The sequence below is a fragment of the Dipodomys spectabilis genome, unplaced genomic scaffold (assembly GCF_019054845.1).
Source record: "Dipodomys spectabilis isolate Male_0828 unplaced genomic scaffold, ASM1905484v1 ptg000705l, whole genome shotgun sequence".
NCBI lineage: Eukaryota > Metazoa > Chordata > Mammalia > Rodentia > Heteromyidae > Dipodomys > Dipodomys spectabilis.
Genome location: NW_024871382.1, coordinates 83,290 through 227,468, shown reverse-complemented (window position 1 = coordinate 227,468; position 144,179 = coordinate 83,290). Strand labels below are relative to the sequence as shown.

The following is a 144,179-nucleotide window of genomic DNA, read 5'->3' as shown; positions in this document are numbered from 1 at the left end:
ATGGTAACTCCAAATATTTTCCTGTATTGTAATCATCTGGGACAATTCCTGCCACATTCTGCACCTTAAAATCCCTATTAGTCCATGTGTGAGAGGAAGGATGAAAAGAAGCAGAACTTCATTGTATATGCCAGTGAGTTTCAGAGCCCACAGCCTGGTCCCCAGCATGGAGTGTGGGCTTCCCCGTCCTCACCTGGCCAAGACCCGCTTGTGCCGGATGCAAGGCCTCACCCTGACCTCTCAGTGGCCTGCCTTCTCGATCTGCTGCGTGAGGAACTTGTGTGACTCAGTGCACCCAGCAGGGCTGCCACCAGCCCTGTGGGACCAGGCTGAGAGCAGCATGGAAGCCCCTCTCCCGTAAGGACTTACACCAGGTCTGGAAATTCCCAAACACTCACAGCACATTTTCCCAGAAAGTGAGGCACCTGCTCGCAGTTATTTTCCTTGTCAAGTCATGAAACTTCTACAAAGTTAAAAACAGTCTACAGGCAAATGGAATCTGGGTGGGAGCTTCTTGCTAGCCATCGCATGAAAAATAAGTCCTGACTCTCATCCTCTGTAAGTCAGCCAGAAGTATGCATCTCACTGGCACAAAGTAGATTTTATTGGCAGAAGACTACAGTTAAATTGTCTTTATGAGTATGTGTAAATGTGTCAGAACAAGTCATTTAACAGCTTAGAAACCAGAATTTGTGAATTTTGATTGCAGTCACATGTATCAGTCTGTGTTGTGGCTGGAGCTGGCTCTCGGGCGACATCTCACACAGGAGGGAAAAGAAAAGGAGACCACTGTCTCTCCTCTCAAAGAAAGGGGCATACCGAAGAGCATGATGCTTGTGATGGCACCCGGCACGTTTCAGAGTGCTGCGCTGTTGGTGCCTTCGTCCCGGGTTGTTGACCCAGGGCACCCGTCCTGAGTGCCGCGTCTGCCCCGTTTCCCGCCCGGTGCAGGCCGTGCACGTGTCCCTGGCCTTGACTGTACAGAGTCAAGTCAACCGTGATGTGCTCCTGCCTGTAAAAGCTAACCACTACAATAGCAAGTACTTTGGGTCTTTGTTCGATTGCACAGTGACTTCGGATTTCCTTCAGTATTGCTTATATACATCCTTTCTGTGGGGCCAGGGTGGACTCTCAGCAGCTGGGAAAGACAGTGTCTTGCACAGTTCTCACCATGGATGTGGTTTACTTGATATGTCTCTTCCTAATTATGCAGCCACAAGGTTTTCACTGGTATTTCTGAGTCCTGTCTCTGATGGGAAAAACAAAGCCTGGTTTACGGGATGAATTGCCTTTTCTCCTGCCCTTTTTGTCCCGAGTGAATTAACTAAAGAACCCTCAAGGTTTCAGAGGCTGAGGTTCAGGCCTACTCTCATCTGTTCTACGGCAGGGCACTTCTGAGAGCTCTACGTCTGGAATTGTCCCATGTCCCCTAAATAAGAGCAAGGTGAAAGTCAAGAAAGACACCAAGGGACACCAAACAAATGGCCAGAAATTATTTTCTTCTAAGTTATGTGTGTATCATTAACCACTGATAAAAGTCTTCAAAATTGCTCATAGAATGTTCATGGGTCAGGCATTAACACGTATGTCATATGATGTGTGTGAGTCAGGCATGCATGTTTCATATAATACTCGTGAGCCAGCACTCACACATGGATAGAGTCTGTGGGTTTCTACAACTGTGCATTTTGATTTTTGCAAGATCTTGCACTCTCTGTCCCTCTTGTGCCAAGAAAGTGTGGCAGTGGCTAAGTTTGGTGGTGCACACCTGTATGCCCAGAGCTCAGAAAGAGGAAGCAGGAGGGTTTTGAGTTGGAAACCAATCTCAATTACACAGAAGCTGAAAGAAGTCTTGGCTAAATCCATAATGAAACCAGTCTCAAGAACACATGAGAAAAACAGAGCTCTGAACAGTGAAATTTCCATGCAGTCCAGCTGTAAGGCTGACTATGTACAACACAAACAGACTGTTTCTGTATTAGGGTTAGCTCACCAGGCTATGCTGTTTGTCTGTTGAACAACAACAATAACAACAACAATAATAATGCAAAATACCTACCTTTTCCCCACACTGTAATTGGACCCAATCACTCAACTTCCCCGAAGAGAACACAACAGGCACACTTGCAGCACAGGCAAGTGGCAAGGTACAGCCCTCCTTGTCTCCATCAGCCTCTCAGCACAGACAATCATCCAACCACGGAGGTTTCAAGAGTGTGTCAAAGAACTGACCAAACTTCGCAAACAGAAATTGGTTTCAGTGGAGATGATTCTATCCTTGGAATTCCAGACCAGAGCAAGGGAAGCTTTTGTGGCAAGAAAAAGTGTCTGGAGCTTCAAAATTAGCTCTTCCTGTCGATCAGAGCATCTGTGACCAAGACCCACTACAAGTGTCCAAGGCCAGGGCCGAGCATCCAGGGGCAGAGATGAGCGTCCTGGAGCAGGGGTGGGCATCTAGGACCAGGGCTAAGTGTCCAGGACCCAGTCTGAACATCCCAAGACAAATGCTGAGCATTATTAGACTCCAGGCACCAGTTCACTGAAACCGGAGCTCAATGCAATACCCTCCTGAAAATGAGTGGTTAACACCAATAGGATTCGGGGACCCTTAGTAGTTTGTTCATCCTATTTTAAGTATACTCCTACCTATGCTCATGGTTAACTCCTTGATGTAAAACAGCATCAGATTTATTGTAGTGTGACTGAAAAAATATACTTAAAATGCACTGTAAAATATTTATCATGGCCAAGTTAATAAACAATTTCATCTCCTTGCTTAGATACACTGCTGAGGGTGGGGAGACACTTAAGATCTTCCCTCTGATTGCCTGCAAACTTGGTGAGTTCCAAAATTCCCTGAGGTGTGGCTGAGGCTGGACACACAGCACAGCCAGACTGACATCACTGCAGTTCCCTGAGATGGACACACACCACAGCCAGACTGATATCACTGCAGTTCCCTGAGATAGAGCTGGACACACAGCACAGCCAGACTGACAGCACTGCAGTTCCCTGAGCTGGACACACAGCACAGCCAGACTGACAGCACTGCAGTTCCCTGAGCTGTACACACAGCACAGGCAGACTGACAGCACTGCAGTTCCCTGAGATAGAGCTGGACACACAGCACAGCCAGACTGACAGCACTGCAGTTCCCTGAGCTGTACACACAGCACAGCCAGACTGACAGCACTGCAGTTCCCTGCGCTGTACACACAGCACAGGCAGACTGACAGCACTGCAGTTCCCTGAGATGGACACACAGCACAGCCAGACTGACAGCACTGCAGTTCCCTGAGATAGACACACAGCACAGCCAGACTGACAGCACTGCAGTTCCCTGAGATAGAGCTGGACACACAGCACAGGCAGACTGACAGCACTGCAGTTCCCTGAGCTGTACACACAGCACATGCAGACTGACAGTACTGCAGTTCCCTGAGCTGGACACACAGCACAGCCAGACTGACAGCACTGCAGTTCCCTGAGATGGACACACAGCACAGCCAGACTGACAGCACTGCAGTTCCCTGAGATGGACACACAGCACAGCCAGACTGACAGCACTGCAGTTCCCTGAGATGGACACACAGCACAGCCAGACTGACAGCACTGCAGTTCCCTGAGCTGGACACACAGCTCAGCCACATGTGAGCCCACTCGCTCCCCAGGCTGTGCTGCCTGTGACGGAGTTAGGTTTCGGTGGGGGTTGTGGAGCTACCCTCTCTGCACCCTCTGTACATCCTCTCCTGTTTCTCCACTCTCTGGGATCTTTTTGTCTCACCTGGATTCTGTAGCTGTGGTACATGAAACCGTGTCTGGGATCATTGTCTGCACCGATGTCTCTGGGAGGCCAGGATCTAGAAACTGCTGTTCCATCTTCCTACAGACAGCCTCTACCCCTGAGGATGCTTGCAGATCCTGCCTCTGAGAACAAACTTAAATGTTCTTATGTGAACCCACTTTGTATGATTGCTGCCATTATTGTCATAAAGCTCTGAGAACAGAGAAAGTCAGAAAATTCACATGTGTGGTTTTCACAGGGACAGGGAGTAGCTGCATCACGGTTTTCCAAACTGCCACAAAAAGCAGCATATTTTCTTTGTGAAAGTACAAGCATGAGACCGGAGTTGCTATTGTGTGTGTGTACAGGTACACTTATATACATCATATACATTTTAAAGTTATACTATTTAAAAGAAATCAAATAGCAATAGATAAATTCATACCTACAAAAGAAATACACACTCATAAAAGTATATATCTGAAAATGCATAGTAAGGATGATAATAGATCCAATTTTTCAGCTAAAATAATTTACAAGGATAAAATAACAAGCAGATTGAAGACAGTGGGTAACGTTCACAATTATGTGTTTTATTTCTCCAATGGATTTCTGCACATTTGGTTTTTAAGAGAAAAAAAAAAGCATTGCAGAAGTTCTTGATTTTACTGAAGCCAAAAACATACTTATTTCCATACTAACAATGAAATCTTATTAATCTGATTTTGCACCACTATATAAGTACATTTCAAAGATGGATTTGCAAATAATAATAATCTTTAAATCCAAGTTTTCACTTTATTTTTAGTTGTCTAAACTTAGCCTAAGCCCTCTGGCTGGCTTTCATAAGCTTGAAAACAAGCCAGTCTCTTTTGAACAAGAATCCTTTCCTGAGGGAGTTTATGGCTCAGGAGATCTGTATGGGGATATGGAGGCTTTTTGTGCATTACACAAAAGGTTTAAACCATGAACACCCCCTTGTTGGAAGCCTAAGAGACGTGTGTTATAAACTGGACGGTGAGGCTGATGGTCTGAGAAACGAGGTTAGCTGGTTACCCTGTGGTCAGCATGAAGTCAGTTTCTCAAACGAAGAAAGGAAGGAACTACTGAATGCAAATACTGAAAACTGAACTTCATCCACTGAGAAATGTCTCACAGCTTCTTGCTGTGTAAGCAACTATGTAGTTTGTCAGAAGGTTGACTCCATGGGTACAAATCCATTCCACGCAACAGGGCTTTGCCTCCAGAGCCACAGATACCCAGCACCTACCGCGGCTCTATCAGAGAAAGAGGAGAGACCGTACTGAGAACCTTCCCGCCAAGAGGCTTGTGCAGAACTATAGTCACAGCCAGAGTGCCCGGCCTTCACCCCCTGGGAAACCATGATGCACTTCGGCTCTGAATGAGGATGAGAAACCAAGGGACAGTTCTAAAAGGAAAACCGTTCCAGAATGCGAAGATTGTTGGACATACAGTATATTGGAGAGATTCCATAGCTTTACCTAAAAATAATTTAGCCTAATAAAAGTTGCTTGTTCTGAGAAAACTGAAAACTCCTCTCGCTTAATGAAATCTCATCCAGCACAGCACTAATAAACCTAACCTCATCTTTCAAAACTGTACTTCATAACATTGGATAGGATCCACAATAAACGGATTCTTCCTAGGGCTTTAGTGAGTGTGTGGTCCTTAACAATGTGAAAAACATACAATTTGGCTTGTTGGAGTTTATAATTAAATCAAGTCTTAAAATACATTGAGCAGAATAGATATCTGTGTGAAAAATATTAATTAATGTTCAGAATAAATCCTAAGGTAGGCTGTTCAAGAATCTCAGAATCACCTATGTCAAGAAATCCATCCCGAACATGGTGTCTTTGGTCTTTCTGTAGCAATTCTTTTTTCCCCTTTCAAGCAGTGTTTTATTGTGATTGCAAAGGTGATGTACGGAGGGGTCACAGTTACACATGTCAGGCAAAGAGCACATTTCTTTTGGACACGGTCATTCCTTCCCTCGCTCTCTCCCAGTTATTCCCACCCATCCCCACCCACAAGTGTGATCTCATTTTCAACACAGTGTCTAGTGACTACTACTAGACATCCTTTGTCCCTCCATTTCTGTGCCCACCTTAACTTCCCAAAGACAGACAATTGAACAAATGAGGCAAAATAAAAAGGAAATAAAACCACAACAAAGGAAAATCTCTTGTTTTCATTTTAATAAGCATTACTTTTTATATAATTGGATGCACTTAGTATTGGTTCTCTCCTAAGTGTCTCTGCCTTGGGTCTCTCTGTGTGTAAGAGCCTGGACCAACTGTACCTGCTCTTACAAAATGCTTCCATTGTCCATCTGTAAGAAATACCATACCACAAAACAGCATCACAGGAAGCCAACTGAGATGGAGATTGCTGATCAACGTAGGGGAAAACATTCCTTAACAAAAACTTTATTCTCCTGGTTCTAAAGCCTATAATTAAAGCAAACATCCTAATCACAATTCATATCTCTAAGGAAAGGACTTTGCTCATAACATTAGACATCTAAGCATGGAAGCATTTCCCAGGAAGCAACTACAGCCGAAAGGCATCTGAGTCAGAACTTGGATTCTGATCCGCAAAAAGGATGATAGACATGGTTAGATACGTAATGAAGGAAGCAAACACCTGGCAGTTTATGAGAGGAAGACAAAGAGTTCTTTCATGTTGGCTAGATGGGGAGCAAGTCACAGCCCGGCGCATCTAGACGATGAAGAGTTTGGGTGTCCTTCGAGAGACAGCCACGGTGTTTGTTCATGGTTCAGAGGCAGCGTGAGCGTGAACACGTTAGAGCCGGATCACAAAGGACGCTGTCAGGAGGTACAAAGAGAACTTTTACCTGGTTAGTTTTCGTGGAAAAAGGTTTGTGGGTGTCTGTTCGTTTCAGGAATGTCTCTGTTCTGTTTCCTGTTTGTTTTGGTGTGTCTTTACAGCCAGCAGCAGCTCTCTAGAGGGCCTGCCGGCACCATTCCTGCTAGGAGGGAAACATTCTTTCTAAAGTGTCGCTCTAGGTGAGCATGGAGCAGTCTCCTCCTTTCCCATTCCTGGACAGCCCTGTGTCAGATCGCTTTCTCCCCATGACCTGAGCACAAGCTCAGAGAGCCGAGCGCAAGCTCTGAGAGGTAGAGCAAGCAACTTCTCTGGGCATGCTACACTCTGGGGCCATCTGCTGCCTCACAGAGCCCAGGGCCGTATGGAACATAGAACACTGTCACACCACGGAGTTGCGCTGTCCTAGAGGATTTGAGCTCCAACCAGTATCATCCATGATTCAAAGGCAGTTCTTTCAAATGTATTCATCTCAGGGTCATCTGGAATTCACTTAGGTTATGGTGGCAAAGAGTTCGCTGGAGCCGTGTCTCCAGGAGCCAAAGCTGTTCGCTGGAGCCGCGTCACCAGGAGCCAAAGCTGTTCGCTGGAGCCGTGTCTTCAGGAGCCAAAGCCGGGCTTCCTCAGGACACCTGAGCTGCTCTGAGCAGCTGGGACTGGCCGGTGGCCAGGCTGGCGCTTGGGGGTGGTGCTCCACTCGGTCAGCCAGCCTCCTGAAGAAGGGTCTAACTGCTGTAATGTAGAGATTCAAATCAGCCCAGCCTCTAAAAGCATAGCAAACATTAACGGGTCATCATTAACACTTGCATTGCTCTAACAGGACTTCATGGTATTCTAACAACACTTAACTTCTGACCGAGTATCCAGGGACACAGAAGTCGCTGGCATTCACTATATCAAAGCATCGTCTTGGCTTCTTAAATTCAGCCACTTGTCACTCAAGATGGGACATTTCTCAGGACATTCCATCTAGAATGACAGGTCCCGTCCTTGTACTAACAGCACAGAGACACGCGATGCAGTCACGTGATGCATGACCACAGCCACTACTTCACAGCAGACCTTTAACTGTAACGCAGCAGCAGGGTGGTGCGGTCAAGAAAACAGTGACAGCCATTCCATCCAGTGCTGGCTGTGGTTATTCATAACTGAATGTGCCGTGCCCCTACAATCACACACACACGCACACACACACGCACACACACACACACACACACACACACACGAGAGAGAGAGACAGAGAGACAGACATAGAAAGAGACAGACACCAAGACAGAGAGACAGAGGGAGAGAGGAAGGAGTGAGGGAGAGGATGGAACGAGATGAAAGAGAAGACAGTGAGGGAGGGAGGGAGGAGAGAGAGAGAGAGAGGAAAGAGAGAGGGACAGACCTAAGGAACGTGACTGAGTCAGGAGAGCTCCACCTTCATGGATGGATGGAGAACTTTGAAAAAAAAAAAAAGAGAGCCCTTCAGAGAGCATCTTTCCCTTCCCTGCCCCCCGTCACCTCCCCCATCCCCCCTTCCCTGCCCCCCGTCACCTCCCCATCCCCCCTTCCCTGCCCCCCGTCAACTCCCCCATCCCCCCTTCCCTGCCCCCTGTCACCTCCCCCGTCCCCCCTTCCATGACCCCCGTCACCTCCCCCACCCTCCCCATCCCTGCCCCCTGTCACCTCCCCCATCCCCCCTTCCCTGCCCCCCCGTCACCTCCCCCATCCCCCCTTCCCTGCCCCCCATCACCTCCCCCATCCCCTCTTCCCTGCCCCCCCGTCACCTCCCCCATCCCCCCTTCCCTGACCCCCCCGTCACCTCCCCCATCCCCCCTTCCCTGCCCCCCGTCACCTCCCCATCCCCCCTTCCCTGACCCCCATCACCTCCCCCATCCCCCCTTCCCTGCCCCCCGTCACCTCCCCCACCCTCCCCTTCCCTGACCCCTGTCACCTCCCCCATCCCCCCCTCCCTGCCCCCCGTCACCTCCCCCATCCCCCCTTCCCTGACCCCCATCACCTCCCTCATCCCCCCTTCCCTGCCCCCTGTCACCTCCCCCATCCCCCCTTCCCTGACCCCCGTCACCTCCCTCATCCCCCCTTCCCTGACCCCCATCACCTCCCCCATCCCCCCTTCCCTGCCCCCCGTCACCTCCCTCATCCCCCCTTCCCTGCCCCCTGTCACCTCCCCCATCCCCCCTTCCGTGACCCCCGTCACCTCCCTCATCCCCCCTTCCCTGCCCCCCTGTCACCTCCCCCATCCCCCCTTCCCTGACCCCCGTCACCTCCCCATCCCCCCTTCCCTGACCCCCATCACCTCCCCCATCCCCCCTTCCCTGCCCCCCGTCACCTCCCCCACCCTCCCCTTCCCTGCCCCCTGTCACCTCCCCATCCCCCCTTCCCAGCCCCCCCGTCACCTCCCCCATCCCCCCTTCCCTGCCCCCCATCACCTCCCCATCCCCCCTTCCCTGACCCCCATCACCTCCCCCATCCCCCCTTCCCTGCCCCCCGTCACCTCCCCCACCCTCCCCTTCCCTGCCCCCTGTCGCCTCCCCCATCCCCCCTTCCCTGCCCCCTGTCACCTCCCCCATCCCCCCTTCCCTGCCCCCTGTCACCTCCCTCATCCCCCCTTCCCTGCCCCCTGTCACCTCCCCCATCCCCCCTTCCCTGACCCCCGTCACCTCCCTCATCCCCCCTTCCCTGCCCCCTGTCACCTCCCCATCCCCCCTTCCCTGACCCCCCCGTCACCTCCCTCATCCCCCCTTCCCTGACCCCCGTCACCTCCCCCATCCCCCCTTCCCTGACCCCCCCGTCACCTCCCCCATCCCCCCTTCCCTGATCCCCCGTCACCTCCCTCATCCCCCTTCCCTGCCCCCTGTCACCTCCCCCATCCCCCTTCCTTGCCCCCTGTCACCTCCCCCATCCCCCCTTCCCTGCCCCTGTCACCTCCCCATCCCCCCTTCCCTGACCCCCGTCACCTCCCTCATCCCCCCTTCCCTGCCCCCTGTCACCTCCCCCATCCCCCCTTCCCTGCCCCCTGTCACCTCCCCATCCCCCCTTCCCTGACCCCCGTCACCTCCCTCATCCCCCCTTCCCTGACCCCTGTCACCTCCCCATCCCCCCTTCCCTGACCCCCGTCACCTCCCCCATCCCCCCTTCCCTGACCCCCGTCACCTCCCTCATCCCCCCTTCCCTGACCCCTGTCGCCTCCCCATCCCCCCTTCCCTGACCCCCATCACCTCCCTCATCCCCCCTTCCCTGACCCCCGTCACCTCCCTCATCCCCCCTTCCCTGCCCCCCGTCACCTCCCTCATCCCCCCTTCCCTGACCCCCGTCACCTCCCCTATCCCCCCTTCCCTGCCCCCCCTGTCACCTCCCCATCCCCCCTTCCCTGACCCCCGTCACCTCCCCCATCCCCCCTTCCCTGACCCCTGTCACCTCCCCATCCCCCCTTCCCTGACCCCCCCATCACCTCCCCCATCCCCCCTTCCCTGACCCCCGTCACCTCCCCCATCCCCCCTTCCCTGACCCCCCCCGTCACCTCCCCATCCCCCCTTCCCTGCCCCCCGTCACCTCCCCCATCCCCCCTTCCCTGACCCCCGTCACCTCCCCCATCCCCCCTTCCCTGACCCCCGTCACCTCCCCCATCCCCCCTTCCCTGCCCCCCGTCACCTCCCCCATCCCCCCTTCCCTGCCCCCCCGTCACCTCCCCCATCCCCCCTTCCCTGACCCCCATCACCTCCCCCATCCCCCCTTCCCTGCCCCCTGTCACCTCCCCCATCCCCCTTCCCTGACCCCCATCACCTCCCCCATCCCCCCTTCCCTGCCCCCCGTCACCTCCCCCATCCCCCCTTCCCTGACCCCCGTCACCTCCCTCATCCCCCCTTCCCTGACCCCCGTCACCTCCCCCATCCCCCCTTCCCTGACCCCCGTCACCTCCCCCATCCCCCCTTCCCTGACCCCCGTCACCTCCCCCATCCCCCCTTCCCTGACCCCCGTCACCTCCCCCATCCTCCCTTCCCCCTGTCACCTCCCCCATCCCCCTTCCCTGCCCCCTGTCACCTCCCCCATCCCCCTTCCCTGACCCCCATCACCTCCCCCATCCCCCCTTCCCTGCCCCCCGTCACCTCCCCCATCCCCCCTTCCCTGACCCCCATCACCTCCCCCATCCCCCCTTCCCTGACCCCCGTCCCCTCCCCCATCCTACCTTCCCCCTGTCACCTCCCCCATCCCCCTTCCCTGCCCCCTGTCACCTCCCCCATCCCCCTTCCCTGACCCCCATCACCTCCCCCATCCCCCCTTCCCTGCCCCCCCGTCACCTCCCCCATCCCCCCTTCCCTGCCCCCCGTCACCTCCCTCATCCCCCCTTCCCTGACCCCCGTCACCTCCCCCATCCCCCCTTCCCTGCCCCCCGTCACCTCCCTCATCCCCCCTTCCCTGACCCCCGTCACCTCCCCCATCCCCCCTTCCCTGCCCCCCGTCACCTCCCTCATTCCCCCTTCCCTGCCCCCTGTCTCCTTCCCCATCCCCCCTTCCCTGCCCCCTGTCACCTCCCCCATCCCCCCTTCCCTGCCCCCTGTCGCCTCCCCCACAGGAGGGCAGAGAATGCCACCAGGGTGCAAGCACAGCAGCCTGCTCCAGACCCAGACTCCAGACACCACCTTGATCCCAAATTCCCATCTCCAGACTGAGATAAATAAATTTCTGTTCTTTAAAATACCCAGGCTCAAGTGTCTTGTTTCAGCAACATAAACAATCAAATTAAGACAAGAAGAAAGAAAAACAAGGAGTGAGGACAGAGGAAAAATCACACTCGAGGCTTTTGCCACATGAGGTTAGAGGTCAGCCGCAGAAAAGTAAACAAGGACTTTTCCAGAGTCTGTCAGATTCAAGAATATTCCTGATCAGCTACTAATAACATTTTCTTTCTGGCAGGAGACCAAAGATAGATTTTTTGCCCTAGTTCCTAAGAAGCGCTTAGGAGTTTTATTAACAAGTATTAGCTAAACCATATGAAATGGATGACACTTGTCCATTTTATATCAAATACAGAATCGGCTAAATTTGGTGTCATGTGTTTTGACATTAACCTTTTTATTTTAAGTGAATCATTGTTGTTTTGTTTTCATACTGTTTTTATCTATTACTAAATATCCATTTTCCAGATTAACAATGAATGCTTTTTGAGATTCATAGCAGTAGTTCCTCTTTAAAATAAGTTTTTTCTTTATATAGTTACTCTTATGAATTCCGTATTTTAAAGCTCTTTATTTTTCTCGTTTCAGCTCCTCCCTACTATTGCCTCGTGCTGTGAGGTTCTGACTGACATTTCACTCTGGAGCTGGGAGGCGCTGGCGGAGGGAGGCCGGGCTCTGGAGCTGGGAGGCGCTGGCGGAGGGAGGCCGGGCGCTGGCGGAGGGAGGCCGGGCTCTGGAGCTGGGAGGCGCTGGCGGAGGCCGGGCGCTGGCGGCTCACACGCGTTTTCTCATGCCTGGTGGTGGGCCTTTGGGGATCGCCCTCCGAGGGGGAAGGCTTGCGGGCGCCAGCGTCTTGTTGCCAAGGTTGCTTCCACCTTTCTTAGCAACACGAGACTGAGAGACAGAAAGCAGGTCTGCTCGGGCCTCCGTGGGGCACTCACAGCCTGGCACGGGCTGTGCCCGCTCTTCCTGTGCTCTGGCCGGACACCAGGTCATTGAGGAGTCACCACCTCGGTCATTGCGGAGTCACCGCCTCTGTGCGCCCCGCCTCACACCCGCCTCTGTGCGCCCCGCCTCACACCCGCCTCTGTGCGCCTCACACCCGCCTCTGTGCGCCTCACACCCGCCTCTGTGCGCCTCACACCCGCCTCTGTGCGCCTCACACCCGCCCCTGTGCGCCCCGCCTCACACCCGCCTCTGTGCGCCCCGCCTCACACCCGCGTCTGTGCGCCCCGCCTCACACCCGCGTCTGTGCGCCCCGCCTCACACCCGCCTCTGTGCGCCCCGCCTCACACCCGCGTCTGTGCGCCCCGCCTCACACCCGCCTCTGTGCGCCTCACACCCGCCTCTGTGCGCCTCACACCCGCCCCTGTGCGCCTCACACCCGCCTCTGTGCGCCTCACACACGCCCCTGTGCGCCCCGCCTCACACCCACCTCTGTGCGCCTCACACCCGCCTCTGTGCGCCTCACACCCGCCTCTGTGCGCCTCACACCCGCCTCTGTGCGTCCCACACCCGCCTCTGTGCGCCTCACACCCGCCTCTGTGCGCCTCACACCCGCCTCTGTGCGCCCCGCACCCGCCTCTGTGCGCCTTACACCCGCCTCTGTGCGCCCGCCTCACACCCGCCTCTGTGCGCCTCACACCCGCCTCTGTGCGCCTCACACCCGCCTCTGTGCGCCTCACACCCGCCTCTGTGCGTCCCACACCCGCCTCTGTGCGCCTCACACCCGCCTCTGTGCGCCTCACACCCGCCTCTGTGCGCCCCGCACCCGCCTCTGTGCGCCTCACACCCGCCTCTGTGCGCCCGCCTCACACCCGCCTCTGTGCGCCTCACACCCGCCTCTGTGCGCCCCGCACCCGCCTCTGTGCGCCTCACACCCGCCTCTGTGCGCCCGCCTCACACCCGCCTCTGTGCGCCCCACACCCGCCTCTGTGCGCCCCACACCCGCCTCTGTGCGCCTCACACCCGCCCCTGTGCGCCTCACACCCGCCTCTGTGCGCCCCGCCTCACACCCGCCTCTGTGCGCCTCACACCCGCCTCTGTGCGCCTCACACCCGCCCCTGTGCGCCTCACACCCGCCTCTGTGGGCCCGCCTCACACCCGCCCCTGTGCGCCTCACACCCGCCCGTGCGCCTCACACCCGCCTCTGTGCGCCTCACACCCGCCTCTGTGCGCCCCGCCTCACACCCGCCTCTGTACGCCCCACACCCGCCTCTGTGCGCCTCACACCCGCCTCTGTGCGCCTCACACCCGCCTCTGTGCGCCCCGCCTCACACCCGCCTCTGTGCGCCTCACACCCGCCTCTGTGCTCCTCACACCTGCCTCTGTGCGCCTCACACCCGCCTCTGTGCGCCTCACACCCGCCTCTGTGCGCCTCACACCCGCCTCTGTGCGCCCCGCCTCACACCCGCCTCTGTGCGCCTCACACCCGCCTCTGTGCGCCCGCCTCACACCCGCCTCTGTGCTCCTCACACCTGCCTCTGTGCGCCTCACACCCGCCCCTGTGCGCCTCACACCCGCCTCTGTGCGCCTCACACCCGCCTCTGTGCGCCTCACACCCGCCCCTGTGCGCCTCACACCCGCCCCTGTGCGCCTCACACCCGCCTCTGTGCGCCTCACACCCGCCTCTGTGCGCCTCACACCCGCCCCTGTGCGCCCGCCTCACACCCGCCCCTGTGCGCCTCACACCCGCCTCTGTGCGCCTCACACCCGCCTCTGTGCGCCCGCCTCACACCCGCCTCTGTGCGCCCGCCTCACACCCGCCTTTGTGCGCCCGCCTCACACCCGCATCTGTGCGCCTCACACCTGCCCCTGTGCGCCTCACACCCGCCTCTGTGCGCCTCACACCCGCCCCTGTGCGCCTCACACCCGCCTCTGTGCGCCCCGCCTCACACCCGCCTCTGTGCGCCCGCCTCACACCCGCCTCTGTGCGCCTCACACCCGCCTCTGTGCGCCTCACACCCGCCCCTGTGCGCCCCGCCTCACACCCGCCTCTGTGCGCCTCACACCCGCCTCTGTGCGCCTCACACCCGCCTCTGTGCGCCTCACACTCGCCCCTGTGCGCCCCGCCTCACACCCGCCTCTGTGCGCCTCACACCCGCCCCTGTGCGCCTCACACCCGCCCCTGTGCGCCTCACACCCGCCCCTGTGCTCCTCACACCCGCCCCTGTGAGCCTCACACCCGCCCCTGTGCGCCTCACACCCGCCCCTGTGCGCCTCACACCCGCCCCTGTGCGCCTCACACCCGCCCCTGTGCGCCTCACACCCGCCCCTGTGCGCCTCACACCCGCCCCTGTGCGCCCGCCTCACACCCGCCCCTGTGCGCCTCACACCCGCCTCTGTGCGCCTCACACCCGCCTCTGTGCGCCTCACACCCACCTCTGTGCGCCTCACACCCTCCTCTGTGCTCCTCACACCCGCCTCTGTGCGCCTCACACCCGCCTCTGTGCGCCTCACACCCGCCTCTGTGCGCCTCACACCCGCCCCTGTGCGCCTCACACCCGCCCCTGTGCGCCTCACACCCGCCCCTGTGCGCCTCACACCCGCCCCTGTGCGCCTCACACCCGCCTCTGTGCGCCTCACACCCGCCCCTGTGCGCCTCACACCCGCCCCTGTGCGCCTCACACCCGCCCCTGTGCGCCTCACACCCGCCCCTGTGCGCCTCACACCCGCCCCTGTGCGCCTCACACCCGCCCCTGTGCGCCTCACACCCGCCGCTGTGCGCCTCACACCCGCCCCTGTGCGCCTCACACCCGCCCCTGTGCGCCTCACACCCGCCCCTGTGCGCCTCACACCCGCCTCTGTGCGCCTCACACCCGCCCCTGTGCGCCTCACACCCGCCCCTGTGCGCCTCACACCCGCCTCTGTGCGCCTCACACCCGCCGCTGTGCGCCTCACACCCGCCCCTGTGCGCCTCACACCCGCCCCTGTGCGCCTCACACCCGCCCCTGTGCGCCTCACACCCGCCCCTGTGCGCCTCACACCCGCCCCTGTGCGCCTCACACCCGCCCCTGTGCGCCTCACACCCGCCGCTGTGCGCCTCACACCCGCCCCTGTGCGCCTCACACCCGCCTCTGTGCGCCCCGCCTCACACCCGCCCCTGTGCGCCTCACACCCGCCTCTGTGCGCCCGCCTCACACCCGCCCCTGTGCGCCTCACACCCGCCTCTGTGCGCCTCACACCCGCCTCTGTACGCCCCACACCCGCCTCTGTGCGCCTCACACCCGCCTCTGTGCGCCTCACACCCGCCTCTGTACGCCCCACACCCGCCTCTGTGCGCCTCACACCCGCCTCTGTGCACCCCGCCTCACACCCGCCTCTGTGCACCCCGCCTCACACCCCTCCCAAAGCCTTCCTTGCTTTCTCTCACTATATCACTAACTCGTTGGTTTAAGTGGTATTGGGGTGTTGGCCGGCACCCGACCCCTCAAGCCACATTACTGCAGGTGGAATATAAAAAAACAGACTCTAGACGTCTGGCTCCTGCCCCCTCCTGGGCCAGGGAGTGTGGGGAGAATTCTTAGGACTTAGGTCCCAGAGCTTTTCAAAAGGCTTCACTAGGGCTAGCTGCGCCCCTCCAGCTCTGACGACCTCTCTGTTTTCAGGTGGCCCAGTGCGTTAGACGACCTCTCTGAGCCTCGATCTGAGGGGCACAGCCGGTGGGCAGGAAAGGGGGGGGCGCGGCAGGAAAGGCCTGGGGGGCGGGGGCGGGGGGAGGGGGGGGTGGGGGGTCTACTCCACCTCTGTTGAGCTGCAGACACCCAGGGCAACCAGGCAGTGAGAGACACCAGTGGAATTAGCTCAGCATTGTGGTAGATGCCATGCACAACTCCAGCTACTCAGTAAGGGGGAAACAGTGGACACTGGTTGAAGACCACCTGGGAAAGAGTTAGCAAGAGTATCTCAAAAACAAGCCAAGAGTAGTGGTACATGCCTGCAATCTCAGCTACCAGACAAAACCCTATCAGAAAAACAAACTGAAAAAGCCGAGGTCTGGGCTCACGGCTCAAGTGATGGACTACTTGGGTTTAGTTCCTAGTACCACCAAAAATGAAGAAGTAAAACAGTCTGAAACAGATGACAAAATCCATCCACATTTCTGTACCAAAATTTCAGGTCATGACCTCAGTGGTGCAGTGACCACAGCGTGTGTCAGAAAAGCCGGCCTCGCTTCTGAGAGCCAGCCTCCCTCCACCCCAGCGGAGGAAGCCGATGCTCTGAGCATCCTCATCCAGAATAGGGGAGCTCTCCGCATCGTGTCTGGTCTGGACTCACCCAGGAGCAGTGACCATTCCAGGAGGCCGACTGAGGGCAGGTCAGTCAGGTGAGGAGGAGGATTTGAGGCCATCCCTTCAGGTTTTTTGCTGCTGCAGCCCTGCCCAAGCCCTTGTCTGGGGACCTGCCCTACCTCCACGGCAGAATCTCCCTTGTCCTTCACATGGACCATCTCCTCCTTGAACCAGGAGCTCTGGCCACCGTGCCACCTGTTTTGCTGGGCTCATCTCTGTTCCCTTTCCTCCTTGGGAAATCCAACCTGGCATCAGGAGCTCACCTGAGCGTCTGCACCCGGCCTGAGCTGTCCTGACCTGGTTCCATCTCCGGAGCACACCCTCCAGGACGACTCAGTCCCCATGATAGGCCAGGGCACGGCCTCCCTACTCCACCTGGCTCAGGAAAGCAGCGGCTGCTCGCTTCTCATCTCTTCCTGCATTAATGCCCAGCACTCAGCCCAGCTGACAAGGAACGTTCCTGGTTCTGCTCTCAGTGTCCAGGGCTTGGTGCATGTCCGTCCTATCCTTAGTGCAGCGCAGGGAGCCTCCTCGGAGGCCTCGGGGCTTGCCCAAGCTTTGAACTTTTGGTTTCACGCATCATTTCACACTGTCCACTTCCCTCACCCTGCTTGGGCAGTTCCCTCCTCTACTGCTCTCAATTCCTCAGACAGGTGGGTTCACAGCTGGAGCACCTGCATCCATGAGAGCCTGTGTGAGGAGGAACTCCCCCCTCCAGACCACACACAGACGTAACAACGAGGCTGCGGGCGCCTCCGGCGAAGCTCCCTTCTGGCCACCTTCCTTTCGTGTAATGGGAGGGCCGTGACTGGCCTAGCGCCTTTCCAGGCCTTCCTGGTGTGCTGGCAAGGGTTCTCATCTGCCAAGGTCCTCCAACGGCCAGGCAGAGGATCGGAGCCGCCGGAACCTTCGCTGGGGAGTTTTGCTGCTCACATCTCTTTCTCTCAGTGCTCTTGCTATTTGTGGCTTGTCTCTGATTAATTAAGATGGCAATCTCATTGATCATGGCTCCAAGTGTTTGCTACAATGTCTAAATGTATTGATGGAGCTAATAAAAGCCAAATAGACATTTACATCATGAATGTTTTCTGAGCTCTGTTCATCCACTGATAAGCAGTGCATCTGCCCTGTGCCACAGGCTGCTTGTGACCTGATAGTGCTGTGTCCTTATAGCGTCAGCGTGGATGGAGCAAAGTCATCCCCTGAATTCTCAGCTCTGTCTCCCCTGAACCCTGAGTTCCCACATCAGCTCTGTCCATGAATCCTGAGCTCTCAGGGTTAGACATGGCTCTGAAACATGACAAAGGAACTACACATTCGAAAGGAATATCATTTGTGGGTGAAATAACAATTTTTCTCGTTTTTGTCACACAGGTGCAGCCCCCTGAGTGCAGATGCTGTGTTGAATGTGGGGTCTGCGGCAGGGTTGATGGTGGAGATGCAGGGGAGCTCTTCCCGCTCTGGGCTTACAGCCCTGGCCCTCCTCTGTGTATCTACATGCACCTGGAGAAGCTAAGCTACAGTCAGGGTTCGGTGACTCTTATAACCACCCTGCCGTTGAAGGCCGAAACCCTCACTGATAATGGTTTCTCACCTTGGGTATAAAGTATGCGACCTGGGGTCACTGGGGTCCTCATGCTCGCACTGGATGGAAATAAAGACAAAGTGTTATGCTAGAAAAGCATGGCGAACACCATGCATTATAGGAGTGTTTCTCTTCATTCCTGTAGCGTGAGGTTGTGAAGGGGCCTTACTAACTGAGCCAGGTCTGGGATTGATGTGCATGAGCACCTTGGGCCAATCTCAGGATTCTGGGGTCTGGCATCGGTACCTGGCACCTTTAAAGTACATCTGTCCTCACTTGCACTAACATTTCAAAGTCATGTCTTTTGTGGAGTTTTTTGTTTTGTTTTACTTTGCTTTGCTTTTCCCAAAAAATACATTGTGAGTGACTGGATTGTATTTTTCCAGAAGGTTTCAATACCAAAACAAAGAAAGGGTCACACAGACTTCACAGTTCTGGCCCCCAACTCTCTCAGGAGTTGAGACCTGAAAGGACTCAGTTAAGTTCATTCATATCAAAATCAGTAATATGTGAAAAATGAGTTATAGATGAACAGGCTGATTTCTGAACAATGAAGCTATTAAAAAACATAAACTTCCTTCTAATTTAGGGAAGGGAAGGGAAATAACAATATGCTGAAATAAGGATACAGGTCGACCCATTGTAACAAGACACTAAGTGTACACAAGACACTATGTGGAAAATGAACTTTACAACTTTGTGGGAGGGGGGGATTTGGGGAGGTGGGGAGGGAAGGGATGGTAGGGGAAAAACAAAGGAGGGGTAACAATGCTCGATAGGAAATGCACTCATTACCCTACTCATGTAACTGTAACCCTCTGTACAGTAGTTTTACAATAAAAATACATATGCAAAAGAAAAAAACATAAACCTAAGCCAGGTGTCGGTGAGCATGCCATGAGCAGTCACCAGGAGGCCGAGATCTGAGGACCAGGTTCCAGGCCAGCCTCAGCAGGAAAGTCCCCGAGACTCTTATCTCCAAATCACCACTAGGATACTAGGAGTGACGCTGTGGGTCACTGTGGTAGAGCACTAGTCTGGAGCACAAAAGCTCAGGGACAGTGCCCAGGCCCTGAGTTCAAACTCATGACCAACCAGAGAAAACAAAAAACAACAAACCCTAAACTTAAAAATCCATTCTTCAGCAATAAGATTCCGATCAGATTAAGTATCCCCATCTTTGCTGGCCTGGTTTCTAGTGCACCAGCTGAGCAGAGCCTGCCCTGGGAGGTTCTCATGAGCATTCCATCACCTCACGTCTACGTCTAGCGGAGCTGACTTCCTGTTACTCACCTCCATTCTCCACTCACATGTGAGATTCATTTTTCTTTGATATACCAAATAGTTTGTGTTAAAATAGTCTGAAGTTGTTTCTAAGTGCCAAATTTTCTAAAGCTTTGGATTTTTTATATAAAATGTAGGAAAAGAAAAAACAAAGCCAGCAGATTCAAGAGAAATTGCCAGGATCACATTATATTTTAACTTTTAAAATATGTATTTTATGTTGGAGATACCTTTATAATTACAGCTCATATTTGTCAGAAAGTCATTTTATTGTGACAAATATGTGTTATTAAAATCTACCATTGGAACCATTTTGAATGGTGCCAACATACTGAACAACCATCACCACCACACACCTCTACAACTTCTTCATCTGCCCAGAGAAACACCCATTCATCTGCCATTAAACACCCCTTCCCTAGCTCCTGACACACATGCATGTGTGTCCATGAATTTGAAGCCCCCTTGGAATCATACAGTGCTTTATGTCTAGTTTATTACACAGAACCTATTTCTTTAAGGTGCATCCACATGGGAGGCTTTGTCATGGTTTCATTCTAATTTAAGACCAAAGAATTGTGTGTGTGTGTGTGTGTGTGTGTGTGTGTGCGCGCGTGTGCGTGTACGCGCGTGCGCCCCACACTGCATTTATTCATGCACCCCTGAAGGACATTTGGGCTGTTTCTACCTTTTAACTGTTGGAAATAATGATGTAACAAATGTGGGCACACATACATACATGCGTGTATTTAAGTGCCTGCTTCCAGTTCTCCTCCGTTCTACCCAGAAGTAGAATCATTGGATTGTGTGGTTAATTCTGCTCCACTTTACGTTCTCATCAACAGTACACAGGATTCCAGTTTCCCAACATCCTTTCAATCCTTGTTATTTGCTGTCTGTCTGATAAAAGCCATCTATATCCTAATGTGTATGCAGAGAGATTTCATGGAATTCCTCAGTTATCAGTGGCATTAAGCACCTTCTCTATGCTTGTTGATTATCCAGTTATCTTTTTTTTATTGGAGAAATTCCTACTCAAGTTCTTTGCCAATTTTTAAGTAGCTTACTTAATTTTTGCTGTTGAGTTATGAGTATTCTGTACATTCTAGATGCTAATCCCTTATCAGACACACAATTTGCAAATATTTTCTCCCAGTCTTTTCACTAAACTGGTTGATATTTTTTAATGCACCAATGTTCTCAATGTTAGTGGTCTCATTTGCTCATTGTTTTGTTGGGCTTAAGCCATACTCTCAGCCTCTCTTGTTTTTATTTTAGTTTTAAGCTAGGGTCTCGCTGTCTTCTTTCATTTTTGATCCACATCCATGTATCACCTTTCCTGACCCACTGTGCACGTTGTTTGATAACTTTGTGGTTCATTTTTAAATCGAAAGCATGATGCCTCTATCTTGGTTCTTCCTGTGCAGATGTTTAGCTGCTTGGGGTGTTCTTCTGGTCCATAAAATCCCATATCATTGCAGAGACACCCAGCGGGAGGGCCGCGCTGTGGGAGCTCAGGCTTCCCAGCCGCTCTGTGCTGACTGCTGACGCTCCTTCCCTGCTACTCCAGCCGCGCTGCCAGCCCAGGCATCCTTCTGGTTCATGCGGAGATGAAGTCAAACAGACTTTCCTGCCCCAACTGGCCTCAAACCCCCGGAGTAGCTAAGCTTACAGGTAAGAGCCACAGGGACCTGGCTGTCTTTGAAATTTTGATAGGAATGGAATTGACTCTATAGAAGGAAGCATGGTGAAAAGCTCTAAGACATTTATCTGGAAAGCGGGTGTTTTTTTTTTTTTTTACTCTAAAAGCATAGGTAATAAAAGCAAAACTAGGAAAATGAAATTCTATCAAAGCTTTTATAGGCCAAGGAGACAAGTCATGGAGTGAAGAGGAAAAACTATGAATAGGGTTTTTAACTGTACATGGAAGCTGTGGAATGAGTTTTAAAACCACACATAGGATGAGGGGTTAATATCCAAAATATATGAAGAACTAAAAAGCTCAGTAAAACAACTAAATCTAGTAATGGCTAAAGAACCTTAGTAGGTAATGTCTAAACAAGACATACAAATGCACAATAGGTATGTGAAAACATACTCCACATCCTGATCAGGAAGGTTTAAATTGAACCCACAAATGAAATATCATACAACACCTTTTATAATGACCAAAAAGGTAAATGATAACTTGTGTGTGTGAGGATGTAGAGAAAGACAACTTTTCACACTAGTGGTAGGAGGGTAAAATGATACAGCCTTTATTGAAAATAATAAGGACCTTACTTGTATAACTGTAACCCCTCTGTACAGTATCTTTACAATACATTTTTTGTTAGCCGTGGGGCTTGAACTCTGGGCCTGGCGCTGTCCCTCAGCTCTTCAGCTCAAGGCTAGCACTTTACCACTTGAACCACAGCGCCACTTCAGGTTTTCTGGTGATTTGCTGGCGATAAGAGTCTCAGGGACTTTCCTGCCCAAGCTGGCTTTGAACCGTCCAGGCAGTTCTGAGGCCTTTGCGAGCAAACCCTGCTTCTCTCAAGCACAATGTTGATCCCACACGGTGGTGAATAGCCTCTGGATCACCACGCGGTGATTAAATCACCCACACTGTAGTCCTGCTCTCTGTATTCTAGTACATTAAACTTCTTTAGAGACTTGGCTTGCTCTCTCCTTCCTAGGGGAATTCAAGCAAAATACCTTTGTCTTCGAAAATGTTATGACTATATACATATTTTTTCAGTGTTGGGTCTGGGACCCAGGCTTTGTCCAAGCTGGGCAGGCACTTTACCAATGAGCCACATCTCCAGCCCTAATTGCATTCTGGATAACTTCTTTCCCTTGGCCAGGCTTGGGAAAAGAATCTTTTCTGGTTTGCTGTATGCATTGGGTTATGGGTGTTTAATTCCAAAAATACGGTTGCTGTTACACAGAGTACACTTTATTAAAGAATTTGTGAATGTTTCAAAAGGCATATGGGTGGTATGGTTTTTATGACTTTGGTAAATTGCACCTGACAAAATAATGGGGTTATTAATTGAGGCCCTCAGGGCCCCCGCGGTGGTGGGGAAGGTGGGAGGACATGGCGAGTTGGGTTTGAAACACAGGTCTCTCCAGCACACACGCTGACTTCTGACATCTGTGGTTTGGATTTGCTCACTCTTATGAATTCTTTGTTCTAAGAGCAATCTGAAGAGAAAAGTGCAGGAGATCTCCCAGACATCCGGTGACTCTTAAAGGTTGAGTGTACATGACTCAACTTTACATCAGTCTGTCTCTGTGACTAAAGGTAATGTCCTAGATAAAATGTGACATGGCCATGCTCGGCTCGCATCTGAAAATACCATGGAATCACTTCGGGGGGGGGGTCTTTGCATCACCCCCGTGGGGCACACCAACTTCACCACTCCCAGTACCAAGCCAGCTCTATCTCAGTCTGTCAAAACAAGTGAGATTCAGCCTCAACATGGTGATGCAGAAAGGTAAAACCACTACTGAGTTTTCTCGAATAACAAGTGGCCATTATCAAGGCACATCTGTTAGGTTCTCAATGATATTAACTATTTTCTGGAGACAGTTCTATCTGAGGGAAGCGTGGACGTTATGACAGGAAACCCACTTCACACACATCTGGAATCTCACTGCTCCTAAGTGAACTTAGCCCAGCAAGTTAATATTGCAGTAATTCAGAGTATGGTCAAAGGCAAATGCTAAATTATCTGCACGAGAATTAGGTATGAAATCACTACTGCATGTTGCATCATTTTTCATACAACAAATGTAGGGAAGAAGGAAAGGGAGCAGATAAGGGGATTGAAGCCTGCGGTCCTAGCTACGTGGGAGGAGGAAATCTACAGATTGTGATTTGAGCCCTGAGAACGACGCCTCAGGTGCCAGCAAGGGGAGCTGCAGAGCTGGGGCTGGCCGCTCTCCAGAGCGGGGTGTGCCAGGGCTGGCGGGGTGAGCCAGGTGGTCTTAGGCTTGGGCGCCTCTGGGGAGGGGTCAGATACCTCTGGGGTCATTAGCAGTTAGGAGATATCATGTGTATGCCTGCATTCTCCAGGGCTGCAGACCCAGGGGTTTCAGACATCCTTCAGCCACCTGACCATCCCACCGGCCAAACTAACCTAGTCAACACTAGATCAGCAACTTTGCAGAAGATGTGCGCAGACAGCAGGCTCCATCTCCAAAACAACCAGCACAGATCTGTGCTGGAGCTAAGAAAGCAGAAAGTACTACACTTAGCTCACCAAACTCATGATAGATACGTAAATAAGGCAAGTGCTTGACATTAAACACAATACAGTCTGGTCATGAATATTATATACATATATGTAATTTCAATTATTCAAATTATTTTAAAGTAATAGTGCATATAATAAAACAGTTTATAGATCATCACCTAAAGTAAAAGGAAATTTACAAATGTCTTGAATTCCCTATTTTATTGGAAAAGATAACTTAAAAATGAAGTAAAAATGTACCCTCCAATATCTTCAGGCAGATATGAAGAAAGACATGGATTTAAAGAAAATGAATATATATATATTCATATGTGAACGTACTACGAGTTTTTAAAGAATGTTTGGGAAAGTATAGTATGTTCTCCTTCATGCCAAGCAAAACAATAGCATACTTCACTATAGAAAAATAATTTAAAACTGAATTACAAATCACTATCAGTCAAAAGTAATATGCAATACCGGACTCACATTCAGTCAGCTTTCTTGTTTTTTGAAGATACCCTTCTTTTTTTAATAAGTTTTTTATTGTGAAAATACTGTACAGAGTGGTTACAGTTACATGAGAAAGGTAATGAGTACATTTCTTACCAAGCATTGGACTCCTTTGTTTTTGCCCTACCGTCCCTTCCCTCCCACCTCCTCAAGTACAATCAGATTTCTTACTTCCATATGACCCACAAAGATGAGACATTGATGAATGCTTTCCTATTCTATTTTGTTGTTGTTGCTGTTGGTTGTGGGGCTTGAACTCGGCCTGGGCACTGTCCCTGAGCTCTTCAGCTCAAGGCTAGCATGCTACCACTTGAGCCACAGTGCCACTTCTGGCTTTTTCTATTTATGTGGTGCTGAGGAATTGAACCTAGGGCCTCATGCATGAGAGGCAAGCACTCTACCACTGAGCCACCTTCCCAGCCCCTCCTATTCTAATTCTAAAAATGTGCAATGCCAATAGCCAGTGGCTCACACCTGTAACTCTAGATACTCATGAGGCTGAGACCTGAAAATGATGCTTCCAAATCATCTGAAGCACACAAACCCAAGAGACTCATAACTCCACTTAGCCAGCAAAAAGCTGGGAATGGAAGTGTGGCTCAAGTGGCAAAGCACTAGCAGTAATCAAGAGCATGAAGCCCAGAGCATTGTAAACCTGCTGGCCATTCACCAAGCATGGTGTGATCCACATGCAAATGAGCACTCCTAGGCTCAGAAGTCTGCCAGTGCTTGTTTTCCCTTGTACGGTAAATGTCTACCTGGGGTACATGGCCAAGTCCCAAAGAGGCGTCCGGTGGCTTGTCACCCCAACTCGAGCATCAGTGATACAGCAAGCAGTCCAGCACTACTAATGATTCACATTTCTCCCCACCTATTGATCTAACAGCACATTAAAAGGACCATATACCACAAAAGAGTTAGGCCTTGTGGGAAAAGGGATTTATCCGTAAGTGTTCTTTCAGCTCTGGCTTCCAAAAGGTTTTCTCAATATTTCCAGCTCATTTCCAAATTACCTTTTCTCATATGGAGTTTTTTTTTTTAATATTTAAGCATTCATTTGAAAGTTCCTTCTAAAATCTCTAGGGGTTTTTAACTTACACATTTTTTTCTTTTTCCATAACCCTTAAGTAGCTGCACAAAGGCTCCATTTCACAAGCCAGTGCAGGGATACAATGCTGTTCTCCTCTGATGGCATGCTGCCACCTCTCCTCCCTAGCCTCCCAGGATTCTGATCATTTTCTACTGCTTTTACATTCTTCGATTTTTACAGTTGTTTTTATTATCTACTTTGTCCTTAATTTTCTAATAGAAAATTTCACAATATGACCTGGAGTCAATACTGTCTGTCCAGGTTAACAGAAAGACAGACAGGATTGGTGGGGAAAAACAATCAAGTGAGAGGCTAAGCACCCTAGAATACAAACAGGACAGCTGTGCACTCTACATGCACACCCACATCCACTGAGCACTCTGTGCACACCAGGACTGCTGTGTGCTCTATGTGCACACCCAGGACAGTTGTGCACTCTGTGTGCACACCCAGAACAGCTGAGTGTTCTATGTGCACAACCAGGACAGCTGAGTATTCTATGTGCACACCCAGAACAGCAGTGTGTTCTATGTGAACACCCGGAACAGCTGAGTGTTCTATGTGCACACCTGGGACAGCTGTGTGTTCTATGTGCACACCTGGGACAGCTGAGTGTTCTACGTGCACACCTGGGACACCTGAGTGTTCTATGTGCACACCTGGGACAGCTGAGTGTTCTATGTGCACACCTGGGACAGCTGGGTGTTCTTTGTTCACACCTGGGACAGCTGAGTGTTCTACGTGCACTCCTGGGACAGCTGAGTGTTCTATGTGCACACCTGGGACAGCTGTGTGTTCTATGTGCACACCTGGGACAGCTGTGTGCTCTCTATGTGCACACCTGGGACAGCTGAGTGTTCTATGTGCACACCTGGGACAGCTGAGTGTTCTATGTGCACACCTTGGACAGCTGAGTGTTCTATGTGCATACCTGGGACAGCTGAGTGTTCTATGTGCACACCTGGGACAGCTGAGTGTTCTATGTGCAAAACCAGGACAGCTGAGTGCTCTCTATGTGCACACTTGGGACAGCTGAGTGTTCTATGTGCACACCTGGGACAGCTGAGTGCTCTCTATGTGCACACTTGGGACAGCTGAGTGTTCTATGTGCACACCTGGGACAGCTGAGTGTTCTATGTGCAAAACCAGGACAGCTGAGTGCTCTCTATGTGCACACTTGGGACAGCTGAGTGTTCTATGTGCACACCTGGGACAGCTGAGTGCTCTCTTGTGCACACTTGGGACAGCTGAGTGTTCTATGTGCACACCTGGGACAGCTGAGTGTTCTATGTGCACACGTTGGACAGCTGAATGTTCTACGTGCACACCTGGGACAGCTGAGTGTTCTATGTGCACACCTGGGACAACTGAGTGTTCTATGTGCACACCTGGGACAGCTGAGTGTTCTATGTGCACACCAGGGACACCTGTGTGTTCTGTGTGCACACCTGGGACAGCTGAGTGTTCTATGTGCACACCAGGGACAGCTGTGTGTTCTGTGTGCACACCAGGGACAGCTGAGTGTTCTATGTGCACACCAGGGACAGCTGAGTGTTCTATGTGCACACCTGGGGCAGCTGAGTGTTCTATGTGCACACCTGGGACAGCTGCGTGTTCTATGTGCACACCTGGGACAGCTGCGTGTTCTATGTGCACACCTGGGACAGCTGAGTGCTCTATGTGCACACCTGGGACAGCTGAGTGTTCTATGTGCACACCTGGGACAGCTGAGTGTTCTATGTGCACACCAGGGACAGCTGAGTGTTCTATGTGCACACCAGGGACAGCTGTGTGTTCTATGTGCACACCTGGGACAGCCGTGTGTTCTATGTGCACACCTGGGACAGCTGTGTGTTCTATGTGCACACCTGGGACAGCTGTGTGTTCTGTGTGCACACCTGGGTCAGCTGAGTGTTCTACGTGCACACCTGGGACAGCTGAGTGCTCTATGTGCACACCTGGGACAGCTGTGTGTTCTGTGTGCACACCTGGGGCAGCTGTGTGTTCTATGTGCACACCTGGGACAGCTGAGTGTTCTATGTGCACACCTGGGACAGCTGAGTGTTCTATGTGCACACCTGGGACAGTTGAGTGTTCTGTGTGCACACCTGGGACAGCTGAGTGTTCTATGTGCACACCTAGGACAGTTGAGTGTTCTGTGTGCACACCTGGGAAAGCTGAGTGCTCTATGTGCACAACCAGGACAGCTGAGTGTTCTATGTGCACACCTGGGACAGCTGAGTGTTCTATGTGCACACCTGCGTCAGCTGAGTGTTCTATGTGCATACCTGGGACAGCTGAGTGTCTATGTGCACACCTGGGACAGCTGTGTGTTCTATGTGCACACCTGGGACAGCTGAGTGTTCTATGTGCACACCTGGGACAGCTGAGTGTTCTATGTGCCCATCTGGGACAGCTGTGTGCTCTATGTGCACACCTGGGACTGCTGTGTGTTCTATGTGCACACCTGGGACTGCTGTGTGTTCTATGTGCACACCTGGGACAGCTGTGTGTTCTCTATGTGCACACCTGGGACAGCTGTGTGTTCTCTATGTGCACACCTGGGACAGCTGAGTCTTCTTTGTGCACACCTTGGACAGCTGATCACTCTGTGCACACCCGGCGCAGCTGATCACTCTGTGCACGCCCAGCACCGCCCCTGAGCCTGAGTCTACGCAGTACTCTGTGCACCTCCGCGTGGCTGCTGCTTACTGCCAAGCTCCTTGCAGGGCTGCAGTGGGCGTAGCAGTTCTAGCCCCACGTCGGCCTCCACCCTGCCACGGGTCCAGCTGCTTCTGAGGTAGAGACATTTCTGCTGCTGAAGGACGCTATGGCTTCCCTTCGGGATTTCCGGGTCTGGACAGGGAGCATGCTCCCCGTCTACACCTTCATGAGGACTCTGATGGGCGGGTGGACATCTTCAAACACTCCTCAAGACAGCTCTATCTTCTCGAGGCTTTGCTTCTTGCTGACTGTGGGTGAAAGTTGTCTTGTTGAAGAAGGAAAAGCCACATGTTTTACCTCTCAAGCCATAGGAAGCTCTGGGGGTCTGGGAACTAGACAGGAGACCTGGACTCTGCCTAATGGACAGCGGTCAGCTTCCCAGTCCCCACACCAATGCCCACGGAGCCTGTCTGCAGCCCAGAGCCCAGCCAAGCACCTGCCCCACATGCTGCCAACTGGAAATTTTAGAAGCTAGGTTTAAATCAGAGCAAGTCTCTAATTTTATATAAAGTTCAATGTGCAGACAGGCAGATTTGGAATCACATCCAGGTGGAACTTTGCACCACAATTTATTTTGTAGGAATACGTACAGAATGAATCGCGCTGCAACAGTTGGGTGCAACGCAATGATCTTCCTGGCGGGACTGGTCATGTGCCCTTTGTTCTGAGGGAGCGTGCATCACGCACATGTGCCAGCCCCGAGCACACTGTGCTGGCATTCTGCGGAGGCAGCTGAGGGCTACAGATTGTGTCTCCAAAGCAATTACATTTCTAAACATGTGCAAAGTTATTTTTAACCTTTTATAGTCCTTTCTGGCTTTCACTTTTCAGAGGAATTTTGGTCTTTTCCTTCTCTATTAAATTTAGAAGTGCAGACAAAAAAAACATTAACTACAAATTGTGAATGAAAACCAAGGAGCCATCACCAAGAAGCCTCTGAGCTATCAAAAGGAAGAAAGGGGAAGGCACGGTGAGTCAGGTCCCATGGACAGTAACTGTCCGTGTCTGGCCCCTCGGTCTGCTGGAGTGGTCGGGACCATGAATGGAAAGCGTGGACTAGAGTCATCAGAGCCAGTGTTTCATGTGCGGTTATCTCTGCGGCGTCTGGGATGAGGATTCCTTTTTTCCCTCTGCTGTGCAGAGGGGTCACAGTTACATGAGTAAGGCAGCGTGCACATGTCTTGTCCAGCACTGTGAGCCCTCCTTTGTTGTTCTTCCCTCTCTCACCTCCCTCACTCCTCCCCCCGCCCCCAAAGTTGTAACCTTCATTTCCAACGTAGTGTCCTGTGGGTATCAATGTTGCAATGGGTCATCCTGTGTCCTTGTTTCAGAGTTTTGCTATTCCCCCTTCCCTCCCCAAATTAGATAAGATCCAGGGTACCAAGATCAAGTACAGTGACAACAGGGGATACACCATAGGGGGAAAGAATATATAAAGAAAACAAAAAAATCACATGGTACATTAAAAACAGCAACAAAGAAAGACTTTTCTGTCCATATCTTGGGGTTCATTTCGCTTAGCACCATCTTCTATGGTCATATGTACAACTTTTGACCTTTTCTGCTCATCTGATAAAATTATCCTAGACATATACTAATTATTGCAAATGAGGGAAACCATGGGACCTGTATTTCTTTGGGTCTGGCTTACTTGACTTAATATGATGTTTTCCAAGTCTTTCCATTTCCTAACAAATGAGGCAATGGAGGCATAGAATTCCATTGTGTATATATACCACATTTTCTTAACCCATTCATCTACTGAGAGGTATCTGGGTTGGTTCCATATCTTAGCTATGGTAAATAATGCTGCGATAAGCATGGTTGTGCTGGTAGCTTTAGTATGGTCTTGATTGTGATCATTTGGGTAAATGCCCAAAAGTGGGATTGCTGGGTCATAGGGGAGATCTATGTGGAGTCTTTGAGGAACCTCCATACTGCTTTCCAAAGTGGTTGAACAAGTTCACCAACAATGCAGTAAGGTTCCCTTTTGTCCACATCCCCTCCAGCATCTGTTGTTATTAGAGTTCTTGATTATAGCCATTCTAACTGGGGTGAGATGGTATCTCAATGTTGTTTTCATTCGCATTTCTTTTATGGCTAGAGAAGTTGAGCATTTCTTCATGTGTCTATTGGCCATTCTTATTCCCTCTTCAGAGAAGTTTCTCTTTAAGTCTTTAGCCCACTTATTTATTGGGCAGTTGTTTCTTTGAAGATTTGTTGTTGTGGGATTTAATTTTTTGAGTTCCAGGTATATTTTAGATATGAGACTCTTGTCCGTTGTATGGATAGTGAAGATCTTCTCCCAATCCTTGGGCTTTCTATTGATCTTGCTAGCTATGTCCTTTGCCATGCAGAAGCTCTGCAATTTTATGCAATCCCATTTGTCAGACCTTTCTTTGATTTGTTGTGTTTCTGAGTCTCTATTAAGAAAATTTCATCCTGCGCCAAGGAGACCTAGGGTTTCTCCTATTCCATCCTGTAATGTTTTCAGAGTGTCTGCTTTGACTCCGAGGTCTTTGATGCATTTGGAGTTGATTCTGGTGCAGAGTGATATATAAGGATCTAGCTTTCGTTTTCTACAAGTAGTTAACCAGTTTTGCCAGCACCATTTACTGAAGAGGCTGTCTTTCTTCCATTCTATTTTTTTAGCTCCCTTATTGAAGATTAGATGGTATAGGTCTGTAAGTTCATTTCTGGGTTTTCAACTCTATTCCATTGGTCCTCAGGTCTGTTCTTGTGCCAGTAACAAGCTGTTTTGATTACTATGGCTTTGTAGTAGAGTTTGAAATTTGGTATTGATATTCCTCCAGCACTGTTCTTTCTGCTAAGGATTGTTTTGCTATTCAGGGTCTTTTATTGTTCCATATGAATTTTGGGATTGCTTCTTCTATTTCATTGAAGAATGAGGTTGGGATATTGATAATATTGCATTGAATTTGTAGATAGTCTTTGGCAGCATTACCAATTTTATGATGTTAATCCTCCCAATCCAGGAGCATAGGAGGTTTTCCCACTTTCTAAGTTCTGTTTTGATTTCTTTTTTCAGGTTTTTAAATTTTTCATCATAGAGGTCCTTCACTTCTTAAGTTAATTCCTAGGTCTTTTATTTTTTGTGGGGCTATTACAAAAGGAGTTGCTTTCCTGATTTCAGCTGTGCTCTTCTCATTGGTACACAGAAAAGGTATTGATTTTTGAGGGTTAATTTTGTATCCTGCTACTTTGCCAAAGTTTTGAATCAGCTTGAGTAACTTGGGAGTGGAGTCTGTGGGGTTCTTTAAATATAACATCATGTCATCTGCAAAGAGGGAGAGTTTTACTTCATCTTTCCCTCTTTGGATCCCCTTTATGTTTGCATCTTGTCTTATTGTTCTAGCTAGGCATTCTAATACTAAATTGAAGAGAAGTTCTGATTCCTGAATTTAGAGAAAATGGCTTTAGCTTTCGCCATTAAGTATCCTGCTGGCTGTCGGTTTGTTGTATACAGCCTTTATTGTATTTGAGGAATGGTCCCTGGATTCCTAGTTTTTCCAGAGCCTTCATCATAAAGCAGTGTTCGATCTTGTCAAATGCTTTTTCTGCTTCTATTGAGGTAATCATGTGGTTCTTATCTTTGCTCTTGTGATGAATTATATATTAATTGATTTGTGTATATTGAACCAGCTTTGCATCCCTGAAATGAATCCTGCTTGATCATAGTGTATGATTTTTTTGATGAGTTGTTGATGTTGATTAGCCACTTAACAACCTCAAAAGAAATGCCTTATTTGAATTTCTGTCATAAAGACATCAGTGATTCAAGACTCTCATTTTGTATATGATGGGTACATTTCTGAATATCTAGGTACTGAATTGATGTGCTGATTTCATGTCCGGTGTTGTTTTGAGGTTTTCTTACGCTGAGGTAACATCTTCACCTTGTCCAGGACACTGACCTTAAGACCGAGGTCTGATATTTGGCAGATACCCAGTCATGCACCCATCAGGCAGCCTCACTCCTCTGAAGCAGTTGTACCAATGACTGTGGGGTCCCCGTGGTGGCCTAGCGCTTGTTTGTTATTACAGTCCACTGTGGTTGTTGTCAGCTGTTGTTATGGTCCCACCTTTGTTCTGATGAGCATCTGAATTTACCACTTTGGCAGTCATGGGTGCTGCTGCTGCAGACGTTTTTGTCCAAGTCTTAGGTAGCAGGCAGCATTTCATTTAACAAACTTCCAATGTTCACAGTGTCTCTGTGTACGCAGGTCACATCCACAGAACCGCTGCCATTCCAGGGAGTGAAATCCCTCTGAGGCCCTCATATTGCTCCAACTGCTGTTTTTAAATCATTGTTGGATGTCTTTGTGGCATATGTGTATACATTTTTTCAGAGAGTCTATATAAGTCACTGAATCATTTTATTTGAATATCTATTTTGTTAATTTGTAGAGTTCTTTGTATGTCTTGTATATGTTGTCTGATATAAACATAAATATTTTCTTAGTCTGTGACTTGCCTTTGTGTTTTCTTAATGATGTTTTAGAAAAAATTAAAATTTGACAGTGTAATTTTCCAATCCGTTCCTTATAATGCCAGCGCCTTGCCTTGTTCTCTTTAAGAAATCTTTGCCTGTTCCCGTGCCAGACACGCTCCACTGTTGAGGTTCTTGCTTGTATTGTGTACATGATTCATAATTTATTCACATATGTCGTGAGACGTGGGGATAGAGACTGAGTTCTATTCGTGTGTTTATTCTGATATTGTAGTGTCACCAAAAAAGACATTCCTCTCTCCATCTAACTGCTTCAGTGCCCGTACCAACACTCAGCTCACCGTCCTGGGTGTCCAGCCTGCTGCTCTGTGGAAGTGTCACTGTGCCACTAGCAGACTTTGTTACTGCAACCCCAGAGATTTACTTCAAAAGAAGCAGGTTGAAGTTTTGCTTGGGATTTTGTTGATTCTAAAAATCAAGTTCAATGTTTTTAACAAAATTGAGGAAAATAACACATATTTTATTCACTTCGTTCCTTTTAAAAATTACCTTTGTGTAGTTGTACAGAGGAGCTGGCCGTCAACAAGGCAGTTGACGAATACATCCAATCAATGTCATCATTCTCTCCCATCCTCAAACCCATCCCTTACCTCAAATTTGTTATTTTGTAGGCTATACACTAAAAGTTATGGCTGCATTAGTTCCTTAATTCCATTGTATTTATCAATTTTGTATAACATGCTCTTAAATATCTTGTACTTCATGATTTTATTATAAAATTTTATTTCATTTTCTACTTGGTATTACTACAAAGAAGTACAATTAATTTTTGTATTTGTTTTGCATCTTACATTCTTCCTACAATCATATTTTAAATATTTTTGTAATCTTTAATGAGTTGTACAAAGGGGTTTTAACACATCAGTTTACTTACAATACATCTTGATCAGTGTCACCACTTGACTCTTTCTCCAGATATTGATCCTTGTATTTGTATTTTCCTTAGAATTTTCTGCATAAGAAATTATGATATGTATGAACAAAGACACTTCTCTCTTCCTTTCCAATCTATACACCATTTCATTCTCTTCCAAATCTGATTGCAGTAGTCTTAAGATCTGATACACTAGTAACTTGCTCATGGTTCTAGGGTAAAGGCATTGGAGGGTTTCCTGTGCCTTTGAATTCTTTATTTGGACTTGATAAAAGTTTGAAATCATGGATGAATGTGTAATTTTATCCAATATTTCTTTTTTATTTTACATTTTAAATTTGATAAGCTTTTAATTCAAACTAGATTTTATTTAAAAATGTAAAATGAAATGTCAAGTCATTCAATAACAATAATTTGCTTAAATAGCATGCAAACAAATCATTACTTTTATAAAAAATGAGATTTAAATGTTCCTTTTCTTCACAAGTTTTCTAGCAAATATTATGTCCTGCATCACCACCCTGAATCTGAATTGTTTACAAATCTAAAATTGTTAAATATTTGGATTTTTTTAGATTATGGTGACACAATAGCTCTATCATGTAAAAAAATGTAAAGGGAGCTACAAATGTAAATTAATCATTCATAGTAGTCACATTAAGAAGAAAGTAGACTGCAAAGTATTATTCCTACTTATCTAAAACTTGTTTAGATAGATGTTAAATTTTTGCCTGTTTATTAGCATATGTTGGTTGTATAATAGTATTTCATGTGACATTTCCATACATAACACAATGTACCACAGTCGAACATTCCCTCTTCTGAAAACAATTTCAACAGGTTACAATGTTTTATATATATATCACATAAAGCACCCTATTCACCCTCATTAGCCCTCCATTTCCAACTGATACCCGTGTCCTGTTATAACTTTCCTGTTATTCGTTATTTATACGGTGTAGATTAATTGTACAAAGGTGTTTCCACGTGGTACCTCATTAACCTCTTCTGCTGCTCTTCTGCTCCCATCCTCCTGCTACTTCTTGTTCAACAGCTCTCTGTGAGTTTCCTTGTGCCTTGTTCATGCAAAGAAGCACTGCATTTCTATATTATTTACCCTGAATCATTTTCATTTGTCTTCTCCTCCCTCTTGTCCTCCCAAATAGACTATGAATATGTGTATCTTTAGGGTCTCAGTTGCATAAATGAGCAAAAACATATATTTGGATTTTTAAACTTCAATAGCATAGTCTCCAGTTACATTCAGTTTCCTGAAAATGGCATAATTTCAGTTTTGCCTTGTGCTTGGCTAATATTCTATGGTATGTATTTCATAGTTTCTTTGTGCGTTTATCAGTTGTTGGGCACCTCTGCCAGATCCAGAATTTAGCTACTGTCAACAGAGCTCCAGGAAACACAGCACACAGGTGTCTTCCTTGTATATTGATTCACACTCTTTGGATATATACCCAGTAACGATAGTCAGCTTAGTTTGCTTTTTGAGGAACATTCATACTGCTTTCCGCAGTAGATGCACTGGTTCACATCCGTGTATGAGGATTCCTTTCCCTCACTTCCCTGCCAGCAGCATTTGTTTGTTTCTTTTTGATGGTTGCCAGTCTAGCTGAGCTGAGTCTTAGTGAACCTCTCCCTGGTCAGGAAGCAAGGTTCCCAACAGGGACTACAGGTCCCAGCATGGTGGGCATTATTCCCACACCCCTGCAGAATATGGCACAGAAGACTTGCTCAGCAGTAACATTTCAGCTTAAATAGAGATAAAGTGTACATTTTGGCAACACTTTTGCCGCTCAACCATCATGTTCTAATATAAATTCAGGTTCCTAAAATCAGCCCTGGAGACTAGAATATTAGATACTGCTGTGAGCTAAGTTACGTTTGTTTCCATGCCCTCACATTCTCAAAGCACAATGTTTTATTTATGGGAGCTCTATATAAAACTTGAAAAATTAAACAAAAACAAACAGATATGGTTTACTTTTTAAGTCGTGAGATCTCTGACGTTACAGCTCAGCGTGGGCTCCTGGCCCTTCCTGAGTCTCACCTTTAGAAGTAGTATCAGTTAGGACTGGGAGGGCTGACACCAGCCACTGGTGCCACACCGCTCCTCCTCTTGGCCAGATGTTTCTCCTGGAAGTGACACGCAGGCAAGTTCCAGGCTCATCAGTAGGAATCTCGAGGGGGTAGGAAATAAGGGTTCTGGCTTCTGGGACCTGAATCTACAACCATGAAACTCGGCACATCTGGAAACACTGAGTTGTGTGATGCAAGACGGGTGGAGAAGTTAGCCGAGGCCCAGGGCAAGGTTTCACTCACCCATCTGGCTCTGCAGAGAGCTGTCCTTCCAACTGACCAGCTCATGGCGGCTGCCGGGTGTGACCACAGAACTCAAGCCAGGTGGGTGGCCAGAGACTCAGTTCCACCTTCACCCTCAAGGAGTCCATAGACCCAACCACTTCTGTGACCTGGAGCGCCCGCAGACCTGCAGCCAGGGCTGGAGACAGTCTCCTTTGGACACATGGAGTCAGTTTGCTCCACTTTTAGAAACTTGTACTAGGTACCAAGTGCCAAGCTGCAAAGCCCCTGCAGAGCGTGAGAACTCGTGTTGGCCAATACACAACAGAAAACCCCCACAGTTCAGCTTAGGACAGAAGCGCCCTCATCAGTACAGTCAGGCCTCCAGGACCAGGCCTGTCCTGAGGCCTTTGCTCCTCTAGGTGTGGTGCCTCTTCTCTGAAGACCCCAATCTTACTACACGTTCTTTAAACTACAGAGGACATCTGAAGAGGAATGTGGGTCTTGGGCATTGCCGCTGATGGGAATAGAAACGCCCGCCTTTCACAGAAACTTTCAGGGTGTCTTTCTGTGGTCAGATGACTCTGAACACCAGTGCTGATGCTCACTGGGAACTCTGTGAACACAGCAACTGAGTTTCTGCAAGCACAGCACCAGAGGCTCTGCCGGTCTCCTCCCCAGCAAATCTTGGAGTGCTCCTGGGACTCCAAAACAAGTTGAGTGGAGATTTGTAAGTCTCCTAGTGTTCTAAGGTATCATATCTCAAAACATGTGTCCACCCTGCCTCAGGCTGGAAGGAGCCGTGTCATGTCTGATCCTCAACTCAAAACACAGAAAAGTACGAGATGCCACCCTTGCTTCCTGGGCACTAAACTGAAAAATAACACCCACTCTAGGCTCTTTTCCTGACACACTGGGATGGATTGCTGAATATAACCAGAATATTATGGTGGAAATTCATTGGAATCCATTATTAAACATCTAATTCTATGAGCTTACAAACAGGGGAGAGATGCCAGAACACCTGTGGGTGTGGGGGATGGGTCTGCAGCCTGGGGGCTCAGCATGATAACGCTCCGTGCCACAAGCCCGTAAACGTCCTGCGGTAGCTGGCGGTTTTCATCTGTGACCAGTTCACGTCACAGGATCCACCTCGGCCTCACTTGCTCTTCAGAACCAAAGCAAGCCGCTTCCTCCTGTGTGTCCCTGCTCAGCACCATGGTGGTCTTCGCAGAGGCTAGCTTCCCTCTTTCCCTCTTAGACTGGCGTCCTTACCAGTGACTGTATGCTAATCTCATGACTTCAGATCAAAAACAAACATTTTAAAAACTGCAAATGCTTACTGCATTTTTATGTTTCCTTCAGGACTTTCCAACACTGGTAATTTCTACCACATATGTCCCCAGATTCACTTCTAAGAAAGCACTCATCTAAACGGCCAGCATCTTTCCTCTACCAAGATAGAAAAAAAAAAAAAGAAGTTAGGTTAGTAGAACACTCTTTCGTATTGTATGTTATTGGTCTTACTGTATTGTGTTTTTATCTATGTAACTATCACCTACCCCGTTTATTTCCATGATATGACTCATAGACATAGGCTCTGATCAAAGTCAAGTGTAGGCAGCTCAGACAGAAGAGATTAGATTTGCAGAGGGATGGACTAGATCGATGGAGAAGGTTCTCTTGTACCACTGTGCTTAATTAAAGATATTTGGATAACTCCAACATTACTATCACAATAGCAGAAGTTGTTTAGTGAGGAGGTACATATATGGAGTATTATGATTTGGAGTCACAGATATAGATGTAAGGCGTCATCTTTCCCTACCAAATCAGGTATCACTTTTAGAGATAAGAGTTAGAGAAATTAAGGCAGAGAGAATTTTCTGTGTTACTCTACCTCCTGTAGTTGCTTCTTATTTTACTGCTTCTTATGAAATAAGCAGATAAGTAAGTAAGTAAATGGCTGGCACATGACTTGGAGCCTCCAAGAGGCAGGCCGAATTCCAACTTCTTGTTGTGGATGGGATCCAAGGGCTGAATTTGGCCCTCATCAAAGTATAAATGCCAGAGTAGAACCACACCTGTAAACCACAGAGGGAGGCAGAGAGAAATCTGCACCGCCGCCCATACTCAAGAATGTCCAGAGATGGCTGTGCTTTGGGAGCTAGGCGCCCAGCCTAGCAATCAGACCGGGTGGGAGCAGGCACACGGCAACTGTGAAAGTAGATTATTGCTCCTTCTCCTTTTCCTTCTTTCTCCTCCCCCTCCTCCTTCTTTCTCCTCCTCCTTCTCTTTCTTCTCCTTTTCCTTCTTCCTCTTCTCCTTTCTTCTTCTTTTCCCTCTCCTTCTCCTTCTCTTTCCTCTTTTTTTCTCTTTTCCCTTCTTTCTTCTCCTTCTCCTTCTTCTCTTTCTCCTTCTCCTCCTCTTCCACCACTTTTTCCTCCTCTTCCTCCTCTTCCTCCTTCTTCTCCTTTTTCTCCTTTTTTTCATTTTATTCTTTCCTCTCTTTCTCCTTCTACTTCTCCTGCTTCTTCTTTCCTCCCTCCCTCCTCCTCTTCTTCTTCTTGCTATACTCAGACAAACTCAGGGTCCTCAGATCTCACCCTCCTGAGAAGCTAGGATTGCAGGCCTGAGCCACCAGTGCCTGACTGTTTCACCATTGTATATGGTTATAAGTACAAGAAGAGAAAGGACTCTTTAAGTTTATGGGAAAGAACAAGTATCTTTGTTGCCCTACATTTACTTATTTTCTTTCTTTAGAAAATAAACTTTGGTAAACATTCATGGCTGAGTTCCTGGTGTACCACCAGTAACACAGTCCCTCCTGGAACAACCCTTCCCAGAGTAGTCATCCTCTCCCACGCTGACTCTGAAATCTGACAGGTACCATGTCCACCCAAACAAACACAAAGCAGGAATTTCCCTTCTGGGAAAGTTTCCTTCTCATTGTGAGGATGCGGATGTCCAAGCAAGGCAGAAGAGATGTCCTTGCCTGTTTGATTACAAGTTCAGTTGGTCATAAGGGCCCTTGGGAACAATTTTGTCAGGTGTTTGAAGTGTCAAGTCCAATTTAAAATGAAATCTCAGGTTTTTTTTTTTATGGTTTTCTTTTTTTTTAATTTAATTTAATTTTATTTGTGAACATACTGTACAGAGGGGTTACAATTACATGGGCAGGATAATGTGTACATTTCTTACCAAGCATTGCAGCCTCCTCCTTTGGTTTACCCTTCACATCCCTTCCCAGCCTCCCCCCTCCCCCCCAATCCCAATCCTTCTCCTTCCCCCCTCCCCCCCCCCCCCCCCCCCCCGCACCGACGTTGTAAAGCTCGTTTTGGACATGACAACTTGTACTTCCCATTGTTGCAACAGGTCCACCTATATCCTTAAACAACTGGTTTTTCCCCATCTCCTCCACAAGTTATACTGACATCAAATATAGTGAAAGCAGGGGTTATACTGTGGGGGAGGGACATACAAAGCAACAAAGAGATAATCTTATAAATGCGTTAGAAACACGTGCATGAAAGAAAAAAACATTAAAACACATATCTAAGGGTTCATTTTCCTGACATCACATTATCTGACCTTTTCCGCTTGACTCATATATATACTAGATATTGCAAATAAGGGAAACCATGGGACCTATGTTTCTTTGGGCCTGGCTTACTTCACTTAATATAATTTTTTCCAAGTTTTTCCATTTCCTAACAAATGGGGCAATGTCATTCTTTCTGATGGAGGCATAGAATTCCATTGTGTATATATACCACATTTTCTTGATCCATTCATCTACTGAGGGGCATCTGGGTTGGTTCCATATCTTAGCTATGGTAAATAATGCTGCAATAAACATTGTTGTGCTGGTAGCTTTAGTGTGGTCTTGTTTGTAAACATTTGGGTAAATGCCCAAAAGTGGGATTGCTGGGTCATAGGGGAGTTCTATGTGAAGTCTTTTGAGGAACCTCCATACTGCTTTCCAAAGTGGTTGAACAAGTTTACATTCCCACCAACAATGAAGTAAGGTTCCTTTCTGTCCACATCCCCTCCAGCATCGGACCTCTATGATGAAAACTTTAAAATCTTGAAAAAGGAAATCAACACAGAACTAAAAAAATGGCAAAGCCTCCCATGTTCCTGGATTGGAAAGATTAACATCGTGAAAATGGCAATACTTCCCAAGGCTATCTACAAATTCAACGCAATACCTATCAAAATTCCAACCTCATTCTTCAAGGAAATAGAAGAGGCAATCCAAAAATTCATATGGAACAATAAAAGACCCCGAATAGCAAAAACGCTCCTCAACGGAAAGAACACTGCTGGAGGAATATCAATACCAAATTTCAAACTCTACTATAAAGCCATAGTAATCAAAACAGCTTGGTATTGGCATAAGAACAGACCTCAGGACCAATGGAATAGAATTGAAAACCCAGAACTGAACCTACATACCTATAGCCATCTAATCTTCGATAAGGGAGCTAAAATAATAAAATGGAAGAAAGACAGCCTCTTCAGTAAATGGTGCTGTCAAAATTGGTTAACTACATGTAGAAAACTAAAGCTAGATCCTTATATATCACCCTGCACCAGAATCAACTCCAAATGGATCAAAGACCTTGAAGTCAAAGCAGACACTCTGAAAACATTACAGGATGGAATAGGAGAAACCCTAGGTCTCCTTGGCTCAGGCCGAAATTTTTTGAATAGAGACCCGGAAACACAACAAATCAAAGAAAGGTCTGACAAATGGGATTGCATAAAGTTGCAGAGCTTCTGCAGGGCAAATGACATAGCTAGCAAGATCAATAGAAAGCCCACAGATTGGGAGAAGATCTTTACTAGCCATACAATGGACAAGGGTCTCATATCTAAAATATACTTGGAACTCAAAAAATTAAACCCCCCAACAACAAATCCTCAAAGAAACAACTGCCCAATAAATAAGTGGGCTAAAGACTTAAAGAGAAACTTCTCTGAAGAAGAAAGAAGGATGGCCAATAGACACATGAAGAAATGTTCAACATCTCTAGCCATAAAAGAAATGCAAATCAAAACAACATTGAGATATCACCTCACCCCGGTTAGAACGGCAAAAATCAAGAAATCTCAGGTTTTAATGGATCTTGTAATCAGCACGCGCAGGGGAGGGGCTGCACCCCACGCTCATTCCCGCGGGGGGGGGGGGGGGGCTGACCTCCCTCAGCCCTCCTGCCGGCTCAGGCTCACTGTTTACATCTGGGTGCTTTGCCTGTCACTGGCTAAGCCACCAGGGAAAGATGAAAAATTCTAGTCTGTGGTACCTAAGTGAGCTTGCCAGCGGTGAGGTGGCAGCAGGCTGGCCAGAAAGACTGCGGATTCTGCCTTTATTTGGGTATAAGAGAAGGGGGCACAAGCAAGTTGGAAAAGAGGAAACCTAGAGCACCGCTGGACACAGATTCATGCTGTTCTTTGAACATCAGCCGAGGAGTCTGTCCTTAAACATTCTGGTGCCAATGGGAGAAAACTCCTGATATCCCCGGCTTCCTGGTCAGTGCACACATTCAGCAGATGTCTTCCATTATGAGCAGAACAGCTTGGAGCATGCGGCTTGGCGCCTCTAATCAGTGTTCATCACACATGGACAGTTAAGGGCACCGGGCACTTGCCAGCCCATCCTATCCATCAGGCCAGAGCCACTGAACAATGATTTGCAGTCGAGTAGAGGGTGAGCACATGTGTCCTGGTGTGCATTTCTCTCTGAAGAAGTACGATGGCATTTCCCTACAAAGGGAGGAAAAGGAGGGTTTTATTATGTCTGCTTCGTTAAACAAGCTCGAGTATCTGGTTGCTGTTCTACTATGCAACAACACAAAAACTATGTTGCGTAGGTTTTGCCCCTCATATTATGACATTACAATGGTGACTTGCATTTTATATGAATACATTACTGAACTTGAAGGCTTATCTCTAGAAATCTAAGTTGGTGAGTTGTCAGGCAACAGGAATCCTAGAGCCAAAAACATTTGATTGCACTAAGATATGAAATTTTTGCGAAATTTGCAGAAAAGTCTCTTGAAACCCTAAGAGCTAATGGTCTTGACTAGTAACCCTTTGATAGGCAATCTTCAATAGGAAGAAAACTGAACAGAGACCACAGAGGTGCAGCTGGGGGGGGGGAGGGAAGCAGACTTGGCAGGTGACTGGTCACCCCGCTGGAATCTAGCTACAGGTTCTAGCCCAGGTCACACTGGGAGACCGGCCTGCCACCTCCCGAGATGTACATCCTCTATGCACACCTAAGATCTGAACCAGTAAAACCACATGGAAGCAGCATACTGTCACTCACCCGCAGGACTCTACAGACCTCCTGTCACCCTCCTGCACAACCTCTACAGACCTCCTGTCACCCTCCTGCAGGACTCTACAGACCTTCTATCACCCTCCTGCAGGACCCTACAGACCTCCTGTCACCCTCCTGCAGGACCCTACAGACCTCCTGTCACCCTCCTGCAGGACCTCTACAGAGCTCTTGTCACCCTCCTGCACAACCTCTACAGACCTCCTGTCACCCTCCTGCAGGACTCTACAGACCTCCTGTCACCCTCCTGCAGGACCTCTACAGACCTCCTGTCACCCTCCTGCACAACCTCTACAGACCTCCTGTCACCCTCCTGCACAACCTTTACAGACCTTCTATCACCCTCCTGCAGGACACTACAGACCTCCTGTCACCCTCCTGCAGGACCCTACAGACCTCCTGTCACCCTCCTGCAGGACTCTACAGACCTCCTGTCACCCTCCTGCAGGACTCTACAGACCTCCTGTCACTCTCCTGCAGGACCCTACAGACCTCCTGTCACCCTCCTGCAGGACCTCTACAGACCACCTGTCACCCTCCTGCACAACCTCTACAGACCTCCTGTCACCCTCCTGCAGGACTCTACTGACCTCCTGTCCCCCTCCTGCAGGATCCTACAGACCTCCTGTCACCCTCCTGCACAACCTCTACTGACCTCCTGTCCCCCTCCTGCAGGACCCTACAGACCTCCTGTCACCCTCCTGCACAACCTCTACAGACCTCCTGTCACCCTCCTGCAGGACTCTACAGACCTCCTGTCACCCTCCTGCACAACCTCTACAGACCTCCTGTCCCCCTCCTGCAGGACCCTACAGACCCCCTGTCACCCTCCTGCACAACCTCTACAGACCTCCTGTCACCCTCCTGCAGGACCCTACAGACCTCCTGTCACCCTCCTGCAGGACCTCTACAGACCTCCTGTCACCCTCCTGCAGGACCCTACAGACCCCCTGTCACCCTCCTGCAGGACACTACAGATCTCCTGTCACCCTCCTGCACAACCTCTACAGACCTCCTGTCACTCTCCTGCAGGACCCTACAGACCCCCTGTCACCCTCCTGCACAACCTCTACAGACCTCCTGTCACCCTCCTGCAGGACCCTACAGACCTCCTGTCACCCTCCTGCAGGACCTCTACAGACCTCCTGTCACCCTCCTGCAGGACCCTACAGACCCCCTGTCACCCTCCTGCACAACCTCTACAGACCTCCTGTCACCCTCCTGCACAACCTCTACAGACCTCCTGTCACCCTCCTGCAGGACCCTACAGACCTCCTGTCACCCTCCTGCAGGACCTCTACAGACCTCCTGTCACCCTCCTGCAGGACCCTACAGACCCCCTGTCACCCTCCTGCACAACCTCTACAGACCTCCTGTCACCCTCCTGCACAACCTCTACAGACCTCCTGTCACCCTCCTGCAGGACCCTACAGATCCCCTGTCACCCTCCTGCACAACCTCTACAGACCTCCTGTCACTCTCCTGCAGGACCCTACAGACCTCCTGTCACCCTCCTGCACAACCTCTACAGACCTCCTGTCACCCTCCTGCACAACCTCTACAGACCTCCTGTCACCCTCCTGCAGGACCCTACAGACCTCCTGTCACCCTCCTGCAGGACCTCTACAGACCTCCTGTCACCCTCCTGCAGGACCCTACAGACCCCCTGTCACCCTCCTGCACAACCTCTACAGACCTCCTGTCACCCTCCTGCAGGACCCTACAGACCCCCTGTCACCCTCCTGCACAACCTCTACAGACCTCCTGTCACTCTCCTGCAGGACCCTACAGACCTCCTGTCACCCTCCTGCACAACCTCTACAGACCTCCTGTCACCCTCCTGCAGGACCCTACAGACCTCCTGTCACCCTCCTGCAGGACCTCTACAGACCTCCTGTCACCCTCCTGCACAACCTCTACAGACCCCCTGTCACCCTCCTGCAGGACCCTACAGACCCCCTGTCACCCTCCTGCACAACCTCTACAGACCTCCTGTCACCCTCCTGCACAACCTCTACAGACCTCCTGTCACCCTCCTGCAGGACCCTACAGACCCCCTGTCACCCTCCTGCACAACCTCTACAGACCTCCTGTCACCCTCCTGCAGGACTCTACAGACCTCCTGTCACCTCAAGTTGGGTAGCAATGTGCTCTGAATTTCTATCACAATACATGCATTCACTAAGTGAAACCCTCACACTCTCCTCTCTTGTGTGGGTTGACAGCTCTGACCACACAAGGAAAGTCATTTAGTTTACAATTGAATATTACCATTTTGAAAGTGAAAAGTACTCACTCCAACTTCATGGTTTCATGGAGCATGCCTGAGGCCTGGGGAACACTGAGCTTCACACTGAGGGCAGAGGCCAGAGGTCAAGTCAACTCTGGAGGTCAGAGTGCAGGCTCAGTTCAGTCTTACTTCCAATGACCTGTACATTGCATGGAGCTGCTTCAAACCCCGGTCTCCCTCTCTACTCTACCAGGCCCACCCAGGAGCTCTACGTTTTGTTGCCCCTCCCTGGCCTGACTCAGCTGAACAAGCGACTTTTTCATTATTCAGAGATTAAAACTCAGTGCTCTTCCCATTGTTGCAGCCTGACTGACCCTTGAGGTGATGTGGAAGCACCCTGATGTTTCAGCCCATCCTTGTGAGTTCACTTTGATGCTCTCAGACCAAGGTAGGCAGAGAAGGCAATTGACTTTCAGCAGCCCCATTTCTGAGGGGAAAATTCTGTTCAAACACAAACTCCACAATTTAGAAATTAAGCATCATTCCATTTTTATGCAAACTCCACAATTTAGAAATTAAGCATCATTCCATTTTTATGCAAGAGACATTGTCTAGCTGTCCCCAATACGTGCAAAAATATGGGGCACAGAGCATTGTTTGACTGTCCTTCCTCTTGGCAGCTGTTTTGATTGATTAGCTCTGCTAAAATTCTTGTGCACAACCATCAGAGCCCTGTTTCAATAGTTTTCTATGTTGGAACAGAGTCTTCTACATCATTTAAGTAACCAGCTTTGGTTTGAAAAAAATTAAGTCTTTCCAACTAAAAATGTCCCCCAGAGACTTGTATTTAATTTTCATTCTTGGTTAAAGGGTTTGATTCAGTCATTTTAAAAACATTTGTTGAGTGTCCCATGAGTTTTAATCATACAGTTAAAAAGAACAGTGCACTATAATCCTAGCTACTCAGAAACAAAGATCTGCAGATCATGGTTCTAGTCCAGCCTGGGCAAAAATCAGTTTGAGACTCCATCTTAACCAATGCTAGGCATGACCAAACATGCTATTATCCCAGTGCCTAGGAAAACACAAGGGCTGGGCACAGTAGCACATGCCTGCAATCCCAGCCACAAAGGGAGGCACAAGTAGGAAGATCACAGCTCAGTTTAGCTCAAGCATAAAGCGAGATTGCCCCTGAAAATAACCAGAGCAAAAGAGACCAGAGGCCCTCAGGGAGTGAAGCCTCTGCTCTGCAAGCACGGAATCCTAACTTCCATCCCATCACCACAACAGAGAGAGGGGGAAGAGAAGGAAGAAGGTAAGGGAGGAAGGGAGAGGGGGAAGGGAGGGTGGGAGGAAGGAAAGAAGGAAGGGAGGGAGGGAGGGGGAGGTGGGAGGGAGGAAGTAGGGAGGAGGAGGGAGGGAGGAAGGAAGGAAGGAGGGAGGGAGGCGGGAGGGAGGAAGGAAGGAAGGAGGGAGGGAGGCGGGAGGGAGGAGCGGTTTGCTGGTAGCAGAGATCCATTCCTGCTCTCCTGGTGTTCTCCATCCACACACAGCAGCTGGCCTCCTGTTCTGGTCTTGCACGCAGCAAGCACTCACCCTGGCCACACTCGTCCCCAGCGGCGTGTGTGTGCTGAACATCACAGTGTACTAGATAACCCTCAGCGGAAAGCCACAGCTCCCTGACCCTTGTCGCTTCAGCCAGGTCATTCACAGAACTTACAGTGCAGTCCACCAGGAAAAGGGCTGGTGACTCCACATTTATTACTTTTATATCTTCCCTTTTTCTCCTCCACTCAAAGACATCCTTTCTGTAATGCCCAAAGAAGCAGGTGGAGAATCAATTAAATGTTAAACAAATGCACATTGGGTCAAATAAGAAACCCAAGCAGTATCTCGGGCATGACCCAGGGAAGCCATCTAGAGCAGCTGCGTCTGCCCCAGACAAACGTCCTTGAACCTGGGTATTCCACGGACGTAGGAAGGGGGAGGGGAAAGCTGGACCACAGCAGTAGGTGGCCTGCCAATGAGCCTGGGTTTTAAAAGCCTCAATGTGTTTTCAATTTGGGAACAGATCTCTCCCTCATCAAGGCTGTAACCAGAGACAGCCTTTGCCTGCTCAGGAGGCCCAGCCTCCTGGCAAGCCCAGCTGGAGCAAGAGGTGTCCAGAAGAAACTGGTTCAGGCACTATAGGATAGAGCAGGGAATAACAGAAGGGGTTCAGACACTCGCCTGGCAGGAAGAAGTGGGGGGCCTCCCCCAGATTCTGATCTAGACGAGCAGAAGTCCGTGTCTTGTTGGCCTTTGTGATGTTTATATTTTTCTGGACTCAGTGCATCTCTACGCCACACCAAATGCTCCCTTTCCAATGACAAAACTCTCCCAGGATTAACACACTGCATGAAGCTCACTGGTTGACAGGCTCCTGAACTGAACACCGGCCTAAGTGTCTACAGCCCTCTGTGATCGCTTTATTTTGATCTGAATTAAATTCCAGATGTTTACAATACAAAGTCGGCATTGTGCTCACTCTAGACTCCTCATAGCCACCGTAGAGGGGTCCAGACAGGAACCATGACACACCCGCCACCTGGCAGCAGAAGCAGGGCTCTCAGTGAGACGATCGTGCAAAAAGGCTGGCTCCAGCACTGTATCCAATCTGCTGTATAGACACTGCCAGGCAGACCCATTCCCTGAGAATTTATCTCATGTCTTTGTGTGCATGTGCACATGTGTTCATGTGCACGTGTGTGTGTGTGTGCACGGGTGTGTGTGTAGGGGGTTAACTTGGGAATTCACACTTGCTAACAAGATGCTCTACCACTTGAGCTCCCTGGCCCAGCCCATTTTGCTTTGGGTAGTTTTCAAGGAAAGTCTCGAGGTTTAGCCTGGGTCAGCCTCTGACCTTTATTCTCTCTCTGCTCCCGAGCAGTAGGAATTACAGTTAAGTGTCTACACTTGTTGGCTTAGGTGCGGTCTCACTCAGTTTTTGCCCAAGCTGGCCTGAAACCACAATTCTCATCTCTACCTCCTGATCACCTGGAATTCCCCATGTGAGCCGCAGGGACTCACGCCACATTTTCATCAGGATTCGATTCTGATCACTAGCAGGCCACAGGAGACCCAGCAGTACAGCCTGCAATGAGTCCAGCTTGATCTGCATTTCCCTCCAGCATTACATTTTCTGATGTATACTGAAATGTATATATCTAATCAGAGAGATTAGAATTCATGTGTGTTTACAAGTACAGTCCTGTGAATTCAGGAAGTGAGTGTCTCTGGAAGGTGGAATCAAAATTTAAAACATGCATTTCTGACATAGCCATCAAACTATCATTTAAATTGAGATTTTTTTTTAAATCATGGGCAAGAGATCTCTCATGCTTCAGCCAAAATTGATACTGTGTGCGTGTGCACAGAGCTGGTCAGTTTTTAGACTGGTATTGGCTGTTTCTAATCCACTCTCAGGAAAAGTCTCTATTCTCTCATTATCTTGGTAGGAGGGGACTATTTTCCTGAAGAGAACAAAATGTCTTCTGTGCCTACTGTCTATCTAAAATTAAATGAGACAGTAAGCCAAATCTTTAGTCCTGGCCATTAAACACTATCATGTTTAGACAGATTTAGCTTGCTTTGTCAAACTCACAGAACTATATTAAGTCCATTGTTAATTAACGCACTTCCCATTTTATTCTTCCAGTGTTTTCTGGAGTCCTCAGCAAAGGTGGCTCAGCCTTCAGAAGAGGAAAACCTGCACTGTGCTCTTCACTTAGCAATGTTCCAGGTGACCCAGGGCTTCTAGCCTAGCTCCCATCATCCTGATGAGGAGAAATACTTGTCTCTAGACAGCAATATTCTGACCTAAGAGGAGTGCTTTTCCTGTTGAAATATATAAATGCTCATGAGGGGAGACAATGAGACAAGAAAGGGAGGGAAAGAGGAGCGGAGAGTTGGCGAAGCTGCCCGTCGGTGAGCGGGGGCTCTCCAGGAGCCAGACGGTGAAGGCGGATGTCCAACTTGTTTTCATAAATAAAAACTAGATGTCTATTCTTTGTGTTATTGACACTATTCAACAAAATACAATCATCTGTGTTCTCGTCGGCGTATCTTCGTGAAGATTAGCTATTGGCACATGACTATCCATTTGCATTAACCCATGTGCACATTAGAGTATTTGTATATACTATAAAAGAAGAAAATAGCATTGAGGAGTGGAAAAATTGCCCCCTAACCCAGAGGATGAAGTGGCTATGTAATCCCCAGATTGGAGTGTCATACTTAGCAAGAAGATGGGAATTGAACACAAGTTGAAGTTTTGTTTAAATGAAGGGTGGTTATCTGAGCAATATCCCCAGAGGAGGGTAAAGAGTGTTTCAGGTTGGATAAGGTGGTTGGTGGACTTGTCAAATCAATGTGCGTTGATAACCTGTTGCACCTGCTTTTACCTGATGACGCGTTAACCTCTCTGAAAGACCAGGCCATAGTAGACCAAAGCATTTTCACAAATTATATTAAGAAATAGACCAACAGAAAATACCAAATACATCTAAGGAAGCATTCATTGTATTGACAGCAGATTCTCAAGTTTACTCACATCACCATAACATCAGTGAATGGCCCCAGGGCTTGTCCTCTGCTCATTGCAACCAAAGCCCTTGTTCCTAGGAGGGGAGAGAGGCATTGGCTCTGTGCTTTTCCTCCAATTACTTTTCCGGAAGCACAGAAAGAACAACCCAGGTCCCTCCCACATCTTTGCCCAAGTGGCCTTCCCAGAGCTACTAAGTCTGTGGTGTTACCCATGCGGCCATCACACCTTCCTTCTCTTTACACCAAAGCCAGAGTTAATGAACTACTCACACTTTAAAAAACTAAAAGGAGGTGGAGGGAGCTCTCAAGAGCCGAGTCTTGGCCTTGATTCTACTGTGTGATTTTAAGCATTTAATGACTCTGGGAACTGAAAACAAGATGGGTAATCTTCAATTATTTTGTACAACTCTTAATTATTTTTGCTAAATCCAATTCAAATGAAAGCAGAGATGTCCTCTAGTTCCAGTGAGGGGTAGGATCCCAGCTCCGATTGCTCAGACTTGCTGTTTAGCTGTGTGTCTTACAACATTTGTTGCCTAGTAATGTATCCTAAGAGTGAGACTGGCAATGTGTACCAGGAATCCTAGTTTGCCACAACTCAACCAAACAGAGAATATCTTTTGTATAACACAAGTAGTCCTTAGCTAGACAGTTTAGCAGGGAAACAGCAATCCATAACACCATCAAAATCCAGATGTCTCTGCTTCCTCTATCCTGGGTTTTGTCTTCAAGGTTTTAAGAGGGCTGTTACTTGGAGACTGAGAAATAATGTGTGCAACTGGCCAAGAAGCCACCACTCCATCTTGGCTGGGTTTCATTAGTGAGGAAGTGAAGGCGATGACTGCAGGTCTGCAGCTACACCGGCCACCTTCCACGTGGCTCTTCAGTTCTTCTAAACACACACTGTCAGGAGTCCCTTTCTCCCAGCTGATCCATAGAGTACAACCAGTAGAGTGTCAGAGGGAAAGGTGAAAATATTCTGCTTATTTCTCCTGCTCCCAATCTAGAAAGACAAGACTGTTTTGGCTCCTTTTTCAAATGTTAGGTGGTTATAGGTCGTGGGGTACATTTCTGGGTCTTCTATTCTGTTCCATTGGTCCTTAGGCCTATTCATGTGCCCGTACCAAGCTGTTTTTGTTATTACGGCTTTGTAATAGAGTTTGAAGTTTAGTACTGATATTCCTCTAACATTGTTCTTCCTGCTAAGGATTGTTTTTTGCTATGGGGATCTTTTGTTTTTCCATATGAATTTTTGGATTGCTTTCTCTATCTCATTGATTTGCATTGGATTTGTAAATTGCTTTGACACATGGAATTCTACCCATCTATCAGAAAGAATGATATTGTATCATTTGTAGGAAAATGAAAAGGCTTGGAAAAAATTGTATTAAGTAAAGTAAGCCAGATCCAAATCAACATAGGTTGCATGCTTTCCCTCATTTGTAGTAACAGACTGTGCTTATAAATCTGCAAGCAACTGGATAGTAAAAGAAAAAAAGTACCCTGGGGTCTGATAAATTACGTTAAGTCTCTAGGCATTCACTCACTGACACCAAAAGAGGATATTCTTAGGAGAGGATCACATAGGTACCACAGCCTTGTGCATCTGACCAAATAAAATAATAGTTATTGAAATGAGCTCCAGGAAATGGAAACAAGTGGCATTTTTCTCTTTGTTGCTGTTTTTGTTTTCATTTCCTTTTGTCTCATCTGTTCATTTTCTGTTCCCAGGATAGAAAAAGGGGAAGCGTAGAAATGGAGAAACAAAGGGTGAATGATACAACAGTGATACTCACTGGACATTATGTTGAAAATGAACTATACAACTTGTGGGCATGGACGGGAGGGAAAAATTGGGAGAGAGCAAAGAAAGGGGGGACATTGTCCAAAATAAATGTACTTTTTATCTGACAGTAACCCCTCTCTATGCTGCCTTTACAATAACAATAAATAGTGTTTCTTTTTCAAAGTCATTGATAACCTGGGCACCAGTTGCTCATGCCTATAATCCTAGCTAGTCAAGAGGCTGAGATCTGAGGATCAAGATCCAGAGCCAGCCCAAGCAGACAAATCAAAGAGACGCTTATGTTCACTGCATAATGAACATTCTCCTATTCTCCCACAGCTCCAGCTCCAGTTCAGTGGTGTGAACTGGACATTCTGGAGACTTGGGAAAGAGACCGCACCACAGTAAACCAAACATCTTTTTCTTCTGCAGCTAAGAAATGGTACATCTTAATATTAAAATAGCCCGTATAAAATAGTGTAAAATGGACAGATACAATTAACATAATTCTAAAGCACAAATTGTTCTTACATAATGACATAAAGAAATTTGGATTTAGCAAACAAAAAAAGTAACCTTCCTTATAAAGTGTTTATTAGCTTTACAAATAAATTACCCACAGGCTCTGTAAATAACAAATATCCTTGGCACATTTACATTTCAACTTAAATTTCACCATATTTCTAAGGATATAGGTAAGTAATTACAGCCATTGTCTCTGGGCCAGGTCAGCAGAGGGTCCCTTAGTAATTTGCTGGTTAGATGAGAGTCTCAGACTGCTCACTCATAAGAGCTGTGCTAGCACCTGCCTTGAAAATTCACAGATGCCAGACTTTTCAGAGCCTTTATCTGAACGGTTTTGTCTGCCTTTCATCTGCACTCTAATATTCTTTCTTTTTCAGGGCAGACACACTGACATATTACACAGCTTCTTCTCAATGCTGAATATATTTTAAAAGATAGAGGAAAACTTTAGTTACCAAACCCCTACATACAGGGCTATTCTTTTACAAATAACCTGATGATTGTAGCAGCTCAAATAAAAGTCAAAACTGTAAAGGGCTTTCACTTCTTATAACTACAAATTATATCAGAAAAACAGTGAGGACCAATGAAACTGTAACTTCTGAGTGGATATGAATATGTTTTCACTATTTTGTATCACTGTGATTTCAATCTGCTGACAATGAAAATAGAACTTCTTTGTGGTAAGTATATAAGATTTATCATTAGAAGTCTTTGAGTAAAAACACAATCATAGACAGTAAGAGCTGTCAAGCATCTCAAATAGCACCTATCAATTGATTGTAACAAAAATAGTCCCTTGGAAACTATTTGCTGCTAAGCCTTAGACAAGAAATGCCTTTAAAATTCTGCTTCCCTCTTTGCTACTTTGACTTCATTCTTATTAACATAATGCCTATTGATGTCCTTTGGCAAAGACCTTACCTGAAAAAGAAAACCAAGCACAGAAGATTCTGAATAATATGGAGAGCACTTTCTGTTGCATACATCCACTACTATTTTATAATACAAATGCAACATAGAAGCCGTTATTAAAGTGTGTACAGCAACTTAAAACAGTTTATCTTAGTTAAGTAATTAAAGACACAGGCTAAAGATAGGATTGCTTCTCAAATTCAAATGTCCGCTCTTTGGTGTCAGTGATTATCTATTGCCACCTGCCAAAACTCTTCTTATGCAAGGTTTTTTTCAAAATTCTAATGGCTCCCTGTTACAACTCACTGTTATTACCCCAGTCTAACAATTTTCTAATGGGTATTTTAAGTACATAGTAGTAATTACACAGAAAATAAAATAAAAATACATTAGCAAGAATTGCAGAATTCAGCTTTACAAAAGGTATTGCTCAATAATCAAAGAGAATTGATAAGGGAGACCTGGCCCAACTCCAAAGGCAACCTCAAAGTACAGATAGGAAAATTAGCAGAACTCAGTCCTCCTTCTAAAAGCCTTTGAAAAGGTGAAAGATTTATAGAATCTGAAGAAGAACTAGAGCAGTTTCTGGAAGCTTTGGAAAGAATCCACAATAAGAGCATAGTAATTACTGGTTGATTGGCCATTTGTCCACAGACAGCACTACAGGGCTGGAATAAAATGAACTCCATCCAGTAAGGGCGCCTAACTGGACCAGCGACCACATTTTAAGGGCTGGAAGAAACAGTGCAGAATGGAAGTCAAGACTGGCAAGGGGACAAAGGCATATATTAAAACATTGAAATCTCAAAACTGCAAAGAAAAGGCAGATGAGTTTCAATTCATACATATAGAGATTTAAAATAATTCAAAACATACTTGCATTATTATTATACTTGATCAGTTCTGACCACACAGCAGCAGAATCTGGGAGGTGGACTGACCGGGGATGGACAGCAGGGAAGGCCAGGCCCCGCACGGTTACGGAAGCTGAGACGGCATCACGGATGAACTGAGCAGGACGGCAGGCACACAGGAGATTGTAACACCATGGACAAGGTTTTCTTCACAATTTCACTATGACAAGTGCCACGACAGATAACAGGAAACAAATATTGCTGTATAAGTATAGTCTCCCAAATGCATAATTCAGAAACAGAAGTCAAGAGTTCATTTGCTCAACGTCCACTAAATCATGAACAGCATGAAAAGTAAGACTGCTGCTGCTGCACTTGTGAAGAGCATTCGTACCCCTATTTCACTCAGTCTCTTTAAAGACCTACACACTAAAGAGAAACGGACAACAGCCCATTTCACACATGCAGACCTGAGAAGCAAGAGCGTACAGATGAGTCTGACGTCACAAGGGCTGAGGAGAGGGGTGAGCCCAGCTGCTCTGACTGGTTCTCTAAACCCCGTTTCCTTTCCCTGGGAAGCAAGCTACCTCCTTGCTTCCTCGGGATTTTTTCTCTTTATCCAGATATACAGAAACAAAAGGCAAACCCTCCTAGCCATGTTTAGGCATGTCTGCAGAGAGCACTGTATAGAAACAAGAATAAGTTCACGGAGCTAACTGCAAAGAGGTAGCATGAAGCTACCAACATTAGAGTATCTGAAGAATCTGGTGAGGATGGGTTGCTCAAATTTTCATTGACAGTAGCTGGACAGATATCAGAGCAAAAACAGATATAAATGTCACCCACTTACTAGCAAAGCAGATGAGCCATGTTCTCGCGTTCTCTGGGTTCTCATAAGAACCCTCCTCTCGTGGCTTCTCTGCAGAAGTAGACTAGAGCTAGTGGACATGGAGTCTTCCCACAAGCAAAGCTCTGAGCAGCGCCAGGGGCTCATCAGTCCAGTTACACTCCCCCGTGAGTGAGGAGCCCAGGCCACCTCTGACACACCAACCCATGCACACACGGAGGTGCAAAAAGTCCTGGCTGATGAATTATCCTCCATTCTCAAACTGGAATAACAAGGCTCTGTGGTGATTAAAGGTTATTCTGAATAGTATCTTATAAAATTCCTATTTCTTTTCTAAGGAGCCTTAGATTATATCTTAAATAAGCCAAATGACATGCGCACGCTGCAGTATGCTTAACCTACCTAGAACTGTGTCCAACTGTGAAGAAATCTCAGCAGTTTTTGCTGAGTAGGTGAATATTGCTTTATGGAGGCTATAAACAGTTTCTAGTTCAAGTTTACATCAATTTTGCTACTTTACTTTTAAGTGCACTTGTAGAAACATATGTCACTGAGAACGTCATTCTCAATGAAACAACAGGGGATACCAGATAATTTTCTCTCAGAGACAAGACTTGCTTTGTTCCCACCCTCCTCTCCGCACCCTGATCTGGGCTTCTTCCTCTTTGAACTTGTGTTACTGCAAAAAGGCTGCTTCCATTCCCAGGTTTTGGTTCAAAGGCCACATCTTCATAGATGATTCTCCAAGCCCCTTATCAAATGTAGGTTTTCTTCTATTTCATGCCTATCTCAGCTTTGTTCCCTTTCCTCCTTCTTTCTTCTTTTATGCTTGCACTTTTTCTATTATTTTAATTAGTTCATTCATTTCTGGCATTTATCTCTGGAGCAAGAACTCCAGAAGTAAAAAGTCTGTCATGTCTGCAGCACCTGTTGTAACACTTGTCTCTGATGAGTGACAGAAGGAAGGAGTGATGAGATCAATTGGTGGGCAGATGGATGGATGATGGATGGATAGATGGGTGAGGAAAGAATATCGATGGATGGATGAATGAATACTGGGTGGATGGATGTGCATGGGAAGGTACATAGCTCCATCGTTGTCCTTACCTCAAAATCTTTGATATATTCTCCATATCTACATCAATAAAACATAAATTTGATTATGCCAATCTCCAGCTGAAACCTCACCAGGCACTCATCACAGATTACAGAATAAAGTTCTGAGAACTCAGAATGGCACTGAGAATGGCCTTTTTCTGTTTTTTTTTTCTCCTTTACTCTGCTCCAGAAGGAAATTCTGGAAACTGGAATGCCATGATCTTTAACACATGCCCTTCCCTGCTTCTGTTCTACCTCATCCATCAGCACACAGGGTCTATTACGCCCAGGGTTAAGAACACATAATTATACTTTACAGTAGAAATCCTCACATTTTGCCTGAGAACTTTAGGACTTAAACCATGATAGAGGAATGTGGGAGCAATCCTTCCTCCTCAGTGGAGATACAGAACTGCTTTTATCTGATGTCTACTTAAACGGAATTATACCAAGACCAGGAAACAGCCCCTATTTGAATGGCAAAGAGAATCTGTGTAGTCTGAACACTTGTGACCCCATCAATTTATGCAAAAGCTAATCATCAGTGTGATCATTGTAGGAAGAGGGGCCTGTGGGAAATGAGGAGTTCACAAGGGCAAAGTCTTATGCTGGAATTAGAGTTCTTATGAAAGAGATGCCAGACAGCCACCTGCCCTTCCACCTCAGAGAAAGGCACAACAAGGCTCTCTGTGAGAAAAGGCGTCCTCAGGCCAAAGCCTTACATGGCACATGGAACCTGCAAATGTGTAGGTCCTAAACTTCTCAGCCTCCAGAGCTGTGAGAAATGGGTATGTTGTTTACGAGCCACCAGTTTGTGGTATTTTATTATAGCATCCCAAATGGGCTAAAATAGCATCCCATGTGCGCAAGAGACTGCATTGTAACAATAAGAATGTACCAGAGGTTCACATGCACAAAATATGGATTATCCTGAAGGATTTGTATTCATGCTGCATCTGTAACTAACTAACTAAATAACTATATATCTTTTTTTTTTGTCAGTCGTGGGGCCTGAACTCTGGTCCTGGGCGCTGTCCCTCAGCTCTTCAGCTCAAGGCTAATGCTCTATCACTTGAGCCACAGCACCACTTCTGGCTTTTCCTGCTTATGTGGTGCTGAATAATAGAACTCAGGGCCCCATGCATGCAAGGCGAGCAAATCTACCACTGAGCCACCTTCCCAGCCCCCTAACTACATGTCTTAATAGCATCTTCTGGCTATCTTACATTGCAGCAGTGCATAGCACCTACAAGCCTAGACCCCCAGTTCCTGTCCTGAACCTTTGTCACTGTCCTGATTATTGGGTAACTGCATGAAGCCTTGCTAATTCCAGATATTTCCATCACTTCCTAGCCACGGATTTTCTATGCAGCTGTGGACAAATCCCATATTCTGATCCTGTAGATTCTGATTAATACAGTGTGGAAGATCCTTTCTTTTGTGACATATTGTTACAAGTGAGGATACAGAGCCAACACAGTCTGCAACATGAAAAGACTTTGCAACTATTGGTTAATTTTACTTTAGTTTTTGATACTATACTAAGAGTCAGCATGTTTTAATGTTCCCAGACCTTTGGGGTGATACATACTCCCTCACAGAGGACTTGTCGCACAAACGAGGCCAGGAATAAGAACCTAAGCGGTCCCTGCCGTTTTCCACTCTTTTGCAGTCTGGAAAGAAAGTAGAGATCAGAAAACCACCTCTCCAGCTCTCCTTTCCTCTCAGCCCATCTTTGTGGCTGGACCCTAAGTGAGCCCTGCTTGAGCGTTTGTCAGTTCATTTCCTTCTGGATGTGTGACCTCCACACCACCATAAGTGATTCTGAGCCATCATTCTGAGCTTTGGAAATGTCACGTTTCCTACAAAGTTTTTCCAAGATGTTCAAATGACACTTTTACTAACAACATAATAACTGTTCCTTTATTATACTCTGATATAGCTTTTGAAGACACAGTCCACTTCCAGTTCTCTTTAATTTTCTACAACACTGGTTTTCATGGCACAAGTTATTAATCTTTATTAATCTTGACTGGATTGGGAGAAAATGGGTAGAAGTGGGATCACTGCTGTGACTGTAAGAACCCAGTTTTCCATTTCTTGTTGACCCCCACCTCCACTCCTGTATCTCTGGCCTCCAGCTATGTCAGCAGAATGCTGTCCACCTGGTCCCTGCCATCTTTAATGAAGAATATCCCTACCCCTAGTGATCTTTGAGCTTCTGTAAATCAGCTTGCTTGCTTGCAAAACCACTATGTGTGTGTGGTTCCAGCCTTTATAAACCCTGCCCCTTGGAGGTCACTGCTTAGCCCTGACCTTAGCCAGGACAAGGCTAATAAAGACTTTTGTCACCTTTGACCATGCCGCCATGGATTTCTTAACTCTGGGGTTATTTCATGACTACATTTGATTATGTGAGGGAAAAACTTTGAAACTGAATTATAAGAAAAAAAATCTTGGAGAAAAGCTTGGAGAAAAAAACTAAAAATGCCTTTAGAATTGCATGAGTGTTGGGGCTGGGAAGGTGGCTCAGTGGTAGAGCGCTTGCCTTGCATGCATGAGGCCCTGGGTTCGATTCCTTAGCACCCCATAAGCAAAAAAGAAAAATGCTGGAAGTGGCGCTGTGGCTCAAGTGGTAGAGCCCTAGCCTTGAGCTGAAGAGCTGAGGGACAGCGCCCAGGCCCAGAGTTCCGGCCCCACGACTGGACCCTCCCCCCCAAAAAAAGAATTGCATGAGTGGAGTTAAATGGGAAATTCTGGCAAGAGCTCACAAGACCAGAATACTGGCTGTAAGTAATACAGGTAGTAAAGGCTGATGAGATTTTGGATGTAAGTGAGGGCTGTGTGGGGAAATTGGACTCGCAATCATTCTTACTATAGCCTGGCAAAGAGTTTGAATGCATTTTGTCCATGCCCTGAGACTTTGTGGTAGCTTGAATTAAATAGTGATGGACTTGTTTAACTGGCAGGAAAACTTCAAGAGAATACAGCACTCAGGATTTTGTATGGGTATTGCTGGCTGCTTTTAGCCAAATTTACAGTAGCCATCAGGAGCAAAGAGGAGCAGGGCAAAAAGATTTGGAAAAACACACAGCTTCACAAGAAAGCAGAGCATTGGAAGATGATAATCATGAGGGTTTGATTATCAGCAGCAAGAAAGTAAGTCAAATGCTTTGCAGTGGAACTTAGGAAAAACGCCTTGAGTGTGGCTCAGGACCAGCAAGACCACAGCCACTGGACCGCAGAGAGGCAAACATATAGATGTGCTTCAGAGTCTTCCAGGAATCATCCAGGGTGCCCTCCATTCCCTAAAGTTGCCTAGCAAGTAATTTTCTGATGTCCAATCACCAGAGAACCCAGAGGTTGCTGCAGCTATACTTAAAGTGGGCTTGGTCCAGCTCACTGAGCAGCAGACCTAGAAGTCCACATGATGCTGTTTGTGAAGTCATGGTGGCTTCTGCTGATTTTCAGGAGAAGACTTAGTAAACCAGGTAGTGTGTGGCAGGATCAGGGTGCTGCTAGCATATTTGACGAAACAATACATGGCGCTGCGATGACAAAACCAAAGCTCCAATGGAGACCCCAGAACGTTAGAGATGCCAGGATGTTTGCTGGGGAAAACCACTCTAGAGCGCAGAGCATAAGAGCATGGGGGCCATGGAAGAGGGACTTGGAAGCCCATATCCCATGGTGCTTCTGGAACACTGCCTGTGGAGTCTGGGGATTTAGTGTCAAGTCTGTTGGATTTTGGTCTGGCTCTTTGCTGTTTCCTTTATATTTACCTGTTTCTCTCTTTTAGAATAGGAATGTTCCCTCTTCATTGTGTCATAAGAGCATATGACTTTTACAAGGCTTCACAGATGGGTTGGACTTAAACCTAGGAGGAGATACAGGACTTGGAATTTGGAACAATCCTCTGGGGTTTGTTGGGGATGGGTTGAATGTATCTTGCATTGTGAAAAAGACATGAACTTTTAGGACCCAGGGACATGGAGACAGGGGATTCTATACTTCGGGGCGTTACTATTCCCAAAGGCTCATGTTTTGTTTATCCTTCTTCACAGTGCTTGTGCACACCATGTCTTTGCACTCTGCTCTGCCAAGTGAGATAGGTAAAGGGAATATAATAGAGGGTGTGAACTTGTTCAAAGTACATTTATGCATCCACACAATTATCACAATGAGATTCCCTTGCATTCAATGTATGCTGATGAAAATAGAAAGACAAAAACAAACAAACAAACCATACCCCAAAGCAGTCCTGGGCTACAAGGATGCAATAGGTAGCTAGAAGACAAAACACTGTCATCCAAGACATGCCAGAAAACTAAATAGAAACAAGATTGGTGATGTGATTTAAAAAAGAAAAAAGAAAGCATGGGATTCAAGTCAAGCAGGGTTTCCTGGGAGATCACATATCCAGGTGAAAATGACACACATTAATCAATGAAAGTAAAGTGTGAGGGAAGGGAAGTCAAATGTCCCAGACAAAAGACAGTAGAAGCCAACAGTCTCCAGGTTCTAAGTCCAGGGAGGCCAAGGGAACTGATGGCTGCAGAACCTCCTTTCTGTCTCACAGACAGGACCCCACTACTTGCCTCAGGCAGGAGGGAACTCCTGGAGGGTCAGAACCCACAACCCCTGACCTGAGGATTATCTGTGGTTAACACTCTTCTGCCTATTCTCCTTCAGATGGGCTTTTCTAAACATCTGGCTAAGCCTTGGGAATGCGTAAGTGGAAAGAAAATGTTCTAACAGGTATCAGCTTTCTGTAGAAGCAAATTCCTCTTCTTCATACTGATTTCAATCCACCCATGTTGGAAGAGCTGGAGAGCTGGGGCGCTCAGTGCCATGTCTGCCTCTCTCTTGAAACTGAACTCATGTGCTCAGGCCCACTGCTCATTTAGCAGTGACTCAAGGTACCAGACAGGAAGGAACCTGGAGGTATAGGAGGCAGTCCTACTACTGTAAGACTAGATAAAGAAACAGGCTTTGTGCAAGAGTCCACTTGTGTGGGTATTTTGTCCAAGTGGTTAGATTATCCTGAACAGCAACAACAGCAACAGAACCAATCAAACAAAAACCAGAACAAATGGCTAGGTCTGATACAAAGTAACTTTGTATCCATTTTTATCAGTTTAAACTTCAGCAGTTTATAGGTCCCAATCTGATCCTGAATCATTCCATGTGTCACTTTTCATCAGGATATTTGTCTCTTGCAGAAATAACAGAATGCAGGTATTTTTTGTGTGGTTTCTGAGCACAGATGACTTACTTTTGTTCATATATTTTCATGGATAAGAAATACATTCTGTTCAAATGCTCTTCATACCACAGGGAGGACTTTTTTTTTCTGTATTGAGAATGAATGTGCACAGTGAAATTTATTCTTACTCTTGCCATTGAAAGATGCCAGGCTGAAGCTTCCAACAGGTAAAATATACCAAAAAGGTTAAAAGTCCTCTCTTGCAGCCAGATTTTATTACTAAAACAGATAGACGATCAAAGGCTGGACTTCCTGTAGGCTTCTCTCAGTGAAAGACAGTCTGCATCTTCTGAAATAAATTGAGCAAAAGTAAATCAGTCATACTATTAAGTATTCCAAGCCTTTGAACAAAACTTTGGCTCGTGGCTTTTCTGAACACATGCTGCACTGCAGTTTTAGAAACGCAAAAATGGTGCCAAAGAATGAGAAGCAGGTGAGGAGCCTGTATATCCTTGGGGACAGAACAGAAAGAATCAAGTCAAACTCTATATCTGGTATCTATTACACATGTATTCTTACTTGTAAGAGATTCCATTTTAAAATTTATATTAGGAATATGTCTTCTTAAAAGATTTATACAGTTTCTAATACATTAGTAAGATATTGCTAGTTTTTTAATAGTAAAAACAAAAGAATTGCTAAAAGTTTAATATTAAAGAATATTTCCTGATTAAACATAGTGATCTTTTATGAAAGGTGGTGATTACTTTTTCTAATAACTGTCAGATTGTTAGGTAATAACACAATGGTTGAATAAATATAACATGCATTTAAGACATGTTCATATGTTATACATTATATTTACATTATATATATATATATATATATATATTAGTCTCAGAAGGCAGATAATGCTAATCTAAAATTAGATGATACCTTCTAGGGACAAAAAATGTTGGAGCAGTACTTTTACTGATTCTAAAGTAAAATCTAACTTTCCCATCTCACGTCACAGATGTATAGTAGAAGTAAAGTAAATACAACTTTTCTAATCTTGTTTTCTTCCAGTGATACACTATAATTTTATCCAAAACAAAACCAAATGACCTCAAGTCTAGTAGTTCATTTTTTTGCCAGTAATCCTAGTGTATAGTTTGATGCTAATTTTCTCTCTTATCTGTTTGGATTTTTGGATTCTTGACTAGAGATGGTTGTCCCCTTACTGGAGGAAGGAATTACATTACTAACAACTATGAATGGTTTACCTCTTCTTGCCTGAAAATAGATGGGGAGGCTAACTGTGATGAGTTCAAGTGGACTATTTTTATCTTTTTATTCTTCTGTTATTTTCAGGCTTCTTCTTCTTCTTTTTTGTAACCGCATGATACAGTTTTAGATAGGGACAATGTCTCACTGCCTCATTTTAACAAAAAGAAAGTACTGTGTCACTATAAATATGTTTGTGTGGACTCGTGCACACTCTCCTCTGATCAACCCCACAAACAATGAGTTCAGCAGGTCAGATTGTGATCTGATGATCACAACACACACATCTGAAAACTGGAGAACTCCAGTTCAATGAAAATGAAAATGGAAAATGAAAAGTTAGTAAAGTTTAATAAATCAGTTTAATTATGCTTTTTTAAGTCTGTAAAGTTGTTTATATACAGTAAGGGTTGTCTGGAGTCACTTTAGTAAGGAACTTCACAAAATAAATGGACAAACACACTAATTGTCTGGTGCTTGATTGCCAGACTCAAGAATCCACACCACACAAGCACTAGTGTTATCAGTGTGCGTGTGTCTCCCGGGGTGGGCTGTGGCTGTGAGGGTGAGAGGAGTCTTTCAAGGAATCTGGTTCTCCCATTACAAACTGCCAAAGACAAAAGGGCCACATTCACCACTGCAGGCTTCCTCCACTGGTAGAATGGGTGGCGATAGAGCCTCTGCACATTTTTTAGAAGTATGGCTTTTATTCTGTGAAGCACTATTTTTAAAGTGTCCAGGTAAGTTAATATGTGATTACGCTACGGAAGGAAAAAAAACCCAACTTGTAGTTTCTCAGGCTTCCCTTGCTGTGTAAACTAGCTGCACAGCCGGAGACTAGAGCTGCTCTGTGGACTCTGACCTGCGGCTGAGGAAACTGGGGGCAGTGGGCAGGGGCTGCTGCCCTTGCTAGAGGAACTTAAAAGTTCTCACACACGTGGAAGGAGGAAAAGGAAGAGAGTAAAAATGCTTCACTGTATTTGCCTAAGCTCTGTTTGACAGGAATTTTTACTTTTATCTGGGTGTATTTCAACAGAAACTTAATTTCAGTCACACTGAAAGCAAACAAAATAAAACGTCCCAAACCCTCATTGGGACTCAAATAATTTGATTTTAAAGAGAGCAAAGATACACAAATACGTCTCCCATCTTAGTACTTCTCATTTCTACCCTGCCTCCACTCTGCTAGACACTTCTCTGTTTAGGCCATACCTAGTGAAGGTAGGGAGATGGTGAGGAAGGAGAGACAGGGTAGTGGAGAGGGAGGGAAGGAGGAGGGAAGAAATGGGAGAGAAAGCAGGGGTGGGTTGGGGACACACCGGGAGAGCTGGGGGGGGGGGTTGGGACAGGCAAGGAGAGCTGGGGGGCGCAGGCCAGGAGAGCTGTGGGGGGGGCAGGCCAGGAGAGCTGGGGGGGACAGGCCAGGAGAGCTGGGGGGGCAGGCCAGGAGAGCTGGGGGGGACAGGCCAGGAGAGCTGGGGGGGGACAGGCCAGGAGAGCTGGGAGGGGTTGGGACAGGCAAGGAGAGCTGGGGGGGACAGGCCAGGAGAGCTGGGGGGGGGTTGGGACAGGCCAGGAGAGCTGGGGGGGGCAGGCCAGGAGAGGTGGGAGGGGACAGGCCAAGAGAGCTGGGGGGGGGACAGGCCAGGAGAGCTGGGGAGGGGACAGGCCAGGAGAGCTGGGGGGGACAGGCCAGGAGAGCTGGGGGGGACAGGCCAGGAGAGCTGGGGGGGAGGGGACAGGCCAGGAGAGCTGGGGGGGAGGGGACAGGCCAGGAGAGCTGGGGGGGTGGGGACAGGCCAGGAGAGCTGGGGAGGGGACAGGCCAGGAGAGCTGTCAGGGGCCCAGGGCCCTGGCTCCCGGCGGGGAAGCGCGAAGCGCGGCGGGAATGGGACTGGTCCTGGGGGCCTCGCCGGGCCGCTGCCGGTTAAAGGCGGGCGCAGGGCGCCGGGCCGCGGCGGAGCCGGCGCTGTGCTGGGAACAGCGTCCGGTCGAATGGCCGCCTGGGAAGGGGTCCAGCTCCTGCCCAGAAGGCACCACACCGGGGGAGGCGCGCCCGGGCTGGCGATCCCTTCCACGGGAGCGAGACGCGGAGCCCTCCCAACACGCCGGGCCGCGTCCAGAGGACCGGAGACCCCGGAGACGGAGCCCCGGAGCCCCGCGCCGCGCCCCGGAGCGCGCCTCGCGACCGTCGGGGCCGGGTAGGGCTGGAGTCGGGCCGGGGTCGGCCGGGGTCGGCGGGGTCGGCGGGGTCGGCGGGGTCGGCGGGGTCGGCCGGGCCCCGCTGCCCGCGCCCCGCAGACGGCGGCGCTGACTTCGGGGCCCGAGCGGATCCGCAGCTCCGTCTTCAGCGGCCGCGATCTGCGTTTAGACAAAACAGGCTCTCCTTCCTGGTGGAGGCGCTGTCACCGGCGGCAGGAGCCGGACGGCTGCGGGAGAGGGCCGGGCGGCGGGGAGGGCGCGCAGCGGGACCGTGGGGGGCGGGACCGTGGGGGTCGGAGCCGTGGGTGGATGGGATCGTGGAGGGGGTGGGGCCGTGGGGGTCGGAGCCGTGGGTGGATGGGATCGTGGAGGGGGTGGGGCCGTGGGGGTCGGGACGGTGGGTGGATGGGACCGTGGAGGGGTGGGACCGTGGGGGTCGGGACGGTGGGTGGATGGGACCGTGGAGGGGTGGGGCCGTGGGGGTCAGGACGGTGGGTGGATGGGATCGTGGAGGGGGCGGGACCGTGGGGGTCAGGACGGTGGGTGGATGGGACCGTGGAGGGGGTGGGGCCGTGGGGGTCAGGACGGTGGATGGGTGGGACCGTGGGGGGCGGGACCGTGGGGGTCGGGACGGTGGGTGGATGGGACCGTGGAGGGGTGGGGCCGTGGGGGTCAGGACGGTGGGTGGATGGGACCGTGGAGGGGTGGGACCGTGGGGGTCGGGACGGTGGGTGGATGGGACCGTGGAGGGGTGGGGCCGTGGGGGTCGGGACGGTGGGTGGATGGGATCGTGGAGGGGGTGGGGCCGTGGGGGTCGGGACGGTGGGTGGATGGGACCGTGGAGGGGGTGGGGCCGTGGGGGTCAGGACGGTGGGTGGGTGGGACCGTGGAGGGGGTGGGGCCGTGGGGGTCGGGACGGTGGGTGGGTGGGACCGTGGAGGGGGTGGGGCCGTGGGGGTCGGGACGGTGGGTGGATGGGATCGTGGAGGGGGTGGGGCCGTGGGGGTCGGGGCCGTGGGTGGGTGGATGGGATCGTGGAGGGGATGGGGCCGTGGGGGTCGGGACGGTGGGTGGATGGGATCGTGGAGGGGGTGGGGCCGTGGGGCCGTGGGGGTCGGGGCCGTGGGTGGGTGGATGGGATCGTGGAGGGGGTGGGGCCGTGGGGGTCGGGACGGTGGGGGGATGGGATCGTGGAGGGGGTGGGGCCGTGGGGGCCGTGGGGGTCGGGGCCGTGGGTGGATGGGATCGTGGAGGGGGTGGGGCCGTGGGGGCCGTGGGGGTCGGGGCCGTGGGTGGATGGGATCGTGGAGGGGGTGGGGCCGTGGGGGTCGGGGCCGTGGGTGGATGGGATCGTGGAGGGGGTGGGGCCGTGGGGCGGCGGGGGGCGGGACCGTGGGGGGCGGGACCGTGGGGGGCGGCGGGCCGCGGGGCGGGGGAACGGGGGCGGGCGGGGGCTGGCGGAGATCCGCGCCCGCGGTTCTAATTAAAGCGCGCGGCGCCCGGGGACCCGCCTGACGTCGGCGGCCTCGGGGATAAGAGGCGCCCGCGGCCGGCGGACTCGTGCGATCCGCCCGGAGCGCCCGCCAGCCCGCGCGGCCGGAGGCGGAGGAGCGCGCTGCCCGGCGGCGGACCCGGCGCCGAGCCCCGGACGGCGGCGCGGGGCGGCGCGGGCGCAGGTGGCCGGCGGGCGCCGCGCGGCAGGTGCGGCCGGGCTCCCCGCGAGGGGACGGAAAGTTGTGCGGGCGCCGGTCCGCTCGGGGCCCCGTGCGGGACGCGGGGCGGGTGCGGCGCGGAGCGCGGAGCCGGGTGGGCGCGCTTCCCCGCGGGCCGCGCCGCCGCCGGCCCCGCCGGCCCCGACGGCCCGCCGCCCGCCCGCCGGACCATGCGCGCGCCCGGGCGCCCGCTGCTCCTGGGGCTGCTGCTGGTGCTGAGCGCGGCCGGCCCGCGCGGGGCGCGCGCGCAGCCCCGGGGCCCGGCCGACCGACGCTCCCTGCTGCGGCTGCTGGCGGAGCTGGTCCGGGAGCTGCAGACGCTCCACCTGGGCGAGGCCAAGCAGCTGCCAGGGCTCGGGCAGCCGGGCTTCGCCTTGGGCCGCAGGGAGGCAGCGGACTACGGGCCAGACCCTGAGGAGCAGAGAGTGGGTGAGTCCGGGCGTGGTGCGCCCCAGCGGCCGACGGGGGAGGGTCCACCGCGGGGGAGCGCCGGGACAGCGGCCAGGGCGCGGGGACAGCGGCCAGGGCGCGGGGACAGCAGATCAGGGTCCGGGGACAGCGGCCAGGGTCCGGGGACAGCAGGTCAGGGTCCGGGGACAGATGTCAGGGTCTGGGGACAGCAGGTCAGGGCCCGGGGACAGCAGGTCAGGGTCCGGGGACAGAGGTCAGGGTCCGGGGACAGCAGGTCAGGGTCCGGGGACAGCAGGTCAGGTTCCGGGGACAGCAGGTCAGGGTCCGGGGACAGCGGCCAGGGCCCGGGGACAGCAGGTTAGAGTCCAGGGACAGTGGTCAGGGTCCGGGAACAGTGGTCAGGGTCAGGGGACAGCGGCCAGGGCCCGGGGACAGCGGCCAGGGCTCGGGGACAGTGGTCAGGGTCCGGGGACAGTGGTCAGGGTCCGGGGACAGTGGTCAGGGTCCGGGGACAGAGGTCAGGGTCCGGGGACAGCGGCCAGGGCCTGGGGACAGCGGTCAGGGTCCGGGGACAGCGGCCAGGGTCCGGGGACAGAGGTCAGGGTCCGGGGACAGCAGGTCAGGGTCCGGGGACAGCAGGTCAGGGCCCGGGGACAGCGGCCAGGGTCCGGGGACAGCAGGTCAGGGCCCGGGGACAGAGGTCAGGGTCCGGGGACAGCAGGTCAGGGTCCGGGGACATAGATCAGGGTCCGGGGACAGAGGTCAGGGCGCGGGGACAGCGGCCAGGGCCCGGGGACAGCAGGTGAGAGTCCAGGGACAGTGGTCAGGGTCCGGGAACAGCGGTCAGGGTCTGGGGATAGTGGTCAGGGTCTGGGGACAGCGGTCAGGGTCTGGGGACAGAGGTTAGGGTCTGGGGACAGTGGTCAGGGTCTGGGGACAGCGGTCAGAGTCTGGGGATAGAGGTTAGGGTCTGGGGACAGTGGTCAGGGTCTGGGGACAGCGGTCAGGGTCTGGGGACAGCGGTTAGGGTCTGGGGACAGTGGTCAGGGTCTGGGGACAGCGGTCAGGGTCTGGGGACAGAGGTTAGGGTCCGGGGACAGAGGTTAGGGTCTGGGACAGCGGTTAGGGTCCGGGGACAGAGGTTAGGGTCTGGGGACAGAGGTCAGGGTCTGGGGACAGAGATTAGGATCTGGGGACAGAGGTCAGGGTCCGGGACAGCAGGTGAGAGTCCAGGGACAGTGGTCAGGGTCCGGGGACAGAGGTTAGGGTCTGGGGACAGAGGTCAGGGTCCGGGGACAGAGGTCAGGGTCCGGGGACAGCAGGTGAGGGCTGAAGTGCAGACCTGAAGGGAGTAGAATGCCCCACACTGTAGGCCAAGAGGCTGCGGCTGCCCTTGCCCAGGATCCTGGCAGTAGAACCCTCCAGATGCCTTACAAGAAGATTCATATTTTCTTGCAAATAAAATTGCCTTTGAGAAACACATTTAAAAAATCAATTTTGATTGTTTGAAGAAAAATAATTTGACTGGCTCTCCCCTCCCCTTTCCCGCCCTGTCTCCTTCCTCTCTTCCTCGCTCCCTTCTTTACTTCTTTCTGAAAAAGGACCTGGTAGTAACAGGAGGCTTTTGAGCCCCTTAAATAACCATTCCTAGTTTACACCTAAGACTTGGAGCTGTTGCCTAGGTTAGGAATTTCTACACAAAACCGACATCTGTTATTTTGGAGATGGAAGTGTTCTCAGTACAGCGTTTGGTTGGGAAGGAAATGGTCCGAGCTCTCCCCTTGGTGGAGCCCTTCCCAGAGCAGCTGCCTATGGGGAATTTCCCAGAGAAGCATGCAAGCTTTTAATGCTTTCATGACACAATTAGGTCAAATATGATAAGGTCAATTCTGTGCGGACTGATTCAAGTGAAAAGTAAATGAAGACTGACATTGGGGCGAGGTCTCCACCCTGCGTGTGGAAGACCCAAACACCAGTGTCCTCTTGAGATGTGGGAAGGGAAGAATTATTTCTGGTAAAATAAAGTGTGACATCTTGCATATAATCATAGAAAAGTTACTGGCCTCGTCTGGGGAATGGGAACTGACCACAGAAACTGTAATAAAAGCAAAAAGAAAGGCCTACATCAGGAGCTGGGAAGGTGGCTCAGTGGTAGAACACTTGCCTTGCATGTATGAGGCCCTGGGTTCGATTCCTCAGCACCACATAAGCAGAAAAAAAAAGCTGGAAGTGGTGGTATGGCTCAAGTGGTAGCGCGCTAGCCTTGAGCTAAAGAGCTGAGGGACAGCACCCAGACCCAGAGTTCAGGCCCCATGACCGCACCCCCACCCCCCAAAAAAGAAAGGCCTACACCAGAAAGCAAACCAGGAAACCTTTGCTGGGGACAGTTTCTAAAGAAGAACAGCAGAAGTAAGAAAACGCCACTTGGGTTGTAAACCAGGCCAGTGGTCTATTCCCAATCATGCTTACCAGGCTTTATAGCAAGTGGTTTGAAAGGCATTTTGCCCTTTTTGCAACATATTTACCTTTAAGATAGAACTTTTGTAGCACTTCCTTTGAGTTTCTTTCCAGAACATTGAAATACCATGGAATTTGGTTCCCAAGCTCCTCAAAATGAAGTCTTAAGGTGATTCATTGGAAGCTATGCAAAGAATAAATCTTGACTCTATCATAGTCATAGAAAATAGCTATTGATATGTTACAAGTTGATACTATTGGAAGAGATATTCCCTAGTCTGGCTTTACATTGTATTTTATGTGAGTCAAGGTTTTTATCTAATGTGTAATTTTGTAATTGGCAATGTAATTCCCAAAATTTTCTTCAGTATTCACACAAAATCACATTTGATAATTACTTGGTAAAGTGTAATGATCTCTCTCCCCGCAGAGATTGTTCCTAGAGATCTGAGGATGAAGGACAAGTTTCTGAAACACCTCACAGGTGCGTATTCTCTCACTCCCGATCCCAATCTGCTCCTTTGCTCCCAGAGCCTTCATGGCCATCTTCTTCTGTGTTCCAGGGCCTCTTTATTTCAGTCCGAAGTGCAGCAAACACTTCCACAGACTTTACCACAACACTCGAGACTGCACCATCCCTGCATGTAAGTCAATACCTAACTGACCAGCAGCCTCCCACACCCTTCCACGCAGCAGACTCTGACATCTGAAATGCGTAAGGGCCCTGTCCAACCCTGTCTGACTGAGCTATGAGCCAGGATGCTCAAGTACCTGAGCAAACAGCTAAATTCGGCAGCAGTGGACACCACACTTGACCTGGAATGAGTGCTAATCTTTCCAGTCCATCTCCACTGCCCTGAACGGAGACTTTTTCTTTCCATCAGTAATAACACCTCATTACCCAGGAATTTTGCTATTTTAAAATTCTACTCTTTGGTTCAGAAACGTGAAGTTCCTGCTCGTATCCAAATCTTAACCAAAACTTTCTCTTCTCTGCTTTCTTTTCATTCTCTTTGACATACTTTGGCTGTTTGTCCATAGCACAGTATTTTATTTTGCCCAGTAATTCTGTATGCTCTTCATAAAATCGCTTTTCCTCATAAAACCAGATGGCAACTTTCATTTCATTTAAAGCTCAAGGAGAAAAGCCACGACACACCAGGAACCTGGCTGGCTGCTTTCAGATAACCCAGACATCGAGCAGCCCAGGCAGCCCATCCTGCCTTCCAGAACGTTGCATTTTACATGGCATAGAAGTTTTTTCTCTGCTCAGGCAGCAGAGCCATTCTGAATGGCAACACCTTCATTATAGGGCTGCTTTTTTGTGGGGACTCTGCCAGGATACACCGCATTATGACATCTTTTCAAACACAGGAGTCCCTCAGTGCAAGGGGCACACACTCCCTGCAGAGTTCAGTTCTCCGCTTTTGGAGCCCCGAGTTGGTCTCATCCTCTGGGCTTTGGTGTGAACCCTCTGTCCCAATTCCTTCCCCTGTGTTCTTCTGAAGAAGCATCCTCTGTTGAAAATTACTAAGTAGCTTCCTGAGGAAACAGAACCTTCTACTTGTTTAAATGTGAATGCATTTTGCTGACTTACAACATAGATTTTTACATTGGAAAGTGAAGTTTGGGTCACTTGGTGTAATTCTTTAACTTGTGAATGAAGGACAGTTTAAACGCCAGAGTGCTGCCACTTGGGAGTCAGACTTGGGCTCTTGCCCCCTCTCTGCCAAGTCTTTGCAAGGCAGCACCTCCTTTTCTGTAGACTAGAGGGACAGCTGTAGTAGCGACTTGTGGCTACTTCTACATCTGCTGAGAACATAAAAAGCTCAGGATCTGGCACTGACCACTTCTGGGCCACTGTAGGCTATACAAAGGGAAATCCCTGAGATCCTGGAAAGGGGGAACTGAAAGGGACCTTGGAGCTTTCTTAGGCAGAGTGGGCCAGGAGAGCTTTGTAGAATGTATAACTAGGTTTCTTCCTATTCCAAGGAACAAAATCTGCATTTAAGATCCCCAGGTGACTCAATGTACATACATTTGAGACCTGTGTGTCCAGTGAGATGGGGACCAGCTGTGATCTTTAGCACTGTTACACATGGAAGCAGATCTGTTGATGAGACTAGTCCTTTAACTTAACACCCACTCACCTTCAGTACATTCCAGAGTGAAGAAGCTACCTTCCTGAGAGTGTGGAACAAGAACAATGAAGAAGTGGTCTATATGACCAGTTCTCTAGCCAAAGGGTATATATTATTAATATTTGGAAGGCATGTTCTTGAGGAACTCATAAGCTTTTTATCTAACGTATTGTACAGACTTATTATTGTCAGTTTACTCATTTTTATTCAGGTCTGAGTACAAACTTTTCCCTTTCTACTCCTGAGAAATAAAACTTTAGTAATTTATAATCAACTATAGCTTTCCACCGAACTTCATTTAGAGGAAATTTCCAGATATAGCCACTAGATTTCAAAATGTTTTCTGAGGTGGCACCTGGCAAAAGAGCAGAATGGGAAATTATACAAGGCATCAAGAACATCAGTGTGTGCTCAGAAGTCAGCTTGCTGCTTCTTTTCCAAGCCTAGTCCAAATGTCTGCAATGTTATTCTCTTTTTTTTTTAGTTTGGGGCCAGCCTTCCTCCCCCTCCTCCTCTCGCCCTCCCTCCCTCCCTTCCTTCCTTCCATGTTGGACTTAGGGCTTGAACTCAGGGCCTAGACACTTACCCTAACCTTCTGTTTTTGTTTTTTGCTTTTTTCCCACAAGACTAGCTCTGTAGTTTGGGGTGTTTTTTTGTTTTTGTTTTTTTGTTTTTGTCAGTCGTGGGGCTTGAACTCTGGGCCTGGGCGCTGTCCCGCAGCTCTTCAGCTCAAGGCGAGTGCTCTACCACTTGAGCCACAGTGCCACTTCCGGTTTTCTGGTGGTTTATTGGAGATAGGAGTCTCATGGTCTCTTCTGCCCGGGCTGGCTTTGAACCGAGATCCTCAGATCTCAGCCACCTGAGTTGCTAGGATTACAGGCATGAGCCACCAGCGCCTGGCATTTTGGGGTGGTTTTTTGAGACAAGATCTTGCCATGTAGGCTAGGCTAGCCTCAAATGTGCAGTACCCCTGCTTTGTTGGCCTCCTGAAGACTAAGACTCCAGGTTTGTCAGTGCACCCAGCTTTTACTTTTACCCAGCTCTTATTTTTGACTCACTGTACTTTGAAGACTAATGCAGAAGTCTTTGTGTCATAGGTAGCTCAGATGTGGACTCAGTCTGTAGGTGAACTAAAACTTAAAGATGTCATCGTTCCCTGGAAAGAACTCTACTGTAATCATCTCCATGAGCCTGGCAGCCATGTGACTAAGGGTAGCTGTGAGTAAGCCTCAGGTGCATTACTGGCTTTTTGCTTGTGATGCTAGCATACCTGACGGACCACAGATGATTAAATCAGGACCCATGATTGCAGATGACAGATTTCTGCATTGCTTTTGGGTCAGTGTAGGACACTATTTAATGCAGTTGATTTACTTGCAAAAACAAAGCCACTCTATATGTTGTTGCTTAGCAGCTGACAAGGGTCTGTGGTTTGTTTTCACTGTAGACTATAAAAGATGTGCCAGGCTTCTTACCCGGTTGGCTGTCAGTCCCATGTGCATGGAGGGATAAGGTAAGCTCCCAAATTGTCACGGTGGTGAGCCTGCTGGTCAGAATCCCACTCAGAATGTGAAAACGCATTCATGGGAGTATAAAATGTGAATTATCTGGCCAATGTAGCCTTATTCTTAGCAAACGACAGTCAAAAAAGTCTCAAAGCTTTAGCTGTGAGCAAAAGGCGCCCCCTGCTGGTCACTCTCAGTGGCCAGGCAGTGTCCCTACCTACACTTCCCACAGCTGACTGCAACTCTGAGAACCTGGAAAAGGAACACATTTAAAATCATGCATATTTACCCCTAGGCTTTCCCATGTTGACTAGTACTCATAAATGAAGTCAAATGCTCCTCAGTTTGCAAGTTACCTCCTGATACGCCCACCAGTTGAAATCGTGTTCCATTTAACTCACCTCCAGACATGGCTGATTGGGGGCCAAGGTTAACAGCCACTGCCCATCACAAGAGAATTGTCCTGTTATCAACCCAGACAGGTCACATCCAAATATTTTTGGCAGTACTGGGGTTTGAACTCAAGAGCTTGGAGCTTGCTAGACATATGCTCTACCACTTGAGGCATATCTTCAGCACTTTTGCTCTGGCTGTGTTATGTTTGAGAGAGGGCCTGAAGCAAGATCCACCTGCTTATACTTCCTCTTGTAGCAGGGATGACAGGCCTAAGCTTTCTTCCTTTAGACTAGATTTTGAGATTTTTTTTTGCCCCAGTTGGCATGGAACTGTATCAGATCTCAGCCTCCTGAGTAGCTGGGAAGACAGGCATGTACCACTGCATCCAACTACTAGTTGAGATGGGGTCTTGTGAGTTTTTTCCTCCCAGGATTAGCTTTGAACTATGATTCTCCCTGATCTCTGTCTTTCAAATGGCTAAGGTTACAGGCATGAAGCAAAATGAGTCAAAATGAGCATCATCTTCACTGGATGGGAATAGCTTTTTCACGCTGATAAATTAAAAATCAAAACCTATGTGGTCCATACAACCTTCCTCCACAGATTTAATAACATTTGATAAAGGTCTGGATTAGAGTAACACTAGTAGGCAAAAATAGTTACATAGATTAGCTGTCCTCTGTAAATGTTGCTATCAGTTTTACATAGTAGTGGCAGAAATGAGAGTGCATTTTCTAGTTTATCGTTTTGCACTGGCCTGTTCAGGACACTATATGACAAGCAGCAGCAACTATCAACTGTGCAGCCAATAATGAACAGCAGACAATGCTTCATTTTCCTAATGCAAATGCTGCAGGACTCAGGCACTTTAGACAGCTTGGTAAAACTCTTTGTGCCAGTTTGATATTCTCTGCTGTCGGTGTGTTAGGCACTGACAGGTGGGTGCATGCCACCACCAGTAAGATGTGCTTCCTGCCTGCAAATAGCAATTACCAGAAAACATTCCAGCTGCCCAGGAAAACAATGAAAAGGGTTGTTTTTTATTTCAAGTGGTTGCTCTGGTTCTGACTGCTTCATGCACTGATGCTGTGTGAATGAAGGCAGTGTACACACACTGAGATGGACAATGGACCTGGTTGGGGCCTCCCCATCAGCAGTGAGTGCCATTAAATGACAGGAATCACACCAGGGTGAGGCAGTAGAAGGCTATAAAAGATAACTGCTCTTTCTGCTGTAGGAAGCAAAGGTATTTTAATGTCAGTCAAAGCTGGAAAGTTCATGCTTTCCTTCTTACTCTAATGCTCTCCAATCTTTATGACATGCAAGGCTTTTCTCTCTGAAACAATGGAAAAATATATTCCTGTTTTCTTCCCAAGTTGATGTGCTGGGGAGATAAGAATGTCACTTTTTTCTAGTTGGGTCACCACTGTTCCTGAGGTAACCAGGGGCCTCTTTGGAAACAATTTCAAGTTGCTGAGAGGGGAAGCTCACCCACTAAGACCTAACTACCCTGCCTGCATGCCACGCTGCCTCCCTTCTGCTGACAGCTAACTGCTCCCACAGGGACTTGTAGTTGTTTCCTAAAGCCAGGTCATCATCAGGGACCTTGTCCTACAAGGGCTTGACCTGCTCTTGCACCTATGCTTGCTGAATATAACCTGGGTACATCACAGGAAAGCAACAAGCAAAATGTATGGTGGGGGAACTGAAGAGTCACATGTTGGTCCTCTTCCACTTCCCAGGGGAATCTGAAGCACACTAGGTAGGCAGCTAAGGCTTGTGCACGTAAGAGTCTACGTCAATGCCACCCACTTGATGGTCACAGACGTCACAGGCTCATTCTGGCAAGGAAGTAGATAGTTTGAAACAGATAATTCTTGTTAGGTACAATAAGCTTATAAACCTGAGTTTTTGAAGATTAAATTACACTACAATAGAAAACCTCTAACTTGCCAGCCATCCCAAGTCTCTCTGTACCCTTGTATACATGCTCTGCTGCTTAAATCTGAGCCATCCTCAGTTGCATTCAGGGCCCAGGGCCCGTCATCTGTCCTAAGACAGGATCAGATGCCTGTCCTAGTTCCAGCCCAAAGCCTCCTTCTTAAAGGCCCACCCGGAGGAGGTACTGCCTTTACAAGGTCCAAGAGGAAGTCCAGGAGCAAATTCATGGGTCTCTTCTCTGCAGCTGTTAGTAACCTCCATAGACCAAAGAGAAACTGTATGTTCTCTGAGAGCCACACACACATTACTGGCCTTACAGATTCAGTTAAAGGAAATTCTGAGCTCTGGGACTTTTTTAAAATGTGGTTTTGATTAGTAAGAACCTAAGTGTACCAGGTTTAGCCTGATGACTATATCCTACTAAATGAAGTTATCCCTCATTTTAAAAATAAACAATACATAGTATTCTAACACGTAGTACTACAAACAATAACATTGTCTTAAGTTAGTAGTTTTGCTTACTCTTGTGCAGAAGTGAAAGGCAGGCCAGCTCTTCCATAACTGCTGCAAAAATCCCCAAATCACTGTGAATGGAATTCCTGGGGATTCCAACTGCACAGGCCAGCCTGAGTGCGATTCCTTAAACTTTCACACATGGGCATGATGGTTTTCATCCTGCTGGCACAGCAGGCACACAACCACACAACTAAGCTGTCCTCCAAAATAAATGAGACTGCCCTTCCTGGAACATGAAGAAACACACATGCATACTGAGATTCCTTGTTTATAAATGTGTTACGTTACACGGCTGCTGTTCACAGGTCCTCTAGAATTGAGTGGTTTTATGAAAGCAAATATACTTCTTTTCAGCTGCAAAGGAGCAACATGCCAGGAACCCTGCGAAGTGCCTTGGAAAACAACAGGGAACAGAACCATCTTCTTTACCATTCCCTGTGGACAGAGATTTATTTTTGCAGACAGACTTCCATAATTCCGTTGTTTTGTATGTTGACACTGTGCAAATATATATTCAGTAAATCAGTATACTTGACAATGATCCTTGTCAAACTATTAAAAAAACAAGAAAACACTACATTTGATGTGTTGTGTAGAAGAAAATACTTCATTTTCCTGGTTAGGCAAATCAGAGTATTTCTTTAGAGACATAGGCAGAAATCTTAAAACTATATTTTCATATAGCATACAATATGATTTGATAGTTTATTACTTTTACAATTAAACTCCCAGAGTATTAGTTGGAACTGCATAAAAATATAAAAGAACTTAAGCCAAAAAACTTCAACCATGTTTTGGAGGGAATAGAGTATAAATCTGAATACATCCAAGCTAATCCCATTTATCTTATGTAAGAATAATGTAAAATAGCATCCCAGCTACTGTGCAATATGTAAATAATGTAAATAAAAACAAGTAATAAATGAAATGTTTGTCATATGGAATCTTCAAAGTGATTTTAAACTCTTATCACTGGGAATTTGTGATTTGCACATCTACCAAGATTCACTGGCATGTCACAGAACTTAGGAGGCATAAATCAAACTTAAAAGTTCCTGTCTGCAGAAGAAAATTAGCAGCTTTGAGGTTTTTAAATACTAGTGACATTTCCTCAAAGAGCGAGGCCTGATTCAGTAGCCGAGACAAGTAAATGTATTCTCTGTTCCCATCTGTGTTAAGACACCACCAAACAAAGAAGAACTCCAAGACTTTTCAGCAGTCCCAAACCTTTATGGGTAGAGTTTAAACAAATGTAATTGATCTAACTACAAAGATAAGTTGAACTTAGCAAAGCAGTTAAACCTAGCAGTGCTTGGTTACCAGCCCCCATAAGATGGTGCTATCTGGACCAGCACTAAGGAACAAATAGCCATTAAGCCCTACGTGTTTATTTCATATGTATGTATAAACATTAAAGAAAACTAGAATTTTACTTGAATACAAGAGGAAGGAATTTGAGATTAAAAACAACTAATAACAAGAGACTGTTTGGTCTCATTTGATTATTTCCTACTAATGACTGACCACTTAAGTTTTCAATTCTTTCAATTTACCCTAGTCCTAATCTAACCTACCCTCCTAAGTTTTCTGTCTGTACTAGTAATTCCTCAGAAGCTGGGGCACTGACTCCAGAAGGACAGCCATGTTAGGGACATTTCTAGGCAGTTTCCTGGAAGTGTCCCATCACCTAGATATGCTATATGTGGCAACAAAGTGCTGCCTCCCTGTTTTACTTCCCAAATATTGAGGATAATACACATACCACCGCTAACCATGTGGAAAGGAACACATAAGGGGATGTTTGCAAATGCTTTTTACTTGTCATTAACAAAGCAGACCAACACCAGATTTATCTTATGTAACTCCACAGTTTATTTTGAAGACAGTCTTTTCTGAAATATCTTTATGGTGTGAGGTGAGCTAATTGATGGCGCACCAAAGTTAGCTGTTTGCCTGAGCGTTACTAAGTGCTGGTGAAAGAGCAATCACTAACATACCCTTACAGCACACCAAAGTAACGGGACTCTGCAATTTTTAAAACTTTTCACATTTGGTCCTTTCTTTTGGACACTTGATGAGTTGCAGGTGTATGGAAAACCTACTCTCTACTGACCAAAGGTAACCTGCAAACAAGTGTACTTCCAATACAGAATTCAATTCTTCAAGGCAAAGTGGCTCAAATGGGAGCAAATAATCTTACTCCCATGAAATGAACTAGACACAAAGAAACAAGCAGTAAAAAGGCTAAAGAGTTATTTCACCAATCCAATCTTCCTTATTTTGTGTTGTTATCCTAAGGCAAGCTATCACCCAGGCTGGCTTGAACTTATGATTCTCCTGCCCAGCTTCCCTGTGCTGGACTTACAGGCACCCCATGCCTTGCTTCTGTCTTAAACATGTGTGTACTGTGAGTAAACTGATCTAGAACATTTCTCCGGTAGGCAGAGGAGCTGCTATCAGTAGAGCTATTGTGACTCTGCACGAGCCCAGGTCAGCACGATACACAGGGAGCAGTGGCGCTACATTGCTAGGCAGGCAACATGCCAGGTAGACCAAACTGTCCAGGTCTTCTGGAGCTCAGTCATTATTACTTCCTGAGTTGTATTTTGTTCTCCCACATTTGCTTGTTCCACTGTTTTGTAATCAGCAAAGTGAGAAGTTCAACTAGTCAACTAATTTCCTCAAACAAAAACTTTTTATTCTTGGATAAATAAAACTAATTGTCACCTACAATTACTTTTAAGATAAGAAAGAGTCAGTCAGCTGAAGAAACAACAGGGGCTGGGGCTAAGGAACGCCACTACACTTAGGCACAGGACTAGTGGGGTGAGTCGCTGGCTTGGCTGAGGGCAGTGCTGGCCTAGTGGGCCTTCTCTAGGAAGGCCCTGCAGCACCGGAGACACTGCTGGTACACCAGCTCGAAGTCCGAGTCGTTTCCCTGAAAGGACAGGAAGAAAAAATACTAGCAATACTGCAAAACAAAGATGTCCTTAAGAGACCTCAGCCTGTCATGTAATATGACAGGCTACAGCTTGCCCATCCTTAGGCCGCCCCACAACCTGAACTGTATGTACTTACATAATAGGGATCTTCAATAATGAGTTGTTTGTGTGGATCATAGCTCCCAAGCAGTTCGATTTTAGCTTTGCAGTTTTTAACTTGATTACTTTTTCTATTTAAATCTCTGCAAAATTGAAACATGAACTTATTTTTCTGACCTATGGTTTCAAGTTAAACAGGGACATCTGCTGAGGGTTTAAGAAATACCTACATCAAAGTCCAGCCAACGTAACCTGAATTGAATACCTACATCAAAGTCCAGCATAACCTGAATTGAAATGAAACACAACCCTTTACAGAGCCTCAGGACCCCTATGCAACTAGGTCAGCTCTGTCTCTCGGGGAGTAGACCCAAAACAGCAGCACCTTTTCAGTGATTCTGCCCACAAAGTGTACATCTTTAAGTGTTCTTCTTTTTCATTTATTTTGACACAGCTCCCCAAAAGACACTGTTTCAGAGACCAGCAAAGGCAACAGAAAGGAACTAAGGAAGCCATGTGTGCCATATCTTAGAGATGGGCAGGCAAGGCTGGGCCGAATGGGGAGTGAGCAAGGACCAAGGGTGGGCTGTGGTTGGAGTGGTGAGTGCAATGCATAAGATCTTCCACATCCACCCACTCTATGAACTTGGGTTAGTAACTTTAAGTTCTGTTTCTTAATTTCTTCTTTGATAATAAGAACTGCTGGGGCCTGCAGAACAAATCAACACTATAGTCACTGCTGTCTAATAACCTAGTCCATCAGTTTCAGTTATCAAAAAAGTCTTCGGTTTTGTCAGACTTACTGGGGGAAAGAGGGGCAGAGATAATGGGGGAATAAGAAATAACAAAATAAAGCTGGGCACTGGTGGCTCATGCCTGTCATCCTAGATACTCAGGAGGCTGAGATCTGAGGATCGAGGTTCAGAGCCAGCCCAGACAGGAAAGTCCGTGAGATTCTTATCTCCAATTAGCCACTCCAAAACCAGAAGTGGCGCTGTGGCTCAAGTGGTAGAGCGGTGGCCTTGAGCTGAAGAGCTGAGGGACAGCACCCAGGCCCAGAGTTCAAGCCCCATGACAAACAAACAAAAAAACCAGCAAGGGGCTGGGAAGGCGGGTCAGTGATAGAGTGCTTGCCTTGAATACCTGAGGCCCTGGGTTCGAATCCTCAGCACCACATAAGCAAAAAGAAAAAAGCTGGAAGTGGCGCTGTGGCTCAAGTGGTAGAGCGCTAGCCTTGAGTTGAAGAGCTGAGGGACAGTGCCCAGGCCCAGAGTTCAGGCCCCACGACCAGACCCTCCCCTCAAAAAAAAACAAACAAAAAAACCCCAAAATACCCAGTTCTTAAATCATTATAGCAGTAACAAAACCAGTCTTGTACAAATCAATGTATTACCTTCTGCAGATACAGATCACAACCCACTAGTATCTGGTTCCATCAGCCAACCCTTTCTGGAGTTACATCTTTATAGTTACATCTTTATAAACAGATCTACCAGGCAAATAATCTGAACGTCTTGCTATACTAAATAAGTGATTCTGTACACTGTAACAATTACTGTACATTAACACTGTAAGATAATAAAAGGTACTTTTAGACAGCAAACCTGGCCTAATACTGAACTGAGAAAAAAATATTTTTTAAAATATGATTACCTCAGATTGCTTTCATCCATACACAGTATGTAATCGAATGTAGCAAAGTCTTCTTTGGTAACCTAAAATTGAGTAAATAAGTCAAAACACAGGGTCTACATTTATATCAGAATCAGACACATAGTTGAGTCTGTTACTCATTAACCATTTAAGTAAATAACTTAGGACTTTTTTTTTTTTTTGGTCCATTGTGGGGGCTGAACTCTGGGCCTGGGCGCTGTCCCTCAGCTCTTCAGCTCAAAGCTAGCATCCTACCAATTGAGCCACAGTGCCACTTCTAGCTTTTTTCTGCTTATGTGGTGCTGAGGAATCGAACCCAGGGCCTCATGCATGCAAGGCAAGCACTCTACCACTGAGCCAACTTCCCAGCCCAATTTAGGACATTTTTAGGTTAAAACACAGTTAATGTATTTCCTGAACTGCGCTGCAAAGAAATTTTGTATCACAGGTTTCTTGGGATAGTTACAAAATAATGTATGATATAAACATAAAAATTCATCATTAGCTTCAGCCCCCTAGTAACAATGTATATTTCTTTTTTCTTTCTCTTTATTTTTTTTGGGGGGGAGAGGGGGGTCAGTCCTGGGGGCTTGAACTCTGGTCCTGGGTGCTGAGCTCTTCCGCTCAAGGCAAGCTCTCTATCACTTGAGCCACAGCACCACTTCCAGTTTTCTGGTTTATCTTTCTGGAGATAAAGAGTCTCACGGGGACTTTCCTGGGCTGGCTTTGAACCGTGATCCTCAGATCTCAGCCTCCTAAGCAGCTAGGATTACAGGCATGAGCCACCTGTGCCTGGCAACAATGTATATTTCTGACACTATACTGAAATGCCTCATACTTAATCCTCTCCATTCTCAACTCTCATCTCCTTTCTCCATGCTCATAAGCACTGAATGTCTTAGGCCATGGTGACAAACACCAGCTGAAGTGACAGATCTTGTCTTTGTGGGACTATGTAAGAGGACAAATGTGTCTAAGGAAAAAAAAAGAAGCAGAGAGGAAAATGTAGTGAGAGGACCAATGACAAGAAGACTGTCAAATGTGGGCCAGGAACGGACTGATTGTTCTCTACATTGTAGGGCTTGGTTCTCTCTGACTCAAAGTCCACAGGTTAGGCTACCACTGAAAATGGTTCCTTCCAGGACCTTTGCTGACTCCAATATGAACATATACTGTGTTCTAACATCATAAATGTAAACCTATTTAAAATGTTAGTGAAAGAATTATCTGTGGATTTTGACTATTATAATGATGTAATCAAAAAGAAAAGGAAAACCAAAAACATGTTTCAGAACAAAAGTGAAAATAATTTTTAAGAATAAAACTTTAGGGCTGGGAATGTGGCCTAGTGGTAGAGTTAACTCTGTTAACCCTGAGTTAAGTTAGTATAGCTTATAGCCAATGCTCTCCCATTATGATTTAGGTAACTTTTTATGTAACATTTTAATACAGAATCCCAGTCATATGCCTAGTGTGCATGAAGCCCCGGGTTTGATTCCTCAGTACCATATACACAGAAAAAGCCAGAAGTGGCACTATGGCTCAAGTGGTAGAGTGCTAGCCTTGAGCTGAAGAGCTCAGGGACAACACCCAGGCCCAGAGTTCAAGCCCTATCACCAAAATAAAGAAATAAATGAACTTTAATAACAAATCCTCAACAATCAAAAACACCTAAAATATTAGGGTTATGAATATCCTATTTATTTGGGAGGCAAAATCAGAAGGATCTCAGTCCAAAGCAAGCCTAAGCAAAGAGTAAGACCCTATCTCAAAAAACTAAATCAACTCAGGAATGTTTGTTCATGCCTGTAATCCCAGCTACTTAGGAGGTGGAGATAATTCTACACCCTAATTCATTGGAGGACTGCAACAGAAGGCATGAAGAAAAGCCTAAGACCCTCTGTAAAATGCAAACTAAACACCAAAGGGACTGGCGTGTGGCTTAGAAATACACTTAAATACATATGTACAAAGAGTTGTCAAATGAAATTCTATCAGGAACACTGAAAACCTGGTCAAAGGGGATAGACCAAAATGACAAGAGCAAAAACCCAATAAATAAGCTTGCTGCTCATTTTTTAAAAATATGCCAACATTTATAAATGTACTTTAATTTTAGTGTACCATTTAAACAAATGCAAAGTTCCGTACTGTATAACATTCCACAATATTCACTTATTTCAAAATCTATTAGAACAAGTATTATAATACTAAATATTATACTACTTTTCCAAATTAGTTGTGTGAGAACTATCTAAACATTGCTTATTTGGGACTTATTGCAATTAATTCATCTTTAAAAAATGCTTAAGAACTTAAGTCAATCCATACATGATTTTTAGGTGTTAAAATAATTGAGAAAAGGAAGATTTTACTTACATCTTACAAAAATGCACAGTGAAGCATTTCTGCTACAGCTAGACAGGAAGTAGCTTCTGCAAATCAGCCCCATTATCAAAAACAACCAAAAAACACACAGAAATCAAAATTCATCTTCAAAGCTATGAATGTGCTCCTCGGGCATGACTCGGCCTTACAGGACACACTCTCTCCCCAGAAAGTATTCAGCTTTGTAACTATAGCAGGAACACAGCCACAGACAACAGAAAATCAGGTTTAGGTGAGTTCCAGGAGCCCTAAGCACGTAACAGTGTAGGGCTTCTTACCTCTTGGCCTCTGTGGCACTGACGGGACCTTACTGCAAAGATCGCAGCCTTTATAGCCTGAGAGAACCTTTTTCACTTACAAGTTATTCAGGTCCCACTTCCAAACCACTTACAAATGAAAACATCCAGTCATAGTTCAGGAAGCATTCTTTAAATCCCATAGGAAAGCTGCTAAAGCCAATGATGGACAAAACCCTTACAGTACTTAAGAAAATGACAGCCATTTCAAAGAAACAGTAACAAAAAATTGAGCTAAAATTTTCCAAAATATTAAATCAGAAATACTATCTTCTACAAACTTGAGAGGAAAAAAAAGCCACATCTCTAGTGTTGTTTCATGAGGCTGTGTAAACCTGACATGTAGAATTCAATGCTAGGTATAAATCCTTCAGAACCATAGGCACACACACCCCCTTTCACAGCAGCACCATCTAACCCCAAACTCAGAACTTGTCATGTGTCCAGCAGGAGCAGGATGTCACAAGAGAGATCGACTGCTAGGAGGAGTAACATGAGCCTCTCACAGAGCAGCTGAATGTACATGCTAAGATCCCACTTCAACTTTTAAGGAGGGTGTGTTGCTACACAATAGGAAAGCTCAGGCTAGCTTGTAGCCAATGCTCTCCCATCATGATTTATGCAATCTTCACGTACATTTTAATACAGAATCCTAGTCATGCAAGTCTTTTAGAACTAAATTAACTCTGGGTTAACAAGCTTGGTCAGTGTCTCACAACTTTTCAGGTTATGAAATTCTATGTAGCATAAATTATAACAAGATCTCTTCTACCTGTCTTGCCTTATGGGCTGTGCTAATGTCATGATTTCTTAGGCAGCTCATAGCTCTTGGGTCTGGGGCACGGCCCACGTTCCAGTCGGAAACAGCACCGCTGTCAATGGCCCACTGTAAGAAAAAACAAAGGTCAAGCTCCAGTACGGTACCTGCCGGGCAGTGTGACTCATGGGGATGCCATGCTTCCTCATGCAGCTCTGCCCTCGATAGTCAGGGGGATTTCCCACTTCGTATGTGGATGTGGCCGCACTGTCTATCCTCCACTGCAGGAGAGAAAAAAAATGTTCCAGCACTTCCTGCCCAAAGGTGTTTAGGCTGGCCACTTTAAGTTACTGAATGGTACTTACATCATCTGAGACATTTTGGTCAGCTACAAGTTTTCTGAAAACTGCTTCTGCAATGGGTGACCGGCAAATGTTACCTTAGAAAGAAGGAAGAGGGCACAGAGTGTTAGCTGTGGTGGAAAGGTGGACAGTGACTCCTAACATGAAGGCAGTCTACCCTGTACATCCAAGGCAGAGTGGCTGTAATCTGCTCTGTGGAGGACCAACACTGCAGTCTAGGGTGAACCCCCATGCAGAGCAGCTATCAAACACAAGTACAGTAATGTCGCCAACTACCCACGTATAAAATATGAAGAAAGCAGTAATAACCAAATCACCTCTCACAAGGATGCTAATGAGCTAGCAGGTCATGAAATCCATGAAGCAGGTTGTAACTCAGTTTAAAATGAAGTATCTGAACTGGAAGTGCCTGTCTCCCTGCCAACAGTGGGGCTTTCGGAGAATATCACACTTGAGGATAAGTTAATTCATAAAACAGTGCCCAAATAAACAAGCACGTTTAGCTGAAGTCAACACGATCTACTGAGTGATCATGAGCAAGAGTCCTATGCTATAAGGAGTGTGGCCACCAGAAGACAGCCAACTTGACGTTCAGGGTTAGCCCTTCCTAACGGCCACAGCTGCCATAACTTCTGAGAGTGGTAGCCAAGTTACAGTCCCCAGGGCTACTCTCACTCCATTCCAGCTGACTGCAAATCAGGGATCTTCACAGACCCTGTGAATCTTGACATCAATTGTGTTAGACAAATCTCTAGAATGACTCACCATACCCAGGGAAGTTTGATACATATGGCAGTTTTATTAAAAGATACTGATTAGAACTAGCCAAAAAAGAAGGCACAAACTAGGAAGTTTCCTTGTCCTTTGAGATGAAGTGCCCTCCTCTTGCCACGAATGTTGACAGCACTCCACGAGCACTACTGCTACCCAGGAAGCTTGCCCAATAGCTGGTAGAGAGGGCTGGTACTGAGATTTAAAGATGTAAAGACAACTGACTGAATTGGTCATGTGGCTGAACTCACCTCAGGGCTCTCCCACTGCTGTATGTGGCTCACAGGGCTTCTAGCTCAAGACTGTGTCTCTCTCTAGTATAAACTACAGGGCCACTGTGATTAACAGACACTCTACTATTCCTAGAAAGTCCCCAAGAAATTAGAGGTTACTTCTCCAGAGCCAACAGAAGGGTCAACTTTGTTACCACCCAGGGGAAAGACAAAAGACATTTATTTGATTTCTACAAAAAGGTATATGTGGCCAGCCCTGTACACAAGGAGACAGTTAGTATAATCAAAATAAAATAAATGCAGACGGACACTACCCTACAGGAACACAGAAAACTAAGTTTCCACAAAGATAAAATAGAAGGAAAATTCTGACTGGACAGACGAAGGGTTCTAATAGGCAGAAAGAAGCACTGGATCCAGGGGTGGCAGACTCAAGGATTCAGTTGTGTCGGTTCATAACCAGATGGTGGTGAATGCACGCAAGGGGGCCAGGCCTGGGGGTCCTAACAACACACCCAGGTCTGGACTCAATACAGCACAGCTCCAGGGAAAAGGCGATACCATCAGTTCCACAAAGCGTTAATATACTTACTCCTTCTGAGCCAGGCATTGTGCTAGGGCACATACAGAAAGCTATTTCTAACATAGGAAAATAACTGCCGACCCTTTTAGAGAAATTAAAGGCAAAGACACCATCTATGAGGTGAATATGAAAAAGCTGATGGACAACAGTGTGAGGTAGAAAAGTGTGATCCCTTTCCTTATTCATCTGAACATCACTCACTCAATTCTGACAGGTCGACAAAAGAAAAGTCTAAGAGATTTATTTAATCAACTTTATGTGCCATAGGAAGCTTCAAAATGAAAATGCAAAGACAGTTGCAGTTTCATGCTAAGGTTCAATGAATTCTGCACCACTGTGCAGAATGTCAGGACAAAGACTACTATCTAACGGTGAAAGACAGAGCAGAATTCAGCAAGGCAGATTATTCTTGACTTCTCTGTATAGTACTGTCTTCCCAAATATGGGGCAGGACCTTACTGAAGGGAAGTTCTTCAAAGAAGGAGGAAGAGTAATTAATCTTTCTAGGTCTAAGACTTGAGGGAGGGAATTATTATTTTTATGATATGCCTTAGTGAAATTTAATTTTGCTTCAAGGATAAGAAACAAGTAGGCAGAAGGTCAGAGACTTTGTTCAAAGTACTCAGCAAGATAAAGCACCGTATTTTGGGGTATCATGTAAGCCAACATTAGGATTACAATTAAAAAGGTGGCTATAGGAAATGAAGAGAGGAAAGTGAAACTGTTAGAAGAGAGGCTATTACATGACAGATGTTACTCTCCAAAGCTGGACTCTCCTAGCTTTTGGTAAACAAGATGAACCAGAATTTTCAGACATGTGATAAAACACTAATGCTCCAGTCCCTGGACCAATTCACTTCCACTTTCCTCAGCTTCTATATTACAAGACCTGAGCCCTTTTCATATACATTGTGATTTCCTATAGTTGTAAAAAGTCTCTTCTTTAAACTACATAAAACAAGAATTAATTTTGAATGACCTCTATATACTAGTGCATGTTATAAAGTTTTTCCTTTCCACAATCTAATTTTTGTTTGATTTTTCAACAAGTATTACCATCAGCAAATACCTTACTATTGAAAGGCTTCCTAAGAGTGTATGATCACATCATCAGAGGTGATACCCCTGGCAATACCTTGACTGTATGCCAAGTCAGGATAAGTGTTATTATTTTAGAACTCTAGAAATAGTAGTAGATGTCTATATTTCAGCATTTAAAAACACAATAGATGAACCCTAGGCTGAGCATGGTAGCTCACACCTGTAAACCCAGCCACTTGGAAGGCATAGATCAGGTGATCATAGTTTGAAGCCATAAGGGGCAAAAAGACTGCAAGACCCCACCTCTATATGGTGGCACACCCCCATCACCTAGCTAGATGGGAGGTATAAACAGGACTCTGGTGTCTAGGATGGCTTGGAGGAAAAACAAAAAACAAGACCCAATAGGCTCGGGCTGGGACTCGAGATGAGAGTTTCTACATATGAACAACCCTGAGTTCAACCTCAGTACCACCACCAAACTAACAACAATAAGAAACTAGCTCAACTCCACCTCTTTCCTAATAACTATCATTCACTGTAAAATAACAGCTTAATTTCTCCATAGTAATACAAAAACTTGAGCTAGTCAGTGTTTAAGGGAATATTCATCCATATTTTGCCTCCAGATAGTTATATTTAAAGCAATTAAGTGAAACAAAGTATAGACTGAAAAAAAGCTCTACTGGAAAAACTATAAGTAATACTAAGTGCAAAATCAACCAAAAAGAACTCCAAATCCTAGTAACTTGTAATCTAGTGTTTCCAGATTCCCAAAGTTAATACTATAAAATACATTATTAAAATCCACAAGAATTGGGGATTTAGCTGTGTGGCAGGAACCTTTCCTAGCCATGTGCAAGACCGTGGGTTCAATCCTGTCCAATAAAAACAACAGAAAATGGAGCACAATTGGCCACCAGTAGAGCCTCAGGCTTTGCCTTCAGAACAAGGTCCAATAATATGCCACCAAGGTTCTCTTCCCAGCCACACTGGCTGGGGCTCAGATCAAAGCCACCTTCCCCAGTGGGTATAGCTTAAGAGCACAAAGCTCTTCTCACAACCTTGCTGAAGTAAGAAGCTCTTCTGCTCAACGAATACCCCAACCACTGACAAACCTCAGCTGCTTTTCTACACTTCAATATCAAGAGCCTAACTGAAGGCTCTGAAGTAATAAATCTTTTATGTTCCAAGCATATAGCTCCCACTGTCTCCTGGGTGGACTACTGTATAGAATGCATTCATACTCTCTCCCCACCCCTCACCTCCAGATTTTCCACCTTACTAGCAAAGGCACCCTCATTAGAACCAGCCCCTCCTTCAGTCTAATCTCTACACTGCAGCTTACATTCCTGGCCACGACAGTGACTTATCTAGCATGTCAAAGTCTTCACAGAAGTCTCCCAAGATCTGCACCACAAACAGGGGTCCAGAAATTACATCTCTTGGACTACCACCTTTGTATACTGCACAGAAGGCTATGAGTAATTTTTAGTTTTAAGTAGTTGAAAAAATGCAAAAGCAGAAAAACTTGTAACATGTGACCAATTAGGTAATGTTCCAATGCTGGTGTCTATGAATAAAGTTATATTCGGACATAGTTAAGTTTGATCATTTGAGTTGTCTAGGGCAAAAGCACTGGTTTTACCTCAAAGCTAAAGTGTTCACTGTTTTTTTTTTTTTATAGGATATGCATAATCAGGCCTAAAGCATCCACTGTATGTAAGGACCTAAGGTTTCTACATGCATCAAGGAGGATATTAGTTATCTATGGATGCAGACAAAACAGTCACTCAAGTTATCTACACACTCCTCAGACACAAAGGACTCAAGGTTGAGAAAGGCCTCCTGTCTCCAGGTCTAGCCACTGTGGCTTCCCTATTTGGGGCTATGGCCAGCAGGACTGCCTAAAAACCACACCAGCTGACATCTGGCCCAGAATAAACATGCCTCCTCACTCCCATAATTATCTGCTCACATGTGGGTCACTTCAGGTGAGACTTTTCTAGTCACAAACTGCACCCCACTCCCACCAATTCCTGGTTTTTCTTTAAGTGAACCAGTACAATAGCACTGCTCAACTGGCAAACAGTGACTGAGTGTTATCTGTGGTGTTCACTACTCTATCATCCCCACTGCTTGGAATATAGTGAGTGGGAGTGGGAAAAAAGTTGCTGTATTAAAGAAAAATATAAGCAAGCATACACTTGCCTATTAACAGCCACTATGCTGAAAAAAATCCAACATTATTAAAAAAAATAAACACAGCCTGGGACACTTATAATTACTCAACCTGAAACAAACTGTTTAATAAATTTGCTGATTTCTCCAGTTCACTAAGGACCTCAAAAATCCAATGATGGTCACTATCAATAGGGTGGGTTGTTTACATTTTGCCTCATAGAAATAAACTACTACCAATACTTAGGTTCATATACCATACTACCCTAAAATTGGAAAAACAAAGAAAAACATGCCATAGTTATTACTTGTAATACAGCTAAATCTCACTAGGATCTCAACAGGCTTGTCAAATAATTACAATGAAATTTCTGTAATAAAGTATCTCAAGAGCCAAAGGAAGCAGTGTACTTCTTTGAGGAAGCAAAGAGGTGTATATCAATTTGACCTCATAAAATACAAGGGTTTCCAGACAAGATGCAACACAGTATCCGAAAAAGTAGAGCATCTTAACAAGAGTTGTATTTGGATCAGGAAGGGAGCACCCACATGTGGGTGGGAACAGGTAAGGGGGTAGGAAAGTTGTGGCAAACAGCCATCCTAAAGAGGAGCTGCTTTTTCTGTAGAAAATGTGTATCTGGAAGAACTGGCCTACTGACAACTCAGTAGTCATCTCCAGGGGTTGGAAGCACTGAGAATTAAAGCGTGAATTCTATTTTGAGTAAGGAAGCCTCAACGTTGAAATCCTAAGAATCAAAATAATTCTGAGATAGAAAGTATCTGAAGGGTTAATGTTCAAAACGTCACAGTTTTCATGCATGGAGACCAAGTTTACAGAAGGTGTGGGATACTGGGAAGCTGGAACCTAGGCCGTTAGCCTCCTTTGGTGGACACTGCTAAGAAGGGCAGCTCAGGGCGCGGCCAACAAGCCGGGACAGCCGGACAGCCGGGCAGGTGGGCAGCCGGGCAGGTGGGCAACCGGGGCAGGTGGGCAGCCGGGCAGGTGGGCAGCCGGGCAGGTGGGCAGCCGGGCAGGTGGGCAGCCGGGCAGGTGGGCAGCGGGGCAGGTGGGCAGCGGGGCAGGTGGGCAGCGGGGCAGGTGGGCAGCGGGGCAGGTGGGCAGCGGGCAGCCGGGGCAGGTGGGCAGCCAGGGCAGGTGGGCAGCGGGCAGCTGGGGCAGGTGGGCAGCAGGGCAGCCGGGCAGGTGGGCAGCAGGGCAGGTGGGCAGCAGGCAGCCGGGCAGATGGGCAGCCGGGCAGGTGGGGAGCCGGGGCAGGTGGGCAGCGGGCAGCCGGGGCAGGTGGGCAGCAGGGCAGCCGGGCAGGTGGGCAGCAGGGCAGGTGGGCAGCGGGCAGCCGGGGCAGGTGGGCAGCCGGGCAGCCGGGCAGGTGGGCAGCCGGGCAGGTGGGCAGCGGGCAGCTGGGGCAGGTGGGCAGCGGGCAGCCGGGCAGGTGGGCAGCCGGGGCAGGTGGGCAGCGGGCAGCCGGGGCAGGTGGGCAGCAGGGCAGGTGGGCAGCGGGCAGCCGGGCAGGTGGGCAGCCGGGCAGGTGGGCAGCCGGGGCAGGTGGGCAGCGGGCAGCCGGGGCAGGTGGGCAGCGGGCAGCCGGGGCAGGTGGGCAGCGGGCAGCCGGGCAGGAGGGCAGCCGGGCAGGTGGGCAGCCGGGCAGGTGGGCAGCCGGGGCAGGTGGGCAGCAGGGCAGGTGGGCAGCGGGCAGCCGGGCAGGTGGGCAGCCGGGCAGCCGGGGCAGGTGGGCAGCGGGCAGCCGGGGCAGGTGGGCAGCGGGCAGCCGGGCAGGTGGGCAGCCGGGGCAGGTGGGCAGCGGGCAGCCGGGGCAGGTGGGCAGCAGGGCAGGTGGGCAGCGGGCAGCCGGGCAGGTGGGCAGCCGGGCAGGTGGGCAGCCGGGGCAGGTGGGCAGCGGGCAGCCGGGGCAGGTGGGCAGCGGGCAGCCGGGGCAGGTGGGCAGCGGGCAGCCGGGGCAGGTGGGCAGCGGGCAGCCGGGGCAGGTGGGCAGCGGGCAGCCGGGGCAGGTGGGCAGCGGGCAGCCGGGCAGGTGGGCAGCGGGCAGCCGGGGCAGGTGGGCAGCCGGGCAGCCGGGCAGGTGGGCAGCGGGCAGCCGGGCAGGTGGGCAGCCGGGGCAGGTGGGCAGCCGGGGCAGCCGGGCAAGTGGGCAGCGGGCAGCCGGGGCAGGTGGGCAGCCGGGCAGGTGGGCAGCGGGCAGCCGGGGCAGGTGGGCAGCGGGTAGCCGGGCAGGTGGGCAGCCGGGCAGCAGCGCAGCCTCGGCTGGGGAGGGTCCCGGCAGAACGCGTCCCGTGCAGCCGCAGGCCCTCCCCCACGGGCGGGTGGAACCGGGGACGCCGTGCCGCGGACGCCAGGCCGCCGGGAGGGCAGATGGCGGCCAGCTCCGAGCACGCAGGCTTGCGGGAACAGGACAGCGAGGGAGGACGCGGCGCGGGGAGAAGCGCCCGCGAGTGCGGGCACGGCGGGCGAGGGCTCCGCCAGCCTGGCCCACCAAAGCCGCCGCCCCAGGCCCAGGTTTGCGTCGAGTGTGCAGCCTGGGGCACACGGGAGGCCCTCAGCGTCCCAAGCGCACCCTTACCCAGACACACGAATAGCACGGACTTATGACTGCGTTCCGCCATCTTCCCCGGTGCTCGCTGGCGCCTAAAGACTACGTCGGCGCGTCTTCAGGCTGCGCACGCGCACTGCAAACATCCCGCCCGCACCAACACCGTCCACCCCGAAGGAGGGTGGTCCGCCCAGCACCTAAGGGGTGGGCGTGGCCTTGTGGCCAAGGGCGGGGCTAGAAGTCTGGGCTGGGCCTTGTGGTTGGTCAGGTCTGGTAGGTGGGTGCTGTTGACAGAGGCGCGTATAGGGTACGGCCTGTGCGCCAGGGCGGGGCGGGATGGCGGGGAGGGGCGTGGCTGGCGAAGAGGGCGGGGCAGGGCTGGCGGAGGGGCCGGGCTGAGGGAGAGGGAGGGCGGGCAGGCGGAGCGAAAAGGGGCGGGGCGAGCTGGAGCTGCCCGCGCGCCCCCGGGGCAGAGGCCGGTGACCTCGGGGACCCCGGGCTCTCCGGGGCCGTGCCCTCGGAGTCGCGTCCAGGCTGGACTCAGGTCCGCAGGCCGCGGTGGCGCTCCGAGCCTCTTGGATTTCCGACGTGAAAGAGGGCGTCGGGGAGGGCCCCGCGTGGAGGGCTCCGTGGGGTGAAGAGTTGGGGTGCGGCGAGTGGTGCCTGGAAGACGCCGGGCCGGAACTGGGCGGCCCCCAGTGCCTCACCTGGCCCGGGGTGCGCCGCCCCGGGGCGGGGCCGGCCGCGGCTCCTTCCCGTCCGGGCAGGTGTGCGGAGCCGGGGGCGCGAGCCGGCGGCGCGGGCACGAGTGAGTACGGGGCGGGCCGGCCGGGGTCGGGACGGACCTGCCTGCTGGGGGGGACGGCGGGGCGGGACGGCCCGGCCGGGGTCGGGACGGACCTGCCTGCTGGGGGGGACGGCGGGGCGGGACGGCCCGGCCGGGGTCGGGACGGACCTGCCTGCTGGGGGGGTCGGCGGGGCAGGACGGACCTGCCGGGGTCGGGACGGACCTGCCTGCTGGGGGGGTCGGCGGGGCGGGACGGCCCGGCCGGGGTCGGGACGGACCTGCCTGCTGGGGGGGACGGCGGGGCGGGCCGCTCCCGGAGAGGCCCGGCCGCCCTTAGCCCTTGGCTGCCTTTCCGGTTGCACGGCGCCCTGGACGGCCTCCGTGTGCCGGCGCGTCCCGGCGGCGCCTCCGCCGCGGCTCGGTCGGGGCCGGCTCCCCCTGGGGCGCGCGGCGGGGGGCGGCCCGGGGCGGCGGGGCCGCTACTGCGGCGGGGGCTGGTGCCGCCACGACAGTTCTTTCCTCCCGCGAAGCTGCACCTCCGCCGGCCCGGCCCGGCCCGGAGCCGGCGTCTGAGGAGAAGCCGCACCTCCGTCCTCCCGGCCCGGCCCGGAGCCGGCGTCTGAGGAGCAGCCGCACCTCCGTTGGCCCGGAGCCGGCGTCTGAGGAGCAGCCGCACCTCCGCCCGGCCCGGCCCGGAGCCGGCGTCTGAGGAGCAGCCGCACCTCCGCCCGCCCGGCCCGGAGCCGGCGTCTGAGGAGCAGCCGCACCTCCGCCCGCCCGGCCCGGAGCCGCTCGCCGCACCGCCAGCCCCGGGCTCCTGGCCCCGCGCCGGGATGGCGGAGACTCAGCGTCCCGCTTCTAGACGGCTCCGGGTTGGTTTGTTCCGGTGACGACCCGGACCTTCCCCTTCCCCTCCGCCGGCCCGGCCCGGCCGCTCTGCCCCGGGTGCCCGTGCCCTGGACGCCGTTCGGTCCCGAGGAGCCAGGCCGCGCGCCCGCAACCCTGGCTGCTCGGGAGGCTGAGCTCAAGGCCAGCCCGGGCGGGAGACCCGACTCCGGACCACCAGCAAACCGGGAGCGCGCCGGGGCCGGGGCTGAAGAGCGCGGCAGCGCCGCCGACCGGGAGCGCGGGCGGAGACCCCGGGAAGCTGGGTTGAGGTGACCGCGAGCCAGGGAGGGGCCGCCCTCCCGCGCTCCCCCGCGCCCCCCGGGCTCGGGGTAGCCCTCGGAGGTGCCCCGCTCCGAGCCAGCGCCGCAGCCGGCCAGAGCTCCAGGCTGCGCCTACATTCATGCTTTCTGGATTCAAACTCGGAGCTCCACCATCTGAGTCACGTCCTCAGCCCTCGTGTGCTTTAGTTATGTTCCTGCCCCCGCCATGGGCCTCAGACTTCGGTTCTCCTCCAGTGTAACTGGGATCCCAGGCACGTGCCACGCCACCCAGCTTCTCGGTTGAGATGGGGTCTTGCTAACTTTGTACTTGGACTGATCTCCAGCCCGTGTTCTCCTGACCATTGCCTCTTGGGTAGCTGGCTAGGATTACAGGCACGAGTCACCCTGGCTGGCTTTGTTTTTCCTTTTAGTTTTTTTTTATAGTATGGCAAAAGCCATATTTAGATCATCCAAATTGTCCCATGGAAGTGCCGCACTCTCCTTTTAATTTTTCTTTGGGAAATATATATATATTGGTCATGGAGCTTGAACCCAGGGCCTGGGTGTTGCCCCTAAGCTTTTTTGCTCAGGGCTAGCACTGTACCACTTCGAACCACCATTCTCTTTCAATTTTCTGGTAGTTATTTGAAGATAAGGGTCTCACCGACTGTCCTGCCCAGGCTGGCTTTGAACTTTGATCCTCACATCTCAACTTCCTGAGTAGCTAGGATTACTGGGATGAACCCAGCACTGAGCTGGGTTTGTTTGTTTGCTTGTTTTTGTTTTTTGTCAGTTCTGGGGCTTGACCTCTGGGCCTAGGCCCTGTCCCTCAGCTCTTCAGCTCAAGGCCACCACTCTACCACTTGAGCCACACCACTTCTGGTTGTCTGGTGGTTAATTGGAGATAAGACTCTCACAGGCTTTATTGCCCGGGCTGGCTTTGAACTGCAGTCCTCAGATCTCAGCCTCCTGAGTAGCTAGAATTACAGGCTTGAGCTGTCTTTTAGGATCAAATCTGTGGCCTGTGTGATCTTACCCAGAGCCAACACCTCCCTGAGATTTCTGGGAAAAAGGTGGAACAGATGTAAGCAAGAGTTTTCACACCCACTACTTCTAGCTCTTCATCTATCTAGAGCCTTGGAGCCAAAGGGAGGAGGAATAAGTACAGGCTACTGTAGGATTTGACATTCGTGTTGTTTGTTTGATTGGAAATTTGATTCAGGAAAGTAGATGGTCTGATTTCTGGAACTGACAAACTGTCTCCTTAAGATAAGGAACATACTTAAAACCAAAACTTTGGAAAGATAACACCAGTCGTAGAATCGAAGGTTACAGTTGTTAGGAAATAGTGTTCAAAATTGTGCTTACTGAGAAAGGCAATATTTCAAAGCCTTGTGAGTTTATGTAAAATTTTGACTAAGATTTTGGTCAGTTTGCTCTAAATATTGTATATCCTTAGGTAGTCTAGTTTGCTCATGTTGGATAAGTTTTATCAGTTTATTTAATAAGTAAACCTCTTTCATGTAAATTATAAAGTTTAATAATAAGTAATTAATGAACTTTACAGAACATTTCTAAGCTTACTTATCCTAGAGGTATCCTTTCTGAATTTACTGTCTTCCCATGACAGTAATATGAAGGATGATTGTGAATGGAAACAAAGTTAGGGAAAGATTCTTTAATCCCTTGGCCTTAGTGAAGGTCTACATTGTAACACAGGAGTCAACTTTCTCCAGTTGCAATTTATTCATCCTAGCACTCAAATGGTACTGTTTTACCCCAATGACTTGTTATTAAACTGTGGCCAATAAGTTTAATTATATACCTTAAATACATTTAAGTTTCTGAGGTTTTTCAAAGTAAAACATTTACTCCCGGGATTTTACAGACTCTGCTTAATTTCTTTAAAAATAGAAAATTTTAATATTTTAATTGCTTTTAAATAAGCTACGGACCAGTGGCTATGCCTGTTATCTTAGCTACTTAGGAGGCTAAGATCTGAGGATCAAGATTCAGAGGCTGGGCAAAAAAATACATGACTCATCTCAAATTAACCAGTAAAAAGTTGAAGGTAGAGCTATGGCTTATATGGTAAACACCATCCCTGACTGAAAAAGCTAAGGAACAGTACCTAGGCCCCGAGTTCAAGCTCCAAAAGAAACACACACACTCACTCACTCACACACACACTGTTTATACTTAATACCTTCTTAACCTTGAAGTCTGACAGCCACTTTTTCTCAAAAACAATGAATTTACTATTTATGGATAGTTTCCTTGGATCTGGAATTTGGAGGCTTATCACTTTCCTGAGGGTTAAGATGCTGTCCATAATGTGATGTTGGAGAGGCATCTGGTTACTTGTCAATGTCATAGATTATGATGCCACCTCCTAGGTCAGACCATGATCTGTGTCCCTTACAGCAGCAGAGCAGATCAGTATTTGAAGCTGAGGGCAGCAAGTGAGAGCTATAGCTGAAGTTTTATTTTGGCTGTGTCAGAAAGCCATTACAGTAGTTTTATGGGAAATCTCACAGAATCCCTGATATTTTAGTTTTTCTGTGACTGGACTTGTGAGCAGTCTACAAATGCACCTGGGCAGCTGCTCAGACGAGCTCTGAGGTTGAACGAGTATCTCTACCCAGGAGCTCTCCGCCCCCACCAATGGATATGTACATAGCTAAAACTTGGCTGTGGACTGTGCTTGTATGACTGGCCAACACAGCTCAGTTGAGAGAGGTGAAGGAGAAAGTCTTTGTAGGTATAGTTTATTATTGTTTACTCTGTTTTAGTTAACATATGTCAGAAAAATCTGGTCTAAACTGGTCTTAACCGAAATGGATTTTTCCTGGCCCTGGTGACTACAAGTGCAGGACTACTCTGAGGCAGTGTAGTGTTGTGGTATTCAGCATCTCCCTGCACCTCTCTCCTATCCAGCAGAACACACATGGAAGTGCTGGAGTTCCTTGGACAGGTCCTAGTGGTGCCCATACAACTCCCTGGTCCAATTCTTGTTCTGGACCAGGGTTGGCTTGAGTCCGCTGTGGCCAGGAGCAGACTGTCCTAGTACCACAGACTTGGTTACCTGCCCCGTGGGAGTTCTGTGAGCAAGGTGTCAGTGAAAGCAGACATTCTGTGCTGCTCCTTAAATAGAGTAGATGGGCAGCAACAAAGAAAGCTGGGTAATCCCATTCAACAAACTGTTGTCTGGATGAGCGAATGGTCAGTACTTGAGGCGAATAGAGTGAGTAGAAGACCTGTGACTGCCCTCCGAGGACCACATCACACTGATGTGAGATAAGGCAGGAAAGCTTAGGCAGCTCCCACATGGCATCCAGTGTCTCACTACCCGCTCAGATGGGATTGTGCTATCCTTGTTCACTAATGCTAAGGATATTACTTGGTGACCTTGCATCCTTCATGAATCTGAAAGACCAGCTTTGTCACAGACATGGTGAGGTTTCCAGCATCACTGCCCTTAGCCTCCTGGGTTAGAGGAAGCTTGTGAGGTATGCTGATACCTGTGGTCCGTCTCCTGAGCATGTGCAGCAGCGCTGGGCCCATCGTGCTCTCTGCTGGGCTTCACAGGAATTCAGACCTTGCAGATTTTGTTATTAACTTTTGGTCAGTCAGGTGGCTTAAAGTCAGGTCTTGGGCACTGTCCCTGAGCTCTTTACTAAAGACTAGCACTCTGCCACTTTGAGCCACAGCACCACTCCCAGTTTTCTGGTGGTTAACTGGAGATAAGAGTCTCACAGAAATTTTCTGCCCAGGCTGGCTTTAAACCACAATCCTCAGATCTCAGCCTCCTGAGTAACTAGGATTACAGGTGTGAGACACTAGTGCCTGGCAGGTTTTTTGTTGTTGTTGTTGGTCGTGGGGCTTGGACTCTAGGCATGGGCGCTGTCCCTGAGCTCTTCAGCTCAAGGCTAGCGCTCTACCGCTTGAGCCATAATGCCACTTCCAGACTTTTCTGTTTATGTGGTGCTGAGGAATTGAACCCAGGGCCTCATGCATGTGAGGCAAGCACTCTACCACTGAGCCACCTTCTAAGCCCTCAGTTATTTTTGAATGTGTGCCTGTGCTCTCTTCCTGGGTAAGAGGTACTTGGGTACTCCTCCATCAGCTGTGCTGCTATCTGGCTCTCCTCTCCTCTTGAGATCTAGAGAATATAACATAATCTGAGATCCTGGAAGATTTTGCTACACTTTCGGCTAAATCCACTGGATTTTATGTAAATTAGTCTTCTTAAGGATTGCTCATTGGTATTTGATTATGTGTACTCTGGAACCACACAAATACTGTATTTTACAGCTATTTGCTGAGGGCTTACTACAAATAGCTATTAGTATAAGTGTTGGGGATATTACAGTTAATATCACACAATATGCAGACTAACATGTACACCACACACATACACATGCATGCGCACAGTATATCCGTGTGCAAACACCACATTCCTACACACATGTATGCAATGTGCAGGATGCATACACAACATTCTGAACCCCACAGCACATGCACACACCACAAGTCTGCACTTATGTACGTATGCATGCCACACATGTTTGCACATGCATGGTAGTGATATATGTAAACTTTGAGAGATCAAGCAACAGAATCATGTTTTCTGAGGTATTATCTGGATGGAGCCTGACCCTTGTATGGGTTAATGGAAGCTGGGTTAATGGACCTAGCAGAAAACAATATACTCTTAAGACTGTAGAAGAGGAAGATTGTAATGTAAATAAACTCCATGCTCTCCTGTGGTGAAGGCGAAAAGTTACAGCCTAGCTTTGGGCTGGGCTCTTTTAACCCTGTCTTAGGAGAAAGGCTGGGATCATGTGACCAGCAGGTAGGAAGGAGTCAGATTTGAGTAGAGCTGAGTAACTCCTGTTGGAGCTGCTACAGTTGAGGCTGGAGTTTCGGGAGAGGTTAGGAGTGGATAGAACTAGGGAAGCAGTCGAATACAAATGATGCTTTTACTTGGGAGAGGATGACAGCTTTCAAGGCAATTAACAAACTATCCCCTAACCCCTTAAGATAGAGGTAGGGGGCTCCTTCTCATGTGGTCATTTTATGTGGAGCCAGGTAGAAATCCAAGCTAGGGGCAGGGGAGTTTCCCAAGGCTAAGAGACTAAGGTGGCTGCTGGAACCCCATTCTGGGGGTGGGAAGCTGGGTGCTGGTAAGGCTGCAGCAGAATGGTGTCTGTCAGAGCAGCATTCAATATAGCTCTGCAGGTCAGGTGTTGCTTGTATTTCCTGTAAAAGGCTAGATGGCACCTAAATTAGACCTTCCAGGGCAGGGGTGGAATTTAGAGGTTTGTGTTGGCACTTTTGAGGAATTTAGGGTTTGTGATTACTAAGCTCTACTACTTCAGCCATACCCCCAGCCTTTTTCACTTTGGTTATTGTTATACAGAGTCTTGCTTTAATAATCATTTTTAATCAGTAAAAACACAAACAATATTATTTGAGTGCTTCCCTACAGTGAGGTCCATGGGTAAGACTGGAAGAAGTGTAGGTTTGCCTACATTTTTTTATCTAGTACAACACAAATACCAACAGTCAATGCTAATCAATCTCTAATGCAATTCTCCTGAAAATGTTTTTCCCACACAAAATATTGGTCTTCCTTTGTATTAATTCTGGCTGAGGGTGGGGCAGAGGCTGGTTCTGGCCTTGGTATAGCTTGCTAAACCTGCTGGACCTGCTTATTACTTTGGGGCCTTGCCCTCCCAGAGCACCTGAAGCTACCCCTGGAATGAGGAACCCCTAACATGAGCTTCCTCTTCATAGGCCCTGGAAGGCCCCACAAGGGCTCATGAGGTCATGGGGATCTCACCAGTCAGGCCTTCGGGCTTCAATCAGAAGTTTTCTCCCCATTGAGGACACAGCACCCTCACCTGGCTGCCTGCCCAAGGACCCAGCAGGCTACTCAGGAAACTGAGTCTGCTGGAAACTTTTCCTGCTTCCAGAAGCAATGGTGCTTCCTTATAGCTTTTGCTGTAGCTAGTAATTTTCACATCAGACTCCACTTTCCATGGGTGGCCCTCAAGTTTCTATCCTCTGTATGGATCTGGACCCTGCACTTGCTCCAAGAGAACATTTGAGACAACAGCAGAATGAGGATCCTGAGAGGCCAGAGCCGGGCCTCACTGCGTTACATTGTTTTAAGGTGTTCAGGCCAAAAGGAACACTTGGTACAGCAAAGCTAACATATCTGTATGTCCATTTTAACAATTAATGAAGAAACAAAAAACATAATTTTGCTTTTTTTAAGGCCTTGCAAGTAATGTGTTGGATATATACTACATGGTTAGAGATAAATATTAACATATAAGAAATCATATTTGATGTATTTATTCATTTTTCACCTTTTAAGTGAGTAGAATACAGATATAAACCAGTTGATTCTAGCTAGGCACTGGTGCTTCAAACCTGTAATCCTAGCTACTCAGAAAGCTCAGAGCAGAGGATGGCAATTAGAAACCAGCCTAGGTAGAAAGTCTGTGAGACTCTATCTTCAAAATAATCAGCAAAGAGCAAGGCTGTTGGCATGGTTCTAGTAGTGAGTCAGATGAGCAAGCCAAGTGGAGCAAATTTAAGGCCTCGAGATCAGACACTTTTACCACAAAAACAAACCCCCAAATCCAAATAACAGTTGGATCTAGTCCTATGTAAAAAGATTAACTTCCTCCTTCCTGTCTTTCTTCCTTAGTTAAATACAATGGGGAGAGTAGGGTTTTGTTTTTTGTTTTTCCTGGTACTGAAGGCTTGAACTTTTTTGAGTAGGGTCTTATGTTTTTGCTCTGCAGCCTGGACCATGATTCCCTTATTTGGCTTCCCTCTTATCTGAGAGAAAGAAGAGTACCCAGCTATTGGTTGGATGGAGGTCTCACTAGCTTTTGACCTGGGCTAGACCTGAACTTCAATCAGTCCTTCCAACTCTGTCTTTCCAGTAACTGGGGTTACAGGCAATAGCCACCAAGCCTGGCTGAACTCAGAAATATTTTTAAATACATTAGGGTATAATTAGCTGCATAACAAATCCGTACGTTTCTACTACTTAATGTGGCAAGAACCACTTCTCCCTCAGGTGGACATGTCATGTAGAGCTAGGAAGTTTATGGCATGGTAGTTCAGGAGGATCTTCCATTCTTCTGTTCCTCTGGCTCTGCCATCTAAAGCCCTCTTCAGCAAGCAGGAGAAGCCCACCTCTTCTCCACTGTCAGGTATAGAGATGGCACACCATTGTCTGAGCAGCTGTTTTCCCAGTGTTGTACCATGATAGGGAAGCACATGCATGGATGGATGAGTATCGGTACCAATTCTACATGTAATTCTGTCATTCCATGAAAGTTTAGATTGTATGTCCGTTGCCTTTGATACTCACCCCAAACTCAGGAAACTAGTACACAATTCATAATATGCATTGCATTGACTATAAATAGACTCATGTCAGGCAATTTTCTGGTCACATCCTGCTTGTCTTGCTAACTCACCCCAATACCTTTTCTCCATTTTAGCCATCAAAATGGAAATAAAGCTAGGTCCCTCAGTGATCAGTTTTCAAAATCTATTAAACTGTATAAGTACAATTGGAAACTGGAAATGTAGAAAACTGAAAGTACCCTTTCCTATGTATTTTCTTCCTCTTGAAAACTTTTGGTAGAACATAAAAATGTTTATCTTTAGTATGTTACATTAAGTCCGGACTAAAATCTGATACTAACTGGTCACAAAGAAGCTGGACTGGAATTGACACATGTATGAACAACTAGAAACTTGTCAAAACCCAAGGCTCTGTTTCCCCTGGCCTGACAGACACATCTCAGATCTGTAAGGGAAAAGAGTCAGGTAACTCCTTGCCAGTTTGCTTCCACGGGCTCTTTACAAATCTTAGTGAGGGCAGAGACACCAATACATGGGTCTAATTGAAAGGCAACTGGAAAGAACCAAGATAAAGTTGGGAATCTGCAAAGGCTCTTGGTCCATCGCAGTTCACTGGGAAAGAGGAGTCTCTCCAGCAGAAGAGCTGAAGTGAAGGATGAGGCGAGCAACCCTGAGCACACCAGGACAACCAGGGGACTTGGACTGGAAGTCTACCCTCATACCATCCAAGACAAGCCTGGGAGGCTGCACCAGGCCTAGGGCATTCATAGGCCACATGTTATTACACCGTGACTGATACAAGATGTAGACTCCCAACCTGGCCATGGTTACAAAGTCTAGAACTCACAGATACTAGAAGGGACAGACAGGAAAGCACAATCAGACCCAGAGAAGACAAAAAACAAAACTGGAAGTTACTATCAACAGGTATCCAACAGGGATGTGAAATAGAATCTAGGACTTTAAAACAGCTTGAAGAAGTTAAAGACAGCAATAGCCAAGGAAGAGCAGAGTGTGACACACTTCAAAAACAAAAATGACCTAATAGATTTGGAGCTTAGCAGTAAGATCCAGGATGGAAGTTTTAAATGTGTTTTAAGAAATAATGCCCCTAAATTTCAAGATGACAGGAAATGATAAGGTTAACCATAAGCTGAAAAAATACTAAAGGTGTGTGTGTGATGGGTGTGGTATGTGTGTGTTTGAAGTGGTTCACGTAAGTATATAGAAAATTTTCACAGCAGAAAAACATTCACATTTTAAAATGGGTAGAAGAGGAGTTGGAGGCATGGCTCAGGTGGTATGGGCACAAAGTGTCAGATATTCAAGTCCTGATTTCTGATTCTTTTTTTGCTTGTAAACATGTATTTTATTTTTATTGTGAAAATACTGTACAGAGGGGTTACAATTACATGGGCAAGATAATGAATACATTTCTTATCAAGCATTGTAGCCTCCTCCTTTGTTTCCCCTTCCCATCCTCCGCCTTCCCATCTCCCCACTCAATCCTCCTCCCCCTACCCCTCCACCCCCGCACCAAAGTTGTAAAGTTCATTTTCAACATAACAACTTGTACATCTCATTGTTGCAATGGGTCCACCTGTATCCCTGTTTTAACGATTTGTTTTTTCCCTTCCCCTCCACAAATTATACCGACATCAAATACAGTGAAAGCAGGGGTTATACTGTGGGGGAGGGACATACACAGCAACAAAGAAATAATCTTATAAATGTGTTAGAAACAATCGCATGAAAGAAAAAAATTTGAATACTTATCTAGGGTTCATTTCCCTAACATCAACTTATCTGACCTTTTCTGCTTGACTCAGACATATACTAGTTATTGCAAATAAGAGAAACCATGGGACCTATGTATCTTTGGGCCTGGCTTACTTCACTTAATATAATTTTTTCCAAGTCTTTCCATTTCCTAACAAATGGGGCAATGTCATTCTTTCTGATGGAGGCATAGAATTCCATTGTATATATATACCACATTTTCTTGATCCATTCATCTACTGAGGGGCATCTGGGTTGGTTCCATATCTTAGCTATACTAAATAATGCTGCAATAAACATAGTCCTGCTGGTAGCTTTAGTATGGTCTTGTTTGTGAACATTTGGGTAAATGCCCAAAAGTGTGATTGCTGGGTCATAGGGGAGCTGTATGTGGAGCCTTTTGAGGAACCTCCATACTGCTTTCCAAAGTGGTTGAACAAGTTTACACTCCCACCAACAATGCAGTAAGGTTCCTTTCTGTCCGCATCTCCTTCAGCATCTGTTGTTATTAGAGTTCTTGATTATAGCCATTCTAACTGGAGTGAGGTGGTATCTCAATGTTGTTTTCATTTGCATTTCTTTTAAGGCTAGGGAGGTTGAGCATTTCTTCATGTGTCTATTGGCCATCCTTCTTTCCTCTTCTGAGAAGTTTCTCTTTAAGTCTTTAGCCCACTTATTTATTGGGCAGTTGTTTCTTTGAAGATTTGTTGTTGGGAGATTTAATTTTTTGAGTTCCAGGTATATTTTAGATATGAGACCCTTGTCCGTTGTATGGATAGTGAAGATCTTCTCCCAATCCTTGGGCTTTCTATTGATCTTGCTAGTTAAATCCTTTGCCATGCAGAAGCTCTGCAATTTCATGCAATCCCATTTGTCCAACCTTTCTTTGACTTGTTGTGTTTCTAGGTCTCTATTAAGAAAATTTCGGCCTGTGCCAAGGAGACCTAGGGTTTCTCCTATTCCATCCTGTAATGTTTTCAGAGTGTCTGCTTTGACTCTGAGGTCTTTGATCCATTTGGAGTTGATTCTGGTGCAGGGTGATATATATGGATCTACCTTTAGTTTTCTACACGTAATTAACCAATTTTGCCAGCACCATTTACTGAAGAGACTGTCTTTATTCTATTTTTTTAGCTCCCTTATCAAAGATTAGATGGCTATAGGTCTGTAGGTTCATTTCTGGGTTTTCAATTCTATTCCATTGGTCCTGAGGTCTGTTCTTGTGCCAGTACCAAGCTGTTTTGATTACTATGGCTTTGTAGTAGAGTTTGAAATTTGGTATTGATATTCCTCCAGCAGTGTTCTTTCTGTTGAGGATCGTTTTTGCTATCCGGGGTCTTTTATTGTTCCATATGAATTTTTGGATTGCCTCTTCTATTTCCTTGAAGAATGAGGTTGGAATATTGATAGGTATCACATTGAATTTGGAGATAGCCTTGGGAAGTATTGCCATTTTCACGATGTTGATCTTTCCAATCCAGGAGAATGGGAGTTTTTGCCACTTTCTAAGTTCTGTTTTGATTTCCTTTTTCAGGTTTTTAACGTTTTCATCATAGAGGTCCTTCACTTCTTTGGTTAAGTTAATTCCTAGGTATTTTATTTTTTGTGGGGCTATTACGAATGGAGTTGCTTTCCTAATTTCAGCCACACTTTTCTCATTGTTGGCATACAGAAAAGCCATTGGTTTTTGAGGGTTAATTTTATACCCTGCTACTTCACCAAAGTTTTGAATCACCTTGAGTAATTTGGGAGTGGAGTCTGTGTCATTCTTTAAATACAAGATCATGTCATCTGAAAAGAGGGAGAGTTTTACTTCTTTCCCTATTTGGATCCCCTTTATGTTTGCATCTTGTCTTATTGCTGTAGCTAGGCATTCTAATACTAGATTGAAGAGAAGTGGAGAGAGTGGACATCCTTGTCTCATTCCTGAGTTAAGAGGAAATGGCTTTAGTTTTTCACCATTAAATATAATGCTGGCTGTAGGTTTGTCATATACAGCCTTTATTGTATTGAGGAATGTTCTATGGATTCCTAATTTTTCCAGAACTTTCATCATAAAGGGGTGTTGGATCTTGTCAGATGCTTTTTCTGCATCTATTCAGATAACCATGTGGTTATTATCCTTGCTCCTGTTGATGTGATGAATTATATTAATTGATTTGCGTATATTGAACCAGCTTTGCATCCCTGAAGTGAATCTTGTTTGATTGTGGTGTATGATTTTTTGGATGAATTGTTGAAGTCGATTGGCCAAAATTTTGTTGAGAAGTTTTGCATCAATATTCATCAAAGAAATGGGTCTATAGTTCTCTTTCTTTGATGAGTCCCTACCTGGTTTTGGGATGAAGGTTATGATGGCTTCATAGAATGAGTTCGAATGAGTTCGATAGTGAACTTTCTCTTTTAATTTCATTGAAGAATTGGAGGAGTATTGGTGTGAGCTCTGCTTTGAAGGCCTTGTAGAATTCTGCTGTAAAACCATCTGGTCCTGGGCTTTTCTTAGATGGGAGGTCTCTTATTGCTGTTTCTATTTCAATGCTTGATATGGGCCTGTTAAGATGGTTTAACTTATCTTGGTTTAGTTTTGGCATGTCAATAGTTGCTAGGAAAAGGTCCATTTCTGCCAAGTTCTCAAACTTACTAGCATAAAGTGTTGAGAAGTATTCCCTTATAATGTTCTGAATCTTAGTTGTTTCTGTGGTGATGTTTCCATTCTCTGAGTTTATTTGAGTGTGTTCTCTTGTTTTTCTGATAAGATTTGCTAAGGGTCTCTCAATTTTGTTAATTTTTTCGAAGAACCAACTCTTTGTTTTGTTGATTCTTTCTGTAGTTTTTTTGGATTCTAATTCATTTAATTCTGATTTAATTTTAATTATTTCTTTCCGTCTACTGGATTGGGGTTTACCTTGCAGATGTCTCATTAAATTGTTGGTTTCAGATCTTTCCAATTTGTTGATGTAGGAAGTCAGAGCTATAAACTTGCCCCTGAGTACTGCCTTTGCTGTGTCCCAGAGGAGCTAGTAATTTGTGTGTTCATTTTTGTTGAATATCATGAACATTTCAATTTCCTTTCTAATCTCTTCCATGACCCACTCCTGATTCAGCAGTGTGTTGTTCAGCCTTCATGTGTTACAGGACTTTTCTTTAGTGGCTTTTGGTGTTGAGCTCTAATTTTATTCCCTTGTTGTCTGAGAGAATGCAAGGTATAACTTCAGTGTTTCTGAATTTGGACAAGTTTGCTTTGTGGTCTAAAATGTGGTCTATTTTGGAAAATGTTCCATGTGCTGCTGAGAAAAACGTGTATTCTGATGCTGCTGGGTGAAATATTCGGTAGATGTCTGTTAAATCTAGTTGATCTGTGCAGTTGTTTAGATCTGTGGTTTCTCTGTTGAGTTTTTGCCGAGTTGATCTATCTAGTGGGGAAAGTGGTGTGTTAAAGTCCCCAACAATTAATGTCTTTGGATCTATGTGGTATTGTTTGGCGAATAGATATTTAAAATTGTAACATCCTCCTGAAGGAGAGATCCTTAATTAGTATGTAGCAACCTTCTTTATCTCTTCTCATGAATTTTAATTTGAAGTCTATTTTATCTGATATTATTATAGCAACTCCCGCCTGTTTATGGGGGCCGTTTGCTTGGTAGATTTTGTTCCAACCTTTCACATTGAAAATGTGTTTGTTTTTATGGGCAAGATGTGACTCCTGACGGCCGCAGATAGAAGGATCTTGCTTTTTAATCCATGTAGACAGTCTATGTTGCTTAATTGGAGAGTTAAGTCCGTTAATGTTGAGAGATAGGACTGAGAGGTATTTGGGAGTTCCTGCCATTTTATCCACCTTCTTGGGGGCTGTGGCAACTGGGTTCTTCCTATGGTTCTTGGATTCTCAGTTTGGGTGCGGTTTCTTGGCCTTTATTGTGGTCTTGTTGGTTTTCTATGTGTAGGACATCTTGAAGAATCTTTTGTAGGGCTAGTTTGGTGGAGATATATTGTTTCAATTTTTGTTTGCTATGGAAGGTTTTTATTTGACCTTCAGTTATAAAGGAGAGTTTAGCTGGGTACAGTATTCTTGGTTGATAGTTGTTTGTCTTTAGGGCATGGCATAAATCATTCCAGGTTCTTCTTGCTTTGATTGTCTCTGCTGAGAAATCTAAGGTGATTCTAATGGTTTTCATTTATAGGTGATTGATCTTTTCTCCTTGACAGCTTTAAGGATCTTTTCCTTGGTCTGAATTGATCCTGTGTGGATTATAATGTGATAGTGGGATGTCCTATTCTGGTCTGGTCTATTTAAATGGAGTTCTAAAAACTTCTTGTATCTGAATAGGCCTATCTTTTTGCATGTTTGGGAAGTTCTCTGCTAGGATCCTGTTAAACAAATTTCCTAGACCATTAACTTCTCTCTCTAGGTGCTCCTCTACACCCATTATCCTCAGATTAGGCCTTCTGATGGTGTCTTCCAAGTGTTGAATAGAGCTATCATATTTCTTGGATTTGTCTTGGATGGTTGTATGTTCTTTCTCTATAATATCTAGGCTGTCTTCAATCCCCCAGATTCCATCTTCTACATGGTCTAACCTACTATCAAGACTTTCTACTTTGTTTTTTATTTCTTTTCCTTCTAGTTGGTCAGCTTTGATGGCTTCAGATTCTTTGTTGGAGCTTTGTTTAAGATCTTGTATGAACTTCTTTACTTCCTTAATTTGGTGTTCAGTTTTTATTCTCAAATCACTTAGTTGATTGGTTATGGTTTCCTTGGACTCCCATTACTTCTGTTGGGTTCCATTCTGCATTCCCTTTGTGGTCTCTCTGACTTCTTTCAGCTCTCTGTTTATGGATTCCATGAATGCCTTTAGTGATCTTTGTGTTTTCTCATCCTGCTCTCTCAATTCCTGTATTACTCTTTGATTAGCTTCCTCACGTTCACGCAATTCCTGTAGTTCTCTTTGAGTGTTCTCAGCTTGCTCAAGCCATTCCTGACTTTCTCTTTGACTGATCTCAGCCTGCTTACGTCATTCCTTTATTTCTCTTTGAGTGTTCTCAAGCTACTCACACAATTCCTGTATCAATTTTTGAGTAGCTTCCTCACGCTCATTCCTGTATTGACCTTTGGTTTGCCTCCTCTCTCTCCCTATCATGCTCATACAGAGTCCTTTGCAGGTTTTCAATCTTTTCATTTACCATGTTTACCAGTAGTGTTTGTAGAGCTTTTTGGGAACTCTCCTCTGGATTATTCATTATCTGTTCTGTCCCCTGATTATCATGAGTGAGATTTGAGATACCCAGACTTGCCATTTTTCTTGTGTTTTTCCAGCTTGCTATGCCCATTTGGGATGAAAGTAACACCAGTTTTGTCCTAGAACACTATCTTAAGGCAAGCATCAACCAAAGTCTGTAGTTGCACAGTCAAAAGTCTGCAGATACAATCTAGTTCAACAGATATATCTATTCAAATCAACTAGTTCAACAGATATATCTATTCAACATCAAACAACTATGTATTAATAGGCTACGAACCGCAAAGAAGAATTTGGCAAACCAGAAATTATTAGGTTTAGGGAGAGATGTGGGTAAAAATAGGAATAGAGGGATGTGGAAAGGCAGAGAGAGAGTTAACTAAGTCCTAATCTCAAAACAGGAAATAGGTTGGATAGAATGATAGTAGAGAGAGAGAAAAAAAGAGAAAGAAAAAAAGAGGCAAGAAAAAATAGAAAATCAAAAATTAAAAATTAAAATGAGCAACACTTAAAAATTATGCAAATTAATAACAAAATATTCAGAGAAGAACATGGATAGAATGAGAGAAGGGAAGGGATATAAAGGAGAGGTGAAAAACTTAAAAATAAAAATGCTTAAAATATTATATAGGTACAAAGAGGTAATACTACTATTAAGGAATTTAAGTCTAAGAGGTTTTGAATTGAGTAATAAATTTCTGGATTAAGTGTGTACACAATGGGGGATAAGGTCTAATAATCAACTATGGGTATATCTGAGGATGAGCAGAACAGCGATTAAGTCATATAAAGAAGAACAAAAGAGGGGAAGAAAAAGTGAAAAGAATGAGAAAGAAAGAAAAAAGGATCAAAAGGAAGTTTTAGAAAAAAATTTTTTTATAAAAGGCACAAAAAAAGAGTTCTTTGATTTTTGGGGGAGTGGGGATGGGAAGATCCTGTATCTCCCTTGTGTCCATAACCAGTCTCTTGTTGGACTCTGGTCTGCTTGTGGCGTTTGATTTTCCTGTGGATTGGTTGGTTTCTTAAGTCAGTTTGTTTGAGCAGGCAGAAAAATGCTCTGGGTTACCCAGATTTTGTGATCCTCCTCCCAGGCTAGTTCAATGGGAGGGAGATCTGCTTTGAGTATCACAAAAGAGGGAGATGGCTGTTTCCTCTATTTTGAAGATGCTGTGATGAGGCTAAGTTCTGGGTAGAGTTGGGGCCTTTCAACAAACAGTAGCTTTTCCCAGGGGGCTAGCTTCTGATACACTCATGAGCTCAGCCTGGAGCCATTCTCAGGGTTTCTGTTTACTGAATTTCAATTGATTGTCTGGGCTGCTGTAGAGAGGGGCAGCCTCTGTCTCTGTTTACCCAGTGAAGAAAGCCACTCCTGGGGCTGGCAGCCCGGGCTGGGTGACTTTCCCTGGGTGGAGCTGAGCCTGGCAGGTCAGGTTAGGTTCCTGTGACCTGCTAAATGATTCTAGTTTTCTTCCAAGGCCAGAGTTGGAGCTAGCTGCTCAGCCAGGCCTTTGTTAGTATCAAAGATGGAAATCTCCAGTAGTGGGAGGGGAGGGGTGGCCTTCCCTCCTTTGCTCCCTGAGAAGGAGTAAGGATGTCAGGCTTCTACTCACACTGGAGTCTTGGTTCCTGGGTCGTCTCTGGTCTGCGAACTGCAGGATGAAGATGTCTGCTCCTTGTCAGTTCTTGCTGGTGTTTAGAATTCGCTCACCCGCCACATCTGGCGCCTTTGTCCCGGACTCTCTGTGTTGCAGGTATGGTGGCTACGGCCACCACCGCCTCAGCTGCAGCTGCTGGCAAGTGCTCAGATCTGTCTCCTTGCCTGGATTTTCCCTCTCTGGCCTAACTCTCTGTGCTGTGATGGCACACTTGGTGTGATTCTCTGGGTTAGGACTGTTCACTGGAACACTAAAACTGCTTTCTATGCGAGAACTTGTTTAGCCTCCAGCTTCACATCTGCCATCTTCCCGGAACCCTAAAAACCCTGATTTCTGATTTTTTTTTTAAATGAGCAAAAGACTTGAACATATGCCATAAAAAAAAAAACCAGAAATACACATAAGAAAAATTTCAACAGTGCTACTTATATGGGAATCGAAAAGTAAATCTGTGCTGAAACACCACTAAAGTAACATTGAAAACATCATTCGTAACAAGTGTTGGTGAGATGTGAAGTAACAGGGCCATTTAGGAATTGTGGCTGAAACTAAAGTGTTCGCTTCAGATAATGTCCTGGCAGCTTCTTACATAATTAAACATGCACTTAACATTCTGAACTAGCATTTCCTACCTTAAATATTTATTCAAGAGAAAGTAAACATTTATGCACAGAAGATTTTTTTTGGGGGGGGGGGGGATCGGGTCGTGGGGCCTGAACTCTGGGCCTGGGCACTGTCCCTCAGCTCTGCAGCTCAAGGCTAGTGCTCTACCACTTGAGTCACAGTGCCACTTCCGGCTTTTTTCTTTTTGCTTATGTGGTGCTGAGGAATTGAACCCAGGGCCTTATCCTGCAAAGCAAGTGCTCTACCACTGAGCCACCTTCCCAGCCCCCACAGAAGATTTTTATGGGAATATTTATGCCAGTTTTATTTGGAGTAGCTCCCAAACTGGAAGCAACAGATTTGTCTTTCAAAACATGAAGAACAAATTATGGTGGTCCCACACATGAGAAGATACCCTGAAATAAAAGAAAAAAACAAAACAAAACACTCCCATTAATCTTATGCTTTATGAAATTAGAAAACGATACACATTTATATGAAAATAAACTAACATCAGTGACAGATCAAATGGTATCTACCTCCAGCACAGCTGACTGCAGTGGTGGCAGGGAAGAGCAGTTGGTGAGAATGGAAATGTCCTTTGAATTTCATTTTTGTAAGTTACATTGTGAAGGCTACATAAAGAGCCAATATTTAACCATTCTGAAATACTATAGAGTAAAACATTCAGAATGCCAAGACAAAACTATAGTTATAATGCCAAAGGACTAAGGGAATACACACATACCACACATTTTATTTTTCTTGCATAAACTACAAAAATGAACTCATTTACTGTCTGGCCTTACATGAGAACTGCTAGAATCGCTTGTTTTTTGTTTATTTTTTTGATCCCTCATTCAGTGGCAAGAGAATGAATCAACTTTCCCAACATGCTTGAGAACAGCAAAGAAACAGGAGGGGACATTGTCCAAAAGAAATGTACTCTGCCTGCCTTGTAACCCCTCTCGACATCACCTTTATAATTACAACTTCTTATTTAAAAAGGCCGGGGGGGGGGGGGAAGTTCAGACAACACTGGAAATGTAAAATGCTATACGGAGACAGGCATGCATTGCTGGATATAGTGACTCAATCCCCGAGTATCTCAGAATTGCACTTTTAGACAGTATATAAACAGCTACTTCAAACATTTCTGATGAGAATAGACAAATTGTAGATTGTCTGTTATATAGACAATATTACTCTTCACTAAAGTGAGTTAATTTTATGGAGAGAAGACATTGGGGAGTGGGGACAGGTTTTGTCTAAAATCCTTAGGATCCCTTCATTTTATAATCTCTGAGATTCTGAGTTTAGGGTTTTCCTACAAGTGGATTCAATGTTTTAAGAAAAGCAAGGTGAAGTTAATAATTTGAGGACTTACAAGTCATCTTTGTGTAGAGCATGTGACACAATATGTATGATAATAATGAAGCTGCAATAAATCCTAACATCTATATAGTCGATTTTAATTAATATATATTTTTAATTCTTTCAGTGAATAACCCTATACCTTCAAACCTAAAATCAGAAGCAAAGAAGGCTGCGAAAATATTAAGAGAATTCACAGAAATAACTTCCAGAAATGGTCCAGATAAGATCATTCCTGGTAGGTAAATTTCTAAATTTGTTTTCTAAATTGCTTTTGCATTCCTTAGCTTTGTCAGGAAGCTTCTTCCATTGGCAATAGCTGGTATTTAGATAATCTTTTTATCTCAGAACTAAGCCTAGGATGTGCTTCTTGGGTAGTCTTCTCAACAGAGCTGGCAGCAGATCACAGCCAAGGAATTGGGGGCCTCTTCCCTTCCTCTGCCTCCTGCCTATACTCAGAGGTGCCAGAACCCTAAGTCCCCAAGTCTCTACTCCACTCCAGCTTTCCTAAAATTCTCCTGTTCTTTTCATCACATTCTAAGGACAATGCAGCTAGACCTTGCAAACTTACAAGCCAGTCTCACAAGTAAATTTTAGTCTTACTATTTTTCCTTCTACCTAGCATATTTAGACTGAATATTGGTTTAAAAAGACATTGACCAATGATTCCTAGAACAGCTGTGTCTCTGTATCACCCTAGTAATTAAGATATAGGCCCTGAATTAGAGCAGTGGATTAAGGCTTCTTGGTCTAACATGCTCTTCATTCAACAGGTGATCAGACTGATCACATGTAATCTGACTCAAAGGTGAGCCGTTGAGAACCCATCCAATGTACAAGTATTTCCAAAGGTGATTCATGATATACTTGCCTCATGAGGATTCATATGCAGTTAGTTTTGGCAATGCTGCAGACTAATTCTCTTACTTTATCACAGTGCCTGTCTCTATCCTGAATTAAGGAAACCAGTTCAGTTCTCTTGAGCCAGACCTTCTGAAGTTATTGAGTTGTGGGTTAGTTTTAGTGTTTTGTCACTATATCAGTATTAATAGTAATGTTATTTATGGTTACAGTGGCCCAGCAAGTTCCCTCATCCTAAGAAAGCTTCACTATTCCACTTCGACGCAGACTCACTCAGCTACTGGGCATTGCCTGTGAGCTGGTGGTATACCTGCTCAGGCCTCACAAATCTGCTCTTCCTACCAGGTGCCCAATGGGCTTCATGTGTGTTACCATTTCAGAAGCACCGCTTTTAAGCTTAAAGAAACTTCAAGTGAAAAACCTGAGTTGTCAGGAATAGTCTTCTGCAGCAAGAGATGGAAAGGGTTTGATATACACAGACTTGTGGTTGAGTACTGCTTTTTAACCTCAGTGGTATAAATTTGTCTTCACCTAATGTTATAGGCTCTGGGAAAGCTTAATTTAGAAAGCTTAATTTAGAAAGTAATCTTGCCATCAGTGCATCCTATATTTTAGGTGAAAAAGCTAATCAGAAAATTATTTAGGGATTACCTGTACTGGTATTTTACTCTCTCTGAATTTGGATAATCTATAAAAATATAGTTGGCATGTAGAGAATGTCCATTTAAATACTGTTGATATTTCTAAATAAAGGCAATAACTGTAGAAGCATTGAAGCCAGAAGATGCGATATACAAGACATACAGTCAAGACATGTCTATAAAAGTAAACATTTAATATGAATTATAGATTTCAATCTATTTTATATAGCTCTACTACTCTTCTGCTTGTTGGCCTTGTGTAGTGTTTTGTGATGCATAATTTCCAAGGGTCTGTTACTAATATAAGTTTTGAAATGGCATAATTATATTAAAAACTTCACATTTTCCAGGGACATCTACAAAACATTTTGTGTTCCAGTGTAGTATTTGCTTTCATTGTTTCGACAGAATATTTGACAAATAATATTATAAACTGAACTATCATTTAGTGATATTTAGTTTCTTTGTTTGAAGGATGTGCTATTGAGTAAAATTCACAGAATGAGGACCTTCTGCCTTATTGCATATGTAATTTAGTAACCTCATCTTAGATAATGAACTCCGAAATGTGCATTGACTAGTATTTCGTAAATTAATCTCTTTAGTATACTAGTGGTGTGCTAGTAAATTGATATTTTTATAATACTAAATTCAAGTACTTGAATACTATATAAAATCATTTTATGAAATTAAAAGGGTTTTTTTTTTTTTTGATCGGTCATGGAGCTTGAACACGGCCTGGGTGCTGTCCCTCAGCTCTTCAGCTCTACTACTTGAGCCACAGTGGTTTATTGGAGATAAGAGTTCAGACTTTCTTGCTGGGGCTGGCTTTGAACTGCGATTCTCAGATGTCAGCCTCCTGAGTAGCTAGGATGACAGGTGTGAGCCACCAGCACCCGTCTAAAAATTTGTAAAGTGGCAAAAAAATTTAATTTTTGTTGTTGAACCTAACATTTCATTTTAATAAGAGGTAAATGTAGGCGCAGTGTTTTAAGATCAACGCTCTGCTACAAGCTACCTTTTGATCATTATTCGTTGTTTGTCTACAGCCCATGTGATTGCAAAGGCAAAAGGCCTTGCGGTCCTGTCTGTGATCAAAGCTGGATTTCTGGTGACAGCTAGGGGAGGCAGTGGGATTGTCCTGGCACGCCTTCCAGATGGAAGTAAGTTGGCATTTGTAGATACTGTACTTTTTCTCTGTTCTGCTTTCTTTGTGGTTCTTCCCATAGGGAGTGTGACAGGTAACGTCAAGTAAGTAGTCTTCCCACTCCATCCCCTGTTAGAATCATATACAGAGTAGTATAATTTGGTGTTATTTTCTGAGATAAAATCTATTATTTACCTTTTATTTATTTTTTTTATTTGTATTTTTGGGGCCTGAACTCTGGGCCTGGACGCTGTCCCTCAGCTCTTCAGCTCAAGGCTAGCACTCTTCCACTTCAGCCATAGCACTACTTCCAGCTTTTTTTTTCTTCTGCTTATGTGGTACTGAGGAATCGAACCCAGGGCCTCATGCATGCAAGGCAAGCGCTCTACCACTGAGCCACCTTCCCAGCCCCTATTATTTACCTTTTAAAAATTGATATCAAAATATACTTGCCATGAATATAACTATAAATGATGTTTATATTAATATTTGAAACTTATGTAGGTATTATAATAAAAACGCCCTATATAATTTGGCATTTGCTGTTCTATCATACAAGGAAAAATATTGTTCATTATTGCTTTTTCATCATAAATATACTGTAGACAATAAATACAGATGTTGTTAAGTACATATTCCTCAACTATGAATTGGTTGGATTTGGTGTTTGCTGCCCCTGTGTTTCTGTAGCAGATGGGAATTTCTACTGGCATTGCAACCCTAATTTCATGGCTCAACATTGTGGCACATTGTATCCCCTATATCATATTCACCAAATATCTTCCCTCTGTAGACTCAAAACGGCTCAGTGAATTAAACCAGTTATTTATCATAAGTTTAAAAATATACAAGTTTTAAAATAAAAAGTTTACACATAGAAAGTCAGCTCTTTAAAGAGTTGTAAAAGATGATGCTTTTTGTTTTATTAAGCATTGACCAAATGTTCATGAAAAAACATCTCAGCAATAAAACCAAGGTGCCAGAGGCCCCTTCAGGGAGAGCAGGGCTCCTTGTCAGAGGGGACTGGTCTCTGCAGGGAGGCCCTGAAGTCTGGGCCCTTCAGTCTCTCTCACAGGAGACTATTGCAGAAAGGATAACCTACTTATACTTTTCAATTTTTTTCAAAAACGATTTCCCTCATCCTCCTGTACACTCTTCTAAGTAACTTAAAAGCTGTACAAATAAGCAAGACAAATTCCTAATCCCAGAGGAGAGATCATAAGCCAGGCCATTCCCAACCTAGGAAATGAAAACTAACCTCAGGATTATCAGACACTGATTTCTGTAATCACAGCTCCTCCAAGCAGTTCAGTTCTTCATGTGTCAAGCAACAGTTGCCTTCTAGCATGGATTCGTATGCACCAGCAAGGAAAGGAAAGAGGAGGAGTGAAGAAGAAAGGCATTATTAGGATAGGATAGGCTAGGCTAGGCTAGAATAGGCATTATTAGACTCGTCTGCCCTCCCCCACCAAATTAAAAATACTTCTTTTAGTCTTGTTTTACATAATGGTTTCTATATCAGGAAAACTAAGTACACAGCAGTCCTAAAATGTACTATGTCATAACAAATGGAATTGTGCTTAGTTTCCAAATGTAAAGCAGTTTATCTTAGAATTTTATGATCTTGAATTTATAGCCTAGCTCTTGTTCTACTAGGCACAAAGGGAGCCAAACAGTTTTTGACATGAGAATATTACAGCTGCACAATTCAGTATCATGTTACCCATAGGAATGATTATAACAAACTCTTAAATCCTGATCTCTTAAGTCTGATAAATTATAACCAAAGACTAGGACTGCAGCTAAATTATAAAAAATATAAAACTGGACTCCAGAAAATGGAAATAAGGTTTTAGTAATTAAAATTTTCAAATGTTTAGTGGCCGGGAAACTAATGGTCTGGTATTATGCATGTTGTTAGGGAAGGCTTAGAGAACCATGGGTATCTGAGTCTGAGTCATGAGTGCTGAATATCTAATATCTGCCAAATATCTCAGCTTTTAAAAGATTATAAATAATTTTAATATATAGGAAAAGCATGTGAGTCATCATTTTAAAAAGAAATATTTTTCTTCCTATATTTATATGTTGGGAAGGTTAAACACTACAATAAGTTTTGCTCGTTTGTTTTCTTAGAATGGTCTGCACCTTCAGCCATTGCAATAGCTGGGCTTGGTGGGGGATTCGAAATAGGAGTTGAGGTAAGTAGACTAAATACAGAAACTTAACACACAAAGACTAAGAGCCTCCTAGTTCGTTCCCTTCACTTGTCTCTGCTCCTGTTCCCCTCCCTCTTGTCCTTTCCTTCCCTTCCCACTCCTCATCCTTTCCTCTTGCTCCTTTCTTCTGCTCCCCGTCTTCCTCCTCCTTAGTCCTCTTCCTCTCTCTTTTACACATAAGATTGAAGCCAGAGCCTTATTTATGTTTGTTTCGTTTCATTCACAATTGTATCTGTTTCCATTTAGCATACATTCATATAACAAATGCACCCCATCATCTTGAACTTTCCTCCCTGGGCTCTTAGACAAGTTGGAGCTGGTCACTGGCCTGAACAAGCTTACTACAACCCTTCATCATCTGTGGCAAATTGCTGTTCCGGAACATTTGATGTTCAAATGCTCGAATTGAAGATTAATATCATGTTATTTCTGTTGGTAATTCTTCTGATGATTATGATTGTTACAAAGTGGACTGTAGGTTTCTGATCAGGGTGTACCTGTTGGCAGAGGTCTGCCAGGCAGGACTCAGCCTTCTCATTTATCTGCTAACTTTTCCTCTGTTGCTTTACTACTAAGCAGTTGGTAAATCAAATCTGTTTATGCTAAAATCATTTTCTTCTCAAATTTCAGTCAATTCCCTGTACAGCTATGAATTTACTGTTGTCCTAGTTTTAACTTTCATGACTTCATTAGAAGAAAATGTTTTTGTGAAGCCTGCCTGCCTGCCTGCCTGCCTGCCCTCCCTCCCTCCCTCCCTCCTTCCCTTCCTTCCTTCCTTCCTTCCTTCCTTCCTTCCCTCCTTCCCTCCCTCCTTCCTTCTCTGCAATTAATTGCTACATAAATATGCAGTATAAAAACAGACTTTTATTTCTGCTCATTTGGCTACATCTCTGCACTGTGTGAGGCAGAATTAGTGCCTTCAGAAACATTGCCTTGTTGGAAAGTGTGTTCCCAGCAGCCTCTGTTCCCATGTATCCCAGCAGCCTCTGCTCTTGTGTATTCCTTTCCTAGGTGAGAATTTGCTTCACACAGGTTAGCTTGCTATGCTTCCATTATGCATGACCTGACCCCTCTTTGCACATCCTCTGGCTCTATTTAAACCCAGGGATATGGTTTGATTGTTGTGTCAGATAGCACTTATTTTAAAAGTGCTGAGAGACTTAAGTGCTTTTATCCGTCTGTATGCTTCTTTGAATCTAAATCGCGCCTCTTACAGTCAGTATAGATTTGGACTTTTTAAATATGTCCTGATTGTTTCTGCCTTTAAATTAGGCGAATATTTGGTAAGATGAATTTTAAGAAACCTTTAATAATATCTTTGCTTTGTTTTTGAGTCTTTTTTTAGTGGTTGCTCTATAGTTTACAACATTTTTTTTTTTGGGTCCGGTCGTGGGGCCTGAACTCTGGGCCTGGGCGCTGTCCCTCAGCTCTTCAGCTCAAGGCTAGCGCTCTACCACTTGAGCCACAGCGCCACTTCTGGCTTTTTTCTTTTTGCTTATGTGGTACTGAGGAATCGAACCCAAGGCCTCATGCATGCAAGGCAAGCACTCTACCACTGAGCCACCTTCCCAGCTCATACAACATTTTTTAAGTTATCAAAATAAAACCAACATTGATTTGGTAAGATTAAAAAGTGTATTTTTGATGAAGTTCTGTTCTTTTTCCTCCTTTCTAGTGGTGTTGCTATGACATAACATATATATGTTATAAGCCAACTATTATCATTATAGTCAAAATATATAATATTTAGTGTATAATAATATAAGTATAAAATACATATAATATATAATACATATGTAAAGTATAAAATGTATAAGATATATAAATATGCAATACATATATAATAAAATATATTATAAAATATAAAACTATACAGTATATAGTATATTATTCTATGTTAAAATAATGTATTATATAGTTTATGTCCTTTAAAGAGAATCAGTGAAGAAATTGAGAGTAAATGCTTATTATATCATATCATTAGGATGTAAATACCTATTCTATCAGCCTTATTTTTCAGTATTTTTGGTTCTATTTTGTTGTCCCTGGAGACAAATCATCTGATGTCAGTCATTTTCTTTCTGCAACTCAGTCCTGTTCCTGGCCCCTCTGATCTCTGTGTTACAGGCCCAAGACACAATTATATAGAAGTGTTATGTTAAGTGAACTGTTAGGCCCTGAGAGACAAAAGTTACATGTTTTCTCTCTTACATAGAAGCCAGAATAAGCTTCGACATATATTCATAACTATTTTGGCTAGTTTGCAAGCCTACACAAATGTATTAAGGTAGATTTTGGGGAGGACACAGTGTAATTCCTTAGAAAGGCTAAACGAAAGGTCAGCAAAATAAACACTAGGAAATGAGTGCTTGAAAAGGATGGAGATGGTTTTAGACAATGACGGGAAGAAGTGGGTGAAGGCAGTGAAAAGTTCACTGCATATCTACAAAATGAAGAAACGTGAGGGAAGGGCGGGTTGGAAGAAATGGGTGAGAATATTCAAAGGGCTGACCTTGACCAAGACACATTGTGCGCATAAACAGCTTTGTTGCATGACAACTACTTAAAGATAACAAAAATATTTTTTAAAAAGAGTTAATAAATCCAAAAAGTCAGTTTTAATCAGTTAGAAAAAAGAACTATGCATTTATACCATTTCTGATAACTTCATGTTTATCTGTACTGGGACTTAAAACATGATTTTCAGTTACAACCTAGAGTTATTTTTTTAATTCTTTACTAATTTTTTCAAATTGATATTTTAATTCAAGTACAATGTAAGACTTTCCTTTTCACAAAGGTATTATACATCAACAGATTTACAGTATTCATCATCATAGCCAGAATTTTCGTTTCTCTGTATCATGAACTCATTGTATATATACCCACCAGACTGTGCCTGCCACATAGCAATTAAGAACATGTCTTTGCATTCATAATGAGTATTGCCTTTAGAATCTAAAGTGGTCAACTTTTGTCTCCCAATCTCAACCCACACCAACTGATAAAACCAATACAGTGAAAAACCAGGTTGTAGTTTTCTCCATACATTAATGAACCTGAGACAGCACAGTGTAGCCAGATTCCATGAATTGTGATTAGCTACAGGGGTTTCTACAACCCTATTGAATCAAACTAACCTATCACAAGTCTTGATGGTGTATTCTGTTTCTAATGGCAATGAAGCTTGATAAAGTTATCTCTTGTGCTTTTTCTACTTTGAGATTATTTACTTCAAATATAGATGACACAAAAAATATTCTACTAGTTCTAAGTATCATTTTTTACTGTAAACCTCATTTATTCCCCTCAATGAAGAAGGGAAGGCTAGCCTTTTATATAAATGTTATTTCTTTGACAATTTTTAGTGTTCAGTCATTTGTGTAACCTTTCAGTAAAGGGTGCTGCAGCCTGTTCACTCTCAGTGAGTACTCTGGGCCAATGGATAACCACACTAAACTTGACACCCTGGCTGTTTGCAGCTCAGACAAAACCACTACTTGTAGTCATGGTGATGACTTTCAGGGTGTCTCCCATCCCCAAAGTTGTTACTAGTCTCAAGGCAGGCTCAGAAGGCTGGTCTGGCACCACACTGATTTGCTTAATTAGCATAGTGGCCCTCTCCCCCTCCCCCTCCCCATCCTCCTAAGGTATCTAGAACCAACTGAAAATCGTTGACAGCAGATTCAGGCAAGCAACTACTTGTTCTTCGTAAAGGCCTCTAGCTGAGGTAGAACCTGCTCTTTCCTCTACTGCTCTGCTTGTTCTGTGAGCACTTTTTCTTTGAAGATAAACTGTCAGCCTCCAAAACTGAGGGCAGATATGTAAGTGATTAGAGTAGTAATGTCCGGATTCACTCTTCGACACACATCAACTTTAATCTCAGTGAGAAACGCAACACTTGCAAGCACAGTCAGCTCTGGTCACCTGTAAAAATTCTGGGCCTTCATCCTCAGACTCACTTTCACTCAGCTGGAGCTCCTGAGGGTGATCTAATAGGGAGCTCACAGCTACAATGTCACCCCTCACAGATATGCCCATTTCTTCCAGCTTCGCTACCATGGGCTGGAGACTCTTTTGTAGAATGCAAAGGTGATGTGAGGGTTGCTATACTGTACTGGTTGCTGGTGATTGGCCTGGAGGAAGTCTTCAGCCTGCTCAATGATGCTTTTGTCACTATACTGGCCTTGGCCCAGCCAGATGTGATGCAGCCCTTCTGCCTGAAGAGTCCCAAATCTGAAATTAAGGCCACCAACTCAGTTAAACAGGGCAAGGAGTCTTTTTATTAGCCACACAGCAACCACACCCCACCCACTATTTGAGTAGTAGGATATAGTGAGATCTTCTTTTCCATGAGGGTCTTTTAAAGGAAAAAACACACAAGTCTTGACTTGGTTAGCATGTCTCATACTATCAGTACTATCCATACTTGATTACAAAAGTCAAAACATATCCTTGGGTAGGGGTAGTCTATTTTACAGAAATGATTTTTATTATAAGCTCTTGACTAATACAGCAACTCAGTACAGCAGCTCAGTACAGCCTCAAGGTTGTCTGTCGCCTTCAGCAAAGTTTGTGGTAAACTGTAAAGCTGCCATCTTGGTAAATTTGAGTGAGGGAGAGATGTTCTTTTGCTCTTTAGCAAGGATGGAAAAGGCCTGGAGTTTCTCTCTACAGAGAGGTTCTGCCTTTAATATTTGGCCCCATTTTTAATAATCAATAATTTTGTTTTGTTTCTGATTCCACATCTTATGCTGCCTTTCTGCCAATGGCCTTCACCCAAGTGTGACCACCATTTGCAATGACATCTACCACAAGGGTCTGCTTTTCTCCCAAGGTATCCATGTAGCCGGATACATGCAGGGCACTAACAACTTCCAGGTTCTCTGCTGACTCCACAATGGCCCTTAGGTGGGTCAGATTGGTACTTTGCAAATGGGATTTTTTAGTGGCCATTTCCCACCTTGGACTTTCTATGAGAATTTCAATTCTGCCTTCAATTTGCTGCACTGTTTTGCACCACCTTCGATCCTACCTTCCCTTAATCTGGAAAGTGAGCCTGCTCTCTTGATCAGGTCCTTAGCTAGCAGACATGCTAGCAGCATTATTCCTTTCCCACAGCGCATAGGACCGCCTACCTAGAGTTATCTCTACCTGAAGTATGTCTTTAGTGTCTAATATTTCTTATAAAAATGGATCCACTAGTAACTTCCCTCAGACTTTTTTCTTTTAATCTGGAGATATCTTTATTTTGCCTTCATTTTCCAAAGAAGCGTTGCTGTAAGATTCTAGGTTGGCAGGCTTTCCCTTAGGCACTCCTACTTGGCTCGCCACTCCCGTCCTGCTGGTCTCCACTGTTCTGGTGTGCTAATGGAGCCGTGGTTCTTCTCAGCATTTTCCTCTCTTGCTGCCCTTGGACTTTTTGTATTACCACATTTCACATTTCTGTATCTGGTGGCTCTCCTCACACTTACACTGTTATGTGTACTTCTTGAGTATAGACTAACATTTTTCACCAGACATTGTGAAACCAAGATTTTAGAGCTCAGACCAAACTTCAGGAGTCCAATGTTAGATCTGGCCATTTGCTACCATATGCCAAATAAAGACCCCTGGTGAAGGAGAGAGAAAGGTTTCTTATTGTTTGGAAGCCATGGGAAGGCAGCACTTAAGTCATGATTAGGAGTGGAGACATTGGCCTCAGGTTAAATAGGAAAAGTTAGGGTAAGAGAGTAAGAAAGGTATGTATAAACAGTCTCAGGTCACAGCGTATTGTTGCCTACTTGACCATTATCTCAGTTTTTACCTCTGGAGGCCTGGCTAGTGGCCTGTAGTTTTTGCTGCCTTCTTCAGGATGATAAGAAGGCATTGACTGAAAGCCAGTTTGTCTTTTGTCACAAATGAATCCGTGAAAGCCCGCTATGATGGCAAAGTAATTGGCAGGGACTATCCCAGGTCAGAGAGCACAGATGTATTAATTCACAGGCCAGCAAAAGCATCTTTTAAACTGCCTCTCACAGGTGCTGCTTTGAAAATGCTGTTTCTCTCTTCCCACCTCTCTTGCCATGTCACACAAGCTGCCTACTTCCTGGAGACTCAGCGCTTCTGCTATTTTCCACAGACTTTTCTTAGCTTTTATGATTCATGTCTCTATTAGTCTCTCGTCAGATTCACTGATTACTGATTATTTCCTGTTTGTATCTACTTTTGAGCCCAGATAGTGAATTTGGTTAATGTACTTTTTAACTCCAGAATTTCATTTGCTCTTTTGTATGATTTTTATCTCCTAATCACAATATTAAGTATTTCTATTTGAGACATCCTTTGCATGAAAGTTTCACTTCTCATCCTTTTTCTCCAATTCTTTGAGCACATTTTGGATGATGGAAATCTGGATTACTTAGAATGTCAGCTGTTCTAGTTTCTTGGGGTTTTTTCCTATGTATTGGTCACACTAACTTTGTGTTTGCTTACCTCATCAGGTTTATTTGTTCTTGAAGATGATGATGAAAACTGCATGTTTTGTTTTAGATAGTACAGTCTTCTGTCATTCACTGACACTTCTGTCCATCACAAGTCATGTATACAGTGATTTCCTAAGAATTGTATTGCCTGGTCACATTGTAGCTGTCCTTGTGTGTACAAGTGCACTCTGGTATTCACACAGAGTCAGTTAAAGGGGGTTTATTAGAATTTAGGACAGTGAAGCAGAGGTGCTATAAAACACTTTTTTTTTGTCAGTCATGGGGCTTGAACTCAGGGTCTAAGTGCTGTCCCTGAGCCTCTTTGTGCTCAAGGATAGCACTCTACCATGTGAGCCACAGTGCCACTTCCTATAAAGCATTTTGATGAGCACTTGGCAGTGTTATGCTATGAATTCTGTAGCCACATCCTAATAGTGTACAGCCAAGAATGCAGATGATCTCTCCACTTAGCTGTCAGGTGTCAGGGGTGGTATTAGCCTTTTCATTGCCTCTTTGTTTTTAATACTGACTTCGGGTAAAAATGGACCCCAGTTTTGTCTAATAAGCACTTCCTGTTTTTGGAGGGTTCTGGGTATTCTTTTTCCTGTCACATTTCTAGACAACGTTGGGTGACCTTGTTGCTCCATTGGACCTGCCAGCTCCCCTCGCCGTGTGTCAGCTACATCACTCTTGTAGACCCTAGACTTTCACCACTCGCAGCTCCAGTAAAATTGCGGGAGCTGTGGCACTCTGCCTTTCTCTCTGGCCAATACCCTGTGCCCTCACTCCAGGGCTGGAAGCTGGGACTGTGGCTCCTTTTACTTGGGGTGAGATCAAGATATGACAGGGTCCATAACCTTCTGCTTTCTTTCTCTGGGTGGAGCTTTTGTCATGTAGGGAACTGGGGCAAGCAAATTTGGGTGTCTTTGCACCTGGGCAATGGTTTTACTACCCCAAGGTTCCAGGTGGGGATTTGTGCAGACCTCTCGGTGGAGCGCCTGCAGTACAACACAGGGGAGAAGTGGTTGCAGCTCCCACTTAGGGAACACCATGACCCTGATCCGGGTACTAGGGAGTTGTGCCTCTTCACCACCCCTCCCCAGAATGGCTCCCCTGGTAGAAATGAGGTGCCAATGTGAAATAGTCAGCAGCTCCTACTGTATCTGCCAAGATGACAGAAGCACTGGTCATATTTAACTATATCTTACTTGCTGTATCTCTAATTTCTAGACATGTTAAATGTTTTTAAAAATTATTTTTTGGGCTGGGAAGGTGGCTCAGTGGTAGAGCGCTTGCCTTGCATGCCTGAGGCCCTGGGTTCGATTCCTCAGCACCACATAAGCAAAAAGAAAAAAGCCGGAAGTGGCGCTGTGGCTCAAGTGGTAGAGCACTAGCCTTGAGCTGAAGAGCTGAGGGACAGTGCCCAGGCCCAGAGTTCAGGCCCCACGACCGGACCCAAAAATAAATAAATAAATAAATAAAAATTATTTTTTGCTATTTATGCTTGATGAGCTATGGAAGAAGTCTGCAGAGTTTTGTATATACCATTTTGGAAGTCTTTTTTCCTCTCAGTGTGTTCTTAGCCAGTTTTACACTGCTCCAAGTCCCTTTTCCTTCAGATGGCATTTTGACTTTAGACACTGGATGGAAAGTCAACTTGAATTGTTAAGTTTTAGCTGTTGTTTTAGTCTGTGGGAAATGTACATAATCTTCCTGAATCAATGTTGCAAAATTTAAGAACATTAAAATGTTTAAACAAGAGTGGGAATGTGGCTTAGTGGTAGAGCGCTTGTCTAGCATGCGTGAAGCCCCGGGTTCGATTCCTCAGTACCACAAACACAGAAAAAGCCATAAGGGGTGCTGTGGCTCAAGTGGTAGAGTGCTAGCCTTGAGCAAAAGAAGCTCAGGGACAGTGCCCAGGGAGGCCCTGAGTTCAAGCCCCAGGACTGGCAAAAAAAAAAAAAAAATTAAACAAATTGATTCTTAAATACTCCTCAGTCCCTTCAATATTTGTCTCTTTGGGTTACAATGTGGTGTTAATCACTTGTCAGCTTGGGTTGGCCATATTTCCTGTGGACATCTCTCTGTATACTCTCAATATTTCCACCCCAGTGAAACCTTGTATTACTGTGGGTTCCCTGAATATAGAAGGTGGTTTGAGGGCCATTTACCCCCACTACTCCCCAGATTCATTACATGTGACTTGGAGAATTCTGGTGTTCTTTGTGCCTGGTCCTAATGTCAGTCTTTACTGCTAACAAGCACAAGCCAGGTGAAGTGCAGTGTTCCATGACTGCCCTGAAGGGCTGCAGGGATGTCTTGCTGCCTCTTCAGAGCACTCAGTGGAAAGGGAAGTTCAGACCTTAAGCAGTCCTGACCCCACCCTCCTAGACCATGAATGCAGCCACAGACACATTTCATAGTCCATACTCACATCCTCTGCACTGGGTCCTCAGTTTCTATGAGAGAAAATCAGATTGTGTTCTTTGAACATACTGTGTACTAATTAAATGTCTAGACTAGTGAATGGCCACCTGCATCTGGAAGAGGGATCAATTTGGGAGAAAAAAGTTATTGTGGTAGGAGAGAGACTACTAAAGATGTGTAATTCTGACAAGTAGAGCTTTGCAAATCACTGTCTAGGGAAGTAAGGCCAAGACTTGGCTTAAATACTCAATATTTTCAAGACAGTTAGAACAAAGCCAAGAGTACTAAAACCATGATACATGACCCATCTTTGTTTTCATACCAACATCCAGAGCTCACTTTAGTTCATCAACTGTGGTCAGTCTTCCTTTCACTGGAGTTTGAGGGGGAAAAAAAAGACTCAGTTTTTTCCAGGGAGAATTTGGGTAAACAGTGTTACCTTACTGAAGAGGACAGAATCTAGACTTATGTTGAGAGAAATTATTGTTAGAAGTCAGAGTACTGTTTCCAAGTTCCAAAGGCCTGTGTGCGAGGGATGGAAGATACTGTGAGACGATGTCCAAACCTGGTTTTTCTTTGTGAGATGGGCGAAGTCACTCATGTGCATATTGTGAAGGCTTTCACCCAGACACTAAGGTTTTCAGGGGAGTTGGGAAGTTTCCAAGCAGTTCTAAGGTGGGTTTAGAGGGTGACAAGGGAGAAAGTCTTGACTCTGTAGAAGATTGATAAGGAGACACTTCAAGGACCAAACAAGGGAGCCTCAGGCCTTCTTACCATGTGCCCAGATATGGGCTTTTCAGCTTTCAGCCACCATATGTCACACTGACGGAGTGAGGCTTGTTTGTTTGTTCGTTTACTATGGGAGGACCATTCAGGGACATAAGGAAGTGGCACAGATCCTGAGATGGCTTGAGGGAAGTAGGTCAGAGAGCAGAAGGCTCCTGAGAACATTGTCCCCAGCTTTTTTGCTGGTGGTTGCCATTTTAAATTCTTACATTTAAGGGTTTATCTCATTTGAAAAACTTGTACCTTAATAGTTAATTATATTTTGATGCATTTTTTCAATCATAGCCCACTGTTGCAGTGTTTCCCTGTGTTCAGCTGTCTTATACAGAATTTGTTGTGTTCCTCATTCTCAACTATAGAAATAATAAACCCAGAGCTACCAGTGCTCACACACTTTTGGAGCTGCTGAAGATTGTGGCTAGTATCTCCTAAGAGGTATCAACAAAGGGGAATTCAGGACCTCATACTTTCTAGGCAGGCATTCTACCACTTAAGCCGTTCTGTAAGATGTTTTCTGCAAGGATGTGGGGGAAAAAGAACACTACTACACTGCTGGTGGGAATGTAAACTGTTACAACCACTGTGGAAGGCAGTTTGGAGATTTGGCAAAAAAATACTAAATATATAACTACCCTATGATCCAGCACTACAACTCTAATAAGATGTTTATCCAAAAGGTTACAGACAGGATATAATAAAACCACTTGCATACACATGATCATTGTTGCACTATTCACAACAGCCAACTTAGGGAAACAGCCAAAATGCCCTACAATGGACAAATGGATCAAGAAAATTATCAGGAAGAATGATATTATGTGATTAGCAGGGAAATGAATAGACTGGGAAAATTATGTTAAGTAAAGTAAGTCAAGCTCAGGTAGACAAAGGATGCATGTTTTCTCTCATATGTAGAAGTTAAACCTAAGTATAAATATACATACAGGGTCATATGCATATATACACAAGCATATTAACTAAAATATGGTATGTGCAGAAGAAGATTCCAGTGGTGTAACTCCCTTGAACAGCTAACTTTCACTTTAACAAAATGAGTCCCAGGAAACTGGAACATATGTTGTCGAGGAAGGGGAAGGTGTCAGACTAACAGAGAGAGGAAGGGTGGGAAAATCCAGTTACAATATTCAGTGTATATATGTGACAATGAACCAGGTTAACTAGGCAATGGTGAGAATGATGAAAAGAGTAATGCTGATCAAGATGCATTGTACTCACAGTCTACATGTTGAACTGAAACTCTTGTTACAACTACTTAAAGATAACTTTAAAAAGACCTTTTTGCAAGTTAGAGTCTTTACATCCAATCTGGCCTGAATTACACAGTCCCTATTTGTACAGCAGTGCTTAGAACTGCACAGACTCATTGGTTGAATGTTTTTTATTGTGTTTTTTGGGTTTTTTTTTAATTTTTGAGTTATGAATCCTTGATCACCTCCCAAATAGGTTTTCAGGTTTCAGCAACCACACTTGATGGACAGAAGAGTTTCTTACTTCAGAGGAACTTAATAAACAACTAAAGAGGCTGGCAAGGTCTGGTCAGAATTTTCTATTTTCTGAGTGTTACTGCCATAAAACACAAAGTGACATGTTATCTCGAATTGCCTATGAAATACAGGTTGATCACTGAGAGAAGTGATTGATTTTGCATAGATCTCTGTCGTTCTATACCAGAATCCTTAGAAAGGGTCTAAATGTATGATGCAAATAGCAAAAGCAAATGTTATACAAGAATTTGATTGTGAGATACAGAGAAGCCACATTTTTGGAGGATGAATCAGGAATTTTTATTGGAAAGCTGGCAACTTTGAGTGGACACATATCTCCAAAACTGCTTGCAGCCTCCAATACACTTAATACTGTTAGGAAACTGAGCCATAGGGTAGTAGTGTAAAGAAAGAGCAGAAAAACATCTCAACAAACCAGATCACCTCTAATGGAGAGTTGAAGAGGGTTGCTATACTGACCTGAGAAGAGTCAGTAAACACAAGACAGCACAACGGCAGCTGAGGTGGTCAGGGCCTAGATAGGGTTATAGTATAGGTCTGGCAGGTCCAGTTGTCCAAGTTCCCGCTCCTGCCTCTAGGAGTTCAGGCACTCCCTGTCACCTGGAGATGGGGGAGGGACTTCACCTCCAAGAGTTTTTGGAAATTCCCTATCCACCACATTGCCAAAATGTGAAACAGTACCCTGTTTCACAAGGAGAAACCTCCTGCATGGGTCGGGTATTTGACACTTATTAAGAATCTACTGGGGCTCCTATGTTCTCTCCCTTCCTCCCTCTCCCCTCTCCCTCTCCCTTTCTTTCTCCCTCTTTCTTTCTCTCTCCCCATGAAAGCACTCATACTTTGCAAGAATGTGCCCCGCCCTTTTGTTTGTCTGCTTACCTGCTTGTTTACTTACTCAGTAAAGCTCTGTCAAGTTTCCTTGCCATCAAAAAGAAAAAAAAAAAAAGAAAGAAACCACTTGGGCAGCGAGGTGGTTCAGGCCACCTGTTTTGCTCTATTCTGGTTATCAGTAGTGACTGTTTGCAGCCTTACTGGGCCTCATCTGCACCAGCTGCACTGTTAGTGTTGGGTAGGAATAAAGCCCAGCAGGAGACATCACAGTGAAGCTCACCACAGGGGTAGCTCACAAGCATTGTTCATAATTATCACCACAATGTTGGCTTCTTCCTGCATCAGCTCAAAATAATGGCTCTTCATGTTTGTTCTCTCTATATTGAAATGACATTGTTTATGATGTATTTGAGTTTAAGTTAATATGTACTTTACATGGTACTTAGTTGTCACCGTTTTTAAAGAAGTGACTTTCTATATTTTAGGTATCGGATTTGGTAATAATTTTGAATTATGACAGAGCAGTAGAAGCCTTTGCGAAGGGTGGAAACCTGACACTGGGAGGAAATTTTACTGTGGCAGTTGGGCCTTTGGGAAGGTGAGCCATATAAAATATTTTGGAAGTGAGAATGAATCAGCCAAATTATGATTTATGTGTCTACAAGAGGATAAGCCATCACACACACAAAAAATCACCCGCATACACAGAAAAACAAACATACTAGCTGGTGAGATGCACTAGAAAAATCTCAAGCAGAACTCACCAGAAGAAACAAGTTTCAGAAATACAAGCCATGGCTTCTATTAAAATTGAACACAGAAAATTTACCTTGAGTTTGACAAATCCAAAACAAGTCAAATTTTACTAATTAAAAAATGACAGCTTTGTTCAAGAGAGAAAAAAAATTTTCTTAAGGTAAATCATGAAAATTTGAAATGACTAAACCTTACTTAAACAATGTTTACAGTACTTTAGTTGTATTTTCCTTTTCTGCTGGTGGAATATTGTTCTTAGATTATTAAGCGAGGTATAAATTAAAGAGTAAAACCATGGAACAGATGTGTAGGTTGCAATTGAGATGTGTTTGCTTGTGTGGAAATTCCAGCTTTCCATCTCCCTCCAGTGTGACCCTCACATGCTGTCATTCCATTCTGCAATGATTCCACATGGGGTGTTCTTGCTGACCCGTCTTCTGTCTAGGCCACATTAAAATGCTAGCATAGCCATCAGAAATTCCCCCCTCAGTAGATGAATGGATCAAGAAAATGTGGTATATATACACAATGGAATTCTATGCCTCCATCAGAAAGACTGGCATTGCCCCATTTGTTAGGAAATGGAAAGACTTGGAAAAAACTATATTAAGTGAAGTAAGCCAGTTCCAAAGAAACATAGGTCCCATGGTTTCCCTTATTTGCAATAACTAGTATATATCTGAGACAAGCAGAAAAGGTCAGATAAGTTGATGTTAGGTGAAATGAACCCCAAGATAAGTATTCAAAGGTTTTTTCTTTCTTGTGATTGTTTCTAACATATTTATAAGATGATTTCTTTGTTGCTTTGTATGTCCCTCCCCCATGGTATAACCCCTGCTTTCACTGTATTTGATGTTGGTATAATTTGTGGAGAGGAAGGGAAAAAACAAATTGTTTAAATAGGGATACAGGTGGACCTATTACAACAATTACTTTGGGGCGGGGGGGGGGGGGGGGGGGGGAGGAGGCAGGGATGGGAAGGGGAAACAATGGAGAGGCAACAATGCTTGATAAGAAATGTACTCATTCCCTTGCCCATGTAATCGTAACCCTCTGTACGGTATTTTCACAATTAAAAAAAAAAATTCCCCCCTGTGAGACATGGAAGCCAAGGCACAATGAGAGATTTCTCGTGGCTAAGTTCAGACTTTTGAAGTGTTCATCTGACTCCTGCTGTCCCTTTCAGGAACCTGGAAGGAAATGTGGCCCTGAGAAGCTCTGCAGCTGTCTTCACATACTGCAAATCAAGGGGACTCTTTGCTGGCATTTCCCTAGAAGGGAGCTGTTTGATTGAAAGGAAAGAAACTAACCGGAAGTAAGGGCAAGTCAAAGTAATTTTAATTGATTCAAAGCATGTATGATGAGAAGATCATACCTTCAAAGTTGATACCGTTTTTATGAGTCTATGGAATACACATATTTTTAAATGCAACAAAATATGCCCCTATGTACACACTTTATATTTTAGAATTTAAGGTAAAAGTATTGTATTCTTATAGAAAGTTCAGAAAAAAGACAAAACATTCTACCTCTTTAAGACTGATTTTACATTTTACTTTTTCTACTTCTCAACATCTTCCTAAGCATGATTTCCCTTGGCTTTGTCAAATATGATTATAATCGTGATACATGCTCAATTGTCTGTGTTTTGTTCATTTAGAATAAGATTCATAAGCATAAGTTATTCACTTATTAATGTAATTTTCTACTAACTGAAGACATCATAAACCTATATTCTGTCAACATTTATAGAGGACCTACTAAGAAAGCTTATATCTCATTATGACAGACTTCTTTCTATTTTCACACTCATCCTTTGTCTTGCCTCTGTGTCAACTAGAAAGCAATTTTTATTTTAAAAAATTTTTTTGAATAGAAGGTTTGGAAGCTCATAGAAGCTGAAGGGAAAAGTTTGACTTGAGGTCTGGATATTTTTCCCCACATTTGCTCTTAGAAATCGTCACTGTGGCTGGGTGCTGGTGGCTCACGCCTGTCATCCTAGCTACTCAGGAGGCTGAGCTCTGAGGATCAGGGTTCAAAGCCAGCCTGGGCAGGAAAGTCTGTGAGACTCTTATCTCCCAATTAATCACCAGAAAACCAGAAGTGGCACTATGGCTCAAGTGATAGAGCACTAGCCTTGAGCTAAAGGGCTGAGGGACAGCGCCCAGACCCAGAGTTCAAGCCCCACAACCGGAAAAAAATTATATATATAAGAAAAGAAAAGAAATTGTCACTGTGTAATGCATGAGGCACAGGGAGGGTGAGCAGCTGAGAAGGACAGTAGGACTCGGGGACCTGGAGACTCAAGGAAGCTGGTAAGGTGGGGGATAGGACCCAGAGGGACAGCCTCTCGTACACCCAGGGTGCAGGAGAGCCTCTACCAGACTCAATGCATTTGTAATGTTACAACTAGAAACCACCAAACTTGGAAACAGGAAGAAGTGATCATCTGATAGACTCAACAGCCATGTTTTCACTTGTGGTTTCCTCAGTTTGAGAATTATAACATGCATAATCTTAGGAATTTCCTATTCTACAAATGGAAAGGCTTGGAAAAAATTATATTAAATGAAGTAAGTCAGGCCCAAATTATCACACCCTTTCCCTAAGACTACTGTGTATGTTCAACTTGTCTGACTTGCTCAGACAAGAAACATAGGTCCCATGGTTTCCCTTATTTGCAATATCTAGTATATGTCTGAGTCAAGCAGAAAAGGTCAGATAAGGTGATGTTAGGGAAATGAACCCTAAGATATATATTCAAATGTCTTTTTTCTTGCATGGGATTGTTTCTAACACATTTATAAGATTATTTCTTTGTTGCTTTGTATGTCCCTCCCCCACAGTATAACCCCTGCTTTCACTGTATTTGAGGTCGGTATAATTTGTGGAGGGGAAGGGGAAAAACAAGACGTTTAAATAGGGATACAGGTGGATCCATTGCAACAATGAGATGTACAAGTCGTTATGTTGAAAATGAACTTTACAACTTTGGGGGGGGCGGGGAGTATTGGATGGGGGGACAGGGGGAGGATGGGAAGGGATGGGAAGGGGAAACAAAGGAGGAGGCTACAATGCTTGATAAGAAATGTACTCATTATCTTGCCCTTGTAATTGTAACACCTCTGTACAGTATTTTCACAATAAAAAAAATAAATTAAATAAATAAAAAGAAATTTCCTATTCTAGCCTTTGGCTATTTCTGCTATAGTTCAACTTAATCCTGGATTAAAAACAACTCCTTGGAAAATTTCATTCAATTTTGATTTAAAAATGGACATTTTAAAGAAATTTCATATATGTGAAAACTAATTTTATAGCAAGTTTAAAAAGTAAAAACCTGTGAAAATGTAGCTGCTTGTATCTATATTTGTGTAATCCCTATGAATGTGGGGGGAATAGGTGTGTTTGTGTGTGTTGTATAGAGCTTAGAGGCAAGTTGAAGAATTGAACATGAGGTTTAAAATGTGGTAGTTTGACATGAGAGTGATCATACATATTTACACATCATGTGTTTCACTCTAGAAAATATCTTTGTATTAATAGACTTGCTCTTTAGTTTAAAGAAATATTCTTTTTTAAAAATATTCTTAAATCTATGTTCTTACTAGATTTTACTGTCAGGACATTCGAGCTTATGACATTTTATTTGGAGATATTCCACGGCCTGCTCAAGCAGAAGATCTTTATGAAATTCTTGATTCCTTTACTGAAAAGTATGAGAGTGAAGGACAACGAATCAACTCCAGGAAAGCAGCCAGGGAGCAGAGGAAGGTGTGGTGGTACCTACTTTCACTGTTTCTTTCTGTGGTCCCAGCAATTTCTTTCCCTGGTATCAGGTTTCTCTGTCAAACTGGGCTTCTTTTGTGACTTACTTACATAATGTCCTGGTTAAAAATGTCCTGGGACTTTGTCATTGTCTCTGGAGAGTTTAAGGACAGTTTCCCTATGAATGAAACCTGGTGATGTTAATGATTAAAACTAATACCAACTGCTGCCACAGTCAGCCCTACCAGGCTTTTGCGTGTCACACCTTGCTCCGCAACACTGTTCAGGTTCTTCTTGGTCCTTGAAATGCTAAATGAAACCAAAACTAAAAGGTGGACGTTGACCTGACCACATTTGGGCTTCCTCTTCCAATTCTATCATGCAGAGCCGAAAAGCCTACACGCGAGCTTTCAGGGTACCTCCTTAGCAGTGTGTGGGATGGAATCTGCTTCACAAACTTGTGAGAAACAGAAAGTGTTCTATGCTCAGTGACTTAAGACCAAGTTTAGAATTGTATTTTTTTATTACTAAACAGAAGGGTTACAGTTACATAGAATTGTATATATCCATCCTTGTTTTCTCCAGGCTAAAGAATTACCTCCAAAACCATCATCCAGACCACAGCAGTCATCTGGAGTAGGCCAGCTGACCTCTGGCTCACAAAGTAAATATTTTTTATGCAATTTAAATAAAAATTAAGTAATTTGTAAGTACTATTGTTAAGCAATCAAGCAATATTGTTAAACTTTCAGAAAGCATAATGAATGGGTATTTAAGAGAAAAGTAAATATTCTGTCTCTTCTAAATCATGAGTCATGTTTTCAGTCCTATAATTTATGAAAACTTCTGTTCTCATTCATAAGATGCTTTCTTTAAGTCTACCTTGAGATTTATCTGTAATTTTTTAATTTATTTCTTCTGAAGAATATTATCCTAGTTATTTAAAAAGGGAACAGTGTCTTCATGCATACTCATAGATGTACATTTCCGAGTATTTATTTTACTATACATTCTGGGAACTCGGGATCATGAGATGATTTTTTTTCTTCTTTTCTTTTCCTTCCTTATTTTCTTTGTTTCTTTTTGTGCTGCTTAAGATTGAACTCAGGGATTCTTTGTGTTTGTAGGCAAGAGTTATAAAACCTGAGCCACATCCCTCAATTCTCCTAATTTTGAGGCAACCTCACTAACCTTTGACCAGGCTGGCCTTGAGTTGGCCATCCTTTTGTGCCTCCCAAGTAGTTGTAATTGAAAGTATACACTGCTTTACAGTTCAAGATATCTTTTAAGTATTTGAAATTTATAAAACACGGTTTTCTTCTTTACCTGTCTTTTTATATCATTCATTTTTATGAATCACTCTTAAAATTCTCTATTTCATGAATAAAAGTTGCCAGTTAATAGAATTATGTCAAAGTAGGAAATCTTTCACGTAAAGGTTATTATCCAAGAGGCATTAATCTGTGACTTTGAGAAACACAAAAATGACTTTAATTTAGATCTTGCCTTAAAAACCTCAGTGTAGAAACTGTAACTATTGCCAGGTGCCGGTGGCTCACACCTGATCAAGGTTTAAAGCCAGCCCGGGCAGGAAAGTCCGTGAGACTCTTATCTCCAATAAACCACTAGAAAACTGGAAGTGGTGCTGTAGCTCAAATGGTAGAGTGCTAGCCTTGAGCTGAAGAGCTCAGGGACAACATCCAGGCCCAGAGTTCAAGCCCCACAACTGAAAAAAAAAAAAAAGAAACTGTAACTATTATTAGTGGGAGAAGCAACAGAATGAATACTAAAGGTCTTCAGAGAGAGATCAGCAAGCTTATTATCCTCTCCTTTATGTCTTATACCTATTTTTTTCCCAGTCTTCATTGTTCAGCAGCTAGACTTCTTATAAATATATTACTTTCTTTCTTCACTTTGAATAAAGTTGAGGAAGAATCTGATTGACTTATCAGAATTTATACAGAGAACATTATATCATAATTTGATCATAATTATTAATATAATTATATAGTAATTAGAAGTCACATACTTAGTGATCATCCAAAGAAACGTCTATCATCATAATAATATAGTATCATTTAAATATTTTTCTGTTGCTTTGGTGATGATTAAAATTTCTGTCTCTATCTCAGGACTATGAAAGAATTTAGTTACAGTATTATAAAATACCTCCTCCCAGCCTTGCCTAGTTTTAATAAGAACCATTCTACTATTGTTATTGTGGTAGCACATGTAGTCCTAGATTCTTGGAAAGTGGAGGCAGGAGGATTTTTTGAGCCCAGAAGTTCAAAGACGGCTTCATAATGAGATTCTGTCTCCAAAAAACAAACAATATTTTATCTCTCTTTGTACTGTATCTATAACAAGGCAAAAGGAACACTGAAATATAATTTTGATGTTCTAGCTATAAGAAATAGCCATTCAGGGCTGGGAAGGTGGCTCAGTGGTAGAGCGCTTGCCTTGCATGCATGAGGCCATGGGTTCGATTCCTCAGCACCACATAAGCACAAAAAAAAAGCCGGGAGTGGCACTGTGGCTCAAGTGGTAGAGTGCTAGCCTTGAGCTGAAGAGCTGAGGGACAGCACCCAGGCCCAGAGTTCAGGCCCCACAACCGGACCCCCAAAAAAAAGAAAAAAAGAAAAGAAAAAAAAGAAATAGCCATTCTATGAGCACAAGCTAATTTTAAGAAGTTTCATCCCATACATCTATTGAGATGTATTTCAAATGAAAACTTAGTTTTATGTTTAGTAAACTTACAAATTAAGCATATATATACATATATATTCAGTGTAATATGTATTGTAGAAAGTATTACATAATAAAATAATATAAATAATATAAAATCTTCGGGTGAATGAAAGACATAGGGTTCAAGATTGAATGTGAGCCTTCTTTATTCTGACTTCTAGAATAGCAATCGCTTTTCTTTAGTGATAATGGGATTTGGATCACTGGAGTTTGTCTTATTAAAGAATAAGATGTGATTCATATCTCAATGAATGCCTTATTCCTGTAATTCTAGCTATTCAGGAGGATGGTATTAGAAGATTGAAGCCAGGCTTGGCAGAAAAGTCCATGAGACCCTATTTCAATAGAAAGAGCAAGATGTGTTACCCCAATTATGGTGGGAAGTATATATCAGAATCTAATGTCTCATGCCAGCCACAAAGTAAGACGTCTCAAAATTAATCAGAGCAAAAGGAGTGAAGGTGCTGCTTAAGCAGTAGAGCACCACCCTCAGGAGCAGTAAGACCTGGATTCAAAATCCAGGAGTGCTGCTGGGTACCAGAGGCTCATACCTATAACCTGAGCTGCTCAGGAGGCTGAGGTCTGAGGATCCAGGTTCAAAGCTAAACCTGGGCAGGAAAATCTTTGAGACTCGTGTCTTCAGTCAGCCAGCGAAAAGCCAGAAGTTGAGCTGTGGCTCACTTGGTAGAACACTAGCCTGTTACACAAAAGTCAGGGACAGCACCTGGCCCTGAGTTCAAGACCCAGGACCAATTAAATAAATAAATAAGTAAATAAACCCATTTGTACTGCCAAAAATAGACGAAAAAGAAAAAAATAGTTTTCAGTCCCCAAGTCCATGACTTCTAAACATTCTTGCTTGTTTAATCCTAAAATAATTTTAGACAATGTGTATTCATGCAGCTATATAGTTTTTAACTGACACCTAAAGATCAGTTAGGCTTGATAGTTTTAAAAAACATATTTGTATAGGAAATATTCCAATTAAGGAATAACATGTGTGTATGTGTGTGAGTGTGCATGTGTGTAAGTACCAAGCATGGACTTAGGGCCTCATGCTCTTGTTTAGCTCCCTTGATCATAGCTGGCACTCTACCACTTGAGCCATGCCTCTAGGAAGGGTTAGGCCTGCTTGTGTATTTTATAAATTTTAATAAGCTTTCCAAATCCTCTCCCTTTCTTCCAGGTAACAGAAATGAATATAAGCTGTATCCTGAGCTTTCTGGATATCACGAGAGAGTTGGTAAATGAAAAATAGTTCATTGAAAGTGATTCATAGCCATCTTACAATCACAGTTTTTCTTGTTTTTACATTTTTATTAGCATTTGTTAGCTATACACGTTTTTATTTTGAATCTTCCAAGTATCTATGTAATTTACTTTGATAAGACACACCCCTCTGCCCTTCCTCATCCCCCTCCTTTTCTTCCCCAACCACTCTCAACAAGTTTCATTGGGGCTGGGAAGGTGGCTCAGTGGTAGAGCGCTTGCCTTGCATGCCTGAGGCCCTGGGTTCGATTCCTCAGCACCACATAAGCAAAAAAGAAAAAAGCCGGAAGTGGCGCTGTGGCTCAAGTGGTAGAGCGCTAGCCTTGAGCTGAAGAGCTGAGGGACAGCACCCAGGCCCAGAGTTCAGGTCCCACGACCAGACCCTCCCAAAAAGATGTTTGAACAAGGAACTCTTGTCTCCCCGTCCTCTCCTGTTGCGGTCCCTCTTCTCAGCCTGTTGACTGTTGGAATATAGAAAGGGTACTGATTTTTTTATGTTGGTTCTGTATCCTGCTATTTTGTAAAAGATGTTTATCAAATCTAGGACTTTTGCTTGGAATATTTAGGTTCTTTTATGTGTAGGATCATAGTCTTCAAATAGGGATACTTTGAATTCTTCCTTTCCCATTTTGATCCCTTTTATTTCTCTTGTTTTATTGCTATTGGTAAGAATCCCAGTAATATAATAACAAGGTATATAGAGAGTGGGTACCTTGGTCTTATTCCTAACTTGGGGAGATATTATTTCCGGTTTTCTCCATTTAGTATGTTGTTCAGTATAGGTTTGTCATAGATAGTCTTCAATGTGTCATGGTACATTTCTCATATTCCTAGATTCCTTATATTGTTTATCATAAAAGACTAAGGCTTTTTGTGTCAGTTGATTCCTGTCTGTGATTCTGTTTCTGTGTTGTTTTACATTTATTAATTCACATATATTGAATCAACTTTACATACCTGGAATTAAGACAGTTTGACTTGGCGCATAGCATGCGTTAAACATAAGCATGATTGTTTGGGTAAGTTGTTGCTTTTTTTGTTGTCTCCATATCTGTGTATAAAATGAGTGAAATACTGACTTTATAGAATTCATTTGGTAGTGTTCTTTCCCTTCATCTCTCATTGAAAAGCTTGGTATTCGTTTCTTTTTAGACATAGAAGTTAGTGGTGAATCTGTCTGGTCCTGGCTGTTCTTTGCTGTAAGACTATTATACTGCTTCAGTCTCATTCCCTTTTTATAGATAGCTTCTTGGTTTAATTTTGGTAGGTCAAGTGCATTTAGAAATATATCTACTTCTTCAAGATTGTCCAGTTTATTTGAATATAATTTCCAAAATATTTCTTCATGATTTCTGAATGTTCTTTTTTATTTGCTGTGATAATCCCCATTTTCATCTTTTGTTTACAAAGTCTTTCCCCTCCTTGTCTAATCAGATTGACTAAAGGTTAATCAATCTTATTTTTCCCAATAGTCAACTTTTTTGTTTCATGGATTCTTTAATTAGATTTTTAAGGCTCTATTTCATTGCTTTTGGCCCTGATTTTTATTCTTTCCATCTGCTAATTTTGAGCTTGACTAATTCTTGCTTTTCTAGAAGCTCAAGGCATATTATTAGACTATATATTTGAGATAACACTTTTCATTTTGATGTAGGAGCTTATAGCTTAATCTTTCCTCTGAGCATTGCCTTTGATATATCCCAAAGGTTCTTCTAGGTTTTATTTTCTTTTCTGTGGAGTCTAAGAACTTTAGGATTTCTCCCCTTTTTTATTTAATGATCCACTCATTATTCAATAATGTGTTATTCTGTCTCTATGTGTTTGAATATTTTCTGTAGTTTCTTTTGTTGTTGAGTTCTAATTTTGTACCATATGGTCTGGTAGAATGCAGATAATTATTTCAGTTTTCTTATAATTGGTAAGACTTGCTTTATGTCCTAAATATAATCTGTTTTGGAGAAAGTTAGGTATGCATTATGCAACAGTTGGATGAAATACCCTATAGATATCTGTCAAGTCCCTTTAGTCTATAGTATCATTTAATTCTGAGGTGTTGCTGGTTCTGCCAGCAGATACCATGTTGGATGAAGGATTGTTCATGCAGTGATATTTTACACTTGTTTTAATAGTTTAATAATTTAATTATACCATGGGCCAAGGAATGAGTTTAACCAACAGAAATGATTAAAACTGAAGGTGTCTTTCCTTTCCTCTGCTTTTATGGGGCTTCAGGGGTCTGCTCATGGCAATTTCAGGAACAGATCCAAAAGGTGCATTCCAAGGGTAGTTCACAAGGTATCAGGAAGCAGAGATAAGTACCTATAGGTACTCATCCTGTGTATACTTTCTGCAGGATTACTGCAGAACATCAATCACTAAGAACCATCCCCACAGACACACACACACACACACACACACGAAATTCACAGATATACCACAAATACTTGCCAAGTACATAAAGTATGGAATAACGTGCAGTTCTGACTTACGTGGATTTGGGAACTACTGCTAAACATTTGCTGTTTTCAAAAGTTTGATGACGTGCAAGCATTACAGAAACTGTGTGTCATGGTTCTGCCATACACTGAGGGAAAATTCTCAACCCTAACCAGCCGCTTTGTCTTATACATGCTTCCATTTCTCCTCTAGAAAGCATGAATAACTTGGATTCTTTTCTTGTTTTAGACAGCTCTAATCGACCAGTAGAAGTGACGGCACTATACTCCTTTGATGGGCAACAGCCTGGGGACTTGAGTTTTCAAGCTGGAGACAGAATAACAGTTATTTCAAAATCTGACTCACATTTTGATTGGTGGGAAGGAACACTTCGAGGTCAAACTGGCATTTTTCCAGCCAACTATGTATCCATGGATTAAATTTTATATAATTTTCTTCTTTGATAGTTAAAAAAAATTATTTCTAAACTAACAGGATTTACCATTCAGCTAAGCATTGTTTAATGTAAGTTTAAAACACTCCTATCCTTCAAACTTCAGTTGTAAAAGTTTTTTCTCTTTATATAAATAGTTAACTTCCATGTCTTTGAATATTTTGTACTAATTTTATACCACATAATATCTCAGAGGTAACACTCAGGTTTTCTGTGGTCACGGTCCTTTGTGTAGATCAGATATCACTAGGCCTGCAATTCAGCCATGTACTTTGTTTAGTGCAGAGGAAGGTATGGATTGCAGAGAGTGATCAATTTCCTGGGACCCTGGTAATGTTTTTACCATTTTGTTTTAACAAGTTTTGGAGGATGAAATTAGATAATGGACAGGGAGACTTGTAGCCCCCAGCTGGACAGAGTAGGGTCACGCTAGAGGTACCTGCTTTTCCCACTGGACTCCTGGAGTTCGTGTTCATCAATGTTTGCAGCACAGTGTTGGACCCAGGGAGGGGTTGTTCTCACAGCACAGAGAGGATTAAATGGTCAATTGTTTTCTTTTGTGCCTGAATTGGCACTTGAACTTGGAGCCTCCCCACTCAGCTTTTGCTTTGAGCTATGCCTCCTCCAGCTTTCTGCTAGTTAATTGGAAATAAGAATCTTGCTGATATTTCTGTCCAGGCTGGCTATCTCAGCCTTCCGACTAGCTAGAATTTTAAGTATGAATCACCAGCACCCAGCATAAAAGCCTATTTTAATTTTACACATGTGCATGGAACTTCTAACTGGTGGTTTTGACTGCAGTTCTCTTGCAGCTAATTGATGGCGCCAAAGGGAACTGCTCCCTTGCAAATGCTGAAGTGTGTGATAGAACTCATTTAGTGGGGAAGACCTCAACAGTGTCTAGAAGTGGAGACCACTACCTCCTGTTTAACTTCATTCTCCATTTTTTTTTTTTTTGGTCAGTCATGGGGCCTGAACTCTGCCTGAGTGCTGTCCCTCAGCTCTTCAGCTCAAGGCTAGCACTCTACCACTTGAACCACAACACCACTTCTGGCTTTTTCTGCTTATAGGGTACTGAGGAATTGAACCCAGGGCCTCATGCATGCAAGCAAGCACTGTCCCAGTAAGCCACCTTCCCAGCCCTCTCCATTCTACTTTGAGGAGTCATAGAAACTTGGTCTTCTCTGCCTCAAGGCAGGCCAAAGAAAGTAGATTTCCCTTTCCCCAAAACAAGCCATAGAGCCTAAACACATTGATTTTTCCCTACTCCTCTATCTTACAGTCTTAGATCTGGTCATAAACAGTTTGACCTGCTTTTTGTGATAAATTGTAACACCTGCTCCAGGGGGTCCTGCCCATGTCTGGGAGGAAAGATGGCTATACCGTGAGATCAAAATATGCTGTACAGACACAATTCTGCACAACCTTTCTTCAACCTTACCATGACACTCAAAATGATGGTCCAATAACTGTACCTTACATTTCTCTTGTTAACTTGTCCTTTGGAATAGCAATGTCAGCTGTGGCCCTGTACATTGAGCAGGAAGAAGGACATGTTCTCTTTTCTCCTTCTACAGTTGGCAAGATTCAGCCTTCTTCATAAATGACACCATAAATACCTTCCCTGTACAGGAGTATGCACACAGTGATTAAAACTGTAAGCCCAAGGGCTGGGAATGTAGCAAAGTGGTAAAGTGCTGGCTTAGCATGCATGAAGCCCTGAGTTCAATTCCTCAGTACCACATAAACAGATAATGCCAGGAATGGTGCTGTTGCTCAAGTGGTAGAGTGCTAACCTTGAACAAAAGAAGCTCAAAGACAATGCCTAGGCACTGGGCAAGCTCAAAAAAAAAAAAATTATAAGCCCAGGACCAGCTTTTGTGATTGACCTTGAACAGTTTACCCAGCTTTGGCTTAACCAGTTTTCTTAAGTGACCAGTAGACCTAACTGGTAGATAAGATATAATGCAAGGAAAGTTCACTTTTTCATGCTGCTAGGGTTTGAACTCAGGGCCTCAAGCTTACTAGGCTGGTGTTGTACCACTTGAGTCACATCTTTGGCCCAGCTTTTGTCTGGTTATTTTGGAGATGCAATCTAGTGAATTTTTCTGTCTGAGCTTGCCTCAAATCACAGCCTCCTAAGAAGCTAGGATACCAAGTGTGAGACTCCAGCCCAAGGCAAACAAGCACTTTCATTCTCCTCCACAGTAACCTCCCCATGTCCTGGTGCAGAGATGACTCAGTGTACATCATGATGCTCGGGACGCCTCTAGGAAGCCAGACTCTGTGAGGCCTACATAATTCTAGAGCCCGTTCTCTGGCCTCTTTATCAGCAGAATAGAGGAGGTATCAAACCCTGCAAGGTCAAAGGCTTTCAGTCCATCTGCTTTAACTTGCAATACCTGCCCAAGAGGCTCCAGAGATCTCACCAGACGTGGAGGGTGGCTGTTGAATCTGGAGGAAGGTGGATGTTCACTGTTGTGGAATTCCCTTTCATAAGTCATATGGAGGCACTGCCAGGGCCCAACTCTTTTTAGTGTACCTATTTTATTTATGGAAAACTGAATGAGGCTATCTTAATAGGTAGGCAGAACATGAGCACAGTAGCCTTAGACATTTTTATACTATGTAGAATGCTATAGGGAAAATAAAACTGGTGGTGGATGGGAACAAGGGTGTGGCTGCACTGTAGATGACAGGATGACCCTTCCAAAGTGAGACCCAGACTGAGAACTGATCGGGAAAGTGCTGGTCTGCGGTGTGGCCACTATAGTTAGTATCAATGTGTCTTAATCCTGCAAATCACCGAATTCTAAGTGTTTTCACCACACACAGACACACACAAATAATATGTGAAGTAATATACATAATAATCATAGTTAACCAGTCTACAGTATAAACTTAATCCAGACCAGCTTGTATATGACAAAACATACAATTTTACTTAACAATTAAAATAATTGTTTTAAAATGAAAAAGCAACCTTGAGTTGGCACACATGAAAATCTTCTAATCAGAAGAAACAGTGATCACCAAAACCTCAAGAGAAAAGGCAGAAAGGAGGCTTTTGTCCACCAGAAGCAGAGCCCTACCACTGGAGGGTTGTGTCCAGACCTGTCTGCATTTATCTTTTATTTAAAAAAATGTTTCATTCATCTGTTTTATATTAGCATCAATTAGTTGTACAATGGAGTTTCATTTTGACATATGCATACAGTGTACTCTGATCATTCGCCCTCCAACACTGTCCCATATCTCATCTTACACACACCTTCACACACACCTTTTTTTGTGCCAGTCCTGGGGCTTGAACTGTGTACTATTCTGGGCTTTTTTGCTCAAGGATAGTGCCCTACCACTTGAGTCACAGCTCCACTTCTGGTTTTTTGATGGTTTATTGAAGGTAAGAGTCTCATGGACTTCCCTGTCTGGGCTGGCTTCAAACTGTGAGGCTCAGATTTCAGCAGCCTGAGTAGCAGTATTACAGGTGTGAGCCACCAGCACTTGGCTTCCTCCCCTTAAGCCAGTCCCAACATGCTTTACAAGAAGGATGCAAAGTGATCCAATACAGTCTTCAAGAGGGGTGCTCCAATAGTTCCATCAAAGAAAAAACCTGTGGAGGATTATGGAGAATAAAGGGCTGTGGACATGATCTGAGCAAATGGGTTATGCAGTTTATGGAAGGCTTGTGGGACAGATACAGACTCCAGCTAGGGTGTCTGTGGACAGGAAGACTCAAGAAGCAAACAAGGATTGGAACTGCACAGCAGCAATACAGACAGGAGACATTTGGAAAGAGTAAAAAGGACTGGAGGAAGACTAATTTTTAGCCACACCAATGTTAGGTGACCACTAGACTTCTGAGCAGACTGTGAGTAGGATCTGAAGGTGGAGCTGGGAATACCTGATGCGAAGTTCAACCTTCCAGATGTGAAAAGAGACGTGGAGAGAGTTTTTGTGGGCCATACCTGTGCATAGTTCCTAATAGAAACAGAGTAGCCAGGGTAGTTTATGTTTCAACAGTAACAACCCAGTAGAGAAGACATTTCAAGCTTGGGAAAATGGTGTTCTAAGCAGAGTGGACAGTCTAATGGAAGAAATGAAGTTTGTTGTCCTTTAGCAGTTCCTTAAACTATGAGGGATGCCAGGCTGTCTGAACTGGCAGGCACTTGGGGCAGGCACTTCCAGAGCATGTGAGACAAGTCAGGTCAGCCTCACATTTCTGTGCGCACATTCCCAGCAAGGCATGAATAAACCCTTAGGCTAATCGCCTAAGGATCCACAGGTGAAACTGTGCAGCACTTCCAGCTACTAAATCTCAGGAACGTCTGATGTAGTGCTCAGAACTTGTAAAACATGTAAGAACTCTGAAAGGTTTAAAATCCTTTAGGAGCTGTGTAGATTATGCACTTCAGTGCCAAATGCATTCATTACTCATCTGTATATAAAAATCAATTTTAAAATAACTTAGGCCATTTTGGAGAACTGTTGGCTTTAGACTGTGCAGTCTGAATATAAACCTGTTTCTGCCAAGAATTGACCAATTCAGTCCAGATCCACTTTTCTCAGTTGGGGACCAGTGGCACTGGGAGCTGCCCAAGCATTGTGAAGATGAGTTGAGTGGGCTAGATTGTCCTGACAGCAAGGAAAGCACACTGAAGCTCAGCTGTTAAATTATGAAGGTTAATTAATAATTGCTAAAAAGTCTCATACAAACGCACATCAGATGATTTCACTTTACTTTAAAATGCAAATTAGGCAGGAACAAAAAAATCCTAGCCTCTAACTTGAGATGGAGTCTGTACCATGTGTAGGATAAATCAGTTGAGTACCTGATTGTTAATAAGAAAAGTTATTTTAAAATAGAAATCTGTTTGACAAACCATCGATCAAACCTCGAGCCAATTCTGTACCGTGGTCCCGTGAGAGGAAGGCAGGTAGAGTTGTCGCCAGTGGGCTGATGTTGCCCACAGCTTTCTTCTGAGGAAGATGTGGGGAAGGTCGGGCTGGAAAGGCTGCACTGCCTGTAGACACGTTACACTGTAGGCACAGCTCTGCCAGTGAATGCACATAGACTAACAGAGCTGTGGGCCTTCAGGTAGAACCTGCTGTTCCTGATGGGAACAGTGGCACCTTGTTTTTTGAGTCAGCGGCTGCCTCCCTTCATAAGGGAGGGTGAATGTTGGAGCTGTACCACCTGGATAGCGTTACTTACAAACCCCACAGCTGGCATTGCTCCCAGCCCAGTAGAGGACATGTGGGGAGCCAGTTGTGCTAAGGAGCCTGTCTAAACAGAGA

The 144,179-nt window shown here is 45.7% G+C and overlaps 3 protein-coding genes and 1 pseudogene across 5 annotated transcripts; 2 read left to right on the top strand and 2 right to left on the bottom strand.

Annotated features, from left to right (window-relative positions):
• The first annotated feature begins 65,500 nt into the window (after positions 1–65,500).
• Positions 65,501–75,625, top strand: Alkal2 (ALK and LTK ligand 2). Its single transcript, XM_042672401.1, has 5 exons — positions 65,501–65,759; positions 68,629–68,682; positions 68,762–68,842; positions 71,787–71,852; positions 75,052–75,625. Exons 1-4 carry the CDS (start codon positions 65,501–65,503, stop codon positions 71,849–71,851), a joined length of 459 nt encoding a protein of 152 aa, XP_042528335.1. The 3' UTR covers position 71,852; positions 75,052–75,625.
• An 869-nt stretch (positions 75,626–76,494) lies between these two features.
• Acp1 (acid phosphatase 1) lies at positions 76,495–90,725 on the bottom strand. 3 transcript variants are annotated; one of them, XM_042672402.1, is made up of 6 exons: positions 90,601–90,725; positions 83,198–83,271; positions 83,000–83,113; positions 79,392–79,453; positions 77,776–77,881; positions 76,495–77,635 (listed from the first exon to the last, which is right to left on the bottom strand). In XM_042672402.1, exons 1-6 carry the CDS (start codon positions 90,641–90,643, stop codon positions 77,558–77,560), a joined length of 477 nt encoding a protein of 158 aa, XP_042528336.1. In that variant the 5' UTR covers positions 90,644–90,725; the 3' UTR covers positions 76,495–77,557. The 3 variants fall into 3 exon arrangements, with proteins under 3 accessions (XP_042528336.1, XP_042528337.1, XP_042528338.1); XM_042672403.1 differs by lacking the exon at positions 83,000–83,113 and adding an exon at positions 82,848–82,961; XM_042672404.1 differs by lacking the exons at positions 76,495–77,635; positions 77,776–77,881 and having other exon boundaries at positions 82,848–83,113.
• Positions 90,726–91,038: 313 nt separating this feature from the next.
• Positions 91,039–139,032, top strand: Sh3yl1 (SH3 and SYLF domain containing 1). The gene is made up of 10 exons (XM_042672406.1): positions 91,039–91,378; positions 110,676–110,786; positions 113,100–113,213; positions 115,334–115,398; positions 127,936–128,048; positions 129,393–129,521; positions 131,818–131,980; positions 132,560–132,638; positions 135,909–135,965; positions 138,677–139,032. Coding segments are annotated over exons 1-10 (1,023 nt in total). The 5' UTR covers positions 91,039–91,377; the 3' UTR covers positions 138,868–139,032.
• LOC122101910 lies at positions 118,675–120,542 on the bottom strand (annotated as a pseudogene).
• Positions 139,033–144,179: the final 5,147 nt, after the last annotated feature.

Coding starts and splice junctions, on each gene's coding strand:
- Alkal2 (XM_042672401.1), top strand. CDS start 65,501: ATGCGCGCGCCCGGGCGCCCGCTGCTCCTGGGGCTGCTGCTGGTGCTG. Junction 65,760..68,628: donor CCCTGAGGAGCAGAGAGTGG/GTGAGTCCGGGC, acceptor CTCTCCCCGCAG/AGATTGTTCCTAGAGATCTG. Junction 68,683..68,761: donor GTTTCTGAAACACCTCACAG/GTGCGTATTCTC, acceptor TCTGTGTTCCAG/GGCCTCTTTATTTCAGTCCG.
- Acp1 (XM_042672402.1), bottom strand. CDS start 90,643: ATGGCGGAACGCAGTCATAAGTCCGTGCTATTCGTGTGTCTGG. Junction 83,114..83,197: donor ACCAAAATGTCTCAGATGAT/GTAAGTACCATT, acceptor TCTCTCCTGCAG/TGGAGGATAGACAGTGCGGC. Junction 79,454..82,999: donor TGAGTCACACTGCCCGGCAG/GTACCGTACTGG, acceptor ACTCAATTTTAG/GTTACCAAAGAAGACTTTGC.
- Sh3yl1 (XM_042672406.1), top strand. Junction 129,522..131,817: donor AGGAAAGAAACTAACCGGAA/GTAAGGGCAAGT, acceptor TGTTCTTACTAG/ATTTTACTGTCAGGACATTC. Junction 132,639..135,908: donor GCTGACCTCTGGCTCACAAA/GTAAATATTTTT, acceptor CCTTTCTTCCAG/GTAACAGAAATGAATATAAG.